The 121,896-nt window shown below is 35.6% G+C and overlaps 1 pseudogene; it reads right to left on the bottom strand.

Moving 5' to 3' along the window:
• Positions 1 to 633: 633 nt before the first annotated feature.
• Positions 634 to 75,814, bottom strand: LOC131168978 (THO complex subunit 2-like; annotated as a pseudogene).
• Between the last annotated feature and the right edge of the window lie 46,082 nt (positions 75,815 to 121,896).

Below are 121,896 nucleotides of genomic sequence, written 5' to 3'. Positions count from 1 at the left end.
TATTAGCTTGTTGGGAGAAAAAACAATGATAGAAATGCCTCCACTTGGTGGACAACTGTAAGTTTTCATTCAATTCAATCACGGTAATTGTTCTGTCTTATGTGCAATTGAGGGTGGAATAAAGAAAATAAGTGGAAAAACAATAACTAGCCAATTGAAAGCCAACCAATGTTGATTTTTTTAACTGCCCAACCAACCAAAACTAGCTAAAAATTGAAAACTAGTTACTAAAAATTACCTAACTAAATTTGAAGTATGTTCTAGATCCTTAAATGTAGACTCCATCAGATATACATGAATTTGCTTTAGCTGAATGCCTTCTTCCTATTCTCACACTTCACACTTCCTACAACAGAAAAATGGTTGTCTCCTCCTACACTTCTTACACCAGATAAAAGGAAGTTACACAAAAAGATACATTAATATAATAAATTCTAATTACAAAAAGAAATAATAGCTTATTAAATTCTAGAAGCACATACCTAAAAAAATAAATCATACGTGCATAATATTTTGTATATAGTCACCAAAAACAATGGAAAACACTGTGCTGTTACAATTTCGATAAATTCGTCCTCCTCATAATTCTTGCTATCAGTTTGATGTACAATGAGATTTTGCGACTTATCTCTATCACAGTAGTGATGATGAAAAAATCCTGAGAAAGTGAAGGAGATCATAGCCATTATCTGTTTTTAATCTAGACCGCCCACACATATCATTAAAAAGTTGTCGCATTGGTGTATCCACAGGAATATTAGAAGACCAATCAACAAATTTGATACTTAATGCAATATTTTCAACCCAATTGCAGATGTAATCTGTTTGTCCTTCAGATAAGTGCGTGTCAGTCGTCCTATGTGTAGCTTGAACCCAACATTCCTCATAAAACATGAATCTCCTTCGCCATGGCCACAATGCTGGATGATTCTTCACGAATTCCACTGGAATAACATTTTTATGTCTATCAGTCATGTATAACATATTAACGCTGTCAATTAGGTTAATCCAATCAGAAGGTAACTCTTGCATCTCTTTACCAAGTATGGTATAACAAATCATGCTAGCCAACTCAGTCACATCAACATTTTTCGATTTCTCTTTGAAATCACCATTCTTTTTCTCTGACTTATCATCATGCACAATAAAAACTTAAATGATGTCTCTCACATGTGCACCTAAATAGCACTTCATTCCAAATTTCAACAAAAAGTTCTTATGATTATGAAGATAACCGTGAATTCCATTCTTATCATGAAATTCTATGACAGCTGTTATCATGCCCTGCACCAATTGCACCGTATCTAATGTGGGCCATTCTAAGTTCCAATTAATAGATGCTTTAGCAGGATCCAAATTCCATGTGTGGTGCTTACTTGACCACCTAGCATCAGTGTTGTGTTTAATCAACCATTCTTCAAGATTACAATCGTATGACTCATTTACACATATATTCTTCCTTTGAGTAGTCATCACCTGAGGAAAATTAAAGAAAACCTGTTATAGCAATTCAATTTAAATTAATTTTAATTTCGAACTGCTATTTTTCAATGAAATAAATAACTCACTAGTTAGATATTAAACTAAAAAAAGTGATCTAATACATTGAAGAAGCCCCAACTCAATGAAACAAGAACTCACTGTCCATATTCATTTCAAAATATCAAAACATCCCAACAATTATGAAAGGTAGATCTTAAAAAAATATGTAGTAAAAACATTATATGAGATATGGGTGGATGCATGTTTTATGCATATACAAAACAATCATTTCCCCAAATTCAACAACTTTTAGGTTGGGAAAGAAAAAAAATAAAAGTCAGAAGCCTTAAAGCGCAAATGGATCATTCCCATTTATAAACCAAACATCTGATTTGAAAATAGGCATATAATGACTACACAAGTATCTTCAATATATAGGGCCACAAATCACAAGATCAAGCTATCAAATCATCTAATTATATATTTTGCTCCATCAAACTATTAACCACTTCTGTGTATGGAAGATATAGCGATCTGTCCAAGAACATCAATAATTATTAGTGTTCAAGAAAAACCAAACTAAAGATTTACAAAAATTATTTCTAGCGTTCAATAGCAGAATAGACCAAATAACCGACCTTCAAAGAATAAACAAACCAAAGCAAATAGAAAATAGACAGTTCGGCTCAGTTCGATTGCCGTAAACCAAAATCTTTACAAAAGTACATAAAAATCAGTTTACTCCTAAGAAATAAATATAAATAATACATTAAAATCCATACAAAAATCCATAAAATTATAAATTCATCCAGAACCTATAAAATTATAAATCAATACTAAATGAGAGTGCACATTCCACAAAATTATAAATTTAAACTACATAAAAGTCCATAAGATTAAAAAACTACACTTTACCAGTTTACTACAGAAAACTCCACACAACACAATATTACATAGAAGTCTATAACCATGATGGATTAAAATTTATAAATAAAAGTTCATAAAGATAAACCAGCATCGCAGTATCAAAAAATGACTAGTCCAACATCATAGTATCACAAAAGTTATTAGTCTAACATGACAACATCACAAAAATGGCTAGTCTAATTGATAAAAATAAAATAAAGGGATCCATCTCAACATTTATGCCCAAACTCATTTAGGAATATTTTGCAAATGAAATAAAGAATGAACGGGACCACATCAAACTAAGAAGCAGAAACCATTAAACCAGTGAAGTCTCTCAAACCTCAAACAAAAACTATTTTAATTGGAGAGGTCACTTTAAAATCTACATTGGATGAAGGCACAATATATTCAAACAATAACTCATTTGTACTAAAATAGATGAAGAAAATCAACAATAGAGTATAGAAAAAATGGGAATGGGAGCTCACTCAGCAGCGCAGTGTTCAGGAGGTGTAACATTCGAATGGCCTTCCAAGGGATAAGAGAAGCGCTGGAAAGAGACTTACTGGAAAGAGAGGAAGAAAAGAGGGCAGGCGAGTGGGACTAGCGATTGGGATTGGGAGAAAAAGAGAGGAGAAGAAAAAAAAGGCAATGGGAGTGAAGTAACAGTCGCACCAAGGAGAACAGAGTAGAATGGAGATGTCGCACCAAAGAGAACATAGTAGGATGGAGATGACAATCTGCAGAAACTAAGAAGCAGAAACTAAGAAAGAGATGGTAAGGCGTGAATGACTGTACGATTAAAGTACTGCTCAGGCTTAATGCACGCCCCTCTCCAAATGTTTAAAAAAATATATTTAAAACTTCTGCTAATTTTTAAACCTTATTACTCTATTTAATAAAAATAAATAAATAAATCTATCTGATTTTTTTAATTATATTTAAATATTTTAATTTTAATAATTTATCTTAATTTTAGAATTTAATTATAAATTTATTCCATAATCAAAATTGAAATTCTTACAATTAAAATATTATTTTATAAAAAAAAATTATAAATCCATGCATGTGAATCTCACAATTAAAAGAAAAATTAAAAATTAACTTTCAATATTACGAAAATGCATTATTTTACAATTTTTTAACTTTTTTAATCACTAATTTATTATACTTTTGTACTGCAGAATAATAATTAAATTTTAATATTAAATTAATTAAAATTGATTGCATAGTTTTTAACTTTAATGCTTAATATTAATCGCTAAAATTTAACTATATTTTAATAATTTATATTTTTAATTTTTAATTTTTTAAAATCATTAATTATTATATATTTTTTAGCATTGATTCTCGTTAGTAGAGAGTTAAAATGGAATGATAATTGTTTTTAAATCCGACTTGATCAATTTTTTGTGGCTTTGATATTGTGTAAGACAACGATGAAAAGAAAAATATATTTACTTTGAATTCTTGTAACATATCCAATAGTAATATATTATTTTTTATTAAAATTAGTTTTTTTATGTGTTAAAGTATTTATGCATAAAATTTACATTCCTAATTTATAATTTATATTATATAATCATAAATAAAATAAAAAGAAAATTTATAGTTAGAAAGTTTACTCTATCCCAATTTTCTATGGGATAAGTACAGAGGGATTGATTCCCACACCCAATGCTTAGTCATTCCATAGTTGATAAAAATATGTTATGAATAAATTTATCATTCATTAACATGTTAATTCAATATGTGGGCATTTCCGTATTTTTATTTTTCATCGTGCAATTTATTGATGAGTCTTCGGCATTGCCTTTGATTCAAATTACCATGGCAATTTTTAAATCATATTTCTCTTACTAAGAAAATAAAGGCCTTAAAAGGGTATAAGTGTAAAATTATAACATTTTTATATTTTTTTTTAAAATATTTTTGAAAAATTTTGTGAATTATAAGATTCCTATATACTTGTTTTAAATATAAATGAAGAAGTGATTTGTGAATATATAAAAATAGTTTTATTTTTATATTATTTTGTAAAGTTAAATTGAATATTATAATATACTATTATAAATTAATTTTTATGTAATGCATGGAAAAGAATTTTAACTCTTATTTTTGTCAAAATTTAACTCTTTTCGAAATAGGTATAAAATTTTTATGATGAACAAAATTTATTCTTAAGTTCTAATTATTTGGTATTTATTAAAATATAAATATTTAATTTTTTTTCACAATTTTTTATAATTTAAAATTTATTAGACACCATTAATTATTATTATTATTGAATTACAATATATATATATATAATATTAATTAAGCGGTAAAAATAATAATTTAAATATTAAAACTTGTTAGATATTTTTATGAAATTATATTTTTTTTATTGAGTATTAATTTCTTCAATATTAATTTAATTTTTTTTAAATAATTAAATTTAACACACATACATATATATAAATAAAGTTATTATAAATTGTAAAACATTTAATATAGGGATTGTGCATGGTTCACAGGATTTTAAATCAAATCAAAAATTCATATTAAATAATATTGAAAAAAAAAATTGTTATTGTAAGAACAAAATCATATAGCTAAACTTATATTTATTATTTTGATTTGGTCCTGATTCGTCATAAGAATCAAACTATAACCATATATCAAATTAAAATTAATCTCAATAATCAATTATATATGTGTGTGTGTTATATTTTCTTAGACATAATTTAAGTAAAATTGTAATATATTTTTATATAATTAAGATTATCATATATAATTATAGTGTATATAATTTAATATTATTTTTAATTTTTAATTTTTTAATAATTTTAATAATAAATACATTAAGTTACTTTATAATCCTTAATTATATTATAAAATCACATGCTATTGTTTAATATACTTTTAATTCTTAATTATATACATTTCTCTCAGAAGATAATATAATATACTTATTAAGAATTCTATATATACATATATAGTGTGTGTGTTAATATTATTATTTTGATGTTAGTATTTTTATTTTAATTGTTATTTTGATGTTAGAAATTTAAGATTATCTTCCCTCTTTTAAAATGAGCACAAGAATGATAAAATTTCAAGTGCAATTAAGATTCAAATTGAAATTGAAATAATAATTGGAATCAAAATGGAGCCAAAAGTCTAAAATTAGAACTGAAACCATATCCAAAAATTACTTAAAATCAAACTAAAATAAAAACTGTAACTTGATTATATATATATATATATATATATATATATATATATATATATATACAAAATAACAAATATGCCTTCTTCTTCCTGCAGAGTGTCGCAATAGATTTTGCGGTCGCCTGGACGATCACTCACCGAAGTGGGAAAAAGTGAGGAGTCGCCACCTTAGTTTTGAGGGAAACTAAAGAAAACCATTTGAGAAGTTAAATTAAAAATGAAACCACTTCAAAACAGAGATTCTAGGTTCGGGGTCCGTAAACGGGTGGGGAAGGTGTTAGGCACCCCACCTCGTCCCTTAATAAGGGTAAGTAGATTTAATTCTGCGTCCTTTATAAATTAGTTAGGAGGGCTTGGACGGCAATGTTAATCCTTTTGGTAAAAGGAATATTTGATTTTTCACTAAATTTGGATCACCCAGATACATAAGTAAATGAGACAACCTTAGTGAACGGGTGTGAGAATCGGATAAGAACTCTCCTCCGATCTCTTTTAAGTTGTTTATTAAAATTTTGAGGGGAGACCGGATAAGAACCCTCCTCCGATCTCTTTTAAGTTATTTATTAAAATTTTGAGGGGAAACCGGATAAGAACCCTCCTCCGATCTCCTTTAGAGTTATTTATTAATGTTTTGAGTTGAGGCCGGATAAGAACTCTCCTCCGATCCCTATTTAATGTTTATTAAAATTTTGAAGGGAGACCGGATAAGAACTCTCCTCCGATCTCTTTTAACGTTTATTAAAATTTTGGATTGAGACCGGATAAGAACTCTCTTCCGATCTCTTTCAGATTAACAGGAGCCTGGAAGGGATTTCTCCGATCTCCCGGATTTTTAATTTCAACTACACAACATAAGAGCCTAAAGCTAAGGATTCTGGCGTTCTAAGATGCTGGGGATAAGGCTTCTCGATACCTTTTGACTAGATAGGGAAAAATAGACTTGATTTACCGACCTTCCATGCGTTCATTTTACCAATATCTATTAATGACCGATCTACTCTGTTTCGTTTACTTTGGTCTTATTCCACTTTATGACATCTTTGTCGAATTGCTGTTTACGTCGGCCTAATAGTTTGGCTATCTTCCTGACGTGTTATTCATGTTCTCTCTTTTAAAAGAGACCCCTAAGTTGCAGTTACCTACGTTTACCCAACCACTTACATACTACTAGGAGTTAGAAAACTTGCTTTCAAAAAAGATGAAGATTAATAAAAATGAACTGATCACTAAATAGATGATTTGGGAGTGTCATTCTTTGGGGATCGTTTGTGCGAAAATAGTCTTGAAGAAAGTTGCAGATGTAAGAAGAACATAGGAAAATGCGGAAAGTAAATGCAGACACTCGATAAAACAGTGGTATGAGCTCTTACAGTAACATTCTTTGGGGATCGTTTGTGCAAAAAGTAGAAAGTCACAGATGTGAGAAGAACAAAGAAAATGCAGAAAGTAAATGTAAGCACTTAATAAAACAGTAGTATGAGCTCTTACATGAGAGCCAAATCTACTAAAATAACTATGGGGTGTCAAATAGTGATAAGGCAACGGATTGATTGGCCTGAGGGGTGGTGTTCCTCGTGAACTGGAGGGTGCTTAGCTAAAATGCGATCAGATCAAGATGAAAAGAACCGAGTGGAATGAAGTTGAGCTTGGACAATGAAAACAGAGATGATAAAAGGCAGAAAGTGAGAGTGTGACCAGATAATGAACAAACTGGAAATGTAGAGTTCCAGTATTCAGAATCTTTTCAAGAAAAACACTTCAGAAAACTAGTTTCAAAAGTCTTTTTGATCGACACTTCTAAGTAGCAGAGTAGCAAACTAAATGAAATTTCAGAGTTCCTCTGCTATAATAACAACCTCTTGTCTATTTTTTTTTTTGCCCGTCCCTTGAACAGTTTTTATGCAGGTATTTATAGGAATCGGGTGCTCTTCGTGAAGGGTCAGGATTTATTTGAGGGAGATGGAGGGTCGAGATTTCGAAGGACATGATCGGAGGTTCAGGAATTAAAGAGAATCAAAATGAATGGTTGAGATCACTCTTCATAATATTTGTCCTTTTCTTCTTTCCATCTGACGGTCCCAAATTTCCTTGTCCGAAACGATCCGAGGGCTAAGAGCGAAAGACGCTGGTATTGTCGTCTTCTCTCTTGATCTAAGGGTTCCGGGTTTGTCCTTAAAAGTGGGATCAACGGTGGAGATTGGGATGTACAGGACTGTCATGACATACCCTGGCACCTGTCAGCATTGCGGGCGATTCTTAGGCGTGCGGTGGAGATCTCGTCTGCAACGCCTTAACTACCTCGGCTCACGATTCGGCGACGGTTATTGGAATTTGTCTTATTCTTTTTGCCTACCGATCCCTCCTCTTTCTGATCTCTTTCACATGTTCTTTCCGACCTTTCATGCTGGTCTCCCACCTTCCGATCTACTATTCCGATCTTTTCCCTTCTTCAGGTCCGGTCTGGTCAAAGTATTAATTGTCCCTCGATTCCCGAAGCGTTCGCTTCGTTTTCTGCTCAGCAATAAATGCTCATTTTCCCCTATATATACTCCTGTCGACAGAGACATTTCTTTCATCTGATTTTCCTCTCTTCCTTTCTTACTTTCCCTGTTCTGGCTATAACTGTGGCTTTGATCTTTTTCCGATGGACTTCTTTACTCACCGACTGAAAATTTACGATCCCGGTGATCGAATGACCTTAACTGACGATGGTGAGAGGACTGGATTTGACCGATCTGTATTGCGGACCTTGGTTGTACCGATCTCGAGTCGCTCAACTGAGTTCATTCGGTTTCTCATCACATTGAGTGTTCCGACAGCGGTTTTCCTCCACATTGGGTGTTCCGACAGCGGGTCGGTTTCGGGTGGTAACATCGGTGACGATGTCTCTCATCTTCATGGGAGTCATAGTCACCCCATCTGAGCTGCACATCTATCCGATGTCAACAGCCGGTCTCCTGGTCAAACACGTCTTTTGATTCAGCCACGAGACTAGGCTTTGACATAGGCCTTTTAGATAGGATGTTCCACCGGTCTCTAGAGATCGCCCAAATGATGTAATCCTAAAATGTAATCAGATCTCTAGAGATCGCCCAAATGATGTAGTTAGACCTTTATTGTAGTCCGATCCCTAGAGATCGCCCAAATGATGTATTTTATTTTCAATGCAATCCGATCTCTAGAGATCACAGAAATGATGTGATCAAATTTTATTGTAATCAGATCTCTAGAGATCGCCCAAATGATGTAATCCGATCTTTTGAAAATAAAGACTTTATTTTGTCGGTTATCATCTTATTATTTTTGCATTGATTATTTTCCGATCTCTAATGTGGTTATCCGATCTGGTTCTTTACCTGAATGACACTTAACTGATCCTTTATTCAAAATATTTAACTTATTATGCCGATCTCCAATTAACCGATCTCTGAACATTCGGATATTTGAGAGAAGTGTCAGAACAACTGTCGAGTCCCACCAATCGATGCGCTGCCTAGAACCTCGCGAGCATTAAATGCTCGGACTAGTATAAATAGGGGTGGAAGGGTTAGCTTGGTTGTTCTCTCATTCCATTTTCAATCCCCTGCTCACAACTTCGAAGTTCTCTCATTTTCGCATGTTCTTCCGACGCCGATCAGTCTCCGGTAAGGGCTTTGATCCTCTTTTAGTTTAAATTCTTTATTTCTTTTGAAAATGAGCGGTGCCGAAGGTCAGAGAGCGGCGAGCCCTCCTTCCATTCAGTTCTCGTGGTCATCGTCTGATGAAGAAGAGGCAGTCGGGCCAAGCGTTCAACAAGAACCTCCCAGGGCCTCCGCTCCAACTCGGGGGTGGGTCATACCATCAAGGCTCGCACCTTATTCAGGGAGAGAGACTCTCCCTATAGACGAGCTACCATCGGTTCTTCGAGAATCCGATCTGCAATCGTTTAGCCAAGAATATAACATTCGGCCGATTAAATGCGAGCTAATCAAGTGCCACAGCGATCTTCGTGTCGATCACTCCTTTGAAGAGAATGATATGGTTATGGTGTACGAGGAACAGTTAAAGGCCGGTCTGAGGTTCCCTCTAGACGACTTCTACAAGGAGGTCTTAAAACTTCACCGAGCGTGCATTGCTCAAATTCACCCCAACTCATGGCGGATCTTGGTAGCCTTCCGAGGTCTATGCCGAGCTAAGGGAATCAGACCTACGACTAAGGTGTTCGCCGAGTTGCAGTGCTAACTCGCCGAAAGGACGATGACCACTGGTTCTTTCAGGCGAAGCCTCATTGCGGGCTCTTTTCCGATCTGCCCTCGTCTCTCAAGAATTGGAAGAACCGTTTCTTCATCCTGAGGAGCAAAGATCCGAGCCGCTTTGAGGACTTCCCCCGCAGCTGGTGGTACCAGGGGCCCTTGCTTCCGAATCGCCTTACCCTGAGTGAAGAGGAAAGCTTAATAGTGATGGATCTGAAGAGTCAGGCCGCCACTCTAAAGTATTCCTGTCCAAACGCGGTGACCGCCGAGCTGCACCATTGGACCATGCAGCTGATCACCGGCCAAGATCGCGAACTTCCGCTCTCTGACCTCGGCATTGGTATTTTCTATATCTCAGATCTCAGGACCTTAGCGGTCTCACTGACCTTTTCTTTGTGCAGGTATGGCGGGTGGTGAGGGTTCTAGGAAGCGGAAGAAGGACAAAGAGATCTCCCGGAAAGTAAAGGAGATGAAGCGTTCGGAAATGCTTCGAACACCTGGTCGTGAACCTGGGGAAGTACAAGGAGACCCGCCTCCACCTTCGGATCTGCCGACCACTGAAGCTGTCCGATCTCCTCCTAGATCGGAAGAGCAGCCTCCGACTCTTTCAGTTGTTCCAAGCACGGAAAGGGGGCCTTCTCAATCTTCTGGGAGGACCTCCTCTCGTGGCGCCCAAAAGTTAATGGAGTCTCTGAAGAATAACCGGACTGTTCGGGAGAACCCCGGTTTTGCCCAAGTCTTGGGGTCTTCCATCTTTCTTCGGGAGGATCGGGACAGGCTATCCTCGAGCAGCCTTGATGATATCTTGACTCACTCCATGAGTCTGAATGTGGAGTGCCTGGTGAATCAGACCATGGTTTGGGAAAAGGTCCAGCGTCTGGGTAAGGAGATCGGGAAGAAAAATCAGGAATTGGCTTCCCTCCGATCCCAACTCTCATCCGCTCGGGATTATATATCTCAAGTTGAGGGACGGGCAAAGTACTATGAAGACAAGCTGGCCGAACAGACTCGTGTCCTGGCTGAAAGGGATCGGGCTCTCGGAGAAGTCCAGGCGCTTCAGGCCAACGAAGCTGCTCAGGTCGCCCAACTCATCGAGGAGCTTAAGGAGAAAGACGAGGAGCTTAAGGCGAAGGATGAGGAGCTTAAGGAGAAAGACGAAGAGATGGTGACAGGGATAGCCGGAGCCTATGTGAATGCTCACAAGGACCTCTTGGCCGAACTCCAGAAGCGCTACCCTGAAGAGGACTTCTCCTGGATGGCCGACCTGGCTCCTGAGGGCGACGATGAGGACAGTGAGGAGGAAGCCGAGGGTGAGAGAGAGAGTGAGCAGAATGTAAATCAGGCTGGGGGTGATCTCCCAGCCGAATAACTTGTACAAATTATGAAATGAAATAGAATGCCTCTTTGTTCAATGAATGGTTGTGATCGGAAAATTTTAAACCATTGTTTGTCTGAGTATTTGATTGTGTGAGCACAGCAAGACAAAAACTTAAATGCAATTATTAATCTAAGTATAAGAGATCGGAAAGCACCATAAGTATGAGATCGGTGGACTTGATTAAAATTGAAAATTTAACTTGAAAACTTAAGATCGGAACCCTCGTTAAACCGAACCAAAACCTTAGCTCTTAATCTTCCGAGAGATCGGCAATAAAACTGGTAAAAAAAAAAAATCTAATGCTAGTTCACTTCATTTATCAACAGAGATTAGGGATATACCCGACGGGTCAGGAAATTCGGCAGCGGGTTTGAGAGATCGGTAAATGATTTGAGAGATCGGTAGGGCTTTAACAAATGTTAGGTCTTAGCATTGATTCAATTCCTTTTAAGGAGAGTTCGGAAATATGGTCATCTGGTAAAGAAAAATGAAGAGAAATCGGAAATGTCATTGGCTGGCCCAGGGAGACCTAGTGCTGGGGATCGGTTTCAAAGTCTTGTTGATTTTGGGGATCGGCCAAAATATGGTGTCGACAGCTGCCCCTCTTTACATAATTTCTATTAAAGGAAAGAAATTTCCGTGTGGGAATTATGTAAAGATTCAGACTCATATTTTGGACGATTAAGTGTTTGAAATTAGGGAACTAATGACCTAGAAATTGTTAACAGAAGTCGACGTACCAGAAAATTAAAATCAACTTAGATCAAGGAACCAGAGGTTGATAATAGGAAACTTAAATTGCATGAAATTAAAATCAACTTAGATCAAGGAACCATAGGTTGATAGCAAGAAATGTAAATTGCATGAAATTAAAATCAACTTAGATCAAGGAACCAGAGGTTGATAGCAGGAAATGTAAATTGCATTAAAATCAACTTAGATCAAGGAACCAGAGGTTGATAGCAGGAAATGTAAATTGCATGAAATTAAAATCAACTTAGATCAAGGAACCAGAGGTTGATAGCAAGAAATGTAAATGCAGGAAATTAAAATCAACTTAGATCAAGGAACCAGAGGTTGATAGCAAGAAATGTAAATTGCATGAAATTAAAATCAACTTAGATCAAGGAACCAGAGGTTGATAGCAGGAAATGTAAATTGCATTAAAATCAACTTAGATCAAGGAACCAGAGGTTGATGACAGGAAATTTAAATTGCTGGAAATTAAAATCAACTTAGATCAAGGAACCAGAGGTTGATAGCAAGAAATGTAAATTGCATGAAATTAAAATCAACTTAGATCAAGGAACCAGAGGTTGATGACAGGAAATTTAAATTGCTGGAAATTAAAATCAACTTAGATCAAGGAACCAGAGGTTGATGACAGGAAATTTAAATTGCTGAAAATTAAAATCAACTTAGATCAAGGAACCAGAGGTTGATAGCAGGAAATGTAAATTGCATGAAATTAAAATCAACTTAGATCAAGGAACCAGAGGTTGATGACAGGAAATTTAAATTGCTGGAAATTAAAATCAACTTAGATCAAGGAACCAGAGGTTGATAGCAAGAAATGTAAATTGCATGAAATTAAAATCAACTTAGATCAAGGAACCAGAGGTTGATGACAGGAAATTTAAATTGCTGGAAATTAAAATCAACTTAGATCAAGGAACCAGAGGTTGATAGCAAGAAATGTAAATGCAGGAAATTAAAATCAACTTAGATCAAGGAACCAGAGGTTGATGACAGGAAATTTAAATTGCTGGAAATTAAAATCAACTTAGATCAAGGAACCAGAGGTTGATGACAGGAAATTTAAATTGCTGGAAATTAAAATCAACTTAGATCAAGGAACCAGAGGTTGATAGCAAGAAATGTAAATTGCATGAAATTAAAATCAACTTAGATCAAGGAACCAGAGGTTGATAGCAAGAAATGTAAATGCAGGAAATTAAAATCAACTTAGATCAAGGAACCAGAGGTTGATAGCAAGAAATGTAAATTGCATGAAATTAAAATCAACTTAGATCAAGGAACCAGAGGTTGATAGCAGGAAATGTAAATTGCATTAAAATCAACTTAGATCAAGGAACCAGAGGTTGATGACAGGAAATTTAAATTGCTGGAAATTAAAATCAACTTAGATCAAGGAACCAGAGGTTGATAGCAGGAAATGTAAATTGCATTAAAATCAACTTAGATCAAGGAACCAGAGGTTGATAGCAGGAAATGTAAATTGCACGAAATTAAAATCAACTTAGATCAAGGAACCAGAGGTTGATGACAGGAAATTTAAGTTGCTGGAAATTAAAATCAACTTACAAAGCAAGTCTAACCCTGACACATGAAGTTCTTCCCTGATGAAGTATACTTAACAAGATACCGAAGGCCGATGATTAATGGAAAAGGAGTTGCAAGACTTGGCCCATGACCATCAAGGCTTCAAATGCCCCTCTTCTGTTCCCGATTTTTCTTCTTATTTTATGGAAAGCGCCCTTGCGGGTTTTCACTTTCTTTCCGTCCATTTAACCAGAAGCGCCCTTTAGGGTTTTCACCTCTAGTTTTTTTTTTATTTTTTTATTTATTTTTTTTTTTTGTGAAGGCCACTTCCTGCAAATCTCATAATAAAGTACGTGAGGTTATCAATTTTCGAATTCAAATCTTATGGCAAAAATTTTAACTAATCAATAGCGCGTTAAACAAAGAGAAAGGATAGTATTAAAAAGTGGGTAAACGGGAAAACAAAAACAGAAGGAATGAAGTATAACTTTATTAGGAAAAATAGACTTTCAAAGGAGAAGAAAAAGGTACAAAGATAGATCTCACATATTCCTTTTAGTTGGTTTTGAAGTCTTTTAACTGCCATTATTTCAAGTTCTCTGCAGCCTCATGCCATAATGGTCTCTTCTCCATCCTTGGTTTCATACCCTCTTCCTTATTTCTCCACTTTGGTTCTTGGGGCGCCCTTTCGGGTTTTCACTCCAAGTTATTTTTTTTATTTTTTTTTTTTTTTCGTCCTTTACTCATTTTATGCATAGTACCTCTTGACAGTGTCGGCATTCACGGGTCTCGGGAATTCTTCACCGTCCATATGGGTCAAGATTAAGGCTCCTCCGGAAAATGCCTTTTTAACCACATAGGGTCCCTCATAAGTTGGTGACCATTTGCCCCGGGGATCGTTTTGGTTCGACAGCACTTTCTTCAACACTAGGTCCCCGGGTTGGAATTCACGTAGGCGAACACCTTTATCAAATGCCCTAGCCATTCTCCTCTGGTATAATTGCCCATGACATGCTGCTGTTAACCTTTTTTCGTCCAGCAAATTTAACTGATCCAACCTTGACTGGATCCATTCTGATTCATCAATCCCTGATTCCTTCAGAATCCTAAAGGAAGGAATTTCGACCTCAATAGGTATCGCTTCCATCCGTAGACCGGTGAGTATGGAGTTGCCGGTTGAGGTTCTTACGGAAGTCCGGTATGCGTGAAGAGCATAGGGAAGCATATCATGCCAATCCCTATATGTGACCGTCATTTTCCGGATTATCCTCTTGAGGTTCTTGTTTGCGGCTTCTCCCACTCCATTCATCTGGGGACGGTACGGGGAGGAATTGAGATGCCAGATTTTGTATTGATCACATAATTCCTGAATCTTCGGACCATTCAAGTTCTTGGCATTATCAGTGACAATTTCATTCGGGAGACCATGCCGGCAGATGATGTTGCTTTTGAAGAATTTAAGGAACGTGTTCTGCGTGATGTGAGCATACGACGTTGCTTCGACCCATTTGGAGAAATAGTCGATGGCCACTAGGATGAATCTGTGCCCATTGGATGCCTTAGGATTGATAGGACCAATCACATCGATGCCCCACATTGCGAAAGGCCATGGTGAGACGAGGTTGAACAGTTTATGAGGTGGGACGTTTATCGGATCGGCATAGATCTGACACTTATGGCACTTCCGGAAATACTCGATGCTATCCTTCTCCATTGTGGTCCAAAAATACCCACGTCGCATGATTTGCTTAGCCATCATGTGTCCATTGGCATGGGTCGCACAATTTCCCTCATGTGTCTCAAAGAGGATTCTCTTTGCTTCTTTTGCATCTACGCATCTCAGTAATTCACCGTTGGAGCTCCTCTTGTATAGGGTTTCTCCACTGGGGAAGTATCCCAATGCTAATCTCCGAATCATCTTCTTTTCATTTTTGGTTGCCCACGAGGAATTCTGCAGTTCTCTGATGAGACCAGGATGTCATGATACCAAGGCTTTTCATCGGGCTCTTCTTCAATCGTGAAGCAATAAGCTGGCTCATCCCTTGCTTTGACCCTCAATGCTTGAGTCGTCTGCCCTTCTTCCATTTGAGCCATAACGGCCAGAGTAGCTAAAGCATCAGCAAATTGATTCTTGTCCCTGCTAAGATGAGTGAAAGAGATTTCTTCGAATTCCTTAATCAGCTCGATGAAGTACTTACGATATGGGATCAACTTGGGATCCTTAGTTTGCCATTCTCCCTTGACTTGATAGATTATCAGAGCCTAGTCTCCGTACACCTCCAACTTTCTGATTTTCATTTCGATAGCAGCTTGTAGACCCATCACACAAGCTTCATACTCTGCGACATTGTTGGTACAGTCAAACCTCAACTTGACAGCTATCGGGAAGTGTTTTCGTCCGGGATACCCGATCTGACTCGATTCCGTTTCCGGATAAATTGACTGCTCCATCAAAATACATTTCCCATACGTCGGCGGGCCCCTCCTCTTCGCAGTCTACTTCATTAATATGCTCATCAGGGAACTCAAAATCCAGAGCTTCATAATCCTGGATAGGATTTTCTGCTAGGAGGTCAGCAATTACGCTGCCTTTCACCGCTTTCCGGGTCATGTAGACTATGTCGTACTGGGAGAGTATAACCTGCCACTTGGCTATCCTTCCAGCACAAATGGGCTCTCGAATACATATCGATAGGATCCATCACGGAGATGAGCCATGTCTTGTGATTCAACATGTAGTGCTTGAGGCGATTTCTTTGTCGAGCTAATGCGCAGCAAGTCTTTTCTAAGGAAGAGTACCTTGACTCACAATCATTGAACTTCTTGCTCAGGTAATAAATGGCCCTCTCTTTTCGGCCGGTATCATCATGTTGTCCCAAAACACATCCCATCGAGTTCTGCTGGACTGCCATGTACAGTATCAAAGGCCTGCCTGCCACAGGTGGAACCAATACTGGTGGATTTGACAGATACTGCTTGATTTTCTCAAAAGCCTCTTGACAAACTGAATCCCATTGAGTAGAGTTGTTTTTCCGGAGTAATCTGAAAATAGGCTCAGCTTTGGCAGTAAGATTAGAAATAAACCTCGAAATGTAGTTCAGCTTTCCCAGAAAACTGCGCACCTCCCTTTCTGTTTTTGGGGATGGCATTTCTTGAATAGCTCGAACTTTGTCTGGATCTACTTCTATCCCTTTCTCGCTTACTATGAATCCCAACAACTTTCCCGATTTAGCTCCGAATATGCATTTACCAGGGTTCAGCTTCAAGTGGTATTTCCTGAGCCTTTCGAATACCCTCCTCATCACCTGAACGTGGCTCTCTTCTCCCCTGGATTTAATGATCATATCATCCACGTACACCTCCACTTCTTTATGCATCATGTCATGGAATAATGTGACCATTGTGCGCTGGTAAGTAGCCCCGGCATTTTTCAACCCGAAGGGCATGACCCGATAGCAGAATACTCCCCATTGAGTGATGAAAGCAGTTTTATCCTTGTCTTCTTCGTCCATTGGGATCTGATTGTACCCTGATGCCCCATCAATACACGAACACCTGCCCAATCCCGCAAAGATTGTCAACTAACACATCAATGTGGGGAGAGGAAATCGTCTTTCAAGCTAGCTTTATTAAGGTCCCTGTAGTCAACGCACACTCTGACTCTCCCGTCTTTCTTCATTACCGGGACGACGTTAGCCACCCATTGGGGATATTTGACCACTTCCAAGAACCCGGCGTCATACTGTTTCTTGACTTCATCCCGAACCTTGAGCAGTGTGTCGGGATTCATTCTCCTTAGTTTCTGCTTCACCGGAATCGTTCCTGGAATTAAGGGAATTTTGTGCGTTACTATCTGAGGGTCCAAACCCACCATATCATCATAGCTCCAGGAAAATACATCGAGGAATTCTTTAAGCAGACTGATCATATCTCCCAATTCTTCACTCTCTACTACCTTAAGTTCCCTTTTTACTTCTTCCGTGCCCAAGTTTATTGTGTGCGTCTCGTCTCCACAAGGCACGAGGGAGGGCTCATCCTTTTCACCGTCTTCTTGTGTAAGTTCTTCCTCAGAGTCACTTGAAGTAATGGCAGTTATGGGGATTTCAAAATTAACCAGAGGGATTTCTGAGTTTATTGGATTATTAGGTGTTAATTGATGGATGGTCCTGGACGAATAAAGAATAGAACATGTTATAAGGATGGAATTTAAAAGGAAAGAGAGAGAGTGTTGGATTTTAAAAATGCGCTATCAATTCATTAATAATATTAATGCCATAAGAAAAGGTCCATTTACAGTATTACACTTGTCACCATGGACAAAGTGATCAAGTGTAGATAACCAGAGGTACTTTACTCGAGATTGAGTACAGGGATATCCTCCGTTGTCCAGTTGTCAAGCTCCTGCCCCTCAGCCACTGGCGAGACTAGGGCCTCATACAAGGAGTCCAGTTGGATGACATCGATGGATGGATCATCGGGTGATTCTTCTGTATTTGCCGGATGTTGAATGACCGGTTTGGTGAAGATCTCCGTGATTCTCGGGACTACTTTCATCTTTCCCATCTTCTGGTCAAACCTCTGATCCCGAAGTATTTTCCTCATCCAGAATCGCCCATCCACGAGGGCATCCTCCTCATATCCCAGACCACAACGGCCTACCTTCTGAATAGCCGGTATGGGTTCCACGATTCCTTGCAGTGTGGTGCCCAAGCCTTTCCCCTCTTGATACCCATTCCTCGACATCACTTTGGCCACCATAGCCATAGCCCCCTCCTTCCCGGTATCTTGCAGTTCAAGGGCCTGGAAAGAACTCTCCAATGACTCCTCGGCCGCTTCCACATAAGGAAGTGATTGCGGCTTGGTAACCAATATGGCTTCTTCACCCCTTACAGTGATGATTTTTCCGTCCTTAATGTATTTGATCTTCTGGTGCAAAGTTGAAGGAACAGCATTCGCAGAATGGATCCACGGCCTTCCCAACAGCATAGTGTAAGCCGGCTCAATGTTCATCACCTGGAACGTGATGTTGAAGGTACATGCACCGACTTGGATTGGCAAGTCAATGTCTCCCAGTACTTCTCTCCTTGTACCGTCAAAGGCTCTTACCACCATCGCGCTCTGACGTATATGCGATTGGTCGACCGGTAGCCTGGCTAAGGTTGCGCTAGGCAGTACATTAAGGGCCGATCCGTTATCGATGAGAACTTTGGCCACTATACAACCCTTGCACTTCACAGTTACATGTAGAGCTTTATTGTGCCCTAAGCCTGCGGGATCTACCTCCTCTTCAGAAAAGGCTACAAAGTTGGAAGCCTGGATTTGTTCTACTATCTTCTCAAACTGTCCCGGTGTGATGTCGGGGTTCACAAAGGCTTGATCCAGGATTCTCTGCAAGGCTTGTCGGTGGACTTCAGAGCTCAGGATCAGTGATAACAGTGAAATTCGGGCAGGTGTCTTCCTCAATTGCTCCACTACATCATACTCACTCTGTTTCATTATTTGGAGCAGTAGTTCTTCTTCTTCTTTATGTTCAGTAGGTTCTACTTCCCCTGCTTTCTCAACCTCCTCTTCTGTATTTTTTGATGACTCTCCCATTTTTACTTTCCCTTTCTTCTTCTCTCTTTCTTCATTCCCGTAACACCTCCCACTTCGAGTTATAAACTCGACTTCTTGCTCAGGTGGAGAGGGCTTTGTTGCGATAACGGGCCGAGAACTGGTTTGGGGAGTAATGTTGCTGGTAGGTCCAGCATAAGTCATTCTGAAATGCTCGTGAGGAGCGAAACATGGTTTTGGTGGTGCCGGAGGTGAGGCGAGACTGGGAGCGGATGTACTGCTTGACGCTCCCTGAGTGAAAACTTGGAAATTATAATTCCATGGGACAGCGTGAGTATTGGTGACGGGGAGCTGAGGTGGAGTTCGGATAACCGCTACTGGCGGTGAGGCCACCGGGGGTGAGAAGGTGATTCTGGGTTTGGAGGTAGAAGCCGTTTGGCTGAACCTAGTGGTGTTCACTCCCTCTTCCGTCTTTGACCTCTTATGATATCTCAGAACCTTGAGAGACAATAAGTTCCAAACCTCTTGCCTGAACCCCTTACAATCTCGCAACTCATGGTCAGCTGCTCCTCCATGGTAAGGACACCCCGTACTTTTTTCGAATCCCGCTACCTGAGGACAAAGGTAGCCTTCCCTCGTTGCTACAGCAAAAATCTCCTCAAAGTATGGAACCAGCTTATCCATTTCTGGTGTTGATCCCTCTCCCTTAGACTCTATCATATTTACACCACTGCCCGCATTATGGTTAGGTAGTGGGTTTGAGGTGACATTGGGGAGGGAACCATTTCCCTCGATCTTCAACCACCCTTTTCGGATTAAAGCGTGCACTCTCCCTCTGAGTGCCCCGCAGTTGTCGGTTGAATGCCCTTGTGCTCCTCCATGATACTCACAACGGGCTGTGGCATCATACCACCTGGGATATGGCGGCTGGATTGGGTCTAAGGGGACTGGTACGATTTGGTTTATACCGACAAGGTATCGGTATATTTCACTGAGAGGGAGGGGAAGAGGTGGATCAGGGTTCCTTGGAGGTCCCTCCTTGTGGGTGCCGCATCACAATTGATTTGTACTGCTTTAGAAAGGTATCGGCTAAATCCTTCCAGGAGTGTAGCTTGCTCCTGTCCAATTGTATGCACCATCTCAGAGCTGCTCCGGAGAGGCTCTCGTGAAAGAAGTGAATGAGAAGTCTATCGTCTTCGGTTAAGGCAGACATTTTGGCAATGTAGGTTGCCAGGTGGATGCGAGGATCTGAGTTTCCGGTGTACTTGTCGAAATCCGGAACCTTGAATTTGGGTGGTACCACCACATCTGGCACCAATCTCAGTGACGACACATCGACTGAACCATACATGTTCAGCCCCTCTATTGCCCTCAGTCTTTCTTCTAGAGCCGATAGTTTCTCGTTTTCTCTCGCCCTATGTTCTCCTTCCACCGTATGATGCGCTCCTCCAACTGGGAGCTGAGGGGTGGAGTAAACTGGAGGGATCGGGATTGAAGGGTGTGGCTCGGCATTTGAGATAGCCGGGTAATAGGAAAAAGGTAGGTCATTATTTATGGTCACCGGATTGACAAAGGATCGCCGTCCGGATTGATGGTTGGAAAGTGAAGGAGGTTGAAGCGTAGTGAGAATCAACCGTTGTAGGAGGTGGGGGAGGTAATGGTAGGTTAGGGTCTGAAGTGGGCCTATTTTGGGACATCTCCCTCATCATCTTCATAAGTTCTGAAACCTGGTCTTTTAGTTCAGACACTTGCCCCTGTAGGTTCTGTACTTGTTCCTGGTCTTCCATTAGTCTTCTTGTTCGAGATCTTGTTAAGTACACTCGCTGGGGTTGAACCGTGTGCTTGGTCAGACTTGCGTTGTTAGAAGCAATATTGATTTCCTGTAAGGGGTAAAAAAAAGAAAATTTTAAATAAACTTCGAATTTTGCAAAGAAACTAAAAGTCCTGGTCTGGACGAAGGATACAGTGGCATTTGAGAGCCAGGTTGAAATCTGTAAAAAGGATAATCGCCTCAGCTTTATCATGGCATCGTTCGATAGTCTGACCGTGAATGACGGGATTGAATGCGCATTTATGATACCTGTTCATATGGCTCATTTCAATTTTTCACATAACCCTAGCGAGGAAGTTCCTACGGGAGTCATACTATTCATTCACAAATTTTGCTAAACAATGGTCCAAAAATCACTTCATTAACTGAGTAATTTGTACATCGTATCTTTTACATTGGCCTAAGCTCTGGAAGGTTCTTTATAATAAGATGACATTTTCTGAGATACTCATATAACCTTTCTTCTTGCTTGGCGGGGTCAAATGCTTTCGTGGCATACTTGATTCGTAATAGTTCTCGCTTTTCCTGTGCTATTGTTCTCTCCACTGGTCAACATTCTCTTCACCTAGATAGAGAAACTTTATTTTTCTTTCTCTTTCCTTTCTTTAGCACACTCTTTCAAGATATCGTTGATGAGTAGTGCTTGTTCTTTCAATTCGAGCTTCTTCTTCTTACTTTCTTGCTTATATTCTTCGACGAGTACCTATTGGTATTTCATCTTTTCCTGAAACTTGCTATTCTGTACTTTCACTTCTTTTACCTCAGCTTGGAGAGAGTCTCTTTCCCTTTCCCACTGTACCTCTTGCTCCTCGAACCCCATCCTTTCGGCCCTTACCTCTTCCTTAAGTCTTTTTACTCTTCTTTTAAGTTTCTGCTGTTGGTCCTTCAGCTGTTTTATTTGTTCCTGCAGTTGTGAGTTCTCAGTATTAGCCTCTCGTAGTGAGTCATCCAGATGGCCATTCGTTTCTTCTAATAGGACATCTCGGAGCGGGTTGCTGTCTTCGAATTTCACCGTTGAATGTTCTCGGTCCCTATCAGCTCTCCATTTAAGATAATCGCCTGAGGTGCTTGGGCCTTTAGGCGATCTCTCCATTAGAGTGACGTTTTCCCAAGATTTGCGAGCCTTTTTCAACCCTTCTTCTCCTTTGAGCTCGTGGTAGAAGCGACCTCCATCCGTTAGACAGACCCTCTAGGCTGTTCATTCTGACCTCTATTTTATTCAGATCTAGCGAAGGTAGCGAGCTAGCAGGTGCCTCGGAAGCATCATTTTGCGAGGGTACCGGACTATGAGCTGATTTGGACCAAAGTTTAGCATTCTGAACCTTTTTTGCCGACTGACTCGAGGATGCCATGATAAAAATGATGCCTATCCTTTTACAGACTCTTGGTTTGGTAATGCCTGTGAGAAAATTCGTTAGTAAGACAAATTAGGGTAATTTTGAATCATACTGTTGACAGAGTGACACGTACACATTTATCAAAGTAGGAAAATGTGTAGGTGTTCTAGTAGGATTCAAGATTACCCTCAAAAGAAATGAACAAAAGGAAATTAAAGCAGAATAGGGTAAGAGAAAGTATGCCTCTTGTCCTATAGTAGGGAGACTCCTAACACCGGGTGAGCGCTACCTACCTGGATAGTTCTATCTTATGAGGTAGTTTACTACGGCCTTCAACTATTGTGATAGTTTAGCTCAGGAGCTAATTTTCTAAAAGCCACAGGTTCCCAAATTGCCCCTACTGTAAACAGTAGAGCCCCATTCTACCCCCGTGATGTTATCGGGAAAATTCCACGAGTATCACAGTGGATAGAGCGAGTTTCAATTTGAGCAGAAGCCTTCACGGATACTAACGGGGTAAAACCCACGGGTACCGCTACATGACTCCCTCCTACTTTCCTAAAAGGGTAAGAAAGCCCGGGTTAGGACCATAGTGTGTGAGGACATTGTGTGAGTGTTCAGTGTGTGAAGGGACACCTTTACCTCTTCCCAATTTAGGGGATTTTATTTTTCCATTTTTTTCCTTTTTTTCCTTTTTGAAATGAAGAGCACTGTAAGAGATAGAACAGGCAAAACAAAATAGTTAGCAGTAATAATAATTAACATATAAGACATCGCCGAGTGAGCCCATCTAACTATAATTTGATCAGACAAAATTAAATCTACTTTTGGACCACTAGACCGGGGTATACATCCCCAGTGGAGTCGCCAAGCTGTCGCAATAGATTTTGCGGTCGCCTGGACGATCACTCACCGAAGTGGGAAAAAGTGAGGAGTCGCCACCTTAGTTTTGAGGGAAACTAAAGAAAACCATTTGAGAAGTTAAATTAAAAATGAAACCACTTCAAAACAGAGATTCTAGGTTCGGGGTCCGTAAACGGGTGGGGAAGGTGTTAGGCACCCCACCTCGTCCCTTAATAAGGGTAAGTAGATTTAATTCTGCGTCCTTTATAAATTAGTTAGGAGGGCTTGGACGGCAATGTTAATCCTTTTGGTAAAAGGAATATTTGATTTTTTACTAAATTTGGATCACCCAAATACATAAGTAAATGAGACAACCTTAGTGAACAGGTGTGAGAATCGGATAAGAACTCTCCTCCGATCTCTTTTAAGTTGTTTATTAAAATTTTGAGGGGAGACCGGATAAGAACCCTCCTCCGATCTCTTTTAAGTTATTTATTAAAATTTTGAGGGGAGACCGGATAAGAACCCTCCTCCGATCTCCTTTAGAGTTATTTATTAATGTTTTGAGTTGAGACCGGATAAGAACTCTCCTCCGATCCCTATTTAATGTTTATTAAAATTTTGAAGGGAGACCGGATAAGAACTCTCCTCCGATCTCTTTTAACGTTTATTAAAATTTTGGATTGAGACCGGATAAGAACTCTCTTCCGATCTCTTTCAGATTAACAGGAGCCTGGAAGGGATTTCTCCGATCTCCCGGATTTTTAATTTCAACTACATGACATAAGAGCCTAAAGCTAAGGATTCTGGCGTTCTAAGATGCTGGGGATAAGGCTTCTCGATACCTTTTGACTAGATAGGGAAAACTAGACTTGATTTACCGACCTTTCATGCGTTCATTTTACCAATATCTATTAATGACCGATCTACTCTGTTTCGTTTACTTTGGTCTTATTCCACTTTATGACATCTTTGTCGAATTGTCGCATTACGTCGGCCTAATAGTTTGGCTATCTTCCTGACGTGTTATTCATGTTCTCTCTTTTAAAAGAGACCCCTAAGTTGCAGTTACCTACGTTTACCCAACCACTTACATACTACTAGGAGTTAGAAAACTTGCTTTCAAAAAAGATGAAGATTAATAAAAATGAACTGATCACTAAATAGATGATTTGGGAGTGTCATTCTTTGGGGATCGTTTGTGCGAAAATAGTCTTGAAGAAAGTTGCAGATGTAAGAAGAACACAGGAAAATGCGAAAAGTAAATGCAGACACTCGATAAAACAGTGGTATGAGCTCTTACAGTAACATTCTTTGGGGATCGTTTGTGCAAAAGTAGAAAGTCACAGATGTGAGAAGAACAAAGAAAATGCAGAAAGTAAATGTAAGCACTTAATAAAACAGTAGTATGAGCTCTTACCTGTAAGGAGCCAAATCTACTAAAATAACTATGGGGTGTCAAATAGTGATAAGGCAACGGATTGATTGGCCTGAGGGGTGGTGTTCCTCGTGAATTGGAGGGTGCTTAGCTAAAATGCGATCAGATCAAGATGAAAAGAACCGAGTGGAATGAAGTTGAGCTTGGACAATGAAAACAGAGATGATAAAAGGCAGAAAGTGAGAGTGTGACCAGATAATGAACAAACTGGAAATGTAGAGTTCCAGTATTCAGAATCTTTTCAAGAAAAACACTTCGGAAAACTAGTTTCAAAAGTCTTTTGATTGACACTTCTAAGTAGCAGAGTAGCAAACTAAATGAAATTTCAGAGTTCCTCTGCTATAATAACAGCCTCTTGTCTATTTTTTTTTGCCCGTCCCTTGAACAGTTTTTATGCAGGTATTTATAGGAATCGGGTGCTCTTCGTGAAGGGTCAGGATTTATTTGAGGGAGATGGAGGGTCGAGATTTTGAAGGACATGATCGGAGGTTCAGGAATTAAAGAGAATCAAAATGAATGGTTGAGATCACTCTTCATAATATTTGTCCTTTTCTTCTTTCCATCTGACGGTCCCAAATTTCCTTGTCCGGAACGATCCGAGGGCTAAGAGCGAAAGACGCTGGTATTGTCGTCTTCTCTCTTGATCTAAGGGTTCCGGGTTTGTCCTTACAAGTGGGATCAACGGTGGAGATTGGGATGTACAGGACTGTCATGACATACCCTGGCACCTGTCAGCATTGCGGGCGATTCTTAGGCGTGCGGTGGAGATCTCGTCTGCAACGCCTTAACTACCTCTACGGCTCGATTCTCGACGAAGGTTATTGGAATTTGTCTTATTCTTATTTCCTACCGATCCCTCCTCTTTCTGATCTCTTTCACATGTTCTTTCCGACCTTTCATGCTGGTCTCCCACCTTCCGATCTACTATTCCGATCTTTTCCCTTCTTCAGGTCCGGTCTGGTCAAAGTATTAATTGTCCCTCGATTCCCGAAGCGTTCGCTTCGTTTTCTGTTCAGCAATAAATGCTGATTTTCCCCTATATATACTCCTGTCGACAGAGACATTTCTTTCATCTGATTTTCCTCTCTTCCTTTCTTACTTTCCCTATTCTAGCTGCTCCGGTGGAAGTTCTGGCTATAACTGTGGCTTTGATCTTTTTCCGATGGACTTCTTTACTCACCGACTGAAAATTTACGATCCCGGTGATCGAATGACCTTAACTGACGATGGTGAGAGGACTGGATTTGACCGATCTGTATTGCGGACCTTGGTTGTACCGATCTCGAGTCGCTCAACTGAGTTCATTCGGTTTCTCATCACATTGAGTGTTCCGACAGCAGTTTTCCTCCACATTGGGTGTTCCGACAGCGGGTCGGTTTCGGGTGGTAACATCGGTGACGATATCTCTCATCTTCATGGGAGTCATAGTCACCCCATCTGAGCTGCACATCTATCCGATGTCAACAGCCGGTCTCCTGGTCAAACACGTCTTTTGATTCAGCCACGAGACTAGGCTTTGACATAGGCCTTTTAGATAGGATGTTCCACCGGTCTCTAGAGATCGCCCAAATGATGTAATCCTAAAATGTAATCAGATCTCTAGAGATCGCCCAAATGATGTAGTTAGACCTTTATTGTAGTCCGATCCCTAGAGATCGCCCAAATGATGTATTTTATTTTCAATGCAATCCGATCTCTAGAGATCACAGAAATGATGTGATCCAATTTTAGTGTAATCCGATCCCTAGAGATCGCCCAAATGATGTAATCCGATCTTTTGAAAATAAAGACTTTATTTTGTCGGTTATCATCTTATTATTTTTGCATTGATTATTTTCCGATCTCTAATGTGGTTATCCGATCTGGTTCTTTACCTGAATGACACTTAATTGATCCTTTATTGAAAATATTTAGCTTATTATGCCGATCTCCAATTAACCGATCTCTGAACATTCGGATATTTGAGAGAAGTGTCAGAACAGCTGTCGAGTCCCACCAATCGATGCGCTGCCTAGAACCTCGCGAGCATTAAATGCTCGGACTAGTATAAATAGGGGTGGGAGGGTTAGCCAGTTGTTCTCTCATTCCATTTTCAATCCCCTGCTCACAACTTCGAAGTTCTCTCGTTTTCTCAAGTTCTTCCGACGCCGATCAGACTCCGGTAAGGGCTTTGATCCTCTTTTTAGTTTAAATTCTTTATTTCTTTTGAAAATGAGCGGTGCCGAAGGTCAGAGAGCGGCGAGCCCTCCTTCCATTCAGTTCTCGTGGTCATCGTCTGATGAAGAAGAGGCAGTCGGGCCAAGCGTTCAACAAGAACCTCCCAGGGCCTCCGCTCCAACTCGGGGGCGGGTCATACCATCAAGGCTCGCACCTTCTTCAGGGAGAGAGACTCTCCCTATAGACGAGCTACCATCGGTTCTTCGAGAATCCGATCTGCAATCGTTTAGCCAAGAATATAACATTCGGCCTGATTCGTACGAGCTAATCAAGTGCCACGGCGATCTTCGTGTCGATCACTCCTTTGAAGAGAATGACATGGTTATGGTGTACGAGGAACAGTTAAAGGCCGGTCTGAGGTTCCCTCTAGACGACTTCTACAAGGAGGTCTTAAAACTTCACCGAGCGTGCATTGCTCAAATTCACCCCAACTCATGGCGGATCTTGGTAGCCTTCCGAGGTCTATGCCGAGCTAAGGGAATCAGACCTACGACTAAGGTGTTCGCCGAGTTGCACAGGCTAACTCGCCGAAAGGACGATGACCACTGGTTCTTTCAGGCGAAGCCTCATTGCGGGCTCTTTTCCGATCTGCCCTCGTCTCTCAAGAATTGGAAGAACCGTTTCTTCATCCTGAGGAGCAAAGATCCGAGCCGCTTTGAGGACTTCCCCCGCAGCTGGTGGTACCAGGGGCCCTTGCTTCCGAATCACCTTACCCTGAGTGAAGAGGAAAGCTTAATAGTGATGGATCTGAAGAGTCAGGCCGCCACTCTAAAGTATTCCTGTCCAAACGCGGTGACCGCCGAGCTGCACCATTGGACCATGCAGCTGATCACCGGCCAAGATCGCGAACTTCCGCTCTCTGACCTCGGCATTGGTATTTTCTATATCTCAGATCTCAGGACCTTAGCGGTCTCACTGATCTTTTCTTTGTGCAGGTATGGCGGGTGGTGAGGGTTCTAGGAAGCGGAAGAAGGACAAAGAGATCTCCGGGAAAGTAAAGGAGATGAAGCGTTCGGAAATGCTTCGAACACCTGGTCGTGAACCTGGGGAAGTACAAGGAGACCCGCCTCCACCTTCGGATCTGCAGACCACTGAAGCTGTCCGATCTCCTCCTAGATCGGAAGAGCAGCCTCCGACTCTTTCAGTTGTTCCAAGCACGGAAAGGGGGCCTTCTCAATCTTCTGGGAGGACCTCCTCTCGTGGCGCCCAAAAGTTAATGGAGTCTCTGAAGAATAACCGGACTGTTCGGGAGAACCCCGGTTTTGCCCAAGTCTTGGGGTCTTCCATCTTTCTTTGGGAGGATCGGGACAGGCTATCCTCGAGCAGCCTTGATGATATCTTGACTCACTCCATGAGTCTGAATGTGGAGTGCCCGTGAATCGGACCATGGTTTGGGAAAAGGTCCAATGTGCAGGTAAGGAGATCGGGAAGAAAAATCAGAATTGGCTTCCTCCGATCCCAACTCTCATCCGCTCGGGATTATATATCTCAAGTTGAGGGACGGGCAAAGTACTATGAAGACAAGCTGTCCGAAAAGACTCGTGTCCTGGCTGAAAGGGATCGGGCTCTCGGAGAAGTCCAGCGCTGTGCCAACGAGTCGCCAGTCGCCCAACTCATCGAGGAGCTTAAGGAGAAAGACGAGGAGCTTAAGGCGAAGGATGAGGAGCTTAAGGAGAAAGACGAAGAGATGGTGACAGGGATAGCCGGAGCCTATGTGAATGCTCACAAGGACCTCTTGGCCGAACTCCAGAAGCGCTACCCTGAAGAGGACTTCTCCTGGATGGCCGACCTGGCTCCTGAGGGCTACGATGAGGACAGTGAGGAGGAAGCCGAGGGTGAGAGAGAGAGTGAGCAGAATGTAAATCAGGCTGGGGGTGATCCCCCAGCCGAATAACTTGTACAAATTATGAAATGAAATGGAATGCCTCTTTGTTCAATGAATGGTTGTGATTGGAAAATTTTAAACCATTGTTTGTCTGAGTATTTGATTGTGTGAGCACAGCAAGACAAAAACTTAAATGCAATTATTAATCTAAGTATAAGAGATCGGAAAGCACCATAAGCATGAGATCGGTGGACTTGATTAAAATTGAAAATTTAACTTGAAAACTTAAGATCAGAACCCTCGTTAAACCGAACCAAAACCTTAGCTCTTAATCTTCTGAGAGATCGGCAATAAAACTGGTAAAAAAAAAAAATCTAATGCTAGTTCACTTCATTTATCAACAGAGATCAGGGATATACCCGACGGGTCCGGAAATTCGGCAGCGGGTTTGAGAGATCGGTAAATGATTTGAGAGATCGGCAGGGCTTTAACGAATGTTAGGTCTTAGCATTGATTCAATTCCTTTTAAGGAGAGTTCGAAAATATGGTCATCTGGTAAAGAAAAATGAAGAGAAATCGGAAATGTCATTGGCTGGCCCAGGGAGACCTAGTGCTGGGGATCGGTTTCAAAGTCTTGTTGATTTTGGGGATCGGCCAAAATATGGTGTCGACACAGAGTACCATTAGTTATGGTTGCCCATAAATTAATGGGGGTAGATTTAGATTAGGAATAAATAATTTTATATTAAATATTAGTAAATTAAAGTTTAGAAAGGAAAAAAGAAACATGCTAGAAATCCAATTGATTGTAGATAATGCAATCTCTTTGGTAATCCACAGTAGTTCCACACGCATACTTAGTAGTTTTTGGTTGCACAATAGAATTCCAAGTTGCAAAGTGTTATAGCACACAGCTTATTCTGATAGAAGTTTTAAAAGTAAAATTGATAATACAAGAAACTAAGAGGTTATAGCACACAACTTATTCTGATAGAAGTTTTCCAAGTACAATTGATCATACTGGTGAGAAATTATGAGAGGAGATTACCTTGAAACAGGTTTATTTTTAGACTACAACTCAAGAACTGTTCTTGTTCCCCAGTGGACGAAACACTTATAGACCTCATTAACTTTAATACCAAGACATTTATCAACAAGCATCCATTCTCCTAAAAATGAGAAACCATGATCAAATTAATATGTATATAATATTTCAAGATTATCTCATGATCATAGATGTAATTCTACAACGCCTCTCAAACAAAAGAATTGAATATTATTTTAAGGCATCTAACTTTCAAGAAGAAAAAGAAGAGAAGGACAAATAAAAAAAGAAGAAAAGCATTAGCTCTACAATATCAACAGATAAGGTGTGTTATTTCCTTTTCCAATTTGGCCCTCTAAGATTTTGAATATTTTTTTGATATAGCCTCTTTTTTTCCTTTTTTTTTTCACCCAACTCCTCAAGTTTTGGAAATTTCGTGTTATATAGATGTGTCCCTACTTTTTCTTTTTAATTTGATTTCCACTCCCTCTAATGAAGAAGGTTTATCTTATTACAATTATTTTCATTATGGTCACCATCTAAAAATAAAAGTAAAATTGGTAGTTTTATAATAATAACTATTTTTACATAGACAAATATTTATATTTCATTCATTTAATTAGATTTAATTATGTGATATCCTTCATAATAACTATTGTTTGATGTGAATAAAATATGTATAGTTTTTAAAAGAATTTTAATAAACATTTGAATATTCAAATTTAGATTTGAAAGCTTAAAATAAAGTTTCTCACAGCCTTTATTTTTATCAGTCCCAAACCTGATTGTTATTATTATTTGAAAAATACCTGAACTCATTTAATTTTATCTATTTTAATTAATAATCTACGTAAAAAAATTTATTGTTATTAATAATTTATATTTTAAAATTTTAATAATTTCATAAATAATTTAAATTTTATTTTATATAAAATAAAATATATAAATATTATAAATATTATTAAAAAAAACATATTTTATATTTAATTAAGTGCTTATATAAAGAAGTTCGAGTAACGGATACCCAATATATAAAACCCGAATCCAACTGAAACCCATAACAGGTATTATTATTCAAATCTAAACCCATCACAAACTTAATTATATAATACTCAAATCCATCGTATTAGAATTCGGTCTGCTATCCGCAAAAACCCAACCCACAGCCATCCCTATTCCCTACCACTCATTTATTCAGCATCTGTCTCGAGGTAAAAGGTCCCTAAAAAAATGAGTGAAAAGAAACAACGTACAACAAATACTTTAAATTATGATAATAAGACACCGTAACTTATGTTTCTCAAGCTCTTACTAAAATGTATCATAAATGCATTCTCGCATTAAACTAAGCTTTAACATAAACTAAAAGAGTTTCTCTCTCGAATATCACTCTAAGCTCATGAGATGATAAATTTTTAACGTACAAAATCAATGATAGAAGCATTTAACATGGGCCGCCTAGTTTTATAAGCAAATTTATGACTAAATTAAAACTCCTAAAAGGTTCATACATGTTACGAAATCCATTTAGAGCCCATTCATCATCCAGCAAAGAGAGTGGTTAATTAACACAAACATTGTTTTTCACCATCTTATTCATATTTTTTTAGTCTAAGTTTTCTTTTGTTCTGCATATGCTTTCACCTAAACAAATGTCACGACCCAAAATTTTGTGCTGTAACTGGCGCATAATTTAAGCATTTTTAAATCATGCAAGCCTTATCAGAGTATCTTGAATAAATATATTGTCACTTCCTAATCCCAAAACAAGTAAAATCCAAATAAACAAAATACTGAATAAACATCATAAATATCTCATAAGTAAACTGCGGAGTCTCTAGAAATTTCAAATAAAAATTTAAACTCTTCAATAAGCTAAATTAATTATTAGCCTGATGAAACATGAATTCGGGCATACCATGAGAACAAATCAATGATTGTCCCTCTTCAGAAAATGGACTGAATATTTGGATCAACTGCAGAATTCTACTGATCTGAAACAGATAACAGACAGAGAAAACGTGGTTTGAGCTAATGCTCAGTGAATGATAATTATAGCACACAACGGAATAGAAATAGGAATAGGCAGACGCTTGAATAATATCACAGTAAAATTTCTATTCAATAAAATTATGCTAATGCTATCAAAATCATTAATAAAATAATTTCATAAAACGTATATATAAAAGAAATTCATTTAATAAAATTTTATGATACAGTACACCAAGGTGATGATATCCCACATCACTAAAGGCTAGATGGTAAGCGCGCTACCAGATATTAGATACCTTCTTCCTCCTTCACATATATCAATGCATATGATACTAATGCAAACCATAAAGTGAAATGATGCATGACTCAACAATGCAACCTAATACCGTCATAGTTCACACGGCGGGGCCAGATAGCAGATATAGATACTGGGCACAGGTATCAATTCAAAATAGAAAATCAATTTGTACAAATTAATCAAAATCAATAAAAGATTTCAGATAGCAAATAATAACTGATAGTGCAATTCTAATAGTTTATTTCAATAATTTCAGAGAGTCAATCAGATCAAATCAATATCAAATCAATTCAGTGTAATACATCGATAAATTTTATAGTCAGATATCAATCAATATAAAGACATTAAAGGCCTATTCCCTGGATCCTAATGGCTCTAATGCAGAGATAATTGACAAAATAATTTATTTAATTAAAATCGAAATAAAATTCAATAATAAAATAAAACTCTAGAAAATCACATGTAAAATAATTGTTAAAATACTGATTTAAAATTTTATTTAATAATAATTTTAATGCTAAGGAATTTTAAAAGGAAGTAAAATAGTGTCATGTACTATAATTACCACTCGCCTGGAACCTCTAAGATAATGATTATTTTCAATGGACGAGAGATAATTTTAACTGACATATTGAATATTCGAATCTCCTACACACTCAAAATACAAAAGAGAAATATTAAATAACAATAAAATAAAATAAAATAATATATATATATTGGTAGATGAATCAGGGACGCACAGAAATTTTACATATATATATATATATATATATATATATATATATATATATATATATATATATATATATATATATATATATATATGTCACACATTACCCCTCTGTAAGGCATAACATGAATCCGTAGACTACCTAATAAACTACCGAACTTCACCTACCGATAACTCATTAAGTACCCTACAAGGGATTTTAAAACAATTTTCTTAGATTTGGAAGTGGTGAGCATTTTGGTAAGAATTAAAATTATTTATTCAAAGCTTAAATACTAATAAAAATTTTTGTCTATTTTAATTTTTCTGCAAATTTTATAAAAATTTTGACAGAGTTCCATTTGTATTTGGAGAAAATAGTTCTTCAAATACCTGAGAAAAACACTTCCAAAAATTTTTCACAACTCCCAACCACCAAATAATTTCAAGTCAACTCATTTCAATCCACTTCAAAAATAATTCCACAATCCAATCAAAGTTTATCATCTCAAAATTTTTAATAACTTCATTCATAGTGCATAAAGTATGAAATTCACAAACTACAAATCTTAATTTACAAAAAGAAGTTCCAAAAATAATATTATTACAATTTATTATACAACTGCTCACTTTACATTGATACTTATGACATTACAGTATTTACATCAAAATAACCACAAGAGTATAAAACAATACCCATACAAAAGGGATCAAGAAATTCTTGTCAATCCCGCAGCTCACTCTGCCGCTTTCTCCTTGCTCTTATTTGCGACAGTAAATTAAACTATCGCTAAGTATAAAAACACTCAGTGGTGCACAATAAAAATTTAAAATACAATACATAAATCATTCATTGCCAAAACACAATTTAAATATTTCTCAATCACATTTCACAAATTATCAAAGCTCATAATAACACAATTTAGTCAAATAATTTAAGAACACAGTATTGCCAATTCATACACAACTTAAGCCATGACATAAAATTTTCGATCAATGCCGCGTTGTACACCACGACAAAGCAATCTACAACCCCACTAATTGAAATCAATGAGGGAGGTGGCTAGCTAGCTAATGAGTACTCACCCGATCTACAACCTCAACTGGTAAACCAGAGAGGGAGGAAAGATAACCGATCTCACCCCATAAATAGAGGAGGAATAATAAGATACGGTCATGCTAAGTGTGAATCAAAAATCAATTTCAAACATTTTATTCAAATGATTCGTGAGAAATCCAATAAATTTCCAAAGTCATAATTTCATTCACAAGATGGCAACACAATTCATAATTAACTTCAAATTTTCATAAATCACACTAAATCAATTTTTCAATGACAAAAAGCTCAAATAAGGTTTATTGTGCACAAACCTGACGTGAGTCGTCTCTAGGCCTTGACTCAGTCTCTACGAGCTTCCAAGTCTTTTTCAGCTGAAACACACAGTTTCACAGTGTTTCAGCACCATAACTTAGCATAAATCCAAAAATAAATTTAACTTCACTTTTATCTAGCTCTATTGTGCTAAACTCGACGTTCTCGAAATTTTTATGTTTTGAGTTACTATTCACTATACTATTCAAGTCAAATTGTTGACTTTCTAAGGCTTAATAGGTATGGGAATTCCAACTTCACCCACATACCACATTTTGGTCACTAAACTTGTTGGTTTTGGTCATTTTCTCAACACTTAAGTCTTTTAGGCAAAATTGTCAATTTTTAGTTTTTGGTGTCTAGGTTGCACTGTTCCATTGGTCACTTTTCTGTTGGAATTTGGCAAAACTTCCTTCATAGAAAATGTTCCATATTGTCTTAAGTTTATTCTCCTTTTTGAATCACTCCAATTGGAGTTTTGTAGCTCAAGTTATAACCAAAATACAGTTACTGTTCATGCTGCAGATTTTTATTCTGGCAGATTTATTGATCCAAATTCGTTCAGCAATTTGATCAAGTTAAGTCCATAATTTTGTCTAAATTTCTTCATATGAAATGTTCTACTATGCCTTAGGTTTCCATCGGTTCAAGAATCACCTAAATCGGAGTTTTCTAGAGAGAGTTATAGCCATTGAAACTTTACTGTTCATATGATAAATCTGCAGTCTGCAGATTCAGTGATCCAAATTTGCTCAGTAATTTGATTGGGTTAATAGCACAATTTGGGTTGGTGTTCTTCATGAAAGTTTTAGGTCTATATCTCATCTAACCATGGGTAAAATTTCAGGTCATTTAGATCTGCCTAGCTTGAGTTATAACCAAATGAACAAACACTATTTATTTAGTTAGTTATACAGAGGCAGACTGTGATTTTTCAACTTTGGTCAATTTTTTCACTAGGTTTTGGTCACTTTTTGGGCATGCTTCCTACATGAAAATTGTGTCATTTAGTGCCTATTTTCAGTCCCAATTGGTCCCATACCAATTGGACTTGTAAAATTTCATTTTTGGTCCCTCAAAGTTGATTTGGTCATGCTGTAGTAGCATAACCACAGTCCCTCCGAATTTGACTTTAATTCCAACACTTCTAACACACTTAATTAGGTCACAAATGACCATGTCTCACTTCACATTAGGTCAAAGACACCATTTACAAGTTTCTCACATTTTTTGTCTCTAAACCCTAATGTCCAAAACCCTAAGTTTGTCCAATCTTTACAATTCATGTAATCTAAATATACAATTCACATATATAACATCTATTCACCAAGATTTCATGTGTAACCTAACTAAATACCATCAAAACCTTAGGGTTCCATGGCTGCCACATTCTCTCTTCCCTTATTTAAGCATGATTTCCTTTATTTCTAATGCAATTTCACCACACATAAACTTAGATTCATGAATTCAATAAGAATCTAAACTTGAAATTGCACTTAATTACCTCAATTTGAATTTGAATTCTTTAATTTCCCTCTTCTTTTCTTCTTTCTTTGATGACCAAGTTCCTTCTCAAGTGACTAAATCAAGTTTTTGTGAAGCAAGTATGGAAGGATTTGAGGTTTAATGGTGGTTTCAAAGCTTGAAGACAAGCTTTAATGGAGTTTGCAATGGTGAGGGAGAGAGAAGAATGGGAGGCGGCAACAAGGAAAAAAAAAGATGACCAAATGAATTTTTTTTTTTACTTCTTTTCTTTTGTTTTGTTTTTATCCTTATGGAAGACCCAAAAATCTAAATAAATAAATAATTTAATTAATTATATTCTTTATGGCATCATGCATAAGGTCATGCATGATGTCATCACCTTTTAACTTTTCCATTTTCCATTTTTCTTTTTTTTTTCTATTAGTTCTTTAATTTAATTCTCGATTTCAAAATTTTCTTTTCTCCGATTTTATTTGACAGTTAGGTCAGGAGTCAGCTCTCGGGGTCAATTGACCAAATTGTCCCTCGCTGGTTCATCCCGGTTTGCAATTAATTCCATATTTCTTCTGGCTCACTGACCTAATTATTTGACTGGCTTAACAGTTCTTTTTCATGATTTTCTCTTTTCTACTGTGTTCGTAATGGTCCTAAGGACTGCGGCATCACATTTTACGGTTCAAAATTTGAGTTTAAAATGACTTCGCAGTCGTTCCCGAGAAGGTCACCCATCGCTGTGACTCTCTGCTCGTTTAACTTCTTATGTTCTGTTTTTCTTATTTATACTTGACTAATTGACAATTGCTAATTATTTATGTTTATGGCTTATTTAGTTGTCTTAGATGTGGTTCTAATCCCCTTAATTGTCCGAACCGACATTAATCACCGGAACAGTGAAATATACCAGGCTATACAAGTAGGGGTGTTACAATTCTCCCCCCCTTAAAATAAATTTTGTCTCGAAATTTTACCTGGTATCAATCTCTGAACAGCTGTGGGTGCTGTCTCCTTATGTCCTCCTCTTGTTCCCAAGTAACCTCCTGGCCCGAATAATGGTTCCACAGCACTTTCACCAATGGTATTTGCTTGTTCCGTAGCTGCTTCATCTTATAAGCCAGAATCACTATGGGTTCTTCCTCATATGTGAGGTCTGGATTCACTTCAATTTCTTCCACTGGTAGTACAAGAGATGGGTCTGATCGATACCTCCTCAACATAGACACATGGAAGACATTATGTATCTTCTCCAACTCTGGAGGTAGTGCCAACTGATATGCCAAAGGACCCACTCTTTCCAGAACCTCATTTGGCTGAATGAAACGAGGACTCAGTTTCCCCTTTCTGCCAAATCTCATAATCCTCTTCCATGGAGAAACTTTGAGGAAAACTTTCTCACCCACTGCATACTTAATATCCCTTCTTTTCAAATCAATGTAGGACTTCTGACGGTCTGATGCAGTCTTAAGTCGATATCTGATCACCCTAATTTTCTCTTCAGTTTGCTGAACAATTTCGAGTCCAATCATCTTTCTTTCACCCACGTCATCCCAACACAACAGGGTTCTACATTTTCTGCCATACAAAGCTTCATATGGAGGCATCCCAATGCTTGATTTGTAGCTGTTGTTATAAGCAAACTCAATCAAAGGCAAGTGTGTATCCCAACTGCCCTCAAACTCAATCACGCAAGCCCGTAACATATCCTCCAAGATCTGAATTACCCTCTCAGACTAGCCATCTGTCTGCTGGTGGAATGCAGTACTGAAGTTCAATCTAGTTCCTAGGGCTCTCTGAAGACTACCCGAGAATCTAGAAGTAAACCTAGGTTCTCTATCTGATACGATGGATACTGACACTCCATGCAATCTCACAATCTTATCAATGTATAACCTGGCCAATCTTTCTAAAATGTAGTCCATCCGGACTGGCAGAAAATGAGCAGATTTGGTTAGTCTGTCAACAATGACCCATACTGCATCATGAATCTTCTATGTCCTTGGAAGTCCCATCACAAAATTCATAGTTATTCTTTCCCATTTCCATTCTGGTACTGGTAGTGGATGTAACAACCTAGTGGGTACTTGATGTTCTGCCTTCACTTGTTGACAAGTTAGGCATTTGGAAACAAATTCTGCCACATCTCTTTTCATACCCATCCACCAGTAATGCTTCTTTAGCCCTCTATACATTTTTGTACCACCAGGGTGCATGGCAAAAGGAGACTCATGTGCTTCCTTCAAAATGATCTGTCTCAAATCAACATCATTAGGAACACACATTCTGCCCTGGTGTAGCAATAGACCGTCATCTCTAATTAAGAATTTTGGTTTCTTGCCCTGCCGAACTTCTTCTAATAACTTCTGATACCTTTCATCATTCTGAGCAGCCATTCTGATCTGATCAATCAACACTGGCTGTACATGCCATGCAACTGCTGCCTGCCTATCATCATTAATCTCTAAGCTGGCATGCAATGATCTTAACTCATGCACCAAAGACAAAGGAGTAACCCGTAGACTTGCCATAGTCTTGCGACTTAAGGCGTCAGCCACAACATTAGCTTTCCCTGGCTGATAGTCTATCAGACAATCGTAGCCTTTTATCAACTTTAACCATCTCTTCTGTCTCAAATTCAACTTTTTCTGGGTTCCCAAATACTTCAAACTCTTATGATCTATGTAGATGTAACATTTCTCCCCATACAAATAGTGCCTCCAGATCTTAAGAGCAAACACAATAGCTGCAAGCTCCAAATCATGTGTCGGGTAATTCCTCTCATGCGGTTTTAGCTGGCGTGATGCATAGGCAATGACATTTTGATCTTGCATCAATACACAGCCTAACCCATTGTGAGAAGCATCACTATATACTGTATATTATTTACCCATAGTAGGTAAAGTCAGGACTGAAGCCTCAGTCAAACATCTCTTCAATTCATCAAAACTCTGTTGGCATTTATCTGTCCACTGAAATTTCACATCTTTTTTAAGCAGCTTGGTCAATGGAGATGCCAACATGGAGAATCCTTTCACAAATCTACAGTAGTATTCAGCTAAACCCAGAAAACTGCGAATCTCTGTGATATTTCTGGGTGGCTTCCAATTAAGGACAACTTCTATCTTGCTAGGATCTACCATAATACCCTCTGCTGATACTATGTGCCCCAAAAAGGATATCTCCTTCAGCCAAAATTCACACTTCGACAATTTGGCATATAGCTATTTCTCCCTCAAAGTCTGTAGTACAATCCACAGATGTCTATCATACTCTTCTGCATTCTTCGAATAGACCAATATATCATTAATAAATACTAAAACAAACTGATTGAGGTATGGTTTGAAGATAGTGTTCATCAGATCCATAAAAGTAGCCAGAGCATTAGTTAACCCGAATGGCATAACCAATAACTCATAATGGCCATAGCGGATTCTGAAGGCAGTTTTAGAAATACTCTGCTCTTGTACTTTCAGTTGATAATAACCTGATCTCAGGTCAATTTTGGAGAACACAACTGCACCCCTCAACTGATCAAACAAGTCATCAATGCGGGGCAATGGGTATCTGTTCTTTATTGTCACCTTATTCAACTACCGATAGTCAATGCATAAACGGAGAGTGCCATCCTTCTTCTTTACTGTAACACCCTACCCCTCTGTAAGGCATAACATGATCCCGTAGTATACCTAATGAATTACCAACTCCGTCTACTGATAATCCATTAAATACACTACAAGGGATTTTAAAAACTTTTCTTACTTCTTTTACAATGGTGAGCACTATTTACAGGTGTGAAAGACTTTGGTGAACTGAAGTGAAACAACTAACTCATTTGATTTATTTGGAGTATTTGTAAAAATTTTGGCAAGGTGCCATTTGTATTTTAGACAAAACAGTTCTTCAGAAAACCTGTAAAAAGCACTTCAATATATTTTCAAATCTCAACTCCAACATTTTTATCAACACAACACATTTCTCAAGTCAAATCCATAGAAATTTTTCAAAGTCTGAGATAAGGAAATATAATACAGTTTTTACAAGTCAAATAGCTCATAATTAATTTACAACTTCAAGGTACAATTTGAATTTGCAACTGCTCAAAACCAAAAACAAAATATACATACAGTGAATATACATTACATTACAAAATACAAAATGCGGTATACTCACTATACCCAAAAATCTCTCGCTGGCGGTACTAGCAGCCTAGTCTGCTGCCCTATCTGTCTGTCTACCTGCGACAGCAATAAAAAGCTATCGCTGAGACAATGTCTCAGTGGTGCACAACATTAACCAAATACAAATTTTAAATCACAATTCATAAATCATATCAATAGTGGATACTTAAAACCATAGTTAAATTCAAAACAATGAATGTCATAAGGAATTTAAACTCCAATTCACAAATTATCAAAATTCATAATAACACAATTTAGTCAAATAGTTTAAGAATACCGTATTGCCAATTCATGCACAATTTGATCAAATAAATGAATAATACCTTTTTGCAAATCAATAACACAATTCGATCAAATAATTGAACAATACAATGTTGCCAATCAATAACACAATTTAGGTCATGACACACATTTTTCCATATATGCCGTGTTGTACACCACGACAAGACATACTCACCCCAATAATCGAAATCAATGAGGGAGGAAGCTAGCTATCTAATGAGTACTCATCCATACTCACCTCAGACTGGGAAGTCAAAGAGGGAGGAACATAATCATACTCACCCCAGACTGATAAGTCAAAGAAGGAGGAATAATCACACTCACCCCATTAATGGAGGAGGAACATAGTATTAGTGTCATGCCAATTGTGAGTCAAAACAATTCCAAACATTTTATTCAAATGATCCGTAAGAATCCAATAAATTTCCAAAGTTATAATTTCATTCACAAATTGGCAACACAATTCGTAATTCACTTCAATTTCCACAAAAACCATTTACAGTGCTTTTCAATCAACAAGTATCCATCAATATCATTCAAACAATTTTTTCACAGTTTCAAACCATTCACAATGTTTTTCAATCAATAAGTGTCCATCAAACACATTTCCACAATTTAAAACAATAATATACAAATAGTCAATATTTATTTCAATTGAAAATAATTCAAAAGAAACAGTTGTTGTGCACAAACCTCTGATATTTGTCTCCTGGTCCTGACTCAGTATTTCTTTCCCTTTTGCTGAGTCCTTGTTAACTGAGAAACACAATTCGAAGTGTTTCAGTACCAAATTAAATTGTCTCTATCGATGGTGTTTGGTAAATAATGCACTGAACTCAATTATTCACTTAATCACCTAATATACCGACCCTCGTTGCGTTTTAGGTAAATTAGGTTTTAGTGTCGTTAATATGTCACATTCGATAGGGTTTTAGGTTTGGTACGTTTTGCCAAACTCGTTTCCTTGTTTAGTGCATTTTAATGCAACTTGCTGGATTCCGGGATACTGGTTTGACCTAGCCGGACGGCCTAGTTCCCTCGATTTTCGGGCTTCGGTCAAAACTACAAACTTGTAGATCTATGTCTTATTGCACGCGGGGCAAAATTTTAGGTCAATCCGAGTTAAGTAGACTAAGTTATGGTCATTACACTATTGCTGGTCAAATGGTATCAATTTAGGTCAATTTTTGGTCAATTTGGTCAACTCTGGTTCGGCCAGTTTTTGGACCCGAACTTGTGCAAGCTTTTTGACTTGCTTATGGTCATTTCTGGGCTTTGGTGTCTTCATAAGACTTGTAGGTATGGGTCTTAACTATTCATGGTTAAAATTTCAGGTCAATTGGACCTGTTTCGAGTGAGTTATGGCCTAAACACTCACTGCTGCCCAAATGGTCAGTTTTTAGGTCTCAAGTGTACCTAATCCGAATTGGTCATTTTTCACATCACCTTGCAAGCAGAATTTTGGTATGTTCTCTCAATGAAAGTTGGCACATTTTGTGCCTAGTTTCACCTCCAATTGGTCTCATACCAATTGAGGTTACACATTTAAAGTTACAGGTCTATTTGCACACTGTCCTCTATGTGTCTTTCAAACCCCAATTCAAACACACATTTAACTTGCTCTACCTTAAATCCCCATACCCAATTCTGATGTTATACCATTCCATATTCATTTATCACTTCTTACTATGGTCAATTTGGACAGAATACAAACATTCTCAATACATCAATTACAACCCTAAACCACCAAGTCCAAATTTAGCAATATATGTACATAAATACACCTAATCATTACATATAATCTCCACTACTAATTTACATATACATTCATCAATTCTTCTATGTCAACATTCTGCCAACACTTCCATCAATACATACAATTATTCAAGGGTTCCCAAGCTGCCGAAAATTGTTCTTCCACATCAAAGTGCCCTACAATTTACCAATTCCCATCCAAGTGCATAAATCACCATATATATGTGAAATAATCCTCTAGGATATTAAATCACCATGATCAACATTATTTCTCATCAATTATATGCGTAAATATCTCATCAAAAACGTGACTCCATGGCTGTCCAAAATGAAAACAACAATAACTCTTCAAACTCAAAATTTTCCTTCACAAAACCAACACCCATAACATGCACACAAAACTTAACAAAGCTATCTTCAAAATTATGAACTTACCTTATGCTTGGAGCTTGTTAAACCTTGCTTAAACTTCTCAAATTTAGTATCAAACTCTTCCTTGTGATGAGTAGACAAAGTTTCATGAAGGAACCTAAGAGATTGGAGTTGAAAATGGAGAGTTAAGAGAGCTTGCATGAAAAATGGCCATGGTGTTTCCTCTCACCTTCATTCACGGCAATGTTGAGATAACTTTGAGGAAGATGAAGTTCAGCTGATTTAGTGGAGTTACAGCTGCCCTATTATATGTTTATTTTATGCATTAGTGGTCCACTCACAATTTTAATCATATTTTAAGCTAAACTTTCATTTAATCCCACATTAAACCCTTGATTTTAGCTATTTACTTTAGGTACCACCAAATTAATTTTTCATTTTATTTTCTAAGTGTAATATTATTTATTTTTAATGGACATTTAGGTCAAAAGACACTTCGGGATGTCAAATGACCATAATGCCCTGTCGGGTTACGTTCGATTTTTCAGATACCGGGTTTTGTCTGTTTTTCGATTTCTCACTTTTCTTTGTACTAATTATTTAATTTTTCTTTGATCTTTCTAATGATATTTATTCTTCAACAAGGGTCTATTTAAGTCCTAAAAATGTTTTCCAAGGTTCCCCGCAGTCCAGGGCTAGTCAACGGTCCACGCCGTGACTTCCCGGTGCGGTCACCCATCGCTAGGTTTCCCGGCTCGCTTAACTTGATCACATTTCTTTGCTATTATTGTTCCTTTGTTTTTCTTGTATTTTCTTTTCTTGTATTTCATTATTTTGTGTCTCCTCCCTCATGTCAAAGTGTAGTTCTAGGCATCCTAACTGTCCGGACAACACTAGTCACCGGAGCAGTAGAACGCACTACCGAACTTTGGGGTGTTACATTTACAAACAACACTGGCGCTCCCCAAGGTGACACACTAGGGTGGATAAAGCCCTTGTCAAGCAATTCTTGTAACTGTACTTTCAACCCTTTAAATTCTGCAGATGCCATTCTATATGGCGTTATGGAGATTGGGTCCACACCAAGCATAACATTAATCTCAAACTGCACCTCTCTTTCTGGAGGTAATCCTGACAATTCATCAGGAAATACACCTGGAAAATCACATACCGTAGGGATGTTCCTCAATGCTGGACTATCCACTTGGGTGTCTATCACATGTGCCAAGTACGCTTCACACCCTTTCCTAATCATTTTTCTGGCTAGTGTAGCTGAAATGATGTTTGAAGGCAATAACTGCCTCTCCCCATGTATTACTGCATCACCATATGAGGAAGATTAAAAGTGACTGTCTTCAGTCTACAGTCAATCATCGTATGATGCCTGGCTAACCAATCCATGCCCAAGATAATGTCATAATCTCGAAAGGGCATTTCAATCAAATCAGACAGAAAAGTGTGTCCTTGGATCACCAAAGGACAGTCCCTATATAGCCTATTTACCCTGACCTCCTATTCTAATGGACTAGTTACTAGCACATCATAATCCATTAATAGCAGTAGAACACATCACACTAGCACTAACATACGAATGTGTGAAGCCAGGATCAAATAACACATGTACATCTTGGTCAAGGATGGAGAAAATACCAGCTACTACATCTGATGTTTTAGCTTCCTTCCTCTGACGCATGGTATACACTCTGACTGGTGCGCCACTGGATACTGGCTGGTTAACAGTGCTTTGACTCCCAAGAGTGTTACCAGGACCCCTACCTCTGCCTCTACCTCTACCAGCTGACTGTGACCCTCTAGGTGTAGAGACTTGGGCTGATCCCTCAGATGTAGCAGAAGGTCCAGACTGGCGCAGACTAGTACAATCCTTAGCGAAATGTCCGCTCCCTCCACAGTTAAAACATGCACCGGTGGCCTTGAAACAAACCCCACCATGTGTTCTACCACAAGTTTCACACTGCCGGACTGATAAAGATCCTCGAGAAGCTTGTTGGGTCGGCTGACCAGACCGGGGTGGTCTTTGGCCAGAGAATCTGCCTCTGCCAGATCTACGAGAGCTAGATCCCCTAGACTGTTTCCTCTTCCCAGAACCACTCTCAGGTGCTTGCCTAGTAGTCTTTTCAGTCTTCTCTTTCTCTTGTGTACCCTTCTTCACTGCCCCTTCTGATTCTATCCTTTCCAATTCCAGGGCTTGTGAGATCAACTCAGCGAAATTCTAATGTCGGAAACCCATAACTTGCATTCTCAGATTCGGCCTTAACCCGGACTCAAACCTCTTACATCTATCTCTGGGGGTGGAAACTAAGCTTCCAGCGTAGTGGCTCAATCGAGAGAAGTCTCTCTCATATTCTACAATAGTTCTGTCCCCTTGTTTCAAACTCAGGAATTCTTGTAACTTAATATCCACATATGCATCGGGAATCCACTTCTGTCGAAACTCCCTCAAAAAGTCTGACCAAGTAAGGACTGGAGGTTCTACCAGGCTGTGGGGGATGGTCTTCCACCATTCATATGCATCCCCTTGGAGAAGAGATACTGAATATTCAAATTTTAATTCTTCAGTACACTGCAGCTTCCTGAAAACCCGTTCCATTCTTTCCAACCACTATTCTGCCTCCAGTGGATCCACAGTGCCTTTAAACTCGGTGGCCCCAAATTTCATCAATTTTTCATATTGACGAGCTGAGGGCTGTGGTTGTGCTACAGGTACTTGCATCTGAGCTTGGGGTGGCACATTTCCTGCCATTTGCTGGAAAAACGCAGCCATCTGCTATACAAACTGAGCAGGGAACTGCGGTGCTGGAGTAGGAGCTGGAGTAGCGGACCCACTCACATTCTGGAGTGCTGGGGCTTCCCTTTGAACCTCAGCCTCAACAGATTGTTCTACGGAATGATCTTCTTCTTCCATTCCGTTTTCCCAAAATTTCTACTTCTTAAGATCAAACACAAGAGGTTGACCTCCGTTAGTGCATATTCATGATGTAAATATGTCATATGTATCAATTAAAGACACTTGAGCAGTTGTACTTATCAAAGAAATATTCACATAAATAGTCAAAATTTATTGAAAAACCATGCTCTGATACCACTAAAACATGTCACACCTTACTCCTCTATAAGGCATAACATGATCCCGTAGACTACCTAATGAACTACCGAACTTCACCTACCGATAACTCATTAAGTACCCTACAAGGGATTTTAAAACAATTTTCTTAGATTTGGAAGTGGTGAGCATTTTGATAAGAATTAAAATTATTTATTCAAAGCTTAAATACTAGTAAAAATTTTTATCTATTTTAATTTTTCCGTAAATTTTATAAAAATTTTGACGGAGTTCCGTTTGTATTTGGAGAAAATAGTTCTTCAAATACCTAAGAAAAATACTTCCAAAAATTTTTCACAACTCCCAACCACCAAATAATTTCAAGTCAACTCAATTCAATCCATTTCAAAAATAATTCCACAATCCAATCAAAGTTTATCATATCAAAATTTCTAATAACTTCATTCACAATGCATAAAGTATGAAATTCACAAACTACAAATCTTAATTTACAAAAAGAAGTTCCAAAAATAATATTATTACAATATATGACACAACTGTTCACTTTACATTGATACTTATGACATTACAGTATTTACATCAAAATAACCACAATAGTATAAAACAATACCTATACAAAAGGGATCAAGAAGTTCTTGTCAATCCCGCAGCTCACTCTGCTGCTTTCTCCTTGCTCTTATCTACGACAGTAAATTAAACTATTGCTGAGTATAAAAATACTCAGTGGTGTACAATAAAAATTTGAAATACAATACATAAATCATTCATTGCCAAAACACAATTTAAATATTTCTCAATCACATTACAAAAATTATCAAAGCTCATAATAACACAATTTAGTCAAATAATTTAAGAACACAGTGTTGCCAATTCATACACAACTTAAGTCATGACACAAAATTTCCGATCAATGCCACGTTGTACACCACGACAAAGCAATCTACAACCCCACTAATCGAAATCAATGAGGGAGGTGGCTAGCTAGCTAATGAGTACTCATCCGATTTACAATCTCAACTGGTAAACCAGAGAAGGAGGAAAGATAACCGATCTCACCCCATAAATGGAGGAGGAATAATAAGATACTGTCATGCTAAGTGTGAATCAAAAATCAATTTCAAACATTTTATTCAAATGATTCGTGAGAAATCCAATAAATTTCCAAAGTCATAATTTCATTCACAAGATGACAACACAATTCATAATTAACTTTAATTTTTCATAAATCACACTAAATCAATTTTTCAATGACAAAAGGCTCAAATAAGGTTTATTGTGCACAAACCTGACGTGAGTCACCTCTAGGCCTTGACTCAGTCTCTCAGAGCTTCCAAGTTTTTTTCAACTGAAACACACAGTTTCATAGTGTTTCAGTGCCATAACTTAGCATAAATCCAAAAATAAATTTAACTTCACTTTTATCTAGCTCTAATGTGTTAAACTCGACGTTCTCGAAATTTTTGTGTTTTGAGTTACTATTCACTACACTATTCAAGTCAAATTGTTGACTTTCTAAGGCTTAATAGGTATGGGAATTCCAACTTCACCCACATACCACATTTTGGTCACTAAACTTGTTGGTTTTGGTCATTTTCTCAACACTTAAGTCTTTTAGGCAAAATTGTCAATTTTCAGTTTTTGGTGTCTAGGTTGCACTGTTCCATTGGTCACTTTTCTGTTGGAATTTGGCAAAATTTCCTTCATAGAAAATGTTCCCTGTTGTCTTAAGTTTATTCTCCTTTTTGAATCACTCCAATTGGAGTTTTTTAGCTCAAGTTATAGCCAAAATACAGTTACTATTTATGCTGCAAATTTTTATTCTGGCAGATTTATTGATCCAATTTCGTTCAGCAATTTGGTCAAGTTAAGTCCATAATTTGGTCTAACTTTCTTCATATGAAATGTTTTACTATGCCTTAGGTTTCCATCAGTTCAAGAATCACCTAAATCAGAGTTTTCTAGAGAGAGTTATAGCCATTGAAACTTTACTGTTCATATGGTAAATCTGCAGTCTGTAGATTCAGTGGTCCAACTTTGCTCAGTAATTTTATTGGGTTAATAGCATAATTTGGGTTGGTGTTCTCCATGAAAGTTTTAGGTCTATATCTCATCTAACTACTGGTAAAAGTTCAGGTCATTTAGACCTGCCTAGCTCGAGTTATAGCCAAATGAACAAACACTGTTCATTTGGTCAGTTATACAGGGGTAGACTGTGATTTTTCAACTTTGGTCAATTTGTTCACTAGGTTTTGGTCACTTTTTGGGCATGCTTCCTAAATGAAAATTGTGTCATTTAGTGCCTATTTTCAGTCCCAATAGGTTCCATACCAATTGGACTTTTAAAATTTCATTTTTGATCCCTCAAAATTGATTTGGTCATGCTGCAGTAGCATAACCACACTCCCTCCGAATTTGACTTTAATTCCAACACTTCTAACACACTTAATTAGGTCAAAAATGACCATTTCTCACTTCACATTAGGTCAAAGACACCATTTACAAGTTTCTAATATTTTTTGTCTCTAAACCCTAATGTCCAAAACTCTAAGTTTGTCCAATCTTCACAATTCATGTAATCTAAATATACAATTCACATATATAACATCTATTCACCAAGATTTCATGTTTAACCTAACTAAATACCATCAAAACCTTAGGGTTCCATGGCTGCCACATTCTCTCTTCCCTTATTTAAGCATGATTTCCTTTATTTCTAATGCAATTTCACCACACATAAACTTAAATTCATGAATTTAATAAGAATCTAAACTTGAAATTGCACTTACCTCAATTTGAATTTGAATTCTTTAATTTCCCTCTTCTTTTCTTCTTTCTTTGATGACCAAGTTCCTTCTCAAATGACTAAATCAAGTTTTTGTGAAGCAAGTATGGAAGGATTTGAGGTTTAATGGTGGTTTCAAAGCTTGAAGACAAGCTTTAATGGAGTTTGTAATGGTGAGGGAGAGAGAAGAATGGGAGGCGACAACAAGGAAAAAAAAAAGATGACCAAATGAATTTTTTTTACTTCTTTTCTTTTTTTTTTTGTTTTTATCCTTATGGAAGATCCAAAAATCTAAATAAATAAATTAATTAATTATATTCTTTATGGCATCATGCATGAGGTCATGCATGATGTCATCACCTTTTGACTTTTCCATTTTCCATTTTCCTTTTTTTTTATTAGTTCTTTAATTTAATTATTGATTCTGAAATTTTCTTTTCTCCAATTTTATTTGACAGTTAGGTCAGGAGTCAGCTCTCGGGGTCAATTGACCAAATTGCCCCTCGCCGATTCATTCCGGTTTGCAATTAATTCTATATTTCTTTCGGCTTCTTGACCTAATTATTTGACTGGCTTAACAGTTCTTTTCCGTGATTTTCTCTTTTCCACTGTGTTTGTAATGGTCCTAAGGACCGCGGAGTCATATTTTACGGTTCAAAATTTGAGTTTAAAACGACTTCGCAGTCGTTCCCGAAAATGTCACCCATCGCTGTGACTCTCGGTTCGTTTAACTTCTTATGTTCTGTTTTTCTTATTTATACTTAACTAATTGACAATTGCTAATTATTTATGTTTATGGCTTATTTAGTTGTCTTAGATGTGGTTCTAATCTCCTTAATTGTCCGGACCAACATCAGTCACCGGAACAGTGAGATATACTAGGCTATACAAATAGGGGTGTTACAATATATATACATTGAATTCGGTGGATGAACAGGGACGGTCTCGGTGAACGTAGATGTATATATACATATATATAATATCTAAATTCAAGGTTATTATCTCACAGTACTCATGATCAATCAAATTTATTACCAATAGTCAAAGAGAAGAAAAATAAATTTTTAGAGTAGTTGTAACGATTTAAGGAGAAAAATAAAATCAAATTCACTCATTATTGAATAAAGAACGAGAATTTTTACCTTGAAAACAGAATCGAATGTGATCAATAGAGAAGAAAAAATTTAAGGATTCTCTGCGCACATCAGATTATAAATCGTAAATTATATATATATATATATATATATATATATATATATATATATATATATATATATATATATATATATATATATAAGATGATAAAAATACCCGTTGAGAGTATTTGGTAGAAAAAGGAGGTGACAAACAAGTTTTGAGAGCAAAGTTTAGCAGAATAGATGATTAGGGTATATATATTTCAAGAGTTCTATTAGGTGTAGAATGGGATAAAAGTTATTATTGAATTGGGTTGTTCAGATTATAGATATATATTTAATTTCAAAAAATAATATATATATATATATATATATATATATATATATATATATATATATATATATATATATATAAATAGGCCATTCAATAAAATATTCTTTATCTTATTTTATTTTATTCTAGATAAATATTTTAAATTATTGTTAGATAATTAGAATAAATAAATAGATAAATATTGGGTTCGCACATACTTCCTCCCTTAAAAGAAATTCGGTCCCCGAATTTAAAAAAACAAATTTCTAACCTAAAGAATCAAATAAGTGAGGATATTTAACTCGCATTTCATATTCTGCCTCCCATGTGGCCTCACTACTTGGGTGATTATGCCACAAGACTTTGACCAAAGCCACTTCCTTAGACCGGAGTTTCCTAATTTGTCGATCTAAAATCTTTACTGGTTGTTCCTCATATGACATATCATCCCTAAATTATATGGTCTGAGGTTGCAAAACATGAGATGGATCTGATACATACTTCCTAAGCATAGAAATATGGAAAACTGGATGTACATGTGCAAAACTAGGTGGAAGGGCTAAACGGTATGTAACTGCTCCAATCCTCTCCAAAATTTCAAATGGACCAACAAAACGAGGGCTAAGCTTCCCTTTCTTCCCAAACCTCATGATTCCTTTCATAAGAGAAACTCTCAGAAATACATGATCACCAACCATAAAGTTTACATCTTTACGCTTATGGTCAACATAACTTCTCTGTTGACTCTGAGCAGTCAAAAGTCTATCACGAATTAGCCGAATCTTCTCTGAAGTTAATTGTATAAACTCTGGTCTAGTAAGCCTTCTTTCTCCAACTTCATCCCAACAAATCGGTGACCTACATTTCGACCATATAATGCCTCATATGGAGCCATATCTATACTTGCCTGATAACTGTTATTATAAGCAAACTCCACTAAAGGCAGATGATGATCCCAACATCCACCAAAATCCATAATACATGCACGAAGCATGTCCTCTAACGTCTGTATGGTCCTTTCTGACTGTTTATCTGTTTGAGGGTGAAAAGCAGTACTAAAGTCTATTTGTGTTCCCAAAGCTTCTTGGAATTTCTTCCAAAATCGAGAAGTAAACCGAGTACCACAATCAGAGACAATGGAAACTGGAACACCATGAAGACTAACAATCTTGTCTATATACAACTGTGCAAGTTTAGCAAAGTCATATGTAGTGTTCACAGGAAGGAAATGAGCAGATTTTGTTAATCTGTCCACTATCACCCAAATTGCATTGTAACCACCTTGTGTACTAGGTAAACCCGCAATAAAGTCCATGGCAATATGCTCCCACTTCCACTCGGGAATAGGTAACGGGTGAAGTAACCCAGATGGTCTCTGATGTTCTACCTTAACCTGTTGACAAGTCAAACATTTGACAACAAAGTCTGCAACATCCCTCTTCATGCTACCCCACCAATAGTGCTCCCTTAAATCCCGGTACATCTTAGTTGAACCTGGGTGTACTGTGTAAGCAGAATGGTGTGCCTCCTCCATGATTTCTCTTCTCAACTCATCAACATTGGGGACACAAAGTCTAGTGCCATAACAAAGAACTCCATCATCATTTAACATGAACCCTTTAGCTTGGCCTTGATGAATACTATTTATAACCTCACTTAGCTGATAATCCCTTTTCTGCGCAGCCTTAATTCGATCAATCAAGATAGGCCTAACTCGAAAATGTGCCACGAATGATCCAGATACGATTTCAAACTCTACTCCCTGATCTAGCAACTCATGTAATTCACCAATTAGAGGCCTCCTATTGGTAGACATATGGGCTAAACTACCAGAAGACTTCCTACTTAGAGCATCAGCCACCACATTAGCTTTTCCAGGGTGATACTGTATGGTGCAATCATAATCCTTCAGCAATTCTATTCATCTCCTTTGCCGATGATTAAGATCACGTTGGTCAAAGATGTATTTGAGACTTTTGTGGTCAGTGAAGATTTCACAAGTCTCACCATACAGATAGTGCCTCCAGATTTTCAAAGCAAAAATTACTGCAGCCATTTTCAAATCATGAGTTGAGTAATTTTGCTTGTGCCTTTTCAACTAACGAGAAGCATATGTAATAACCCGTCCATGCTGCATTAAAACACATCCTAAACCAATCCTAGAAGATCACAATACACTGCATAACCCCTTGATCCAGACGGAAGAGCTAACACTGGTGCTGTAGTCAAATAAGTCTTAAGCTCCTGAAAACTTTTTTCACAAGCCTCAGACCACTGAAATTTAACATTCTTCTGTGCCAACTTAGTTAAAGGTGCTACAATACGAGAGAAGTCTTGAACAAATCGTCTATAACACCCTGCTAAACCCAAGAAACTATGAATCTCTGACACAGTTATTGGTCTAGGCCAATGAAGTACTGCCTCAACTTTCTTCTTATCAATACACACCCCATCCTTAAACGCTGTATGGCCTAGGAAGGTCACACTATCTAATAAGAACTCACATTTTGAGAACTTGGCATAAAGCTTGTGTTCCTGTAAGGTCTGAAGGACAATTCTCAAATGTTGCTCATGCTCCTCTTTACTCTTTGAGTACATTAGAATGTCATCGATGAACACTATAACAAATTGATCTAAGAAAGGCTTGAAAACTCTATTCATGAGATCCATAAAAGTGGCTGGAGTATTGGTAAGACCAAAAGGCATAACAAGAAATTCATAGTGTCCATACCTAGTCCTAAAGGAAGTCTTGAGTATGTCTTCTTTCTTGACCCTCAATTGATGATACCCAGATCGAAGATCAATTTTCGAAAAGCACTTTGCACCTTAAAGTTGGTCAAACAGGTCATCTATGCATGGAAGAGGGTATTTGTTACGCACAGTCACCTTATTCAATTGCCTATAATCAATGCACATTCTCAAAGACCCATCATTCTTCTGCACAAATAACACAGGAGCACCCCATGGAGAAACACTAGGGCGAATAAACCCCTTATCTAGTAGGTCCTGTAGCTGCTCCTTCAACTCCTTAAGTTCTGCAGCTGCCATACGACAAGGTGGCATAGGTATCGGCTCAATTCCAAGAATTAAGTCTATACCAAACTCTACCTCTCGCTCCGGGGCTAAACCTGATAAATCTTCTGGAAACACATCAGGAAACTCCTTAACCACTGCAACATTCTCCAAACCTGCACCTTCTACCTGAACGTCTCTAACATAAGCTAGATATCCCTTACACCTCTTCCACAATAATAGGCTAGCACTCACTGCTGAGATAAGATTACTAAAGGCTATACTGAGATCTCCCTGAAATTGAAATTCATCCTCCCCAGGAATTTTAAAGAATACAACTTTATTATGGCAATCTAATGAAATGTGATAAGTGGCTAACCAGTCGATGCCTAAAATCACATCAAACTCAAACATATCCAAAGAAACAAGATCTGTAGCTAATTCCCTATCTCCAATTTGAACTATACATCCCCTATACAATGTATCAGTGTCTATTGCATTACCTATAGGTGTTGATACAGATAAAGAATACTCTAACAAAGTAGGTAGTGTACTAAATCTCATGGAAAAGTATGGAGAAACAAAGGAATAGTTGTGCCCCAGTCTTAGCCATAGGCATTTGTTTAGATGTCTGATTAATAGTTTGAGGTGGTAGCTCCCTTGTTGGATCAAGGTTTGCACCATTAAGACCCTTGGCCTTAGCTCTCCTCTTACGTTTAACAGACCCAGGCACCTATTCATTTTAATAAACAAGTATTAAATCTGAAAATGTGAGCCAAATTAAGACAAATGAAAAAGTACGAAGGATGCAGATATCTAAAGCAATGATAAACTGAAAAGACGTTAAGGATCTTATGCTCCACAAATTTACTAGACCTCAACCAAGCTCTGATACCAACTTTGTCACAGCCCAAAATTTTGTGCTGTGACCAACACATAATATTCTTAAATCATGCAAGCCTTATCAGAGTATCTTAAATAAATATATTGTCACTTCCTAATCCCAAAACAAGTAAAATCTAAATAAACAAAATACTGAATAAACATCATAAATATCCCATAAGTAAACTGCTAAGTCTCTACAGATTTCAAATAAAAATTTAAACTCTTCAATAAGCTAAACTAATTATTAGCCTGATGAAACATGAATTTGGGCATACCATGAGAACAAATCAAAGATTGTCCCTCTCTAGAAAATGGACTGAATATTTGGATCAACTACAGAATTCTACTGATCTGAACCAGATAACAGACAGAAAAAACGTGGTTTGAGGTAATGCTCAGTGAATGATAATTATAGCACACAACGGAATAGGAATAGGCAGATGCTTGAATAATTTCACAGTAAAATTTCTATTCAATAAAATCATGCTAATGCTATCAAAATCATTAATAAAATAATTTCATATAATATATATATAAAAGAAATTCATTTAATAAAATTTTATGGTACAGTACACCAGGGTGATGATACCCCACATCACCAAAGGCCAGATGGTAAGCGCGCTATCAGATATTAGATACCTTCCTCCTTCTTCACAGATATCAATGCATATGATACTAATGCAAACCATAAAGTGCAATGATGCATGACTCAACAATGCAACCTAATACCGTGATAGTCCACACGGCGGGGCTAGATAGCAGATACAGATACTGGACACAGGTACCAATTCAAAACTGAAAATCAATTTGTACAAATCAATCAAAATCAATAAAAGATTTCAGATAGCAAATAACAACTGATAGTGCAATTCTAACAGTTTATTTCAATAATTTCAGATAGTCAATCAGATCAAATCAATATCAAATCAATTCAGTGTAATAAATTGATAAATTTTATAGTCAAATATCAATTAATATAAAGACATTAAAGGTCTGTTCCCGGGATCCTAATGGCTCTAATGCAGAGATAATTGATAAAATCAATTATTTAATCAAAATCGAAATAAAATTCAATAATAAAATAAAACTCTAGAAAATCGCATGTAAAATAATTGTTAAAATACTGATTTCAAATTTCATTTAATAACAATTTTAATGCTAAGGAATTTTAAAAGGGAGTAAAATGGTGCCATGTACTATAATTACCACTTACCTAGAACTTCTAAGATAATGATTATTTTCAATAGACGAGAGACAATTTCAACTGATAGATTGAATATTCGAATCTCCTACACACTCAAAATACAAAAGAGAAATATTAAATAACAATAAAATAAAATTATATATATATATATATATATATATATATATATATATAAGAGGGTCTTAAATAAATATCTATTGAAGTATAAATACCATTAGAAATATCAAAGAAAAATTAATTAATTAGTACAAAGAAAAGTGAGAAATCGAAAAAACGACAAAACTCGGTATTACCGAAAAATCGGGAATGCAACCCAAACAGGGGCATTGTGGTTATTTGACACCTCGAGTTGTCTTTGACCTAAATGTCCATTAAAAATACATGATATTACACTTGGAAAATGTCATGAAAAATTAAATTGGTGGTACATAGTTTAAGTAGCAAAAATTGGGAGCTTAATGTGAGAAATTGGGAATTTAAGATTAAACTAACATTAAATCTCACATAGTGCTCCACTAACTCACTTAAGTGGACCACTAAACCTTTATTTGGACAGAATATACTTCATCTTCCTCACCTCTCAAAGACCAGCCGAAATTGAAGAATGAATTCCTTTATGGCCGAAGTTGAAGAACCTTCATGCAAGCATGATCCAAGCCATTTTTCCACTAGCTCCCTTCACTAAAATTATTCTACACCACTTGGGCAGTAGATAGGCAGCAAGAAGATCAGGTTTTGGTGAAGTTTTGATGAGTTTTCAAAGTGGTAAGTAGGTATTTTTGATGCTTGCTTCATTAAAGTTTGTGTGGATATTATGGGTAGTTGAATTGTAGAAAGATTTTTGGAGTTTGATGTTTTAAGGGAGATGTTTATTTTTGGCAGCCATGGAAACTCCATAAGAACAGTTTATCCTTGCATGTAAATGGTAGATTAAAGTGTTGATGAAGTGTTTATGTGTGTAGGAATAAATTGGGTGATGTATACTAAATGCATGTGAATGTACACTTGACTTTGGAAGCTTGGAAAGCTAATTGAAGAAGATTACAATTCGGCAATTTGAAGTGTGGACCAAAAAAAATGTTGTTTCATGGTTTGGTTTATGGAATTTTATTGTTGAATTATGGTGCTTGTTATGGCAGCTTGTACATGTGTATAAAGGTTTGAGTTTGGACATGTAAATGAGCTAGGTTAGGTGGTTAAATTGTTTGTAATTTAAACTTGGAAAATTCTGGACTATAATGTGCATATTGAGTGTGGTTATAAGCTTCCAAAATGACCAACAATGTAAAGTAAAATGTGTTTATATTATGGCATAAACCAGAATTGGCATGAATGTGTAACTTGGTAAGTGTTAAATGTGTAGTTGATGAGTGATGAACAATGTGCAATAGGGCAGTGTGTGTTTTGGCTTAGAACCTTAAGTGTGTGGCTCCAATTGGTATGAGACCAATTGGAGGTGAAACTAGGCACAAAAAGTGCCAACTTTCATGAAGGAAGCTTACCAAAATTCTGCTTGGAAGGTAACTTGAAAAATGACCAAATCCGGATTAGTGCATTTAAGGCTTGAAAATTGACCATTTGGGCAGCAGTTAGTGTTTTTGCCATAACTCACTCAAAACAAGTCCAATTGACCTAAAATTTTTACCATGAATAGTTAAGATATTTATCTACAAGTCTTATGAAGACACCAAAGCCCAGAAATGACCATAAGCAAGTCAAATAGCTTGCACAAGTTCGGGTCCAAAAACTGACCGAACCAAAAGTGACCTAAAAATGACATAAAGTGACCATTTTGATACATTCTGACCAGCAATAGTAAAATGACCATAACTTGGTCTAGTAAACTCAGAATGACCTAAAATTTTTCCTCGCGTGCAATAAGACATAGATCTACAAGTTTGTAGTTTTGACTGAAACCCGAAAACCGAGGGAACTAGGTCATCCGACTAGGTCAAATTAGTATATCGGAATCTGACAAATTGCAATAAAACGCAATATACATGAAAATGAATTGAGTAATATATACCAACACTAAAAGGCTACAAATATGATATATTGGTAACATTAAAACCTAATTCACCTAGAATGCATCGAGGGTCGACATCTTAGGTTGACTAAGGAAATAATAGAATTCAATAAAATAATTATTGAACCTTATTGTTAGAGACAGTTTAAATGAGTACTGAGACACTTCAAATTATGTGTTTCAGTTAGCAACGACTCAGGGAAAGGGAAGGAAACACTGAGTCAGAGCCAAGAGGCACATATCAGAGGTTTGTGCACAATAGTTATTTCTTTTGAATTTTTCAATTAAAATAAATTATGATTATTTGTATGTTATTGTTTTAAATTGTGTTTGTGCACAATAATTTTGATTTCTTATTTTCTACTTAAAAATTTATTTGAACATTATAGTTTTAAATTGTGTCTGTGCACAATACTTTTTATATTCACTGCTTTTACCAAAAAATTTATTTGGAGAAATGAGTTATGAATAATTTTTTATTGTTTTGGCCTTGAGAATCTTATTTAGAAATTATTGTGTTGCCTACTTTGCAAATGGAAATTTTGAGATAAAATGTGATTTGGGAATTGTATGAAATATTGTGATTTGGAATTGTTTTGATTCACACATGGCATGACACTGTTATTATATTCCTCCCTCTTTGACTTATCAATCTGGGGTGAGTGTGATTATGTTCCTCCCTCTTTGACTTGTCAGTCTGAGGTGAGTGTGGATGAGTACTCATTATCTAGCTAGCTTCCTCTCTCATTGATTTCGATTATTACGGTGAGTGTGTCTTGTCGTGGTGTACAACACGACATGTGCGGAAAAATTGTGTCATGGCCTAAATTGTGTTATCAATTGGTAATACTGTGTTATTCAGTTATTTGATCAAATTGTGTTATTGATTGGCAACACTGTATTATTCAGTTATTTGATCAAATGGTGTTATTGATTGGCAAAACTGTATTATTCAGTTATTTGATCAAATGGTATTATTGATTGGCAAAACTGTGTTATTCAATTGTTTGATCAAATTTGTGTTATATGAACTTTGTAGATTGTGAAATGGAATTGTGAACTATTTGATTTGTGAATTGTCAATAAAAGAATTATATATCACATTTCAAATTGTTATTGTGCACCACTGAGTAAATTTTACTCAGCGATAGCTTTTCATTGCTGTCGCAGGTAGACAGACTGACAGGGCAGCAAACTAGGCTGCTAATGCTATATTGAGAGTTTATCGGGTATATTGAGTATATCATATTTTGCATTTTGTATTGTAATGTATGTTCACTGTATGTATATAGTGTTCTTGGTTTTGAGCAGTTGTAAATTAAAATTGTACATTGAAGTTGTAAAATAAGTTGTAAATTATTTTGGCTTGTAAAATTTGTGATCTATTTCTTTTATCTCAGCCTTTGAAATTACTGAAAAATTAATGTGGATTTGAGTTGAGAAACATATTGAGTTGATTAAATGTTGGAGTTTGAGATTGAGAAATATATTTGAAGTGCTTTTTACAGGTTTTTGAAGAACTGTTTTATTCCAAAATACAGATGGCACTCTGCTAAAATTTTTACAGAAATTACTAATAATTCAAATGTGTTAGCTGTTTCACTTCAGTTCAAAAGAAAAAAATTTTAACACCTATAAATAGAAGTAAGAAAAGTTTTAAAATCTCTTGTAGTGTATTTAATGGGTTATCAGTAGACGAAGTTGGTAATTCATTAGGTATACTACAGGATCATGTTATGCCTTACAGAGGAGTAGGGTGTGACAATAGACACCCAAGTGGGGAGTCCAGCACTGAAGTACATCCCTACTGTATGTGACTTTTCAGATGTGTTTCCTGATGAATTGCCAGGATTACCTCCAGAAAGAGAGGTGCAGTTTGAGATTGATGTTATGCCTGGTGTGGACCCAATCTCCATAACGCCATATAGAATTGCACCTACAGAATTGAAGGAGTTGAAAGTGCAGTGCAAGAACTACTTGACAAGGGCTTTATCTGCCCCAGTGTATCACCTTGGGGAGTGCTAGTGTTGTTGGTTAAGAAGAAAGATGGCACTCTCCGCTTATGTATTGATTATCGACAGTTGAATAAGGTGACAATAAAGAATAGATATCCATTGCCCCGCATTGATGACTTATTTGATCAGTTGAGGGGTGCAGCTGTGTTCTCCAAAATTGACCTGAGATCAGGTTATTATCAGCTAAAAGTACAAGAGCAGAGTATTCCTAAAACTACCTTCAGAACCCACTATGGCCATTATGAGTTCTTGGTTATGCCATTCGGGTTAACTAATGCTCCAGCTGCTTTTATGGATCTGATGAATACTATCTTCAGACCATACCTCGATCAGTTTGTTGTGGTATTCATTGATGATATATTGGTCTATTCGAGGAGTGCAGAAGAGCATGATAGACATATACGGATTGTACTACAGACTTTGAGGGAGAAACAACTATATGCCAAATTGTCAAAATGTGAATTTTGGCTGAAGGAGATATCCTTTTTGGGGCACATAGTATCAGCAGAGGGTATCAAGGTAGATCCAAGTAAGATTGAAGCTGTCCTTAATTGGAGGCCACCCAGAAATATCACGGAGATTCACAATTTTCTGGGTTTAGCTGGATACTACCGTAGATTTGTGAAGGGATTTTCTATGTTGGCATCTCCATTGACCAAGCTGCTGAGGAAAGATGTGAAATTTCAGTGGACGGATAAATGCCAGCAGAGTTTTGATGAATTGAAGAAATGTTTGGTGAAGCTCATCCGACTTTACCTACTCCGGGTAAAGAATACACAGTTTATAGTGATGCTTCTCACAATGAGTTAGGCTGTGTATTGATGCAAGATCGAAATGTCATTACATATGCATCACGCCAGCTAAAACCGCATGAGAGGAATTATCCGACACATGATTTGGGGCTTGCAGCTATTGTGTTTGCTCTTAAGATCTGGAGGCATTATTTGTATGGGGAGAAATGCTACATCTACACAGATCATAAGAGTTTGAAGTATTTGGGCACCCAGAAAGAGTTGAATTTGAGATAGAGGAGATGGTTAGAGTTAATAAAAGACTATGATTGTCTGATAGACTATCAGCCAGGGAAAGCTAATGTTGTGGCTGACGCCTTAAGTCGCAAGACTATGGCAAGTCTACGGGTTACTCCTTTATCTATGGTACATGAGTTGAGATCATTACATGCCAGCTTAGAGATTAATGATGAGGGGTAGACAGCAGTTGCATGGCATATACAACCAGTGTTAATTGATCAAATCAGAATGGCTGCTCAGAATGATGAAAGGTATCAGAAGCTATTGGAAGAAGTCCGACAGGGCAAGAAACCAGAATTCTCAATAAGAGATGACGGTCTACTGCTACACCAGGGCAGAATGTGTGTTCCTAATGATGTCAATTTGAGGTAAATCATTTTGAAGGAAGCACATGAGTCTCCTTTTGCCATGCACCCTGGTGGTACAAAAATGTATAGAGGGCTAAAGGAGCATTACTGGTGGATGGGTATGAAAAGAGATGTGGCAGAGTTTGTTTCTAAATGCCTAACTTGTCAACAAGTGAAGGCAGAGCATCAAGTACTCACTGGGTTGTTACATCCACTACCAGTACCAGAATGGAATGGGAGAGAATAACGATGGATTTTGTGATGGGACTTCCGAGGACACAGAAGAGTCATGATGCAATATGGGTCATTGTTGACAAACTAACCAAGTCTGCTCATTTTCTGCCAGTTCGGATGGACTATAGTTTAGAAAGATTGGCCAAGTTGTACGTTGATGAGATAGTGAGACTGCATGGAGTGCCAGTATCCATCGTATCAGACAGAGATCCTAGGTTCACTTCTAGATTCTGGGGTAGTCTTCAGAGAGCCCTAGGAACTAGATTGAACTTCAGTACTGCATTCCACCCATAGACAGATGGTCAATCTGAGAGGGTAATTCAGATCTTGGAGGACATGCTACGGGCTTGTGTGATTGAATTTGAGGGCAGTTGGGACACACACTTGCCTTTGATTGAGTTTGCTTACAACAACAGCTACCAATCAAGCATTGGGATGCCTCCATATGAAGCTTTGTATGGTAGAAAATGTAGAACCCCATTATGTTGGGATGACATGGGTGAAAGAAAGATGATTGGACCCGAAATTGTTCAACAAACTGAAGAGAAAATCAGGGTAATCAGAGATCAACTTAAGACTGCATCAGACCGTCAGAAGTCCTACATTGATTTAAAGAGAAGAGATATTGAGTATGTAGTGGGTGAGAAAGTATTCCTCATGGTTTTTCCTTGGAAGAGAATTATGAGATTCGGCAGAAAGGGGAAACTGAGTCCTCGTTTCATTGGGCCATATGAGGTTCTGGAAAGAGTGGGTCCTTTGGTATATCGGTTAGCACTACCTCCAGAACTAGAGAAGATACATAAGGTCTTTCATGTGTCTATGTTGAGGAGGTATTGATCAGACCCATCTAATATACTACCAGTAGAAGAAATTGAAGTGAATCCAGACCTCACATACAAGGAAGAACCCATGGAGATTTTGGCTTATGAGGTGAAGCAGCTACGGAACAAGCAGATACCGTTAGTAAAAGTGCTGTGGAACCATCATTCGGGCTAAGAAACTACTTGGGAACGAGAGGAGGACATGAAAAGACAGCAACCACAGCTGTTCAGAAATTGATACCAGGTAAAAATTTCGAGACGAAATTTATTTTAAGGGGGGGAGAATTGTAACACCCCTATTTGTATAACCTGGTACATTTCACTATTCCGGTAACTGGAGTCGGTCCGGATAATTAAGGGGATTAGAACCACACTTAAGACAACTAGATAAGCCCTGAACACAAATAATTAGTAATTGCCAATTAGTTAAATATAAATGAGAAAAACAGAACATAAGAAGTTAAATGAGCCGAGAGTCACAGCGATGGGTGACCTTCTCAGGAAGGATTGTGAAGTCGATTTAAACTCAAATTTCGAACCGTAAAATGTGACGCCGCGGTCCTTAAGACTATTACAAACACAGTGGAAAAGAGAAAATCACGAAAAAGAACTGTTAAGCCAGTCAAATAATTAGGTCAGGGAGCTGGAAGAAATATTGAATTATTTACAAATCGGGTTGAACCGGCGAGGGGCAATTTGGTCAATTAACCCCGAGAGCTTACTCCTGACCTAATTGTCAAATAAAATCAGAGAAAAGAAAATTTCAGGATCAAAAATTAAATTAAAGAACTAATGAAAAAATAAAAAATAAAAAAAAGGAAAAGAAAAAGGTTATTACATCATGGGTGATATCAATGATGATGTCATAATTAAAATTATTTTTCCTACCAAATTTGACTAAGTTAAAAATCTCTTAAGTAAGACAAAAATAACATAAAAAAATAAAAGAAGTCACTCTCATCTTCTCTCCCAACCAAGCTGGCCACTCTTCCCTCTCCCTCAAACCACCATTGTTACACCATAAAGCTTGAATCCAAGCTTTCTTTCAACTATTTAAACCTATTTTGACCCTAACTTAACTTATTAGAACTTGATTTAGTCACTTGAGAAGAAGATTGATCACTAAAGAAAGAAGAAAAGAAGAAGGAAATTGAAGAATTACCATCCAAGTTGAGGTTAGTGATTTAAGTTGCAAAATTTAATTTATTAGTTGTGTTTATAGGTTAACTAACTTAGAAATAAACTTAAAATGAAATAAAAACAATTGTGAAGGACCAAGTTGAATTTCGGTCAACTAGGGTTTTGATATATGTATGCATGAATTTGGTGGATTTAAAAGTGTATGTGAGCTTGATTGTGTTGAATGATTATGATTAAATGCCTTGAATTAGTTAAATGCAATGAATTGGTGAACTAGGGTTTTGGACACTTAGGGTTGAGAAGAAAAAATTTGGAGAAATGGTGAAATGATGTGTTTGACCTAGTTTGAATTGAGAAATAGTCATTTGTGACCAAATGAAGTGTGTTGGAAGTGTTTGAATTGAGGTTAAATTCGGATTGAATGTGGTCATGCTGCTGGCAGCAGGACCAAGGTCCCTTTAAGGGATCAAAACTGAAAATTTACAAGTCCAATTGGTATGAGACCAATTGGGAATGAAAATTGACACAAAATGACACAATTTTCATTTAGGAATCATGCCCAAAAAGTGACCAAAACCTAGTGAACAAATTGACCAAATCCGGATTTTCTCAGTCTGACCTGTACAAAAATAACCAAATGAACAGTGTTTGTTCATTTAGCCATAACTTGAGCTAGGCAGGTCTAAATGACCTGAAATTTTACCAGTGGACAGTTGAGATATAGACCTAAAACTTTCATGAAGAACACAAACCCAAATTATGTCATTAACCAAGTCATTTGGCCACCCAAAGTTGGTAACCTAAAGCTGCCAGAACTAGAATTTGCCCAGAAATCTGGGTTAAGTCCAATCCGGCAGCCATGATTCAAATGACTATAACTTGAGCTACAAAACTCCAATTGGAGTGATCCAAAAAGGAGAATAAAGTTAAGACAATAGGGAACATTTTCTATGAAGGAAGTTCTGCCAAATTCTGACAGAAAAATGACCAATGAAACAGTGCAACTTAAGACACCAAAACTGAAAATTTGCAAATTTGCCTAAAAGACTTAGAATTTGATTAAACAACCAAAACCAACAAATTTAGTGACCAAAATGTGGTATGGGGGTGAAGTTGGAATTCCCATACCTATTAAGCCTTAGAAAGTCAACAAATTGACTTGAATAGTGTAGTGAATAGTAACCCCGAAACATAAAATTTAAAGAACGTCAAGTTTAGCACATTAGAGCTAGGTAAAAGTAAATTTAAATTTATTTTTGGATTTATGCTAAGTTATGATACTAAAACACTGTGAAAATGTGTGTTTCAGTGGAAAAGAACACCGGGAAAGAACCCGAGGAATCGAGTCAAGGCCAAGAGGCGACTCGCTTAAGGTTTGTGCACAACATAAAATTTCTGTAAATTTCTTCTGCATATTGTTTTGAATAATTTGAAATATTGAATTGTGACATCATTGTGGTGAAATATTTATTATGCTTTTGATTTAAATTGTTGAAAGTTATTTGTGTATATTTGAGATGGCATAAATGTTTAGTAAATTATTAAGATAAGTTTTGAAACCACAGTGTCATGACCATATATTTGAACACCTCACTAGCATGACTAGTGGCGGTAATCAGTTTCGAATTTTGATTCCTTCTTTGGCTGAAGTGTTGAGGTGTATGCCAGTAGAAGAAGAAATTTAATGGATATCCATATATTTGAGCTAGCTAGCCTTGTGATGTGACTTCTCCTTAGCCTCTGGCTATTGAGATTATATTTGTTTCGAATGGCATGATATAACTGTGGGTTTTATGAAATGTGTTTTGATACTTTGAAATGCAATTGTTTGGATTAAAATCTCATAATTCATGTTTTGTATTTAATTCGCATGTTAAGTCTAATTTTTGGATAAATATGATTTAAACTCTGCATAAAAATTATTTCAGTATGTTGTGCACCACTGAATCCTAGTACTCAGCGATGGCTGTTATTGCTGTCGCAGATTTAGAGACTAGAGGAGCAGCAGAGTGAGCTGCTGAGAATTGTGGAGTGACTTACCTTGAAGTTATATCGGGTATACGTTATACCCTAACTATAAATATTTATTTTGATGTATATAATGCACGCAAATGTATGGACATGTAAAATTGGTCTTGAGCAGCTTGTACAAAATTTGTATAAAGTTTGTAATAAATTTTAGTTTGGATTTTCCTAATGTAGATTTTTAGTATGATGTGTATATAAATTATTTTGTCTTCAATGAAATATGAATAGAAATATTTTATTTTAATTTGAATGAAATTGATTGATAGTATTTTGATGATTACTGAATTTTGGAAATTTGAGAAATGATGATTGTTGAATTTTGAAACTTGAGAAATTGGTTGGGATTGTTGTGAAGTTGTGGAAATTGTTGAGATAAATTATTAGAAGTGTTTTTTATAGGTATTTGAAGAACTGTTTTCTCAAAATATAGACGGCACTCTGCCGAAATTTTTATAAAATTTACGGAAAAATAAAATGGGCCAAAAATTTTAACTAATTTTCAACTTTGAATAAATGATTTTAATACCTATTAGAAAATGCTCACCACTTATAAAAAAAAGAAAATTGTTGTAAAATACTTTGTAGGGTACTTAATGAGTTATCGATAGGTGAAGTTCGGTAGTTCATTAGGTATTCTATGGGATCATGTTATGCCTTACAGAGGGGTAAGGTGTGACAGAGATCGGCTGCAAGATCAACACCAGTTGAAACTCCATCATCCTCGTACAATGAGAGGTGCATCCTCTTCTCAAGTTGATGATGATGAAGAGGAGGAAGAATTTGCGATGGCCGTTGTTGAAAATAAAGATGATTTTGGAAATCTTGATGATGAGTAGTTTTAGTTATAAGTTTTTTATGTACTTCTTGCTTTTTGTTTATTATGACTTACAACTTATTTTTATGTATTAAAGTCTGAACTTCTATAATTTATCTATTATATGACTTATGACTTGTTTCTAATTTTTTATTTATTATGTATAATTTTACAGCATCACTTTTATCATATACATTTGCTGAAAATTCAGGTATGAACTATTTCTTTTTTTAACATCTCTTATTATTATGTGTATTTTTACTTATGCTATATATTTTAATTTTACAGTCTCATACTTTCACTTGTATCTTATACTTAAGCTGGAAATACAGGTATGCACTATTTTTAATTTCTCTTCTTTTAGATATAAACATAGTGTAAATAATATTTTTTTTTCTTTTTAATATGTTTTTTTACGCCTTGCTTCAAAAAGGCCCTCGCCTCGCCTCTCTCCTCTTGCCTCTCGCCTAAGGCCATAGAGTACTCTATTGTCTTAGTGTCGCCTTTCACCTTGATAACACTGGCAGAAATGGAATAGGAAAACCCATAGAAGCAAAATCTATAAGCATAATACAGAAAGTAGACAGTAAAATCACTTCTGATAACCAGGAAAAGTAAAGAAAAATTTACTTATATATATGCACAAACTGAACTCTATCAAGGACAACAAATAATTATAGCAATTATTCCATTATAAGAATATACCTCGTCCAGTTGCTTGGATGAAAACACCATATAATGCTCAAAAGCCTCATCATCCCTAGCAAGTAGATGAGCATATCTACCACAAATATGAATTTTTGATCAGGATAAATAAAAGCGGGGAGAAAATTTTGGGGTGGGGGGGGATCAACCGATCAAGTGAATAACTATGCATATATAATTCTTAAGGGTGAAGCTATTACTATAGCCACTTGGCAGTCCACACATACCATAATAAGCATAACTTTATTGACAAAAAATGCCCTTAAATTTCTACTCTGTACTTTAAATCCTAAACTATAATTCTCAGCCAGCTCCTCTTATGTTATTCCAGTATTAGCAATCACCATTGGTAGCAATTAGGTTAATGCACAGAGTGGAGTTCTGCTTTAAGAGTTTTCAGTAAGTTATTCCCTGGTACCTAACCAGATTTTTAGAGCTTTACTATGTTGACCTTTTCTTTTCATCTATTTATCAATATTTTATTCAGAAAAGGATATTTCGTTCCCGTAACTGTACCTAGCACTTCTTAGTCTTCCATCAACAAATTTTTCTTTTATCAATATAACTTGTTAAAAAAAGGTAGGAGCAGCTTTTAGTAAAGACTCTCTCTATACTCACGGATGCAGTTTCAGCCTTTAAGATTTTGAATTATTGGTTATCACTTTTTTCATATTCAAACTGTCCTTGACTTCTTTGATACTTTCACCATTTTAAATGCAAGAACAGGGTAATAGGGTCACAATAACACCATTTGCCAACACCTATTGACAAGTAATAGCCATATAAATATTTCAAATTAATATTAGATGGTAGCATTCATGAACACATATGGCACATTTTGTCTGGAACAAATAGTATTAGTAACTACAGAAGTCCCTTTAATTAAAACAATAAGATAGCATCAATATCAATACAAGCCAATATAATACCATGTCAATCAAGTTAACATTGCAAATCTTCATATTACAATGCAATAATAGAATATTTTTTCACCATATGAAACTGAATTCTAATTTCAAAGTCTGGTGCAGTCCGTTAAAACAGATAACATACATATGAGTTCTTAATTCACAACCATGGCAAATTAAGAATTTCACACCTTCAATCCGGCCTAAACTACATGTTCAAATCATGAAGCTATCAGCTCAGTTAAAGCATTGCTAACAACTAAAAGTTCCTGAAACCTCAAATGAAAAAAATATAAAAGAAATTGAAGCATGTAAATCGAAGCAATAAAAATAATCACTATGCAACAAGACAAAATAGCTTGAGAAGACCACTCACATGCTATCAGGATCAATGAATTCCTCCGTCACCAACAAAGCGGTAAGCTTATAGAGCCCAAATGGTACAGGACTATTTACTTCAATTCTCTAAATTTGTGATGCATGAGACTGAAAATAAAATACAAGTGTCAGCAAACGAATGGTTTGTTATAATTTGAATATAAACCAAATATAGATGAATATAAACCAAATATAGATGCCAATGTCCTTAACTATAATTTAGCACACCTTGGGAAAGATAGGAATCAACCCCAAAAAGATAATGTTGTCAGGCTAAAGTTCAAAAAACTCTAAAACCTGATTGTTAGAACAATGGGAACCGGGAATTAACCATGGATAATCAAAGCTCTGAAACTGAAATAATAATAATAATAATAATAATAATAATAATAATAATAATAATAATAATAATAATAATAATAATTATTATTATTATTATTATTATTATTATTATTATTATTATTATTATTATAAAAGAATAAAAAGACAACTTACGATATCAAAAACACGGTTGGGGTCGAGATCAAAAAGCCCAATTAATGACTACAGAGGTTGCATTAATCAGAAGAGAGAGTGAAAGGAATAAGATAGAAGACATGCTGGGCAAAAAATGAAGCTCAACTCAAAACCTCAAAGATGCCTATTGTTGCTGCTGATGCATTTTCAGTTGTATCTTCATAACCTCAACATAAAAGGGTAACCTGCAGAAAAACTAAATTCTGTTGGTTACATGCAATTTTATGTTTTATTTATGGCTAATGAAAACATCTATTACAATTTTCTGTCACGTCAATGTGCTGTTCAAAATAAAATTACATAAGAATCTTAATAAAGAAAGTTTCAGAACTATAAATGCCTTGTAAACTATATAACATTTTTTGGAAAAATGCAATAATAGAGTTCACAATTGCAGCACAATATTAAAAATGAAAAGCAGTGATATTTAGCATGTTGCAACATGTTACTTCCAAGATAGGGAAAATAATAATAATAATAATAATAATAATAATAATAATAATAATAATAATAATAATAATAATAATAATAATAATAAATTAACTAAAAAACCTTGCACCATAACAGTAATAGTCGGCAATCTAATAACTAATTCAGTTAGAGAAAAAAAAAATCTAATAACTAATTCAGACACCAAAAAGATACATTTAAAGCAAGTATGTCTTGAAAAGATACAAAAGAGATGAGAGAAAGAGGGAAGGGGGAGAGAGATTTCTGATCAGAGATCTCCATAATAATTAGACAAGATAGTAAGGAAAAAGTTGAGACCATAATATAGGAATCCTTTCAGATATAATTCTAAGTCAGGTAGAATGGAAGAAAATGATCCATACAGCCTAGCTAGGCTAGGATTAAGGTTTACTCAGGTTTTTGGAAACTAAAGGAATTAAAAAACTTGGCCAAATTTCTCAAAACTTTTGTGTTCTTATTTTCTAGATTTATAGTCATATAGAGGCTGCTACAAGTCAGAAACAAAGCCTTTAGTTAACAATGCTTTTATTTTACATTATAATATTATGTATAAAGCCAGCCCCAACTAGTTTGGAATTAAGGCTTAATTGTTGTTGCTTTATAATATTAGATCTATGGCTAAAAATGTGAAGAAAAGTAAGCTTCTACTTCAAGCACCCAATTTTTATATGGGAAAAGAGAAAATTCAATAATCTCCAGCAAGAAAACAAATTCTGATGTTAAAAAGATAAGCACACAACCACACACATATTAAAATAAATCTATTATAAGTAACTAGGAAAATTTTCAAATAGAAAAAATTATCATACCAGTTTGGCATAACCCTCACTTTCTTCTCGGAGAAGGTTAAATTTTGTTTACTGATAAAGAAGATGAGTGTTTACACGAACCTGAAACCAATATCGAAGTATGTCAATTGCATGAAGGGATTGGATTTTAATCCAATTTGATAGTAAGCCATATGTATCGCTGTGTGTATCATCAAACTCAAAAAAAAAAAAAAAAAAAGAGGTGATCTTGTTACATCAGCTCCTCCTTAATATAATGAACAACTCCAGCACTCACTTGTAGAACCAGGCTCTCTTTTTAAAGATTGTGCACTCAATTTATATTGAGCTACAAGAATCACCATAAATATTAACTTCATCAAATTACAATTGTAACAGTACAACATTCACTAGAAGAGACAGCTTTAGCACCACAAGCTGAATATGAAACAATATCAAGGTACTAACCATAACAAAGTTCAATCACTCAGGAACTTGATACAAGATTCCATCATCCATATCTCAAAACTCATATTTCCTCAGTGACACACTATCACCACTTGCTATTAACTAGCTTTGGAGTGCTTTACAAAGACTTCAAATAAAAACCTAAAGCCCATAATCATAGTTAGCTAGAGACGCTGGCAAAAGACTCAAAACCTTCAAGAATGTGGGGCTCAATCTACAGAGGTAGTGTTAGTTCATCTAGTGATTTATTCTAAAATTCATGCTTTTCTCATTCTATCAATAGACCAATATGCCATACTTAGGAGGCATTTAATTCACAAATTCCAACTTACTTTTTGGTATCCTAGCAATGTGAAGCATAGCTATAAGATTCCTACGAATGATTTATTAACAATTTTTTGTTGAAAATAAAATATTATTAGGGATGCATCATTTGAATCACAAAGGTATTAAAGAAAGATTACTATTATAACCTTAAGTACAAAGTGGTCAAATGTTTTTTAAAGTAATATTTGCATTGCTTTTGATTATTATGGAAAATAAAAATACACATTCTTCTAATATCATGAACTTTTCTATATTCAATTTCTTTTTGTCAAAGCCAAACAAGTATTCTTCAATAGGTCACACAGGAATCCAGTTAGATTTTGACAGTACAATTTTGGGAGATATTACACTTCAATAGGGGGAAAACTTGCATTACACATGAACATTAGTGATTATTCTTCTTGAAATGATACTTTTATCCAGAGAATATAATATAAGGGAGTGTTTGTCCTACCACAATATTCAATTGCTAAGCATCCAGATATTTGAGATTACACTCATTAAACTCCATGTTCATTCCTTTTGGGGAGAATGGAGGTTTCATGGAAGTTGGACTGTGATGTAATATTCTAGGTAATTTTATATTACTATGTAAACCAAACATGGTAATATCATATTATAATCCATATCACCCCCACACTGTGAATCTTAGTCGGACATCAGAGATAAATAGGGGTATCAAATAAATAAAGACCACAATAGGGAGTTTTCAAACTTTTGAAATCAGCACAAGAATTCGGTAAGAATGACACTCAAAAGTTAACATTAGTTATAAATCTAAAATCAAAATACCTCCTTGCCTTTTAAATCCTGAGCCTTTTATCTTTATCATTTCAGCCTCCTAAAGAAATTCCTCCTACAAAGTGAGAAAGGTTCATTGTAAACATTCTTTCTTTTCCCTTTCATTCAGCATAATGGTAAAGCATCAAGCATATAAAGATCAAGAGGTCAAGCAAGTATGACCAGAACCCCAATAGCAAAATTCTCTCAAACAACTGAGTACTCACCTCACAACGCTCTAGGAAAAGCCTCATGGGACCAACATAGATTCCACCAGCCACTTTGCCTCCAAAGAATGAAAAGGGGCTCAATTTTAGACAATAATCACACATCAATATTCAAAAGGAAAAAATTATCTACGAATCAAAAATAAAATAAAGGAGTAGCTACATAAAATCTTATTCCAATCATTTAGCATTAAACAAGCTATCCACACTTCATACATATTTTCTATAAAGATGCATGTCTGATATACGGATATAGAAAGACTACAAGAACAAAAATGTCATGTTGACACTGACATAATAAAAAGACTATAAAAACAAAAAGTACCACCATCCAAGCCACCAAGCTTCACACTTCTTAAAGAGGTTTTCTCCTTAAAGAACATCATCTAATAATATGAATATTCAATTAAGAAGAAATATATGTAAACAACAGACATCATTAGATGCTAAGATCAATATCAACTACATGGTTTCATATAACGGCCATTACATTTATAGGTTTTGGAAGAGCCTGTCATGCGGTACACCATTATTTATAGGCAAATCTGGAGTTATAGGTGTAACAACCTTTACGACCATTGCGTAATGGTAACGACCGTTATTTATCGTTACGTAATCATAATAGCCGTTAATTTAATTATTCCTCTGCTACATTTATTTTTTTTTTTTTGTCTGCATATTCTCTCTTCCAAAGTTGTTATATCACTCATATTTTGTAACACCCCTATTTACATAGCCTGGTATATTTTACTGTTCCGGTGAGCGATGTCAGTCCGGATAATTGAGGGGATTAGAAACACACTTAAGACAACTAGATAAGCCATAAACACAAATAATTAGTAATTGCCAATTAGTTAAGTATAAATAAGAAAAACAGAACATAAGAAGTTAAACGAGCCGATAGTCAGAAGGATTGCGAAGTCGATTTAAACTCGAATTTCGAACCATAAAATGTGATGTCGCGGTCCTTAGGACTATTACGAACACAGTGGAAAATAGAAAATCATGAAAAAGAATTGTTAAGCCAGTCAAATAATTAGGTCAGGGATCCAGAAGAAATATTGAATTATTTGCAAACCAGGTCGAACCGGCAAGGGGCAATTTGGTCAATTGACCCCGAGAGCTAACTTCTAACCTAACTGTCAAATAAAATCAGAGAAAAAAAATTTTCAAAATCGAGAATTAAATTACAGAACTAATGGAAAAATAAATAAAAAAAAAAGAAAAAGAAAAGGTAAAAAGTGATGACATCATGCATGACCTCATGCATGATGCAATAAATATATAATTAATAAATTAAATTAATTTAATTTTATGGTCTTCCATAAGACTAAAAACAAAGAAAAGAAAAAAAAAATAAAATCATTTCATTTCTTCTTCTTCTTTGGACGTCCCATATCTCTCTCTCAATCTCCATTACAAAACCACCATGGAAGCTTACCCAAGCTTTCCAAAACCCTAAAAGTAACCATCAATTGTAGACTTTCCTTAACAAAAAATTATCCTTGAGTCTTGATTTGAAGATTAGAAGGGAAAAAGAAAGGGGAAAATTTAAGAATTGGAGAAGATAGAAAAGCTTCATTGAGGTAAACTTTCTTTTAAGTTAAATTAGTTATGTATGCATGGAAGTGGACTTGAAGATGAGGATTTAAATTTAGAAATCTAAAAAATTATACATGTCTTGTTAAACATGACTTTTGGTCATCTAGGGTTTAGGTTTTGAATGAGTAAATTTGATGTATTTAAATGGTTGTTTAGGTTGAATATTGAATATAAAACTATGGATTGGTGTTTGGAATGTATATAAGTTAAATTGTATGAAAGTTAGGGTTTGGCACCTAGGGTTTGGGAGGCAAAAATGTGAGAATTGGTCAAATGGTGTGTTTGACCTTGTTTGAGATGAAAAATAGTCATTTGTGACCAATTGAGATGTGTTGGAAGTATTAGAAGTGAGTTTAAATTCGGATTGAAAATGGCCATGCTGCAAGCAGTAGGACCAAGGTCCCTTTCAGGGACCAAAACTGAAAATTTACAAGTCCAATTGGTATGAGACCAATTGGGAATGAAAATAGACACAAAATGACACAATTTTCATTTAGGAATCATGCCCAAAAAGTGACCAAAACCTAGTGAACAAATTGACCAAATTCGGATTTATGCAGTCTGACCTGTAGAAAAATGGCCAAATGAACAACCCAAATGAACAGTATTTGTTCATTTGGCCATAACTTGGGCTAGGTAGGTCTAAATTACCTGAAATTTTACCAGTGGACAGCTGAAATATAGACCTAAAACTTTCATGAAGAATACAAACCCAAATTATGCCCTTAACCAAGTCATTTAGCCACCTAAAGTTTGTGACTTAAAACTGCCAGAACCAGAATTTGCCCAGAAAATTTGGGTTAAGTCCAATCCGGCAGCCATGATTCAAATGGCTATAACTTGAGCTACAAAACCCAAATGGAGTGATTCAAAAAGGAGAATAAAGTTAAGACAATAAGGAACATTTTCTATGAAGAAAGTTTTGCCAAATTTTAACAAAAAAATGACCAATGGAATAGTGCAACTTAAGACACCAAAACTGAAAATTTGCAAATTTGCCTAAAAGACTTAGAATTTGAGTAAACAACCAAAAATAACAAATTTAGTAACCAAAATGTGGTATGCAGGTGAAGTTGGAATTCCCATACCTATTAAGCCTTAGAAAGTCAACAAATTAACTTGAATAGTGTCGTGAATAGTAACCCAAAACACAAATTTTAAAGAACATCAAGTTTAGCACATTAGAGTTAGGTAAAAGTGAATTTAAATTTATTTTTGGATTTATGCTAATTATGGTACTGAAACACTGTGAAACTGTGTGTTTCAGTGGAAAGGAACACCGGGAAAGAACCCGAGGAATCGAGTCAAGGCCAAGAGGTGACTCGCTTAAGGTTTGTGCACAACGTAGAATTTCTGTAAATTTTCTTCTACATATTGTTTTGAATAATTTGAAATATTGAATTATGACATCATTGTGATGAAATATTTATTATACTTTTGATTTAAATTGTTGAAAGTTATTTGCGTATATTTGAGATGGAATAAATGTTTAGTAAATTGTTAAGATAAGTTTTGAAACCACAGTGTCATGACCATATATTTGAACACCTCACTAGCATGACTAGTGGGGGTAATCAGTTTCGAATTTTGATTCCTTCTCTGGCTGAAGTGTTGAGGTGTGTGCCAGTAGAAGAAGAAATTGAATGGTATCCACATATTTGAGCTAGCTAGCCTTGTGATGTGACTTCTCCTTAGCCTCTGGCTATTGAGATTATATTTGTTTCGAATGGCATGATATAACTGTGGGTTTTATGAAATGTGTTTTGATACTTCGAAATGAAATTGTTTGGATTAAAATCTCATAATTCATGTTTTATATTTAATTCTCATGTTCAGTCCAATTTTTGAATAAATATGATTTAAATTATGCATAAAGATTATTTTAGTATGTTGTGCACCACTGAGTCCTAATACTCAGCGATGGCTATTATTGCTGTTGCAGATAAATAGACTAGAGGAGCAACAGATTGAGCTACTGAGGATTGAGGAGCTACTTGCCTTGAAGCTATCGGGTATAATTTATACCCTGACTGTAAAAATTTATTTTGATGTATGTAATGTACGTAAATGTATAGACATGTAAAATTAGTCTTGAATAGCTTGTATAAAGTTTGTAATAAATTTTAGTTGGATTTTTCCTAATGCAAATTTTTAGCACGATGTACATAAGTTGTTTTACATTTAATTATATATGAATGGAAGTATTTTATTTTTAATTTGAATGAAAGTAATTAGTAATATTTTGGATGGTATTTGAATTGGAAATTGTGGATTTGAATTTTTGGAGATTGATAAATGATGTTGAAATTGATTGTGAATTTGAAGAAGTGGTTAAAATAAATAATTGGAAGTGCTTTTTACAGGAATTTAAAGAACTGTTTTCTCAAAATACAGACGGCACTCTGCCGAAATTTTTATAAAATTTACAGAAAAATAAAATGGGCGAAAAATTTTAACTAGTTTTCAACTTTAATTAAATGTTTTAATACCTATTAGAAAATGCTCACCACTTATAAAAAGTAAGAAAATTGTTTTAAAATCCCTTGTAGGGTACTTAATGAGTTATCGGTAGGTGAAGTTCGGTAGTTCATTAGGTATTCTACGGGATCATGTTATGCCTTATAGAGGGGTAAGGTGTGACATATTCTCTCAAATTTTCACCTAAATTTCTCATTTCTTTTACAAAATCTCCTCCTCATTGTTTGCTAAGCTAAGATCATATTATAAATTGTTTATTGCTAATGATGTCGAAACATGTTAGATTTTATGTCTTTATTTGATGTATTTATGCTTATTATATAGTTGTGTATTTTAGTTTTACTTGTATCTACCAATATATAGTCATTTTATGAACTTTGCAAGTTTTTCAAAAAATTTTGCATGGTGCCAAGCCGTTATCAGTACGTTGTGGCCGTTACAAGTCTATTTCCATTATCCACGACTGCAATTTGAAACCATGATTGGCCGTACTAAAAAAAAAAAAGCTAAGGAGAGAAAAGAATGGTAAGGAAGGGAAGGGACCCAGCCTGAATTACTGATACAACCCAAACAAAAAATTGAATTTGATGAAACTGATATATTCACATAATAACTTCCTAGCAATTCCAAATTTTAGAAAGACTTAATGTAGAAGACTTGTGAACAAGAGATACTACGTTCTTGCTAATATAATCATCACAACTTGAAGTGCTGAACCTCCATTAAGTGAAACAATATTCGTACATATTGTGCGAATCATTACTAAGATTTGAAATAGATAATTAAACCACCAATACCATATAGCACCACATAAAATAGAAATCTATAAAAATCAATGCTTTATTCTAAATAACAATACTAACCAACTTTGTGAGGCCAGCCTGGTACTCTCGGGGCATTGTAAGCTGCAAAATCAATCAACACAATGTAATATAAAACTTATTTTCAACATCTTAATCTATAGAAGAGTTTCTCTTTTTGCTAACAAGACACACTATCCAATAACTCACATCCTGAGCCATTTGGATAATGATATCAGCAAAATTCGAGGCTAACTCTTCACCAGACACTCTATCCGAAAACTCTACAGAATCGAGTGCCACTCTGCACCTCTGAAACGGCAATTCTCCCCTAACCTAAACAATTTCACACACCAATAAAACACCAATGCCAAAAAGAAAAACAAAAACGTATATTTAAAGAGGCATCTACCATGATCTAGCAGAGCTCTTAAAGGAAGCGAAGCACAGACACAGGAATAGGGATGCGGAAGCTTTGGTTTCTGCTTTTCCATTCGTGCATATATTCTTCTATAACGTATATACAGTCAATGGGAAGGAGAGACATTTTGTATTCAATAATTAACTGAGCATTGATATGGAAGAACTACGAAGGTATCCATAGCCCATAGGTTCCGAACGAAAGAGAAAGGCGTCTTTCACTCGAGCTCTGTTTGCAAGGAGGGAAGCCGATGAAAAATAAAATACTTTGGACAATTGGAAAAATCAAATCTCAAAATTTATTTTACTCTAATTTTGAGTGAAAAGAAAAAAAAAAATTATATAGGCTATAATTATAAATATTCATTTATGGCATGTTTATGTTCACACAACGTAATCGAAATTATTATGTTATATTATATATTTTATTATATTGTTTGATAATATAAATTACAAAAAAATACTAAATATTTAGGTCAATTCACATTTATATCCATAATTTATAAATTAGCTGAACTTTTAAGATTTTTTACAATCCTGTTCAGATGAGTGAAATTGAATTTGAAAAGTTAATGGTAAATTATAATACAGTATTTAAAATTTTATTTGATTAATAAATAAAAGTTTTGGATATAATCATAATTTAATATAAATATTTAACATTTTAGTCGATTGATTAAATTTTATATTAAAAAGAAAATATGTTTTATATTTATTTTTAATTGAAATTTTATACTAAAAAATATTTTTATTAATTGAAATTAACATGATTATTTTTGAATTAAGCCAAATAAATTTATGTATCTAAATAGAAAAATGTAAAAAATAAATGCATACGTTCTTACAAAGTGTTTTCACCTGAATTTAAAGCAATTTTAAAAATAATATATAATTGAGAAGAATGTATTTCACATGAATTATAGCATCCATTAAATAAAATATATAATTTACTGTAATTGACATGTGTATTTTATTTAATAGAAGCTACAATTAATGATAAATTGGGTCTAAACATAAATTTTTTCACTAATTTTTTACTAAATTTTGAAAAACCCATCAATGAGTTTAAATTTTAATAGAAGAAGATAAAAAAAATAAAAAATAAATGCAATAATATGCATAGTTCCACAATTCTAATCTTCTCTTAACAATGAAAAAGAAAGAAAAGAAAAAAAATAGTGAAAACAAAATTATTTAAATCTAATTTATCATGAATTATAATCCATTAAATAAAATATATATGTTAATTAGAATAAACTATATAGAAAATACACATTTTATTTAGCGAATGTTATAATCCATGTGAGATATATTTTTTTTTAATTATATATTCTTTTTAAAATTGCTTTGAAAAAAATGTATGAATTTATATTACAGTTTATATTTGAATACATGGATTTGTTTGACTTAATTTAAAAGATAATTACATTAATTTTAATTAATAAAAGTATTTTTTAAATATAAAATTTCAATTAAAAATAAATATAAAAATGCATATTTTTTAAAAATATAAACTTTAATTAATGAACTAAAAATATTAAATGCTTACGTTAAATCATGAATATATCTAAAACTTTTATTTGCTAGTCAAATAAAATTTCAAATGCTATATTTAAATTTATCGTTAATTTTTCAAATTTAATTTCACCCATTGGATACAATTGTCAAAAATCTTAAATATTTGACTAATTTACATATAGACTAAAGTTATGGATATAAATATGAATTGATCCAAACATTGTGTATATTTTATACAATTGGCTTATAAAAAAATATGTGCAAGCACAATTACTTTTGACTTATTTTCATTTATCCTCAACATTATTATTAGTATTATTACTGTCATTATTACTCTTATCACCACTACCCTTTTATTATCATTACTATCATCATGATCTTCACTTGACCACCGTAGTAATCACATAACCACCACTACCCTTTTATTATCATTACTATCATCACGACCTTCACTTGACCACCATAGTAATTACATAACCACCACCGCCACTTAGCTACTACCACTACTATTTAATCACTGTTGTTACCACCACCATCACTTAACTACCATTAGTACTCGATGTCGCAAGGGGTTTTGCGATCGCCTGGACGGTCACTCACCGAAGTGGGAAAAAGTGAGGAGTCGCTACTTTAATTTTGAGGGAAATTAAAGAAAACCATTTGTGAAAATAAATTAAAATGAAACCACTTCAAAAAAAGACAGAGATTCTAGGTTCGGGGTCCATAAACGGGTGGGGAAGGTGTTAGGCACCCCACCTCGTCCCTCAATGAGGGTAAGCAGATTTAACTTCGTATTCTTTATAGTTAGGAGGGCTTGAATGGAAATGTTAATCCTTTTGACAAAAGGAGTATTTTGATTTTTCACTATTTCGGATTACCCAGATACACAAGTAAATGAGGTGTCCTTAGTGAATTGCTGTTGCGTATTGGTTTTATTTTAGGGATTATTTTGCATATTTGTTAAAATTTGATTTGAGAATCGGATAAGAACTCTCCTCCGATCTCCTTTTAAACATTTATTAGATTTTGGTTTGAGAATCGGATAAGAACCCTCCTCCGATCTCTTTTAAATATTTAAAATTTTGATTGAGAAACGGATAAGAACTCTCCTCCGATCTCCTTTTTATTAGAAATTTTGATTGAGAATCGGATAAGAACTCTCCTCCGATCTCTTTAAAAATATATATTTTCTAGAATTTTAGATTGAGAACTGGATAAGAACTCTCTTCCGATCTCCTTTAGATATTTAAAATTTTAATTGAGAAATGAATAAGAAGTCTCCTCCAATCTCCTTTTTATTAGAAATTTTGATTGAGAAATGGATAAGAACTCTCCTCCGATCTCCTTTTATATGCTAGTTAAAATTTTTAGGTGAGGATCGGATAAGAACTCTCCTCCGACCTCTATTATTTTCAATGGGGGTCGGATAAGGACTTTTCCGATCCCTCGAGATTTAACTGCAACTACACTCCATAAGAACCTAAGACTAAGAGTTCTGGCATTCAAAGATGCCAAGGGTAGGAATAAGGCCTCTTTTAACCTATTGGTACCTTATGACCGGGCAAGGGATACCAGGCTAAATTTTTACCGGCCTGTCTTACCAGTTCCTTTTGATACGCGATCTGTTCGGCTTATTTTGATTTTATTTCGCTTTATGGTATCGTGCCGAACCGCCTTCTACGTCAGCCTAGTGATTTAACTTTGCTATTTTCTTGACGTATTATTCAGACCTTCTCTTTTTAAAGAGACCCTCAAGATATAGTTACCTACATTTTATCCAGCCACTTATACACTACTCGGGACTAAAAGACTTGCATTCAGAGATAACGAAGATTAACAAAAAGAATGGACCGATCAATAAAGAAGTAAATTCGAGAATAACTTTCTTCGCGTTTTTTAGCGCAATATGAACTTGGAGAAAATTACATACATAAAAAGAACAAAGGAAGTGCGTAAAATAAGATCAAACACTTAATAAAACGGCAATATAAGCACTTACCTGTAAGGAGCCAAATCTATTGAACTAAATACAGGATCACCAAACTCAATAGGACTGCGGACTGATTAGCCTGAGGGCTGAGGTTCGCCTTGAATGCTTAGCTAAAACGTGGTTAGGTTAAACTAATAACCGGGTTGAATGGAGTTGAGCTTGGACGATGAGAGTAGAAATAAAGATAACAAAGAACTGTAAGTAAGAGCGTTACAGGATAATGAACAAACTGAAAATGGAGAGTTCCAGTATTCAGAAATCCCTTTGCAAGAAAACACTTCAGAAAACTGGTTTCAAAAGTTTTTCCTTATCCAAGTTTAAAAATAGCAGAGTAACGAACTGAATTAAATTTCAGAGTCCTTCCGCTATAGTAACTACCTCTTTTTTTGCCCGTCTCTTGAACAGTTTTTCATGCAGGTATTTATAGGAATCGGGTGCTCCCCATGAAGGGTCAGGATTTATTTTGAGGGAGATGGAAGGTTAGGATTTTAAAGGACATGATCTGAGGACCGGGAATTAAAGAGAATCAAAACGAACGGCTGAGATCCCTTTCCAAATATTTGTCTTTTCCCTCTTCAAATCTAATGGCCCAAAATTTTCTTGTCAAGGACGATCCGAGGGCTGGGAGTGAAAGGCGCCGGTCTTGTTGTCTTCTTCTTTGATCCAAGGGCTCCGAGCTCGTCCTTTCAAGTAAGATCAACGGTGGAGATTGGGATGTACAACACTGTCATGACATACCCTGGCATCTGTCAGCAATGTGGGCGATTCTGAGGCGTGCGGTGGAGATTTCGTCTGCAACGCTTTAACTACCTCGGCTCTGATTCTGACGACGGTTATTAGAAGTTGTCTTATTCTCTTTGTATTCCGATCTCCTATCACTTCCAACCTTATTCCGATCTCTCGTTTCGAACGCCTCCCCGATCTCTCTCCTTCCAGGGAGTTCTCCTTTATCCGGTTTGATTCAGTCAGAGCATTTATTGCTTCAGTTACCGAGACATTCACTTCGTTTTACGCTAGTAATAAATGCTTCAGACCCTCCCCTATATATATATATGTTTCGACTGGGGCATTTTCCACATTTCATTCCATCCTCTTCACTTTTCTTTCTTTCTCCTTCTGTTCTAACTCTTCCGGTGATCTAATGGCCTCGGTGACTGTTTTTGATCTTTTTTCGGCCATTTTCTTCGTACCCCGACTGAAAATTTATGACCCTGGTGATCGAAACATAATGATAACCATATTCGATGACAGTGAGAGAACTGGACTAATTTCCCTATCAAGATCGAAAATATCGATCACACCGATCTCGGATTACTTCGCCAATATAATTGGCGAGCTGATTTCGGGCGAGAAGACAGCTAATATTCCTCTCAACACCGGTGACTGCTCTTTGGCGTTCATCTGGCTCCTCTCCACACTGGGTGTTCCGACAGCGGCTCGGTTTCGAGCGGTAACTTTGATGATGACCTCTCTCATTCTCATGAGAGTCATAGTCCCCCCAGCCGGTCTCCTGGTCAAACACATCTTTTGACTCAGCCATGAGACTAGGCTTAGACGTAGGCCTTTTAGATAGGATGTTCCACCGATCTGTAAAGATCGCCCTTATGGTGTAATCAGTCCTTTAATGTAATCCGATCTCTAGAGATCGCCCAAATGATGTAATCCGACCTTCTGGGAATAAAATTTTATTTTGTCAATTATCATTTTTATTATTATTTCATTGGTTATTTTTCGATCTCTGAAGTATTTACTCGATCCGACACTTAATTCGAATGACTATGTCCGATCCGTAACACCTTAATTTGCCGCTCTATAGTTAACCGATCTCTTTATGGAATCTCCGGAATATTCGTAAATGCTCACATGGATCTCTTGGCCGAACTCAAAAAGCGCTATCTCGATGAGGACTTCTCCTGGATGGTCAACCTGGCTCTCCAAGACGAAGAGGAAAGCGGGGAAGAGGCTGAGGGTGAGAGAGGAAGTGAGCAAATGTAGATCAGGCTGGGGGTGATCCTCCAGCCGAATGACTTGTACAATTTTTATTATGAAATGAAACTCCCCTTTTTGTTCAGTGAATGGATGTGATCGGAAAATCTCTAAATTACTTAAGCACTTGATTATCTGAGCATTAAAACAACTAAAAGTGATTATTAGTCTAAGTGTAAGAGATCGGAGAACACAATAAGCATGAGATCGGTTAAGAACAAACGCTAATCTGGACTTGATTAAAATTGGAAATTTGGCATGAACGCTTAAGATCGGGATCTTCATTAAACCGGATTGGAATTTTAGCTTTATCTAATAATTATTTCCCAAACTTTTAAAAGGGAGATCGGCAATAAGACTGGCGACATAAAAAAACCTGACGTTGGTTTAGTTTCATCAAACAAGAGATCGAACATGTGATTGACTTGGCCAAAGAACTCGGTAATTGGTTTAAGAGATCGGTGTGACTTTAACTGATGGGGACTTAGTATGGATTCTGTTCTTTTGAAAAGGGATCGGAAATGTGGTTGCTTGGCAAGGAGAGACTTAGTGTTGGGGATCGGCTTCGAAATTTATTGATTCTGGGAATCGGCCAAAACATGATGTCGACACTCGACTATTAATCAATATAACTATTATCATTTATTATTAACACTGGAAATAAATTAAATATTAAAATTAAAATCATCATTACATTATAATAATATTTTTATTTTATAATTAAACATGGAAATGTAATAATAAGTATATTATAATTTTAATTGTATTACATAATTAATTACATTACATTAAGCTTTACCAAATCAAACATAGTATTATATAAATAGTAAAATGCTAAAATAAATTTTATAAATCCGTTATTTATATCCACTTATACAAGATAACCAAACAATATAAATAAAAATAGTGTTTTTCTTTTTTTTATTTAATTTTTTTTATTTTCATTTTCATTATATATATATATATATATATATATATATATATATATATATATATATATATATATATATATATATATTATTTATCGATTGTGTTATAAAATTTTAATATATTAAATTTTATTTTTTATTTACTTAAATAAATTTACTATTTTGAAATTTTAATTCTAAATATTTATTTTAGTATAAAAATAGTTTAAAAACTAAAATTTCAATTTAAAATTATAAATTGTAAATTATTTTTAGAACATAATTTGAATATCGAAATTTATTAAATTTAAATATACAAACTAATAATTGTGGTAACACAATATTTTTGATATTTTCATTAAATTATAATAAAATTCATACGATATGTTCATTAATTTATAGTTTTATTTTTATACTTGATTTTATCATACAATAAATTTAATCATTTAATTAAGTTTAATAAATCATTTAATAATGAGAGTTTGTAATAGATGTTTTGAAATATTAGATATCTTGTCATAATATAATAATTAAAATTTTAATTAAAATATATACTTTTTGTAATTTAATTAAATTGTAATTAAAATATATACATTTTAATTGTTTTGACAAATTTATAATTATTGATTATTAAAAATAAAAATATATATAATCTTTAAGTATTTATTGTAAATTATAAGGAAGAGTAATCTATCTATCTATCTATCTATCTATATAAATCAGGTCAAATTTTTTTTAAAAGCTGTCACATGACACTTTCTAAAGAGAGCTTGATTTGTTAATTATTTTTTTTCTTTTAATGTTATTATATTAATATTTTAATTTATTTTTAATTAATTATATTAAAAATAATAAATTATATTTAGTGGCTATTGATTTGTGACTTATGGCCATTGTTTTATAACTTAAAATCATTAAATGGAAAAATTTTATTGCCAAAGTAAAGGGTATAACTTTTTCCAAATTAAAATTGTATAATGATTGAATTAAATTTATTTTTAATTTTTCTTTATCATTTTGCCAATAAATAATAAATATTTTATAAAAAAATAAATTTAATTTCTCTAAATTCACTAATTTACAGATAAAGGAGAAATTTGAAAATAAAAGAAAAAGACACTTTTTCCTAGATGTAACTGTTAAAAGTGCGAAATCAAAAGACACTTTTTTTTTATATATACTTTTCTTGAATTATATATATATAAATAAAAACGTAAAAATGTGTGTATAAATAACTAATAATTATAATGATAAAATTATGATAAAATTTATAGAACACGTTTATTCAATTTATATTTTATTTTTATCATTTAATTTTATCACATAAATATTTAACCATTTAATTAATTTTAACAAATAAACATGAAATTATAAATAAATATGATTAAAATAATTATAATTTAATATGATAAACTCCCATATGTGACTATTCATTTTCTTTTTAGTGATTTTTCATTTTCAGAAAAGTTATTGAATTATTTTTCTTTAAGAAAAAAAAACTTGCATTTAAAAAACTAATAGGGTAACATATCAATCGTTACAAGCCTAGTAATGAATGAAGTTGCGTATCTCATCTAAATAGTTTCAATCCTGGTATATGGGAACGCATGTGAAATCTATTATTAATGGTTATAATACTGTTGTTATGCGTATAATAGAAATTAATTAAAATTAAAATTGAGAGACAGCTAATTTAGCTAATCCATGAGCAATAGAATTAAACTCTCTTTCTTATGTGGATGATGAAATTTGTATAATTGTAATACAAACACTATATGATATCTATAAATTAATAAGTATTATAATACATATGATAAATTATTGAATGTTTTGGATATATGTGTGTATTCACTCCCAATGAAATGATATGTGACACTTTTTTTGAAAAACTTACCACGTCTCACATTTCATAAATACTCTCTTTTATACTAATTATTGTTTAATTTTTTTATTTTTCTTTTAATTATCATTATTATTTATAATATTACCTTAACATTTATGATTTAAATTATTATTTTTTTAAATTTAAATTTAATTTAAAAATTAATTAAAAATTAAAAATTTAAATTTATAATTAATTTTTTAAATAAAATAATAATTTAAATTATAAATGTTAAGGTAGTGTTGTAAATAATAATAGTAATTAAAAGAGAAATAAAAAAAATAATAATTAATATAAAATAGAGTATTTATGCAAGGTAACACATGGCAAGTTTGCAAGGAAAGTGCTACGTGTTATTTTCTTGGGAATACCTCTCTGCTTTATATATATATATATATATATATATATATATATAGATCAAATGTGAAATGCTCCATTCAATGTACCTTACATCAATTAATACTCTCATGGTTGCACTATTGTTGGAGTTATATTGGTTCTCTCTCTCTCTCTCTCTCTCTCTCTCTCTCTCCCTCTCCCCCCCCCCCCCTTCTATGTTTCCTCTTATCGTCTTAATTTCTTTTCCTTTTTAAGAACCATAATGCATAGTGGGCTTTTATTTAATTTACCTTTAAATTTCAGTCCTAATTAAATTTTGAGGTAAAATAAATTCGGGCAAAATTTTTCTTGGTATATATTTTTCCTCGACTTTTATTAGTTAAACTTAAATGAATATTGGTATTTGCAAATTTTTTGAATAGCATAACTATTAATATACTAATAGTTGGTAGAAATGGTGAAGAGGAGGAGTCATGGGTTGAAATTCGAACAAAGATCATGGCATCTGTATCTAATTTTAGAAAAAAAAAAAAAGAATTGCATGGTGAGTTTTACTCAAAGTGTTAGACAATTACATTTGATAATTTGTGTAGTTTTTAGGTAACTTCTAGTTGTTTATTTTCTGTCTTATTTTTTGAATATCTTTTCGATAGTGATTTATGTTGCATATCTATATTTAGGAACTATTTTTATGCCCCAGTGGGCCTTAGGTTATGAAAAATCCCATTGGAGCTATGATTATGATATGAGGGTTCGTGAGGTACGGTGTTGATGCATGTCAGTATGTTGACCACTATGGGATCTTAAGCTAGATTGTTTTTATTTAGTTATAACTATGGAAAGTCAAGTTTTAATAGTTCCCTTTTGCAAAGTTTTGTTTATAGTTTTTACTATGGGCCTTTGATAGTTAGACATCATATATCATTTTTTCTTGTTGTTGAGCCTTTTGCACTTGCAAATTGCCAGAACATTTAGGAAGAAGGGCATTCTTTGTGATGTCATATGCATGGATATTGACTACATGGATGGTTTTCACTGTTTCACATTTGATCAGGTATATTTCTCTTATATCCTTTGGATGATAAAATCATTCCTAGTTAAATTGAAATGTTAGGTTACTACATGGCTAAATGCTTCTCATTTTTTTTTTTTCGTTGAATAAACTCAATGTGATCATATTTTCCTTGCCTCATTGCTAGGGATGAGTATTCAGTTCAAACCGAATCGAACCAGATTAAATTATAAAAACCAAAATATATATTTTAGAAACCGAATCGAACCGAAATGGATGAAAAATTGAACTGAACCGAACAGTTCTATTTCGGTTTAGCTCGGTTAAAACTGATCAGTTTTGATTTTTTATTATTTTTTAATTTAGACTTGATTTTTAAGTTATTTGATCTAATTTTGACTTTGGTTTGAACCTAATAACCATTAATCAATGAAATTAAACAATTTATATATATATATATATATAATTAAATATAATTCATAAATTTTCCATAAAAATAAATCAATTCAAAAATCGGTTTGGTTCAATTTGAATATATAAAATTTTATCGATTTTTTTTTCTCTTCAAAATCGAACCGAACCGAAATAATTGAAATGTGACACCCCTTACCCGTGTACAGTATACCCGAGTAAATAATGCCACACGGTGTACCGGCACACTCTAATATTCCTCAATTAATTTATATCATGCTTTTGCATATAATTTATGAAATACAATTTATTTAAACCATTTATCAAAAGTATCATTCATTTAAGGTTCCGAAAATTTTAAAGAAAATCCATGAGTACCTGGCTAAAAATGGAGAAATCATATTCTGAACTCGTTAAAAACACTTCCAATATTTTTATTCCATCATCTCAAACTCCAATATCCAAAATCTCAACAATATTTCTCAATAGCAAATTCTCAATAATCTTTTCATTTCACAAACATCCATTTCTCATATACAAGCGATAAATACATGCTCAAATTTTGCATTCATAGTCATAACTTTCATTATTTACATGGACATCAAAATATATTACATGAGTTCAAATACATATGAAAAAGTAAAAATCTGCTACAAAATATCAAAATGACAAAATGACACCTAGTGCCCTACCAATGCACTGCAGGTAGTGAGGTGACACGGACACTGCGCAGAACTGCAGGATGGACTCACCCAGTCCGTGGTCTACTGGGCTCACGATCAGGATCTCCAGTACCTATGCGTGGCAAAAGCAACGCGCTAAGCAATAATGCTTAGTGATGCAATAATAAAATAACAAGAAATAACAGATATAAATATGTATTGCATGTACATGTTTTGTTTGTCATGTATTTGTATATCCATTCATTTATTTTTTCTACATTGCTCATTTTCATTCATTTGGTTGCCCAAGTAACCTACACTAGACGACTGGACTGGATAACGGGTAAACTGGCACTGGGTATCTAGTACTTCGGGCCGTCACACCATCGGTCGCATATGCATCACCCGGCAATGTACGACTACCAAGTCAGAATAATCTCAGGCGCAAGGCCAAGTCTCAATGCAAAGTCAGAATGGCTAAAAGCCATGAAATCACAGAATGACATTTTTGCCATGTGCAGTACTGCTAACTGAACCCTATTAGCATGCCAAACTATCCAAACCAATCTTGTTAGGTATACTAGGGCATTTGAAACTTTTAAATTCTTCAATTTGTGAATTTCAAATTTTTTGGTGTCACTATTCATCATTTGTCAACAAAAATGTTGACTTTTAGAATAAAAATGTGTACATTGACTTTGGCACTCCCAACATACCACATTTAGTGTTTAAAACTTGTTGGCAGTAAGTGTTAATACCATTCCAAAGTGTAACTCAACACAAGTAGAATTTTCAGTTTTGGTGAGTCAACTTCACTGTTCCATTGGACACTGTTACTGTAGGAATTTGAAGAAATGTAAAACATGAAAGTTGTTCCTTATTTTGTCTAGTTGAATTTTCTTTTTCGAATCACTCCATTTGGAGTTTCGTAGCTCTAGATATGGTCCAAAGACCCAAGCTGGCCGAATGTGCATTCTGCAGAAAATTACCATATCTACAGTGCATGAACAGTAACTAGAGTCACTTGGTTGGATGGGTTCTGGCCATAATTTGGGGTAGGTTCCTTCATGAAAGTTGTTTGTCTATGTCTTAACTTGTTGCTGTAAAAATTTCAGGTCAATTGACCAAATCTGCAGTGAGTTATGGCCAAATGAATAGTTACTGTTCATTTAGCCAATTCTGCAGAATCAGTTTCAGGGTTCCGGATTGGGGCCAAGTTTTGGTCCTCTTGCTTTGGTCTTTTGGGCATGGTTTCTTCAGCAAAAATGTGTCATTATAAGCCTAGTTTCATGTCCAATTGGCCAAACTTCAATTGGACTAACACAGCCCAAGTTATGGCAGTGCAAAGGGACTGAATTTTCAGTCCCTATGCTGCTGTCCTAGGGTAGTTTATACCTTGACTTTACCATACCATTTTTCAGTTCTAATTATGGTCAACATACCTAAAATGGTCACTAATTGACCATTAAAATGTGCTCTAACAATTTCCTAAGCCAAATCAATTTTTCACTCCCCAAAACCCTAATTCAAATTCATAATTTATGCCATTTACCTTAGCTAGCTACTAAGGCATTACTCATATGTTTATAACTTCATATATGGTTTCTAATTCACTTCAAGCTCATCAAAAACATTCCTACATATTCTTTTACTAGGGCAGCTGAAATTCAAGTGTTCATACTCATAGGTTTTTTTTTGTTCATTTAAACTACAAATCTCACTAAGTTCAAGTCCAAAATCATGGAAATAAAGAGTTTAATGGGTATAAGTGCACTAACCTTGAATGGGCAGAATTTTCCAAGCCCCTAAACCTCACTTTACTTCTTCTTCTTGGCTGCCAAGAGCTTCTCCAACTGATATGGTCAAGGTTTAATGAAAGGGGTTAGGGTTTAGTGGTGTAAGAAAGGGAGAGATTGAGCTTGATTGAAAAAAAAATCCATGGAGGTGTCTAGGGCAGTTTCGGCTAGCCTTTGGGGAGGGAGGTAGCTGCTGCAATTTGTGTTATTTTGGTCTTCTTTAATCTCTTTTAATAGTTAGTCAAACAATGGCTTAAGTGTGATTGGTCAAAATTTTCTTAATGACATCACCATGATGTCATAAATGTCCCTTTTCCTCATTTTCTTTTCTTTCCTCCACTACTCAAGTTCAATTTAATTTCTAGTAATGTTTCTTCATATTTTATGTCATATTAATTATTTACTCAACTGGACAAGTCGGCCAAAAATCACCTCGGAAGGCGAAATAACCAAAATGCCCTCCGTTTGGCTTAACGGGTCAAAATCATCTGTACCGATTGAAAAATTTTTCTAGGTATTTTCTTGGCATTATAATGCCATGGGAACCTCAATTACCCTTCTCTGGAGTTTCAAAAATTATTTTATAATTTTCCCCCGGGTCTAGGGCTCCTCGTTGCGAGAACCGCAACTTCCCTCCGGTTACCCATCGCTTGGGCACCGGCTCGTTTTGCTTGGTTGTATTTTATTTCTAAAATTTTTACTAAGTGTTTCTTATTAATATTTGAGTTAATTATGGTTCCTGACTTTAGTTTAAATATTTTTCCGGACGTTCTAGCTGTCCGGACCGACACCGGTCACCTGAACAGTAGGATGTACGGAGTGGTTACCGGGAGGGTGTTACAACTCTTCCCCTCTAATTTAAATTTCGTCCTCGAAATTTACCTGATGCAAACAGTTGAGGGAACTGTTGCCTCATCGTTTCTTCACTTTCCCAAGTTGCCTCATCGTTTCTTCACTTTCCCAAGTTGCCTCCTCGGTGTTATGGTGCCTCCAAAGCACTTTCACCAATGGAATCTGTTTGTTCCTCAATTCTTTCACTTCCCGAGCTAGGATCCGTAGAGGTTCTTCTTCATATGTCAAATCCGGCTGTATTTCAATTTCTTCTCTGAAGATGACATGCGAAGGATCTGAGCGGTATCTTCTGAGCATAGACACGTGGAACACATTGTGGATCTTATCCAGCTCTGGTGGTAAAGCTAGCCTATAGGCCACTGGACCCACACGTTCAATGATTTCATATGGGCCAATGAACCTAGGGCTCAACTTACCTTTTCTTCCAAACCTCAACACTTTCTTCCATGGTGACACCTTGAGGAACACTTTGTCGCCAACCACATATTCTATTTCTTTTCTCTTCAGGTCGGCATAGGATTTCTGTCTGTCTGAGGCAACCTTCAAGTTGGCTTTGATTAGTTTCACCTTCTCCTCAGCCTGTTTCACCGTGTCCAGCCCTACCGCTTGTCTTCGCCAATTCACCCAAAGACACCTGGAGTTCTACATTTTCTCCCATACAGTGCTTCATACGGGGCCATTTGGATGCTAGCTTGGTAGCTATTGTTGTATGCAAATTCTGCCAGTGGGAGGTATTTATCCCAATTTCCCTCAAACTCAATGACACAACTCCTCAACATATCCTCAAGGACCTGACAAATATTTCATGTTATTGTTATCATTTCAATTCAATATTTGTATCAATTTCATTGGTTTCAATTATTTACCTGGATTACTCTTTCAGATTGCCCATCCATCTGAGGATGGAAAGCTGTGCTGAAATGGAGTTGTGTACCCAAGGATTCATGCAACTTCTTCCAAAATCTCGATGTAAACCTTGGGTCTCGATCAGATATGATGGAAAGTGGAATTCCATGCAGTCTAACTATCTCACTGATATACAATTCTGCTAACCTCTCTAGTGAGTAGTCAGTCCTAACTGGCAGAAAGTGTGCTGACTTTGTCAATCTATCAACTATCACCCATGCTGCATCATGTTTCTTTCGGGTGAGAGGTAGACCACTTACAAAATCCATGGTGACCCGATCCCATTTCCATTCAGGTATGCGTATAGGCTGTAGCAAACCCGATGGAACTTGATGTTCTGCCTTGACTTGCTGACATGTCAAGCATTTAGTCACATAGTCAGCTATGTCCCTCTTCATACCAGGCCACCAATACTGAAGCTTCAGATCATGATACATCTTTGTACTTCCTGGGTGCATAGCATATACACTAGTGTGTGCCTCTTTTAGAATATTGGCTTTCAATTCCCCATCATCTGGTACACACAGTCTTCCTTTGTAGTGCAGACACCCGTCTGCTTTCACCTCATAGTCAGCTGCTTTTCCCTCTGGGATTTTGCTCATAATAGCCATTAGCTTCTCATCTACCTTCTGCCCATCTAGTATCTGCTGTAGCAGGTTTGGCCTTACTTGCAACTCAGCCAAAATAGCTCCATCTCGAATCAAGGTTAGACGGGCATTCAATGATCTCAAAGCTGTGATGGACTTTCTGCTCAAAGCATCAGCAACTACATTTGCCTTCCCAGGATGGTAGTCAATTACACAGTCATAATCCTTCAGGAACTCAATCCATCGCCTCTGTCTAAGGTTGAGCTCCTTCTGGGTTGGCAAATATTTCAGGCTTTTGTGGTCAGTGTAAATATAGCACTTTTCACCATACAAGTAGTGCCTCCATATCTTCAGTGCGAAGATAATTGCTGCAAGCTCTAGATCATGGGTAGGGTAGTTCTGTTCATGTGGCCTTAGCTGTCTGGAAGCATAAGCGACCACCTTCCCCTCTTGCATCAATACACACCCTAACCCATTATGAGAGGCATCACTGTAGACCACGAAGTCCTTTCCTGAAACTGGCTGTGTTAACACGGGTGCCTCTGTCAACATAGCCTTCAATTTCTCAAAACTGGTCTGACACTTGTCATTCTAGTTAAATCTAACATTCTTGTGTAACAACTTGGTCATTGGAGCAGCTATTAAAGAAAATCCCTTCACAAATCTCCTGTAATACCTAGCTAGCCCCAAGAAGCTTCTGACCTCAGTTGTATTCCTGGGAGGCTTCCATTCCATCACTGCTTCTATTTTCTTGGGATCCACCCTAATCCCATCAGCTGACACTATGTGTCCAAGGAATGCAATCTCATTCAGCCAAAAGTCACACTTGGACAACTTAGCATACAGCTTCTTTTCCCGCAGGGTTTGCAGAACAATCTGCAAATGTTCATCATGTTCTTCCCTGGTCTTGGAGTACACCAGAATATCATCAATAAAAACCACTACGAACCGATCCAGGTATGGATGGAAGATACGGTTCATAAGGTCCATGAATGCTGCTGGTGCATTTGTTAGGCCAAAGGGCATCACCAGAAACTCATAATGCCCGTCTGGGTCTGAATGCGATCTTGGGCACATCTACATCCTTCACCCTCAGCTGATGATACCCTGATCTGAGATCAATCTTAGAAAATACTCCTGCTCCCTTCAACTGATCAAACAGATCATCAATTCTAGGCAACGGATATTTGTTCTTCACAGTCACTTTATTCAACTGCCGGTAATCAATACATAGCCTCAAAGTCCCATCCTTCTTTTTCACAAACAGCACTGGAGCTCCCCATGGTGACACACTGGGGCGTATGAACCCCTTATCTAACAACTCTTGCAACTGAGTTTTCAACTCTCTCAATTCAGTGGGTGCCATCCTATAAGGAGCAATGGAAATGGGTGCTATACCCGGCAGTGTCTCAATAGCAAATTCGACTTCCCTTTCTGGTGGCAAACCAGGCAACTCTTCAGGAAATACTTCTGGGAAGTCTCTCACTGTGGGTATGTCACTCAAGTTTGGCTTAGCCTGCCTAGTATCCACCACATGTGCTAGGTAGGCTTCACAGCCTTTTCTCATCATTCTTCTTGCAACAGTGGCTGAGATGACATTGGACAAGAAATCTGTCCTTTCACCCACAACTGTAATTTCATTACCCTCCGGAGTTTTTAGAAATCCTCTTGATTTGCAATCAACTATTGCACGATGACGTGACAACCAGTCCATTCCCAAAATCACATCAAACTCATGGAAAGGCAACTCAATCAGTGCCAGAATTCATACCTTGAATCCTTAACGGGCAACCCTTGTATACTTTGTTCACCACTACACTGTGGCCCAATGGATTAGTGACCAGAATGTCTTGGTCACTCTCCCCTACCAATATCCCCCTTTCTACGGGTAGGTTGATGCAAATGTAGGAATGAGTGGATCCTGGATCCACCAATGCATGCACAGGAGTATTGTAGAGGGAGAACGTACCCCTGATGACGTCCGGGGCATCTTGCTCCTCCTGAGCTCTCAGGACATAATTTCTGGCAAGTGGTGCATTATCCGGCCTCTCCGGCGCTCGGTGCGAGCCTGCGAGATGGTCCCACGGATTTACGGACCTTCTACCCCTTGGTGGTGCAGAGCGAGTGCATGCGCTTGTGTCGAGCAAACAGTAGTTCTGCGTGGGCAGTTCTTCAGTTGATGTTCTGTCAACCCACACCTCAAGCAGGCACCAGTTACTCTCCAACACTCCCCCTTGTGCCATTTCAGACAGTGTGGACACGCAGAAGTTGCTGGGGCTGGTCCCCTGAACCCCATCCCTGGAGAGCTGCCCACTGATGGTGTGGACTGACCTCTCCTAGGGGTGAATTGTGACTTGGGCCCCTGAGATTGACCCTGACCCTGTGGCTGAGCTGAACTCTGTGTAGGAGGACCCTTAAACTTCTTCCCAAATGCAAGAGCTGAACTAGACTGACCTGGGCCCCTCTTCTGCTGTCTCTCTCTTCTGGTTTGCTCACTGATTCTTACTTTTTCCACCTTTATTGCAGCTTCCACTAACTTGGTAAATTCTGTGATTCCCAAGGCAGTGAGCTGGATCTTGATGTTGTCATTTAGTCCCTCTTCAAATCTTATACATCTTTCTGCTTCATTAGGGACTATCTCCCTTCCATAACGGCTCAATCGGACAAATTCCTTCTCATATTCGGCCACTGACAACTGTCTCTGCCTCAGGTTAATAAACTCTCTTCTTCTCTCTTCCAGGTATACAATACCCACATATTTCTTCTTGAACTCGGAGAGAAAGAAGTCCCAAATTCTGACTTCCGCTGCACTTCACCGAACCACGATGTCCCACCATTCGTAGGCATCGTCTTGCAACAAGGATACTGCAGCTTCTAGATTTTGCTCTGAGGTGCAGTGGAGTTGTTTTAAGACTCTGCCCGTTCTGTTCAACCAATTCTCAGCTGCAATAGAGTCATCCTCTCTCTTGCCGAAGAAATCCACCGCCCCAAACTTTCTTAGCCTTTCCAGGCGTGATTTCTGCTGTGGAGCTGGTGGTGGTGGTGGTGGTGCTGGCATTACCCCGGCCATTTGTCTAAAGAAGTCGGCCATTTGTTGGAACATGGCCTGTGGAGGCTGGCGAGCTGCTCGCTGAGTCGGGCGAGCATTCTCTCATGCCCCGGCCTCATTGCTGCAGTGGAGCATGACTCTCCACTTCCTCCTCAACGGCTCTCTGAGATGAAGGGTCCATATCCTATTCAAAAGAAGAAGGATAAACAGATCTGCGTTAGTGTCACCTCGACTCTTACAAATGCAATGCATGGTATGGACTCAATCTAGGCCCAGAAACGCCTAAACCGTGCTCTGATACCACTAAATGTGACACCCCTTACCCGTGTAGATATGCGAGTAAGTAATGCCACACGGTGTACCGGCACACTCTAATATTCCTCAATTAATTTATATCATGCTTTTGCATATAATTTATGAAATACAATTTATTTAAACCATTTATCAAAAGTATCATTCATTTAAGGTTCCGAAAATTTTAAAGAAAATCCATGAGTAATCTGGCTAAAAATGGAGAAAACCGTTCTTCGGAACCTGTTAAAAACACTTCCAATATTTTTATTCCATCATCTCAAACTCCAATATCCAAAATCTCAACAATATTTCTCAATAGCAAATTCTCAATAGCAAATTCTCAATAATCTTTTCATTTCACAAACATCCATTTCTCATATACAAGCGATAAATACATGCTCAAATTTTGCATTCATAGTCATAACTTTCATTATTTACATGGACATCAAAATATATTATATGAGATCAAATACATATGAAAAAGTAAAAATCTGCTACAAAATATCAAAATGACAAAATGACACCTAGTGCCCTACCAATGCACTGCAGGTAGTGAGGTGACACGGACACTGCGCAGAACTGCAGGATGGACTCACCGATCGTGGTCTCTGGGCTCACGATCAGGATCTCCAGTACCTACGCGTGGCAAAAGCAACGCGCTAAGCAATAATGCTTAGTGGTGCAATAATAAAATAACAAGAAATAACAGATATAAATATGTATTGCATGTACATGTTTTGTTTGTCATGTATTTGTATATCCATTCATTTATTTTTTCTACATTGCTCATTTTCATTCATTTGGTTGCCCAAGTAACCTACACTAGATGACTGGACTGGATAACGGGTAAACTGGCACTGGGTATCTAGTACCTCAGGCCGTCACACCATCGGTCGCATATGCATCACCCAGTGCAATGTACCAAGCAGCTGTAAATAATCTCAGGCGCAAGGCCAAGTCTCAATGCAAAGTCAGAATGGCTAAAAGCCATGAAATCACAGAATGGCATTTTTGCCATGTGCAGTACTGCTAACTGAACCCTATTGGCATGCCAAACTATCCAAACCAATCTTGTTAGGTATACTAGGGCATTTGAAACTTTTAAATTCTTCAATTTGTGAATTTCAAATTTTTTGGTGTCACTATTCATCATTGGTTAACAAAAATGTTGACTTTTAGAATAAAAATGTGTACATTGACTTTGGGACTCCCAACATACCACATTTGGTGTTTAAAACTTGTTGGCATTAAGTGTTAATACCATTCCAAAGTGTAACTCAACACAAGCAGAATTTTCAGTTTTGGTGAGTCAACTTCACTGTTCTATTGGACACTGTTACTGTAGGAATTTGAAGAAATGTAAAACATGAAAGTTGTTCCTTATTTTGTCTAGTTGAATTTCCTTTTTTGAATCACTCCATTTGGAGTTTTGTAGCTCTAGATATGGTCCAAAGACCCAAGCTGGCCGAATGTGCATTCTGCAGAAAATTACCATATCTACAGTGCATGAACAGTAATTAGAGTCACTTGGTTGGATGGGTTCTGGCCATAATTTGGGGTAGGTTCCTTCATGAAAGTTGTTTGTCTATGTCTTAACTTATTGCTGTAAAACTTTCAGGTCAATTGACCAAATCTACAGTGAGTTATGGCCAAATGAACAGTTACTGTTCATTTGGCTAATTCTGCAGAATCAGTTTCAGGGTTCCGGATTGGGGCCAAGTTTTGGTCCTCTTGCTTTGGTCTTTTGGGCATGGTTTCTTCAGCAAAAATGTGTCATTATAAGCCTAGTTTCATGTCCAATTGGCCAAACTTCAATTGGACTAACACAGCCCAAGTTATGGCAGTGCAAAGGGACTGAATTTTCAGTCCCTATGCTGCTGTCCTAGGGCAGTTTATACCTTGACTTTGCCATACCATTTTTCAGTTCTAATTATGGTCAACATGCCTAAAATGGTCACTAATTGACCATTAAAATGTGCTCTAACAATTTCCTAAGCCAACTCAATTTTTCACTCCCCAAAACCCTAATTCAAATTCATAATTTATGCCATTTACCTTAGCTAGCTACTAAGGCATTACTCATATGTTTATAACTTCAAATATGGTTTCTAATTCACTTCAAGCTCATCAAAAACATTCCTACATATTCTTTTACTAGGGCAGCCGAAATTCAAGTGTTCATACTCATAGGTTTTTTTGTTCATTTAAACTACAAATCTTACTAAGTTCAAGTCCAAAATCATGGAAATAAAGAGTTTAATGGGTATAAGTGCACTAACCTTGAATGGGCAGAATTTTCCAAGCCCCTAAACCTCACTTTACTTCTTCTTCTTGGCTGCCAAGAGCTTCTCCAAGTGATATGGTCAAGGTTTAATGAAAGGGGTTAGGGTTTAGTGGTGTAAGAAAGGGAGAGATTGAGCTTGATTGAAAAAAAAATCCATGGAGGTGTCTAGGGCAGTTTCGGCTGGCCTTTGGGGAGGGAGGTAGCTGCTGCAATTTGTGTTATTTTGGTCTTCTTTAATCTCTTTTAATAGTTAGTCAAACAATGGCTTAAGTGTGATTGGTCAAAATTTTCTTAATGACATCACCATGATGTCATAAATGTCCCTTTTCCTCATTTTCTTTTCTTTCCTCCACTACTCAAGTTCAATTTAATTTCTAGTAATGTTTCTTCATATTTGTGTCATATTAATTATTTACTCAACTGGACAAGTCGGCCAAAAATCACCTCGGAAGACGAAATGACCAAAATGCCCTCCGTTTGGCTTAACGGGTCAAAATCGTCTGTATCGATTGAAAAATTTTTCTAAGTATTTTCTTGGCATTCTAATGCCATGGGAACCTCAATTGCCCTTCTCTGGAGTTTCAAAAATTATTTTATAATTTTTCCCCCGGGTCTAGGGCTCCTCGTTGCGAGAACCGCAACTTCCCTCCGGTTACCCATCGCTTGGGCACCGGCTCGTTTTGCTTGGTTGTATTTTATTTCTAAAATTTTTACTAAGTGTTTCTTATTAATATTTGAGTTAATTATGGTTCCTGACTTTAGTTTAAATATTTTTCCGGACGTTCTAGCTGTCCGGACCGACACCGGTCACCGGAACAGTAGGATGTACGGAGTGGTTACCGGGAGGGTGTTACATGAAATTTTTATAATATAAAACTGAATCGATTAAATTTTAAAACCAAACCGATTGAACCGAATTGATTCGGTTCAGTTCAGTTTTTTGATTTGAATCGAAATCTACTCACCCCTATTTATTGCTTTTTGCCCCATATCTTCTATTAGACAATATTGAAAATTGCTGTAACACCCCTATTTGTATAGCTAGGTATATTTCACTGTTCCGGTGACCGGAGTCGGTCCGGACAATTAAGGAGATTAGGACCACACTTAAGATAACTAGAGAAACTATAAACATAAATAATCAATAATGTTCAATTAGTTAAGTATAAATAAGAAAAACAGAACATAAGAAGTTAAACGAGCCGAGAGTCACAGCGATGGGTGACCTCCTCGGGAACGACTGCGAAGTCGTTTTAAACTCAAATTTCGAACCGTAAAAAGTGACGCTGCGGTCCTTAGGACCCTTATGAACACAGTGGAAAAGAGAAAATCATGAAAAAGAATTGTTAAGCCAGTCAAATAATTAGGTCAGGGAGCCGGAAGAAATATGGAATTATTTGCAAACCGGGATGAACCGGCGAGGGGCAATTTGGTCAATTGACCCCGAGAGCTGACTCTTGACCTAACTGTCAAATAAAATCGGAGAAAATAAAATTTTGAAATCGAGAATTAAATTAAAGAACTAATAGAAAAATAGAAAAAAAAAAGAGAAAAATGAAAAAGTAAAAAAGGGTGATGACATCATGCATGACATCATGCATGATGTCATAAAAGGTATAATTAATAAATTAATTATTTAGGAATTTTTGTGGTCTTCCATAACTAAAATAAATAAAGAAAACAAAAGAAAAAAAGAAACAAAAAAGTCTTCTTCTTCTCCCTCTCACCTCTCTCTCAAAATCCACCATTGAAGCTTGATTTCAAGCTCCATAAACCCTAAAAATCTCCCCTAAATTCCCTAATTTTGTTGATTAAAGCTTGTCTAGTCAACTTGGAAAGAAGTTTGAGCAAGGAAATAAAAGAGGAAAAGGAAGGAATTGAGGAAGAGAAAACTCCAAGTTGAGGTAAGCATTAGATTGAAATTTAATGTTTAAATTTATATGATTTGAGCTACTTTAGCTTAGAATTTTAATTTGAAATGGAAGAGAATTATTGTTGAGGGACTATATGGGAAATTCGTCCAGCCTATGTAGGGGTGATAATTGTATGTATTTGATTGAATTAAAAGTAAACATGAGCTTGAATGAGTTGAGTAAGTAAGTTTATATGTGTTGAATTAATAAAATGTAACAAAAATTGTGAGTTAGGGTTTGGAGGCCTAGGGTATTGAGGCAAAATTTGGAGAAATGAGCAAATGGCATGTTTGACCTATTATGAACTGAAAAATGGTCAGTAATGACCAAAAGAGATGTGTGGAAATTGTGAGAATGGAAGCCAAATTCGTAGGGCAATTGCAGCATGACCAAAACTACTTTGAAGGACCAAAACTCAAATTTTACAAGTCCAATTGATATGCCACCAATTAGGAATGAAAATAGACATAAAATGGCACAACTTTCATTGAGGAACCATGCCCAAAAACTGACCAAAACTTAGTGAAACAATTGACCAAAGTGAAATGAGAGCAGGCTGCCACTGCACCAAACTGACCAAATGTACAGTAATTGTTCATTTGGTCATAACTCGAGCTAGGAAGGTCAAAATGACCTGAGATTTTACCAGTAATTAGATAAGACATAGATCTAAAACTTTCATGAAGAACACCACCCCAAATTATGCCATTAACCTAGTCAAATTATTGAGCAAAGTTGAGTTACTGAACCTGCAACTCTGCAGAATTGCCATTGAGCAGTAAAGTTCCAATGGCTATAACTCTCTCTAGAAAACTCCGATTTAGGCGATTCTTGAACCGATGGAAACCTAAGAGATAGTAGAACATTTCGTATGAAGGAAATTAGACCAAATTATGGACTTAACTTGATCAAATTATTGAATGAAGTTGGATCAAAAATATGCCAGCACCTAAATTGCAGTATGAACAGGGCACGTGAACAGTAATCTTATTTTGGCTATAACTTGAGCTACAAAACTCCAATTGGGGTGATCCAAAAATGAGAATACACTTAAGACAATAAGGAACATTTTCTATGAAGGAAGTTTTGCCAAATTCCAACAGTAGATTGACCAATGGAATAGTGCAACGTTGAACTCCAAAACCGACAATTGGCAATTTTGCCTAAACGACCTAAGCTTTGAGTAAACAACTAAAACCAACAAGTTTAGTGACCAAAATGTGGTATGTGGGTAAAGTTGGAGTTTCCATACCTATTAAGCTTTAGAAAGTCAACTATTTGACTTGAATAGTGTAGTGAATAGTAACCCCGAAATGAAAATTTCTTAGAACATTAGTTTAAGCATATTTGGGCTAGAATTAAGTATTTATGAATTAATTATTGGATTTATAGTAAGTTATGATACTGAAACACTGTGAAACTATGTGTTTCAGTGGAAAAGAACACCGGGAAAGAACCCGAGGAATCGAGTCAAGGCCGATAGGCGACTCGCATCAGGTTTGTGCACAAAAATTTACAAATTATAGTTTTTACAATGAAAATTGATTTGTTATACATTGTGAATATGTTTATTTTATTATGAATTTCGAGAATGTTGTGCTACCTATTTTACAATGGAGATTTGAAATGAAGCTTGTTTAATTTTCTGCATTGTGAAATTTTTGTGTTAATTATGGGTTTTAAGTACTACGGTGTTGCCACTTGTGAATGAAAATTTGACTTTAGAAATTAATTGTGTTTCACATAAAATATTTGAATAACTTGATTTAAATTGTTTTAATTCACACTTGGCATGGCAATATTAATATGTTCCTCATCCACTTGTGGGGTGAGTTTGATATTTGATCAATTTTCTCCCTCTCTGGCTTCCCAGTCTGAGGGGCGAGTTTGGATAAGTACTCATTAGCTAGCTAGCCACCTTCCTCATTGATTTCGATTAGTGGGGGTGTTTGCCTTGTCGTGATGTACACACGGCATGTTCGAAAATTTTGTGTCATGGCCTAAGTTGTGTTATTGTTTGGCAACACTATGTTTATTAAATTGTTTGATCAAGTTGTGCTATATTAAGCTTGAAATTATGATTTGTTATAAATGCAATTTGAGAAAGAAATTGTGAAATGCGATTATGAGAATTTTGAATGATGATTTGTTCATAAATGTCTTATATTATACATTTTATTCTTTATTGTGCACCACTGAGTATTTATATACTCAGCGATAGCTTTAACTTGCTGTCGCAGATAGAGAAAAGGACATAGCAGTAGAGTGAGCTGTTACAGTCAGAGAGGAGCACGGTTGAAGAATTTCTGTACGGGTATTGTCTATACCCTAGTAGTTTAGTTTGATGTAAATATGATGGTATGCATATGTATCTCTATAGTTTGAGCAGTTGTACAGATAAAATTGTAATAATATTATTCTTGAGATTTTGTGTTTGTAAATTTAATAGTGAATGTAAATTAAATATTTAAAATGCAATGTGCATGAGTTTATGAAATGTTTTGAGTTATTAATTTTTGAATTGAAATTTGGATTTTGAGTTGAAGTGTTGCCATTGTTGTTGATTTGAAATTTGGTGGTTGCAAATGGAGTTGTGATTGAGAAAAATATTGGGAGTGTTTTTATTTTTAGGTTTTAAAGAACTGTTTTCTCAAAATACAGACGGCACTCTGCCGAAATTTTTGTAAAAATTACGGAAATCTTAAATATCCAAAAATTTGATTTATGTTTGGACTTTAAATAAAGGTTTTTAATATTTGAAAAAAAAATTTACCCACCAATTCCAAAAATGAATGAAAATTGTTTAAAAATCCCTTGTAGTATATTTAATGGGTTACCGGTAGGTGAAGTACGGTAATTCATTAGGTGTACTACAAGAACATATTACATCTTACGAGGAGTAGGGTGTGACATGTTTAGTGGTATCAGAGCAAAGGTTTTAAAACAAATTTTGAACTGTGAATTTGAAATATTTTGTCGATAAATACAACTGCTCAAATGTTGATATATATGACATATTTACATCATGAATATGCGCTAATGGAGGTCAACCTCCTTGTGTTTGTTATTAGAGAGTAGAAAATTTTTGGAAAACGGAATGGAAGAGGGAGATCATTCTGTCGAGCAATCTGTTGAGGCTGAGGCCCAAGGAGAAGTCCCAGTACTCCAGAATGTGAGTGGATCAGCCACTCTAGCTCCTCCTCAAGCACCGCAGTTCCCTACTCAGTTTGCACAGCAGATGGCTGCGTTCTTTCAACAAATGGCGGGGAATGTGCCACCTCAAACACAGACACAAGCATCGGTTGCACAAAAATAGTCACCGGCTCGGCAATATGAGAAGTTAATGAAATTTGTGGCTATAGAATTCAAAGGAACAGTGGATCCACTGGAAGCAAAACAGTGGTTAGAGATGATGGAACGGGTTTTCAAAAAACTACAGTATGCTGAAGAGTTGAAGTTTGAATATTCAGTATCACTTCTGCACGGAGATGCATATGAGTGGTGGAAGACCATCCCCTACAGTCTGGTAGAGCCACCAGTCCTCACATGGGCAGACTTTTTAAGGGAATTTCGACAAAAGTGGGTCCCCGATAATTATGTAGACATGAAGCTACAAGAGTTTTTAAGTTTAAAGCAAGGGGATAGAACTGTAGCAGAATATGAGCGGGATTTTTCAAGGCTAAGCCATTATGCTGGAAGCTTACTCACCGCCCCCAGAGACCAGTGTAAGAGATTTGAGGCTGGACTGAGGCCTAGCTTGAGAATGCAAGTGGTGGGGTTCCGATACCAGAATTTTTCTGAATTGATTTCACAAGCCCTGGAACTGGAAATGATAGAATCAGAATGGGTAGTGAAAAAGAGTACACAAGAGAAAGAGAAAATTGAAAAGGTTACTGGCCAAGCTACTGAGAGTGGCTCTGGGAAAAGAAAACATTTTGGAGGGTCTAGCTCACGCAAATCAGGTAGAGGTGGATCTTCTAGACAGAAACCACCCCAATCCGATCAGCAAACTCAACAAACACACAGAAAAACGCTGTCGGATCGACTTTGTGAGACTTGTGGTAAACCACATAGTGGAGTATGTTATAGAGCTATAGGAGCATGTTTCAATTGTGGAGGGACTGGTCATTTTGCTAAGGATTGCGTAAGTCCACGCCGTTATGGATCATTTACCACGTCAAAAGGATCAACTCAAGTTTCTACCCCAAAGAGTTCACCAGTAGTTGGTAGAGGCAGAGGCAGAGGTAGGGGTAGTATGCTTGGAAGTCAGAATATTGTAAATCAACCAGGACAAGGTAATGCTCCAGTGAGAGTATACACTATGCGACAGAGGAATGAGGATGAGACTTCTGACATGGTTGCTGGTATTTCCTCGATTCTTAACTAAGATATGTATATATGTTGAAAAAAAAAATCAATCAATTTTGATATATTAGTGACTAGTCTTTTTAAAATTAATTTTGGAAGAGTTTGTCAGTGAAAAGTATTTGCTCGTACACAATAATTTGTAAAGTTAATTAGTAGGCCTAATTAGGTAAGTTAAGAGAACCTAAAAGTAAGTTATAGTAATATAGCTACCTTAGATGCGGGTAAGGGTATTACTGCTGATAGATGTCAGTAGATACCATAATCAAAATAAGTTCAAGATATTAGTGAATTTAAAAGAAATAAGATATAGGGAAGTTTGTTCTATTGGGATGTATCGTAGTAACTATGCAATATTCTTGATGTTTGTACTGTAAGCTGCAGATTACAGTACTGATTTGGGATTTATTGTATAGAGCTACGTACTATCCAATAGTACACAAGAATAAGAATAGTTGCAAACGGCATCTATTTTGTTACAGTTATGATAAGATAAAGTTTTCTTATTGGAAAGGAGTTTGAAAATCCTAACCTGGGATTTAAAACTCTAAAGTTAGAATATTGAAAGGTTATAGTTTAGTACTAAAGAAAATAATGACTACACATCAGTGCAAAATAAGCTATAGAATATCGATAGATAAAAATAAATAGAACAGTAAGAAATGAGAAAAATAATGGATGAGGAATTGCCACCAAGGCAAGCAACTTACTTAAGATACGTAATAAAATCTCGAACTATTTTATCAAGAAAGATATAAGTTAAACCAAAGCAAACAAGATAGTGCAAAATGGCACATAGGCCTTGGTCATAAATGGAGATGGTAAGATAATGGTTATGGACCTATGGCCAAGAAAGAAAAGACTAAAAAAAAAAAGAAAATAATTGCTAAAATAACAGCAAGAAAAGACTAAAATATTCTAAGCTAAACTGAAGGTTGTATCAAATGATCAAGAGATTTGATAAGAAAAGAGTAAAAATTTAGTTCTCACCCATAGGATCGTACGAGGTCCTAGAAAGAGTGGATCCACTAGCACACAGAAAAGATTTGCTTACCTCTAAAATTGAAATGAATTTGAATCTAGCTTATGACAAAGGCTCATAAGAAACTTGGCACACGAGGTGAGCAATCCATGAGTAAATAGCGTTGGTTAAAGTACTAATGAACCATTATTCCGATTATAAAGTTATGTAGAAATATGAGAAAAACATGAGAAAACAACATGAATGACTATTTGAGGACAGATAGTGGACACAATTTCGAGGACGAAATTATTTTAAGGGGGGGAGAATTGTAACACCCCTATTTGTATAGCTAGGTATATTTCACTGTTCCGGTGACCGGAGTCGGTCCGGACAATTAAGGGGATTAGGACCACACTTAAGATAACTAGAGAAACTATAAACACAAATAATTAATAATGTTCAATTAGTTAAGTATAAATAAGAAAAACAGAACATAAGAAGTTAAACGAGCCGAGAGTCACAGCGATGGGTGACCTCCTCGGGAACGACTGCGAAGTCATTTTAAACTCAAATTTCGAACCGTAAAAAGTGACGTTGCGGTCCTTAGGAACCTTATGAACACAGTGGAAAAGAGAAAATCACGAAAAAGAATTGTTAAGCCAGTCAAATAATTAGGTCAGGGAGCCGGAAGAAATATGGAATTATTTGCAAACCGGGATGAACCGGCGAGGGGCAATTTGGTCAATTGACCCCGAGAGCTGACTCTTGACCTAACCGTCAAATAAAATCGGAGAAAGAAAATTTTGAAATCGAGAATTAAATTAAAGAACTAATAGAAAAATAGAAAAAAAAAGAGAAAAATGAAAAAGTAAAAAAGGGTGATGACATCATGCATGACATCATGCATGATGTCATAAAAGGTATAATTAATAAATTAATTATTTAGGAATTTTTGTGGTCTTCCATAACTAAAATAAATAAAGAAAACAAAAGAAAAAAAGAAACAAAAAAGTCTTCTTCTTCTCCCTCTCACCTCTCTCTCAAAATCCACCATTGAAGCTTGATTTCAAGCTCCATAAACCCTAAAAATCTCCCCTAAATTCCCTAATTTTGTTGATTAAAGCTTGTCTAGGCAACTTGAAAAGAAGTTTGAGCAAGGAAATAAAAGAGGAAAAGGAAGGAATTGAGGAAGAGAAAACTCCAAGTTGAGGTAAGCATTAGATTGAAATTTAATGTTTAAATTTATATGATTTGAGTTACTTTAGCTTAGAATTTTAATTTAAAATGGAAGAGAATTATTGTTGAGGGACTATATGGGAAATTCGTCCAGCCTATGTAGGGGTGATAATTGTATGTATTTGATTGAATTAAAAGTAAACATGAGCTTGAATGAGTTGAGTAAGTAAGTTTATATGTGTTGAATTAATAAAATGTAACAAAAATTGTGAGTTAGGGTTTGGAGGCCTAGGGTTTTGAGGCAAAATTTGGAGAAATGAGCAAATGGCATGTTTGACCTATTATGAACTGAAAAATGGTCAGTAATGACCAAAAGAGATGTGTGGAAATTGTGAGAATGGAAGCCAAATTCGTAGGACAATTGGTCATGCTGCTGGCAACATGACCAAAACTACTTTGAAGGACCAAAACTCAAATTTTACAAGTCCAATTGATATGCCACCAATTAGGGATGAAAATAGACATAAAATGGCACAACTTTCATTGAGGAACCATGCCCAAAAACTGACCAAAACTTAGTGAAACAATTGACCAAAGTGAAATGAGAGCAGGCTGCCACTGCACCAAACTGACCAAATGAACAGTAATTGTTCATTTGGTCATAACTCGAGCTAGGAAGGTCAAAATGACCTGAGATTTTACCAGTAATTATATAAGACATAGATCTAAAACTTTCATGAAGAACACCACCCCAAATTACGCCATTAACCTAGTCAAATTATTGAGCAAAGTTGAGTTACTGAACCTGCAACTCTGTAGAATTGCCATTGAGCAGTAAAGTTCCAATGGCTATAACTCTCTCTAGAAAACTTCGATTTAGGCGATTCTTGAACCGATGGAAACCTAAGACATAGTAGAACATTTAGTATGAAGGAAATTAGACCAAATTATGGACTTAACTTGATCAAATTATTGAATGAAGTTGGATCAAAAATCTGCCAGCACCTAAATTGCAGTATGAACAGTGCACGTGAACAGTAATCTTATTTTGGCTATAACTTGAGCTACAAAACTCCAATTGGGGTGATCCAAAAATGAGAATACACTTAAGACAATAAGGAACATTTTCTATGAAGGAAGTTTTGCCAAATTCCAACAGTAGATTGACCAATGGAATAGTGCAACTTAGAACTCCAAAACCGAAAATTGGCAATTTTGCCTAAACGACCTAAGCTTTGAGTAAACAACTAAAACCAACAAGTTTAGTGACCAAAATGTGGTATGTGGGTGAAGATGGAGTTTCCATACCTATTAAGGTTTAGAAAGTCAACTATTTGACTTGAATAGTGTAGTGAATAGTAACCCCGAAATGAAAATTTCTAAAAACGTTAGTTTAAGCATATTTGGGCTAGAATTAAGTATTTATGAATTAATTATTAGATTTATAGTAAGTTATGATACTGAAACACTGTGAATCTATGTGTTTCAGTGGAAAAGAACACCGGGAAAGAACCCGAGGAATCGAGTCAAGGCCGATAGGCTACTCGCATCAGGTTTGTGCACAAAAATTTACAAATTATAGTTTTTACAATGAAAATTGATTTGTTATACATTGTGAATATGTTTATTTTATTATGAATTTCGAGAATGTTGTGCTACCTATTTTACAATGGAGATTTGAAATGAAGCTTGTTTAATTTTCTGCATTGTGAAATTTTTGTGTTAATTATGGGTTTTAAGTACTACGGTGTTGCCACTTGTGAATGAAAAATTGACTTTAGAAATTAATTGTGTTTCACATAAAATATTTGAATAACTTGATTTAAATTGTTTTAATTCACACTTGGCATGGCAATATTAATATGTTCCTCATCCACTTGTGGGGTGAGTTTGATATTTGATCAATTTTCTTCCTCTCTGGCTTCCCAGTCTGAGGGGCGAGTTTGGATGAGTACTCATTAGCTAGCTAGCCACCTCCCTCATTGATTTCGATTAGTGGGGGTGTTTGCCTTGCCGTGATGTACACACGGTATGTTCGGAAATTTTGTGTCATGGCCTAAGTTGTGTTATTGTTTGGCAACACTATGTTTATTAAATTGTTTGATCAAGTTGTGCTATATTAAGCTTGAAATTATGATTTGTTATAAATGCAATTTGAGAAAGAAATTGTGAAATGCGATTATGAGAATTTTGAATGATGATTTGTTCATAAATGTCTTATATTATACATTTTATTCTTTATTGTGCACCACTGAGTATTTATATACTCAGCGATAGCTTTAACTTGCTGTCGCAGATAGAGAAAAGGACATAGCGATGAGAGTGAGTCATTCTGATCAGAGAGGAGCACGGTTGAAGAATTTACAGACGGTATTGTCTATACCCTGGTAGTTTAGTTTGATGTAAATATGATGGTATGCATATGTATCTCTGTAGTTTGAGCAGTTGTACAGATAAAATTGTAATAATATTATTCTTGAGATTTTGTGTTTGTAAATTTAATAGTGAATGTAAATTAAATATTTAAAATGCAATGTGCATGAGTTTATGAAATGTTTTGAGTTATTAATTTTTGAATTGAAATTTGGATTTTGAGTTGAAGTGTTGCCATTGTTGTTGATTTGAAATTTGGTGGTTGCAAATGGAGTTGTGATTGAGAAAAATATTGGGAGTGTTTTTATTTTCAGGTATTAAAGAACTGTTTTCTCAAAATACAGACGGCACTCTGCCGAAATTTTTGAAAAAATTGCGGAAATCTTAAATATCCAAAAATTTGATTTATGTTTGGACTTTAAATAAATGTTTTTAATATTTGAAAAAAAATTTTACCCACCAATTCCAAAAATGAACGAAAATTGTTTTAAAGTCCCTTGTAGTATATTTAATGGGTTACCGGTAGGTGAAGTACGGTAATTCATTAGGTGTACTACGAGAACATGTTACATCTTACGAGGAGTAGGGTGTGACAATTGCCACTTATGGATGAATCAATAATGATATTTTTCCGCGGAACATATTTAGTGGGTTGTTTTACCCAAACAAAGGACACGTTAACCTCCTAAGACAATAACAATTTACAATTTACAATTACAATCAAGAATGACCAATCTTCTATAGTCGATAGAATAGCAAAATGCACTTCCTTGCAATCAATCTCTACATATGACAACCTTAATTACATATAGATATTTATATAATTTTATTAAAATTATATATATATATATAGTCCTTTTTCTATTAAATTCTAATTCAATATCATTTTAATACGGTTATAATTCGATTATAGATAATCAAAACTGAACCAAAACAATAAATATAAATTCAGTTTAATATAGTTCAATTCTTACAATAATAGTTTTTTCGATTCTAATATAATTTGGTGTGATTTTTGGAAACCCTAAGACCATGCAGTGCCTTTATATCAAATGATTAATAGGTTATAATAAAATTTGTGTTAAATTTAATTACTTAAATTAAAATTAATTTAATTAATCTCAAAAAATTAATATTCAATAAAAATAATTCTAACTTAATAAAAATGTTTTATATATTTTAATATTTAAGTAGTTTTTTTATTGTTTAATTTAAATATATTATAAATATAATACAAAATTTCAATACTTTAAGGCCTTTATATTAAATATAATAAAAAAAAATGCATAATATGAAAATGAAATTATAGAAATGCCCATTTAAAATGTTAAAAGTAAGAATCGCTCCTCCTATCTCCGCCCCATGAAAGATTGAAGATGGGGTACATTCATGGATTTATTTCATTTTTTTTGTTTTAGTTTATCATTATGTAATATAAATTTATTTATTAAAAAATAAATTATAAATATAAATTTTACACATAATCTTAATAATATATTAACATTTTTCTATTAAAATCAAAATATTTAAATACATAAATGCATAAAAATAAATTAATTTTTGCTATTTAAATATAAGAATTTCCTTTGACTCTATAAGCCGCACAAGCCAAAGCCACTTGTAAAATATTTAAAGTTTGATATTTAAATAGATCATCTAAATTCTACTCATAAATAGCTTCACCATCATATTTAACTTGAGTAATTTAACTTCTTTCTTAAAATTGTACATAAAGAGAAGTAGGTCTTGAATAATAATTTATAGTCTTAAATAAATTATATTATAATATTAGTTTATTAATAATGCACTCCTTGTAGTTTTTTACTATTATTTTTATTTTTTACTTATTAATTTTTTTATTTGAGTTAATTACTTCTTATAAAATTTTATATTTAATTGAAATTAAGTATAAATAGAATTAAGAATTTTAAATTTATATGCACTCTAAAATTAAAATTTTAAATTTATATAAATTTTACAAATTAATTTAAATAATAAAAATATAATTATACTTAATTTGAAGGATGAAGAGTATTATTGGCAATCCCAATGTCTCTAAAGTTAGATGTATAAATTATAATTTAATATTATAAATTAACTAAAAGAATAATTTATTAATAAAAATTAAGTTATAAATTCAATGATTAATCAATTTAAAAAATTGATCTTAAAGGAAAAATACATAAAAAATAAAGTTAAACATTTGAATTTCGATTGGAAATACACAAGCTTTTATAAAATATAAATGTTACAAAAAAAAGGTGAATTTCTGTGTAGTTAGTTAATTATTAAAAAAATAGATCAATTTTTTTAAATCAAGTAATGATTTTGGAAAAAAATTAATTGTACAACTATAATTATTATTTTATAAAATTTTATTTTAAATTATATTAAAAATTTTAATTAAATAAAATTTAAATATGGAAAGGATTAAAATTTTTTAAATAAAATAAAATAAAATTTGAATTTAAGTAGAAAATCAATCTAATCAATTAAGTTTAAAATTTTTAAAATAAAAATAATTATTAAATTATTTTTTAATTAATCAAAATAGAGATTTCAAATCCAACTAATTAAGTTTATTTAAATGTTTTTTTAATTTTTTTAATATCATTAATAATATAAAGAAAATTCTACTTATTTTAAAATTAATTTTAATTTTTATTAATCAACTAAATTTAATTATTTATTATTATAATTAATTTTAAATTGCATATTTCATTTTTACGATATTTTTACCCAATGTTCTCCTCCTTCGTCTCGATACCCAAATTGTGAGCCTAAGCCCTCTATCTGAAAATTCTTCAAACACTTCGAATTGAAGATTAGCTCCAAACCTATCATTCCTTTATCAAAACCGAATTCGCCGAGGAAATGAGTACAACGATTTACATGTTGTTGCGTCATGGATGTGGAGAAATGGTTCTTTTTATGTTTGAAATCAAGATCCCAAAAGATGAAACAGCGGAACCTCATCATCTCTCTGCGATTCTTGAATTTCCGGAACGAGAATATCCCAGAGGAATGTGCTCTGTCCAGTTAGGGTCTGAATTATACTTTCTTGGTGGGGAACAAGACTTGGAGGATCCCAGGGCTCCTTTTGATTAGTGGTTCCCAAAAGATGTGTATATCTTTAACCCTATTGGCGGCAAAGGTTCGATGAAAAGGGGTGTGTCTATAAACACCGGAAAAAGTGATCCATGTGCAGTTGTGCTTGATGGTAAGATTTTGTTCTTAGTGGCAGTATTGCTGCTGACTTCACTCTACCTTTTTATAACGAGAAAGGGATGCCCGCCGATAATTCTATCAGATTCTTTGAATGCTTTGATCCTGAGAGCGAAAAATGGATAGTTCTTGATGATCCGCCAATAGATATTCCGATCTGGTGGCACTTCTCCTTTGTTGGCGGAAGGTTTATTTTCTTTGTTGGCCGTGATGCAGACCATTTCAGGGTACTTTCAGTCTTCAATCTAGACACCTTAGAATGGACATCCTCGATGAAGTTGGAGAAAGAGAAGATTACCGCTGACGATTTTCTCACTTTTACTACAGTGACAAATACCTTTATGGTTTGCATGGACTTCTCCACAACTGTATCTTATGGTTAGGGCCCTTGTCTAATATAGACCTGTCACAACTCAACCTATGGGCCGAACCAGCACTAGGACTTGGGCCAGCCTAAAGCCCCCGAGGCCCGTAGTAAGCTTAATTATTCCTTAACCCAATCCTAAGGCCCATTTGGGCCCAATCTCAAGAATTCAACCGGACAGAGTCTGGCCATAAAATGGACCATACAACGGGGAGTTTTCGACTCATCCGACCTGTAAACATAATATATAATCATCTAGGGAGCTCAGCTCACTCTCCACATAATCATAAAGCCATAAAAATAGATGGGAGCTCGGCTCCCTCATCTAGTCTAACTATACATGTATTTAATAAGTTTATAGGTCCAGCATGACTTTTATAATACAGGCCCAAAATAAAATAAATGCTTCTAACACATGTGGAATCTAAAGATTTAACTCAATTATACAAAATACATTAAATACTATTAATGGACCTGCGAAGAAGAAGAGCAGGTTAGCCACAACAAATAATTCTCCTGTAGCGTAGAAAAATAGATGAACGGGAGTGAGCGTTCGACTCAGAGAGTAAAATATCAATTTTAACTACAATCTCTATAACTATCTAAAGCTAATGCACCATGTAGAGTGATATGCCACATCATCATAAATTTTCATACAATTCACATCATAATAGCAAAAAGGTAATTTGGAACACTCACACACCTGATAATGTCAAATAATACATATATGGGAGCTGATCCCCTATTCAGCCTTCTTAATCCAACCTCTGCCAGCGAAGAACTTAAGCCGGACTTTCGCTTAATAAACCAAATACGGGTTTCTAGCGAAGAACTCAAGCCGTGTCTACCCCGAAGGACCGGGTCCCAGCGAAGATCTCAAGCCGTGTCTACCCGTCCTGTCCATAGCCAACACTATACCACATGTCACACCCTACTCTTCTGTAAGATGTAACATGATCCTGTAGTACACCTAATGAATTACCGTACTTCGCCTACTGATAACCCATTAGATATACTACAAGGGATTTTAAAATAATTTTCGTGCAATTTAAATCATGGATTAAAATCTGGTGTTATAAATTTTTTTTTCAAAATTTCGGCAAAGTGCCGGCTGTATTTTGAGAAAACAGTTCTTCAAAACCTGCAAAGAAATGTTCCCAATATGTTTTCTCAAATACAACTCCAATAACTTCGTTTCAATTCACAATTCAATTCTCAATAAATAATCAATTCATTTTCAAACTAATCTCATCATAAAGAAACATTTCATTGATTACAAGACTCAAAATTTATAATACAAAACTATTCAAGAAAATGAAATCTCAAATTTACATTTACAATAATTTACATTTAATTACATACCAAAATATTTTACAAGAGTTTTTATACAACTGCTCAAATAATTTACATACATATTATTACATGCTTACATCAAAACCTATGTACATGGGTATACCTATGATATACTTGGAGCTGATCTGAAAGTGTCCTCAAAGAAACTTACTCACTGCTCTATGCTCTTCTTACCTGCGACAGCATACAAAGCTATCGCTGAGTGGTAAACTCAGTGGTGCACAACTATAATTTAAAACATAATACAATATATATTGACAAAATTTACAGTAAATAATTTGGAAATCTGAATACTCATCAAATTCCAAAACTCAAAATATTCATTGCCAATAATGTGAATCATTTGTATAAAATGACTTCGATCACAAAATTCCATTTATCAAATCATGACTAACCATTTAAGTAATTCCAACAAAATCAATTATACATAAACCATAATTGAAATCACAATTTCTTACCATTCAAAAGCTATTCTGTATCTCAAAAATCATTATGTATCTCAAAAATCATACTGTATCTCAAAAGTCATTATGTACCTCAAAAACCATGTTGTATCTCAAAAATCAATCTTTATCTCACTAACTATGCAAGACTAATTCGAAAGGGCCATATTCGATGTGATTCTAACTCCCTATGGTCGGGGAGGTTGAATCAGATTCTAACTCCTTATGGTCGGGGAGGTCGAATCATCGTGCACAGTACCATCACAATAATGAATCTTCCGCAAGGGCCATAACGATAAAATAAACTTAGATCTAACCTCAAATCAGAGGAAAATCTAAGCCTGCGCACGTGCCATGGTAATCAAAACACAACTCACTCCATTGTCTTCTCAACAAATGAGAGAGACGGGTAATAACCTAGTCAAGCATCTATAGTGAGATATAAAACAATATCACAATCCTTTTGTAACATCCTCCCGGTAACAACTCCGTACATTCTACTGTTCCGGTGACCAGTGTCGGTCCGGACAGCTAGAACGTCCGGAAAAATATTTAAACTTAAGTGAGGGACCATAATTAACTCAAATATTAATAAGAAAAATTTAGTAAAAATTTTAGAAATAAAATACAACCAAGTCAAATGAGCCGGTGCCCAAGCGATGGGTAACCGGAGGGAAGTTGCGGTTCTCGCAACGAGGAGCCCTAGACCCGGGGAAAAATTCATAAAATAATTATTGGAACTCCAAAGAAGGATTACTGAGGTTCTTATGGCATTAGAATGCCAAGAAAATATTTAGAAAAATTTTTCAATCGGTACAGACAATTTTGGCCCGTTAAGCCAAACAGAGCGTATTTTGGTCATTTCGCCTTCAGTGGTGATTTTTGGCCGACTTGTCCAGTTAAGTAAATAATTAATATGACATAAAATATGAAGAAACATTACTAAAAATTAAATTAAAATTGAGTAGTGATGAAAAGAAAAGAAAAATCAAAGAAAGGCTCATTTATGACATCTTGATGATGTCATTAAGAACTATAACCAATTGCATTCAAACAACCAAGTGACTAACTAATAAAAGAGACAAAATGAAGGCCAAAGGAATTAAAAACCAGCTGCTCTTCTTCTTCTTCTTCCTCAAGACGTGAATCTCTCCCTCTTCTCCCTCCATTGATTTTCAAACAAAAGCTTCATTTCTCATGCTTCCTCACCATATTTCCTCAAGACCCCAACACAAAAATGAATCCTTGGACCTAGAGAAAGTGTTTGGCAGCCAAGAAGAGGAAAGAAAGTGAAGTTTTGAGTTGGGAAATTCTGCCCTATTCAAAGGTTAGTGCCTATTTACACTTAAATCTCTTTTAATTCATGTTAAAGACTTAAAGTGAGTAAGGTTTTGTGAATTAAATGAATGGAATCTATGTATATGGACCCTATGAATTTCGGCTGCCCTAAGGAAGGAACAAAGGTGGGGTGTTTTTGATGGTTTTAATGGACTTAGAATGAATTAGAGATTATGTTTAAGGTGTATATACACATATATAATGAATGGAAGTGCTTAATTAGGTGTGTGTGTGAATTATAAGGGAAAACTAGGGTTTTGAGAAGTGAAAAATTGACTTGGCTTAGGAAATTGTTAGAGAACATTTTAATGGTCAATTAGTGACCATTTAGGTAAGTTGACCATAATTTGGACTGAAATATGGAATGGCAAAGTGGAATGGTAGGCTGCCTAGGGGCAGCAGCAGGGTGACTGAAATTTCAGTCCACTTGGACTACCATATCTTTGGCTGTGTTGGTCCAATTGGTGTTTGGCCAATTGGACATGAAACTAGACTTATAATGGCACATTTTTGCTGAAGAAACCATGCCCAAAAGACCAAAGCAAGAGGACCAAAAGTTGGCCCCAATCCGGATACCCTGCAACAGCACCTGCAGAAATGACCAAATGAACAGTAACTGTTCATTTGTCCATAACTCACTGTAGATATGGTCAATTGACCTGAAATTTTACAGCAACAAGATAAGACATAGACAAACAACTTTCATGAAGAAACCTACCCCAAATTATGACCAGAACCTAACCCAAATGACAGTCACAGTCACTGTTTATGTTACTGTAGATTTGGTAATTCTGCAGTTTTTCCAATCTGGCCAACTGTGGTTTTTGGACCATATCTGGAGCTACAAAACTCCAAATGGAGTGATTCAAAAAAAGAAATTCAACTAGACAAAATAAGGAACAACTTTCATGTTTACCATTTCTTCAAATTCCCACTGCAACAGTGCCCAATGGAACAGTAAAGTTGAGCTACAAAAACTGAAAATTCTGCTTCCCTTGGTTTAAACTTTGAAATGGTATAAATGCTTAATGCCAACAAGTTTTGAATGCCAAATGTGGTATGTTGGGAGTGCCAAAACCAATGTACATATTTTCTATCCATCGTCAACATTTTTGTTGACCAATGAGGTGAATAGTGACACAAAAACTTGAAATTCAAAATTTAAAATTAGAAATGCATCCAGGGGACTTTAAATTGCAATTGGCAATTAATACTAGCAAATGTAAAACTCAAAATGTGGGATCTTGGGGTAATTAGAATTAATATATTCATTAAGTAAGAAAAAGTCAACATTTTGATTGACTAGTAAGGTGAATAGTAATCAAAATGATTAGTAAATTAAGATGAAGAACTAGAACCAACTCTAAGCTTAAATGCTTAGAATTGTATGACAAATGTGGACTATGCATCCTAGTCAAAATTGTTAAAAAGAAATTAAGGCCATAAATTTTGAAATCCATGAAATATTTATAGATTACTTGAAACATGAAAAATAAGTCACCTAATTGATGTGAATAAATAGTTAGGGCTTATATGCCCATCACAAATGGAATTCATAAAATATTAATAACTCAACTTGAAATATAAAAATTGTAATTACATGAGTAGATTCTTGAATGTATAAATGAGAAAGGAAAAATGTTTTGAATACAATGGTACATGTGAACCATTGTTCAGAATTGTGATCAATATGAATAACATAATAAATGAATAGATGAACCATATTAATGTATAAATGAGACATTAGTTTTCATTATTGTAGAAAGGAAAAGTACTTTGAGTACAATGGTATAAAAGGATAATTGATGTGAATTGTGATCATATAAATGATCAAATGAATGTATGAATTATAATTGAAATTTATCATGAAATAATGAAGTCATAAAACACAATATATTAATATTTAATGATATTATGTGCCCTTGTATTGCCTAGACATGTGTGTCAGATTGGATAGTTTGGCATGCCAATAGGGTATTGTTTTATCAGTACTGCGAAAGGCTTTATGCCTGTATTCATGGCTTTATGCCCGTATTCATAGCTTTATGCCAACATTCATGGCTTTTATGCCCGATTATGTGTTATGATGGCTTTTTAGCCATACTGACTGCATACGTGGTTGACGTTCTGCGTCCCATGGTATGACGGCCCGAGGCACCGCGGTGTCCTGTGCCAACGACCTGTTATCCAGTTTAGTCAGCCTGTCATAGGTTACTTGGGCAGTGTAATTTATTGAAACAAATTAAGACTATTAGTAATTAAAAATATTAGAAATCAAATAAATGAGTTAATAAGACTTCAAAAGAATTAGTTACAATTATGAAATGATCCAAACCACATAAAAATTGTTAAGTAAAATGATAAAAGAGTTGCAAAAATAGGTATAACTTAACTAAATATTTTAAATGTACCTTCTATTACCATATAAATATAAACTGAGTATTTTTATTAATTCTGTATGTTGTACATTATCACTGTGAATTTCAGAATTAAACGCTTCCAAAGCGAAACAAATGAGAACAAAAGATAATTAATATTAGACACATTGTATTAAATTAAATTGATTCTTAAATATTTAAATTATGCTTCGTTCTTTCTTTATTTGTATATTTTATTTTCTTGTTCTATTATTGCACCACTAAGCAGCAATGCTTAGCGCGATGGATTTGTTCCCTCGCGCAGGTACTTTGACTAAGATTTTTGGAGTCCAGATCTGCAAAAGTGGCTGGAGTATTCAAGGTTGTCACCTCCTCAGCAATGCATGTAGATAGGGCCCATATAGATCATATTTTGTATTTAGTATAAAATGCTAGATATTGTATTATAATGTAGATTATGAGCAGGTAATTAATAGAAATATAATGTAATTTAATAAATTAGCTTTTTCATATGTAATTAATTTATATATCATGTAAATTATGAAATTATGTAAATTAAAGAAATTTGAAAATTTTACTTATGTGATTTGACCATGAATGAGATTGTATGGATTCGAAGACAGATTTGAAATATATAGATAATGCATGGAAATGAATATGAAATTGAGATATATGAATGAGATGGTTATGAAAATAATTGATGAGATTTTATTTGTAAAATATTATTGAAAACTTTCAAACAGGTAAATAGTAAAATACGTCAACTGGTAATAAAATAGGGGAAACTCCGCTGGTTTCTCTGTCAAAAAATAATTAATATTAAAATATATCGAGATCAAAATATGAAAGGAATAAAGTAAGATAAGATAGGGTGCTCCGGCACCGAATGTAGCACATTTTGCTCGGCTACACTGTAGTCGGGTGAGGGGTGTTACACCTTTTAGTGAGCATAAATCACAATATAATTCGATTCAAAGTCAATTCCAATATCTAATAATTTTTATGCTCATCACAATTCAAATCATAAATTTGCATTTTTCCATGAAAATTGCCATCACAATTCAAAACATGTTCTATCACAATTTTCCAAAACATAATTTATTCAATCCATAACAATGCTCAATACTTGTGGAAATACCATTTCATAAAGCTAAATTCATACATACTATAACAATTTCAATAATCATTGAATTAAATCCAATGCTTGTTAAACATAATACATAAGAAAATATGTCATTTAATCATATGAAATATTCAAAACAAAACTAGTTAAAAACTAGTTGTGCACAAACCTCTGATACTTGTCTCCTGGTCTGGACTCAGTGTTTCCTTCTCTTTCCCTGAGTCTTTAGTAACTGAGAAACACAATTTGAAGTGTTTCAGTACTAAATTATATTGTCTCTAACGATAATGTTCGATAAACAATTCATTGAATACCTTTATTTGCTTAATCACCTAATATACCGATCCTTGATGCGTTCTAGGTAAATTAGGTTTTAGTGTCATTAATATGTCACATTCGATAGGGTTTTAGGGTTGGTACGTTTTACCAAAGTCATTTCCTTGTTCAGTGCATTTTAATGCAACTTGCTAGATTCCGGGATACTAGTTTGACCTAGCCGGACGACCTAGTTCCCTCGGTTTTCGGGTTTCGGTAAAAACTACAAACTTGTAGATCTATGTCTTGTGGACCGTGGTGCAAAATTTTAGGTCATTCCGAGTTAAGTAGACCAAGTTATGGTCATTACACTATTGTTGGTCAAATGGTATCAATTTTGGTCAATTTTAGGTCAATTTGGTCAACTCTGGTTCGGCCAGTTTTTGGACCCGAACTTGTGCAAGTTGTTTGACTTGCTTATGGTCATTTCTGGGCTTTGGTGTCTTCATAAGACTTGTAGGTATGGGTCTTAACTATTCTTGGTCAAACTTTCAGGTCAATTGGACCTGGTTTGAGTGAGTTATGGCCTAAACACTCACTGCTGCCCAATTGGTCATTTTTCAGGTCCTAATTGTACCTAATCCGAATTGGTCATTTTCTTAGGTCACCTTGCAAGCAGAATTTTGGTATGTTTTCTTAATGAAAGTTGGCACATTTTGTGCCTAGTTTCACCTCCAATTAGTCTCATACCAATTGAGGTTACACATTTAAACTTATTGGCTAAAATATACACTGCCCTTAGTTACTTTGCTTAACACACATCAATTACACACATTTACCTTGTAATATGTTTACTTCCCTACCAAATCTGTTTTGGTACATTACCAAAACTATATATTACTTTACATTAACATCACTTTGGGCATATTACAATTATCCTCAACATACCAAATATAACTCTAATTCCCAAAGTTCAAATACCATTACACATACACATAAACATCACTAGTTTTTACATACACTTTACACAACAATTTCATACACATATCCTTCAATCCTTCTATGTCAATATTCTGCCAACACTTCCATGAATACATACATTTATTCAAGTGTCCCCAAGCTGCCGAAAATCTTCTTCACTACAAAAGTGTCCTACAATCATCAATTCCCATCCAAGTGCCAAAAATCACCATATAAATATGAAGTAATTCACTAGGATATTACATCACCATGATCAACATCATTTCTCATCAAATATATGCATAATAAATCATTAAATACATGATCACATGGCTGTCCAAAAATGGATATCTCAATACTCTTCAAACTTAAAAATTTCCTTCACAAAACCAACACCCATAACATGTATACAAAGTTTATCAAAGCCATCTTCAAAAATGCTAACTTACCTTATGGTTGGAGCTTGTTAAACCTTACTTAAACTTCTCAAATTTGGTATCAAACTCTTCCTTGTGATGAGTAGACAAACTTTAATGAAGAACCCTAGGTGATTGGAGTTGAAATGGAGGAGTGCATGGAGCTTTGAAGAGAAACGGCCATGGAGGTTTTGGGGAGTTTTTCCTTCACGGCAATGGAGGTTTCAATGTTGAAGATGATCTTTTAGTGGAGCAATCTGCCCACTTATACTTATTTTTAATTCATTTTATGATTCTTAGTGGTCCACTTACTTACTTTAAATCATATAATATGTTGAATTTCCGCTTATTCCACATTAAACCCTTCATTTTTGCTATTTACTTTAGGTACCACTAAACTAATTTTTAATTTTATTTTCTAAGTGTAATATTATTTATTTTTAATGGACATTTAGGTCAAAAGACAATTCGGGATGTCAAATGACCATAATGCCCCTGTTCGGGTTGCATTCCCGATTTTTCGGTAACACCGGGTTTTGTCCGTTTTTCGATTTCTCACTTTTCTTTGTACTAATTATTTAATTTTTCTTTGATCTTTCTAATGATATTTATTCTTCAATAAGGTTCTATTTAAGTCCAAAAATGTTTTCCAGGGTTCCCCGCAGTCCAGGGCTAGTCAACGGTCCACGCCGTGACTTCCCAGTGCGGTCACCCATCGTTAGGGTTTCCGGCTCGCTTAACTTGGTTACATTTCTTTGCTATTATTTTTCCTTTGTTTTTCTTGTATTTTCTTTTCTTGTATTTCATTATTTATGTCTCCTTCCTCATATCAAAGTGTGGTTCTAGGCATCCTAGCTGTTCGGACAGCACTGGTCACCAGAACAGCAAAACGCACTATCGAACTTAGGGGTGTTACACCACACGCACGCCAACGCATGCACACTGCTTCAAATCACCACAACAACATCCATGGCACTTTAACAATTATAAATGCAATATAAAATGTGCCTAGTGTTTAACTACATAGATACATATTTATAAGTGATGCATGGGCATGCTTGAACCTATAATAATATCAAAATTATAATTAAAATTAATATTTTACTCACAGACTCAACTGAAGTTACTGTGGCGGCTGGGCGGAGGAAGATGGCTGTCCTGGCTTACCAGACAATTTTATTACAATTATTTAATACATTTGACTCAATACAAACTAAGGAAAGACCAAAGATGCCCTAAGTTGTGTCGAAAATCTAACAGAGTCTCCCCTATACCTAGGACCTATCCAACCTGCAAAAGGGTTTAAAACGCACTTTTATATCCGTCAATCATGTAATCACAACTCAACCACATCACAAGGCCCCTCCTGGGCTTATCCAAATAGTCAACAGTTACAATGTGTAAAATTATAATTTAGTCTTTATAATTAATCCTTTTACAAAAACTACCCAAATGAACTCTAAAAATTTTAAAACTTTGCTCCGCAGTCCTTAACAATATTACTAAGCCAATGCAAAAGGAATTATAATTTTTTAAGCTACTATGAATATTTTATAGATTTTTAATCCAATTTAAGCACTAGATAATTAAGAAAAAGTAAGGTTCGGGTTTACCTATGCCGATTTCGACCCCGGGAATGCGCTCGGGATGTCTGACAACAGTGGGGTGGCCAAAATCTTGATCCAATTTCAAGACTTTTTCGGTAGCCGGTCTGTCTGACCCGAAATTGCAAATCCAAGCAACTGTGGAATTTTCGCAAATTGAAGATATCTACGCGAAGCCCACAACACGGGGGTTAGTATATAATTTTTACGAAATTTTCTAAGCTCATTTAGTACTCAAAAAAATACTACGAAGTTTCATGGGACCTACCGAAAAATGGTGTCGAAAAATTTTGAAATTTATATTGCCGCGAAGCTCTCGACGAGTGGAGCACTCCGGTACTCTCGGTTTTCTCGTGAGGTTCACGGTTTGTGAGAAATCTAGCCCAAAAGTCGAAATAGGCTAAAACTTCCCGGATAAAAATTGGGCAAACCGCTCGATGGATTTTTGTGTTCTTGGTGTCTATGGAAAACTCTCGAGGTGTGGATGAGGTTTGACACAAGACCCGATCCAATCAGTGGCCATATCGGCCGAAATCGGCCCGGGAAGCCAAAGCGGCGCGCTGCGCGTTGGGTGGTCTTCGCACGCGCTTTCCTGACGTTCTAGGCAGCGGCCAGCGAGGAGGGAAGGTTGGGGCGGTGCGCCGGCGAGGGGAGGAGGGCTGGGTGGTGGCTGGCTAGAGTGGGGAGGAGGGAGGAGAGAGAAAACGGGAGAGAGAGGAAGAGGGACGAGACGCGTGGGAAGAAAGAAAAAGGAAGAAGGAGGCCGGTTTGATTCAATGTACCCGAAGTTAAATTTTTACTTTGCCTTAGGACAAAAAACGAGGTCCAAAAATTCTGAAAAAATTTCAGAAAACTCAGAAAAATTCATAGGGTTTAAATATATTTTTAGTTTTTCCACTTGGTCTTTAAATAGATTTTTAAAAATCACCAAAGTTTTATATTTTCGAGAAATCAAACCCAATTTCTAAAATTCAAAAAATTTCAAATAATTTTCCAAAATTTAAATAAAATAAAATATTAATATTTACCCACAAAATAATAAATTTAAAAATTAGGGGTGTTACATTCTTCCCCCCTTATAGAAAATTCGTCCTCGAATTTTACACAAGGTAGAATAAAGTACAGAATTACACATTGAACAAATAAGGGTACTTGCTACGCATGTCCTGCTCTGACTCCCAGGTGCACTCTTCCACTGACTGACTCCTCCACAAAACCTTAACCATAGGGATCTGTTTTGATCTTAGTTGCCTCACTTGGTAGTCTACTATGGCTACAAGTTGCTCCTCAAACATCAAATCTTCTTTCAGCTCTAGTACATCCAGCTGTAGCCCATGAGAAGGATCAGGTATGTATTTCCTGAGTATGGAGATGTGAAATACAGGACGAATATGAGAAAGGTTGGGCGGTAACTCCAACCGATAGGCAAC

Source organism: Hevea brasiliensis, chromosome 15, assembly GCF_030052815.1.
Source record: "Hevea brasiliensis isolate MT/VB/25A 57/8 chromosome 15, ASM3005281v1, whole genome shotgun sequence".
Classification (NCBI taxonomy): Eukaryota; Viridiplantae; Streptophyta; class Magnoliopsida; order Malpighiales; family Euphorbiaceae; genus Hevea; species Hevea brasiliensis.
This window is presented reverse-complemented; position numbering and strand designations above follow the sequence as displayed.